The following is a 123,987-nucleotide window of genomic DNA, read 5'->3' as shown; positions in this document are numbered from 1 at the left end:
TTCATTTCTGCAAGAGCAATTCTGTCAGATAATATGAATAAAGTTAATATACAAAAGTCGTAAAAAACGGTTCCGGTCCGCTTTAACTCGTGGAAAGAAAGACAAATCTCTGACATCAACGACAAAAGCATAGGTCACAGTGCTAATAACTGCTTGAAGTGTTGTAAAAGGTGTCCTATTGCCTGGATTGTTTACGCAAAGGGACATAAAGCCACGACCTCAGCTACAAACGGAAAGAGCGCAAAATTAAATTATCGCTCCGACCGAGTGCAACCATTCTGTGAGTCAATATCCTGTGTGATATACCTAGACTCTGCTATATTATTTATCCTGCTGTAACATGTATGTAAGGAATTCTTACCTTGGGAATGACTTGACCCCACCATGTGAACTGAGAGCCGAGATCAGGTCCTACAGTCATGGCAGCTGCTTACATCCAAGCCAAATTAAATACTCGAACACTTAATATTAAACACTAGGCAGAATATGATTATGATAGGTACGGCTTGGATAAATTCAAATGTCAAGTTACGTTTATATGAGTATGTGACCGAAAGTTCAAGTTGACACAATCACCGTCAGTCAGGATTGCATTCACACACAGACACTCTGGGTGGTCCACCGCGTCGGTACGTTGTTGGTATATTGCTAGGAGCAGCGTAAATCTTAATTCACTCACTCACCTAAAGTATAGCTTACGGAAAGTACATCTGCCATTTTTTTACATCTGCAAAATAATTTAAAGAACTCAAATTTTAAAGTTTAATATGTTTGTTCTCCAAAACAATAAACTTTTGGATAAACTTTTACATTTTCCAGTACCCCAGTCTAAAAGAGACCTCCTGGATACGGCAGGCTATTGTAGAAAGTTTTGTCAAAATTTCTCAGATGTTGTGTTGACACTTACCAACCTTTTGGGGGAAAGGGTAAAATTCCAGTGGGATAGCAGCTGTCACACTGCGTTTGAAAAGGTCAAAACCATACTCATGCATTCTCCAGTATTGAAGGCACCATATTTTGAGAAAGCATTTAGGGTATGGTCACGTGGTCCCACGCACAGCGGCAGGTACAAATCAGCTCCACACATAACGTAAAATACAGCATACAGACAGGTACATTTGAAGAAGTTTCACACTGCAGTGATTTATAAGGTGTTCGTGCTTCTTCATATTAATCATGGATGTAGATGTGGACATCTGGAGATGTAGAATTGGAACTTTTCTACCACGGGCGAAGAAACACCCTGTTATAAGGCCGCCAGGTGGACTACGCCATTGTTTACCTTTTGCCATGCTAACTGTCATCCTACTGCTTATTGCTAGGGATGTTGAATCGAACCCGGGGCCACCGAAACAGACACCCACAGAGAAGGTACAGACTATACTCTCATCTGTGAATGTTGCAGGTGAAATTATAGCAGAAAACGTTCCGGGTGATGCATCAACCGTCACACTCGCGGACCTCGCTAAACAGCTTAACAGTATACAAAACCGGATTATCTCCCTTGATTCTACTATGCAGCCGTTTACATCTGAATTCAATAAGAAAGTGAGTGTTTCTGAAATGGAGAATCAAGAGCTGCGGTCGGACGTACAGAATATGACCGTAAAAATTGATTCTTTGGAAGCACAACCGCGGCTCAGTAACCTAACTGTTCACGGACTGGAAGAATCTCGAAGAAAATCATGGGAAGATACAGAGAGACAGGTTAGATGATTCCTCAAAGAGACTAAAATACAAGTCATCTGATACAGCCAGAATTGAACGTGCACAATGATTAAACGCCAGATCTGCATCTCGTCCAGTAATAGTGAAGTTTGCAGTTTGCAAGGACAAAAGTGACATTTTCCAGTTAGCAAAGAAAGTTTTGAAAGGCAGTAAGTCTTTGAGGGTGTCTGGAGATTTCACCAAATATGTGAAATTAAATAGTAAATTTATGGTAAAATTGCTAAACACTCCGAATATTCCGCAAAGCACGGAGACTGTAAACAGTTTTTGGACACTGTGAAACGAGTGATGAACTGTAAACGCTCGTCATGTCTTGGAAATGCGCAAACGTTAACGCTATATAGATCCTTCAAAGATTTGTTAAACCCTGTGCGTGCCGATGTGAACGATTCATTTGATGAACCCGTCTTGGAATATGTAACAAACCATTATCGTGATCACTGTGAACATTCTCGTGGGAGTGATCTGCTGTCTGATGCAATCACTGATGATGTGATCCTGCAAGCTATAAAACACCTTAAATCTGGTAAGTCTCCTGGTGATGATGACATACCCACTGAGTTCTTTAAAGCAGCTCAAACGTCACTTTTAGCACTTCTGAATTCACTTTTCAACAAAATCTTAGATACAGGACTGTTTTCAGATGCGTGGAATGTAGTCCTGATATTGCCGATATTCAAGACTGGATCTACTGTTGCTCCAATAGGTATAGAGGAATTTCGTTGATTAGTGTAGCGGGAAAAATATTCACATCTGTGCTGGAAACCAGATTACGAACATCGACTGATTGAAATTCTCCTTGAAGCTCAAGCTGGCATTCGTCCAGGATATAGAGCAGTTGATAATATCTTCACCCTTCAAGCTTTTTGTTCAAAATGCCTTTGTACAAAAGGGGATCGTTTCTACTGCGCATTTATTGATTGAAAAACCCGTTTGATCGAGTAGATAGGGACAAATTGCTTTACTCGCTTTTAATTCACGAATGCCATGGTAAAATACATGATCTTCTGGCTAATATCTATGCTTCAGTCAAAGCATGTATAAAGGTTGATAACAGGAAAACCGACGCCTTTTTGACAAGTTCTGAAAGTCCTCTTTTGTTCACTATTTTCATCAATGAAGTAGCCACTGAAATCTACCAGACCTGCAAACGCGGAATCTGTGTTTCTCATCGAAGATATTAAAATGTTATTTGCTGATGATGTCAGCATGTTTTATACGGTTATTGGTTATACGGTTATTGGTTATTGCAACAACAACTAGACATATTATACCAGTTTTGCAAGTCTTGGGGACTGTCTGTCAATATGAATAAATCAAGCCTAATCGTTTTTTGTAATAGTGGAATACGCAAGGATGAGGAGTGGTTCTATGCGGCCGAACAACTGGGGCGTACAACATATTACAAATAAATACTGTTCTCATCTAGGCTAAAGTGGTCAGCTGCATGTAACAATTTGGCATCACAGACATCGAAAGCATTAAGGCCAGTGTACCAGCTATTTAAACGTAATCGTGCAATTACGTTATCCACAGCAATGAATATCTTCGACTGCAAAATGTTACCAATCCTCCTGCATGACGCCGAGACATGGGGAACCATCTACAATGAAGGAATGGAAAAGGTCCATACTTCAAACCTCAAACGATTCCTATTCTTTGGAAAATTTGCATCAAACAAAGCAATATTGAGTGAAACAGGTCGCTGCGGTATATTTGTGTATACCAGAATGAGAGTAATCAAATACTGATTGAAACTGTGGCAAATGGACTTCTTTAGATACCCAAAGCAGAGCTATCTTCTTCTCAAATCTCTAGATGATAATGGACGACATAACTGGGTTTCGGAGGTCGGATCTCTGCTCTCTGCAACTGGTTTTGCATGGACTTGGTTATCACAACAAGTTAGTGATGAAAAGCTATTCATCAGCACTTTCAAACAAAGGTTACATGATATCTTAATCCAGGAATGGCATTTATCTATTTCTACCTCAAGTTATCTGTCGTTATACTCGGGATTTAAAACTGACTTTAACACAGAAAGATATATTACCTGTCTTCAAGACAAGTCTTTGAACAATCTGAAGATAAATGCATACAGGAAGGAGAAACGACGTTGCGACTATAACATCTGCTGTGAATATTGTATGGATCTCTACATCGAAGAAGAAGTCCACATACTATTTACCTGACCAAACCCATCTGCACTCCGACCACGGTTAGCCTCTGTTGTGCCAAACATATGTCACTTAATCAAACTTATTTGTTCACAAAATCCGCCAACTGAGTCTGAGTCTGATTGTGAGAAAGCATTTACATTGCAAATTGATGCAAGTAATATAGGTGCAGGTGCTGTGCTGATTCATGAGAATGACTCAGAAATTGAACATCCAGTTTGTTATTTTTCCAAGAAATTTGAGAAGCATCAAAGAAATTATTCAACCATTGAGAAAGAGACTTAGGTCTTTGTTACTTTGCTAGCTTTACAGCATTTTGAAGTGCACCTTGGTACCACTACTTTGCCATTTGAAGTGATCACAATCCCTTGACATTTACTTCATAAAATGAAGAACAAGAATCAAAGACTTATGAGGTCAAGGGTTCAATCTTGTGATCAGACACATTAAAGAACGAATGCACTCAAGTGTTTGGTACTCTTTTCACCAGTGCATATGAAAGACTTCTGCTTAGTCATAAACGGAACACCATAACAAAACAAGCCGTCATTGTTCCTTGGGGTCGGGTGATGGTGTCACTATGCACAGATTTCCACCGGACCCCGTAGTTTGTGCTGCTTTTGGTTGTTTGCGTGTGCGAAGCGAGCGTTGTGGAAGCCTGTGGTTTATACTAAATCGGATGGTTCGCCCCCTACCACGCTTTCAGGATAGAAAACTGAGTTCAAGTTGCATCGAGTTTATAAAGTCAAGACTGCTTACTACACTTTGCTGACCAAAAGGATATTTACATGAATATAACGCTTTCTTCCTCGGAAGCGAGGTTGTGGTCGAAGTGACAATATTATCGTAAGTAATATTATATCGAGCCCCGCCTCGCTTCCAAGAGTGAAATTGTTATTAGCAACGTCATGTAAACTCCTAATTTCCATCAATAAAATACACATTTTACTACCAGTGAAAGTAATTTTGATTTTGTAAGTCGGTGAAAACAAACTTAAACAGCATTTATCCTCAGACAGGGCGCCGCCAGTTTTGAAAATCGTGAAGTCACGGACTAAAGTCCGTTAGAATTATTGAGATTATGGTTTGTTTTCATCAAGTTAGAAAATCAAAACTACTTTTTACCAGTAGCTAAATACGTATTTGAATCATGGTCGAAAGGATTTTGCTTGACACAACTTGTAACAAAACGACGTTTTTAACAAATTAAAGTTACAGGAGCAATGCCAGTCTATTACCTTGTTCGAGGAATGTATCCACCAATATCCACAAAAAGAGGGCTATTTTATTTATCTGCATCTGCAGATTTCCCAAGTGATGTGTCTTTTAACAGTTTAGTATACGAAAACGTGATGTATCGTTTCAGGTTTTTCACATTGCTGTATAATCTCATTGGTCACCCAAGATAGCACACCTGACAACTAATTGCATAATGTGCGTCATTCTTTTAAAATTGTTTTATTTAGTTAGCCAATAATGAGCAATCAATGTATTGGCAGTTAATCCTTTGAAAGAAGGGTGTTGTTTTTTACATAGAAACAGACATGACAGAGTGTATTCAGTATAGATTAGTAAATGTACATACAAATACCCGTTTAAATCCGCATAAAAGTACTTAATCAATCGACATGTTATCGGTTAATCCTTCGATCGATCCAGATAAGAAATGCCAAATGTTGACCTTTGTCGGGTAATTTAAGTGGCGTTACCACTAATTATACCAGTTACAAATTCATCAACTTAGCATCGCGTCAATGATGACAAATAACGTGTAGGTTCATTCCACCTAACACGGATTACAACCAAGCGACACCAAGTGATTTTGACAGAATCGTCTATGAAAACAAGGGTTGTAACTCGGAAACTAGGCAAAGCAGGGGAGGAAACTAAATGATAGTAGATTGTGAGAACATATAGCTTTCATTTTTCACAACAGCTGTCGCGATTACATTGTTGTACAGACCTGTAAACGAAATAGTTCATCTCCGGAAATGTAGATGAATACTGCATAGACCTTCATATCTATGCCTACTATTATGACAAGGAGACGTGATTGGTTGAAATTTCGTTTGTGGTTGAGAATTGTGCACAGTGTCAAAAAGGCCCATTTAAGGTGATTAAAGATCGAATTGAAAAGTTTTAATGATAGGGTTTCAGTTATAACGATGTCAATGAGTAATTTATGCATTTGCACCCCCTAGAGTATATGTGATCTTTAAAGGCAAAGACAGTGTTTGTGCTGATGCACTTTCCAGGTTGTAAATGTATTATGACTTGATGATGCTGTGTGTGTATTTCCATTGTATCATAGTAAAGATGTTTCTCATGTTATTCATATTATTACATGTCATGTTTTGTTAGTTATCTTGCTATGATTGTGGCAAAGCTTCTGTGAAACTTTCTTTTCCCTTACGGGAGAGTGTTACGAGAGTCTATTTTCTGCAGTTTGTATTATTATTGATTAAGTTATAGTTGTTATGGTCACAATAATAGTGTTTTACCGGCACACCTTTAAGGTAGCATGTTAGAGTTGCCTAACCTTGGTATGTAAACACGAGCCGATCGCGAAGGTTCCATACTTCGCTGGAATGCTCAAGAATCAGTGATTGTATGTATAAAGTTGGTTGCTGTGTTGACGACACACACACGGACTCACATACAGAGTTTTCCTGGAGTTGTGTCTTCATTCGGAATACATCGATCTGTCTGCCTCTTTCAACCTACATCCAAGACTGCTTGAAAGATTTAGTAGAACTGTTTCTCACTGAAAACCACGACTGTGGCGAGTTGATATTATATTTGTGACCGATTTCTTTAGGTGTGACTCAGTTGCATTGTATTAGAATTCGCTATTGTGAATCTTTGTATCTTGCTCTTTGGGCAATACATATTACTGAATACTTTTGACTTTTCAGTGTTATATTTTGCTGGTTCTGAGAGGATTTCTCATACCTTTTGTCATGACAAATGTTTAACCGTAACAAAACTTATTTTGGTTTACTTCACTGACATTATCATGCTCGTCTAGGACAAGATGGGGCTGGGTAAGCACGATATTGATGATCCAGTTCAATGGACATTCGATGATTACTTCGTGGTGTTGGCGCACATTGTTTTGTAAGTGCAATACGTACAAGACGTTTTCCGTACCGGGTTGATCGAATTTACCTGTGTCCCCCGGAGAATGCGATGGTGGTACTTTGATTCGGGTTGACACGTCGCCCATCGTAAAACTCATGAGAAGATTATATGTAACTGACTTTCAACAGGTCTTCGTCGACGAACCAACCCTCTCTCAGTATTACACCCCTTCCTTGGGACAGCAACATAGGGAACTATGCGCTTGGGCTAGCCACGACCATGTTCGTCGTGAAACAATGAGACTAAAATATATCTACAGCGAAGATGGTACCCACTCTGTAAAATTGCCAATATTGCATACACATGATGAGAATCCGAAAGAGTTTCGCGAACTATATATGCTTGGATGAGTGAAATGTCATATTATGGTTTATGTAAAGTCCACGGAGTGGACATGGTCCGAAACCAACTAATTTACATGAAGAGAAAAAAACTTTCGCAAACGGACGTAAACGACGCCTGTAAATCTGTACGCTTCATTTCTATGGCTTCATTTCTATTAGACATTTGAGTTTGCATGTGCATATAGGAAAATGATTACCGTTCAAGAACTGATAACAATGGCAAATGAACAGCGTGAAAGGTTACTCCTGCTGGAGGAAACCACAGCTGTTGACATTACTCGACGTCAAAAACCCCCTCCCATGGTGAAACGACTTAAACTCCAGGCCAAGGAGCGGAGGTTGAGAGGTTATTCCCTACTGAGAAAAGACGAGCTGATCGAATTGCTGGAAGACACCGAGCCGGTGTATATTGACGTTGTATATTTCGTTCGATGTCCAATGGTCCGATGATTTGTGCAGAATCAATTTATTTCTGATCGGAAAAGCGATCAGTATCATTACGTGTGGATTAAGAGTTTTAGCCGACTGTTGTACGACCAATCAAATCACGCCAGAAAGAAACATTTAAGCGAACGATGCCTGCAGCGCTTTGGTTGAGAAGACTTGCTGGAAGTACACTGGGAGGATTGCCGACACATGGGAGATCCACATCGACATGCTTCAAGAACATCAAAAGATCTTAACAGTTGTTCATCACAAACATCAAATGCCCATGCCTTACGTCACCGTCATCTACGCTGACTTCAAAGCCCTCACCAAACGCTGGTCAGAAAAAAATATGCTGGCCAACGTGGAAAACTCGTTCTGAACTTGATGCACAAGACCAAGTACGTTGTGCACTATTGTAATCTGCAACTGTACTTACCGCTGGGCATGAGGATGACTGAAATACATCGGTTGCTGGAATTCAACCAAAGTCCCTGGAGGGAACCTTACATTTGGTTGAACACCGAGCTGCGGACAAAAAGCCACCAGCAGTTTCGAGAAAAACAGCTCATGAACAACTCGGTGGAAACCATGGAAAACGTCAGAAGAAGAAACTTTGACATTGCCATACCCAATCGTACCCATCAAGCCGACCTCCTGTGTAAGTACGCCCTGACCGTCGTGGACGTTGCCAGTCGCTACAAGGAAGTGGAGCCGTCAACAACGAAAGAATAGTCGTTCTGCCTCTTTGGTTGTTGTAAGCGGCATTTTAACCGGAAGTCGTCATTTTACCGGACAAGCATCCTCAGCAGCATGCCCGTGAAACACTGCAGTCACGGCCTCTGTCGGTTCAATTCGCGGTATGTGAACTTGACAAGCAGTGGGATCTTTTTCATACCTTTCCCTAAGCCGAAGACGAATTTAGAAAAAAGTAAAAAGTGGATTTCTCTTTGCGCACGTAAGAATTTTACCATCGAAAAAGTCATCAAAGAGCCTTGTATTTGCAGCCTCCACTTCGTCGGAGGGAATGGACCAACTGTAGGTAATGATTCAAATGTACTTTCAAATATCGTATTTACTCTATTTAATTCACTACATGCTCATATTTGAATGACCTTTTGGTTCATTGACAGAATATTCTGATCCTTTGTCAACCTTGACGGAAGATATCCTTCCAGTGAAGGCACGAACTCCTAGGAAGAGATCGAGGCTTCAACCAGTAAATTATTACGATATTTGCTCTTGAAAAACGTTCTAATCAATATTTCTATAGTGAAACTATTATTGATTACATTTTATTCATTGAATATTATCACACTGAGAATCACTAAAGTGCAGTAGCTATTTTAAAATGGAAATAGTTTTCCTATATGCTGCTAGGTTCACCCATTTAAATAATTTTTGTAGAATATTCATCTATTGCCTGAGTATTCTATTTTGACAATGGATGCATGCACACATACAGAAATTAACGTGGATGATATGCTTGGGTACAGTGACGCAGAAATAAAAGTCCCCATAGTTCTGAAAGGGAATGATTTCTTAGGTAACAATGACATCTGCAAATTTTGCACAGGTACTTATTATAATATAAAATTCAATATGTGTTACAGCCTTTTTCAAGTCTATCTTGTTAGTCCAAATGGCGATTATAATTTTAACCGACATTTTTTAACCTTTCACATGGTAACCAAAAATCAACAAGGTCGTTGGTTATTGGTAATTATTGGTAATTAATGGTAATTGTTGGTGTTGGTAATCAATGATCTTATAAGTAGTCATTGTAAAAAAGGTAATACAATTTACACAGGTCTGACTACATCTCTGTTTGCCACCATCCTGAATCTGTTGATGCCAAAAGCTAACAAACTGAACTACTGACGTGGATCGGACACTGCTGCCTCAACAGTAATTACATGAAAATTCCAATAGCTAAAATATCATCAATGTAAGGGTGATGATGTTCATCACAGTGAAGGTTATCGTAAAAAAAAGAAGCTTATTAGCTTGATTGACTTGTAACTGTAGAGTAAAAAATCTGTATATCTAACAGTCTAAAATGAGTCACTTGCAGACCATTATTTCTGGAGAATATTATTGAGTTTTAGACACATACTATGAAAGATGTAACAGGAGTTCCGTGCTCAAACACCTGGGAGGAGAGGACGTCCTCGAATCTTGACCCTTAGAGAGGTGTTACTTCTCACCTTAGCGAGGCTCAGACAGGGATTTGACTCTGAAGTTTTAGCCTATCTATTTCAAATTGACAACTCGTCTGTCAGTAGAATTTTCACCACTTGGATTTCTTTTATGTACCACGAACTTCAATTCCTAGTATCTTGGCCAACACGGTGTCAAGTAAATTCATGCTTACGTAAGTGCTCTAAATGTTATCCTAAGACCATTCGAATTGTCTATTCCTTTGGTACGCTATGAGGAAACAAACGGCCCTCTTGAACTGTGTTCATGTATCTTTATTCCATTAGGTTCTTGGACACATTCGCATGGAAAGAGGTGTCCGTCATCTGTATTATCAGCAGCTGTGTTCTGATGTTCTTTTTCTGGTCAGTTGAATTCTTGGGGATTTTTTTAGATTTTTTTTTTCGTCGCTATTGTTGACTGTTTTTGTATCCCACCACATAGGAGATTCCTGGTGCTCACTCTTATCATTTGGAATCAATATGTTTTGTAGTTCACTCCAACTGTACCCATCGACTCGGACTGTACTGGGTACAACAGTAGACCTTCCTCAGATAATAAGATTCACTGCATCGCCTTTGTCATTGACGGTACCACTGTCGAACTTTTCCCTGAGAAGATTCTCCACAGCATCACATCTCTCCAGCAAAGAATAAAAAGGAAAGGTATCTTGAAGATAATGTTAATGTGAAACAGTGTTATAACAGTGCTATAACAGTGGTGGACTTCACACATTGTATCCACATTGTGTCCAACCGGGCTTAGGGTGTGACAAGCTACTCTGTCGCTCCCATGAGGATAAAGAGAGTGGGGATGGGGATTAAACAAATACAAAGGTGTAGTTCGAATGACTTGTCTACTGTATGTTAAGGGCCGGTACCAAGGCACTGACTGAGAATCAGGTGTAGTAGCGTCTTAGAATAAGGAAACCACGACTCGAAATTACATTATGTGATAAATATGGACCAAACAAATACCACGACACCCGAATTGTTGTCATATATCGGCTGTGGGATCACAACTGCCACCAAAAAACATTTATTTATTTAACATTAATGTTAACGCGTTGTTGATAATAGTTGTGACAGTGAGCGTGGTTTAAATTTTTGGGTGGTTGCTGGTTTGGGTATTCAACTGTCTGCAGAAGACAAATATTCAAGATTCATATTTATACAAATTGCGTCCCCGTGTACGTAAATGCTATGATGAAGCTCATGTCGACCTATATGTAATTATAGCTTGGAGTTATTAATTGCATTTCTGAGGAACGTCACTATGTTTGAAACCAAAGTTTGTGATTCACATTATGTCAGTGGGTTCTGAATTGGCTAGAGTATGTACTACCAAAGGTATTCTATAAGTGGGCATCCTAACCAAGGCTGACAAGGTCTGCATAGAGGTACAGGGGGATGTCAGCAATGCTTGAACATAGTGTTAAGATTATGTCAATGGCCATACGTCTAATTGTCTCATGGCCATGTCTACTGTGTCCATTTCTGTCTCACAGTTTAGCTAAAATTCCAATAGTCCGCTTTATGCGTCTGATATTTCCTATATTCCTGACACTTATGATTCCATGCGTTTCTTTCTTTACCCTGTCATAGAGGTGGTTAATCAAAAGTTGCAATGTATTATATTTGATAGGTTTACATCGATTAACAATATATCTCACGTCATATCCTTAAACTATTCACCAAAAACCCAGGCAACATAGATGTGACATTCCATCGCGTCAAGACACTAGTGACATCATAATGAGATGTTCTGATGAGATCGCATGTAAAGATGGCGATAAATATGTTGACGAGACATCTCACAGCCCGTATTAAAGAACACAATTTCTCTGATGTCATGAAAATTAAACTTTCGTGCCCTTCCAAATTACGCTTCATTAATTGTATTGACTGCCATATGTCCAAAACAAAAATAGCGAACAAAGCCTTTCTGCACTAAACTCAATTACAAGAAAACAGAAAGCTTTCAGAAGCTTTTTCTTTTTAAAAGATACTAAGACAGTATTCCCATGCAACTTTACACTTTTTAAAACATTTTAAATCTATTTTTAATCGCAATAAACGATTTCCGATGCCTTAACACTGTAGTCGGCGTCCTGTTATTACCAACCAATTTACTACACCTTCACCGTACCTTCAAGTGAAGATCCGGGTTAGAACTGATCTTCAGCAACTCATATGCTTGTACACACTGAGTGACTGAATTTGGTTAACACCGGTTTTAAACATGTTTTAGCAATATCACGACAGGGCTACCAGAATGGGTTTCACACATTGTACCCATGTTGGGATCAAACCCGGGTCTTCGGTGTGTCAAGCGAACGCTTTAAACGCTTGGCTACCCCACTGCCCCACTTCTACAAAGCGATGTTCCTGTTGTCAGATTCACTGTCTAAATTTGGTCATTTTATTTTAGGAAGGTTGAACGATCCTTAGCGTCAGTCACCAGTCTGTGTGGTCCAGACCCTTGTGGTGTTCGAGACAGAAACGCACAAATTGGCCTAATCAACAGATATTGCTCGTCACATGAATTCGGAACATTGCCTTGTCTACAGTCTACATGTATACAAATGTAGGATTTGATCAGAAGCCTGCATTGGAGCTTCTCTGCATGTTTTTTACTTTGGCTGAAAAAATGAACATTTCGAAACACAGACTTACCTCATGGCCTTATGTGCTATCATCTCCTCATAACAACCAACAGAACCTAGAAGAATCTCATCGCCCGACTCAACAGATGTGAGAAAGTAATTTCTCTCTGTCGAGCAAAGGATATGCCATTATGATCCTCAGTATCCACTGTTGTTAATATCAACACTCTTTTTTCATGGCTCAATGCTTCTTCGCACTTCCTACATGTTTTTATCACTATGGTATCAGCGCCTATATCGAGGAAATGAACGTACTAAAGGACTGAGGCCTTTAACTACAACTCAAATCATTCAAGTATTAAATTTTTTAAGAGTAAAGCAAGTTTATGTGGTTCAGGCAAATTTAACATTAACACACATTTAAAACTGTAATGAAAGGAAATGTGTCAAACAGCCTAGTCTTGTATAGACACATTTTACATAATCAGGAGCAACACAGAAAATCATGAAATAACATAGTGTTATTATATACATTGAACGGATCATAGAAACATATGCAAATACGTGCAATCAATCCACTTTGTAAGTTGACTTGCCGGATAAGAAGTGCCAAACATAATACATAAACCAATTATGCAGTTTGTTACAGTATTAAATATTAATTGTTCTGGCCCCGATTTCTCGAAACAGACATAAGTTTTTACTCAAATTTCAAACTGAGTTAAATAAGACGGAATATAGACCCGTTGGGGCATGTATGAAACAAGGTATATTCAATGACATTTACGTTCATACATGTCACAGTATAAATAACACGTTTGCAGTTCAAACAAGAATGCAATTATCCCAAGCAAACAGAAAGCAAGATCATATACAGTATGGTTCAAAATCATTGAGAATAGCTAAAGCATTTCATATTATTAAACGAGAACAAATCAGATAAAATTGAATGTATTATGAAAGTGAACTGACCTTTTCATGTTGTGTAGGTAACAATTTAATTTTTTATCAAGTCTCCTTGAGCTTCACGGCACAGTCTAAGACGGGTAGGCATACTTCCTATCAGAGAGGTTAGTGTCTCGTGAGTTATGCTGTCCCAGTATCGGACCACTTCTCTCTTCATGTCTTCAATTTTTGTCAACCCCTTTTGATTCACACATTCCTTCATCATCCCCCAATGTTCTCAATGGGATTTAAGCCAGGACTATATGCAGGAAATGGTAATGCAGTCATATTTTTCTCCTGAAACCACTGCTTGGCATGTTTTGCGGTGTGTTTAGGATCATTATCTTGCTGCAACATCCAGTCATTTCCATAAAACACATGTGCACTTGGAAGGAGAAAATTATCTAATATTTTAGTGTAGCGTTGACTTGTCAGATTTCCCTCAAACACACACAGCGGGGTCGTTCCTAATAAGGATATCCCTCCCCATACATGAAACTTTGGGCTGTATTTAGGTCGTCGATACAACGGTGCTGACGCAGACTTTGTCCATATTTTCACATTATTGGGATATACCCATATTGAGCTTTCATCAGTAAAAATCACATTTTCCCAGTCAAAGTTTTCATGTGTCAAACACCACTCAACACGCCTGTCTTTATGTTCTTGTTTCATGAGAGGAGAAGGAATTCCAGTCTTTTTCTCCCATCCAAGATCAATCAAATTTCTTCTAACTGTAGATTTTGATACAACTGTTGATCCCCTTTCTATCATTTCATAAATGATGTTGGAGATGCTTGCCCTTTGCTTTTTAGACGCTAAAATTTTGATTACACAACTCAAAAATCAACCTTCTTTTATCTTCAACAGACATTGTTGACAGTGCTGAGGAAAATGACGTCTGCTACAAATTCAGGGGAGGTAACTCTACTTGTACTATACTCAGTAGGCCAAGATGAGTTACCTCCCTTATACCATTACTTAGTTTTAAGTATCAGTGAATCAGTTGAGGTGTTAGGATAGCTCAAATTAAGAAAAAAAATTCTCAATAATTATTAACCAGACTATATATGCATACAGGTCACGAAGTACACAATGACAATATTGTATGGTTTAAAAATAACTCCAAAACACGAAACACTTGAAACATACTTCAAAAATAACACGTAAACCTTTAATGTTATACTCGTATGGGGAAATGTACACAGGTTTGAGAAGGTATAAAGAAATATATAGTTACTCTTTTTTCTCTTCTGAAAAAATATGAAGTCAGAACAAATTCACTGAGATGAATAATAGTATCAATATCAAAATCACTGGATGTGTAACTGCGTGTTGTGTAAACGTATGCACAAAATCAGAAGATGACCATGTAGGTACCACGTCTGTTAAGAATAGGAGCACTGGTCTAGCCACTCTCGCATGGAAGATTGGAATAAACGGAAAAGACGTCAAACAAAATCTTGAGAATGGAACTATCTATGTATTTTGTCATGTGTTCTACACAAATACGTTTTACTTTACAAGTACATATTTTGATGCTGCCCGTGACTCTTATAAGAAACATATCGGTGGAATGACTACATCAAGCTGAAATTTACTTCACAACAAGAAAACGAAGCCAGTAGCGAGGCGCCAAATAACAGGCTCATAGCGACAGGAATCACGTCCACGTTGGCACGGATGAGCCTGTGGTGGAAGCCTCGTTTGGGTCAGTAGTCACTGCTCTTGATGTTCAAAAAGTGCGCGGTGTATTTGAAATACTGGTGTAGACATATTTTTCGGTCCAAAAAACAGCATTATAAACAGACACATTAGATAGGTGGTCACTGCTGTCAAACAGATGGAAGTAAAACAATATGGCTTGGTTACATAGTTTGGGGTTTTAGAAATATGGCTGTCGTGAATTAGACACCATAGCAATGGTTAATGTACCGCCCTATTCCCCAACAGGGAAACGAAAACTAGACGTATCTGTTTTGGAACTTCTTACCGAGAATCTCTAGCCGAAATAGTATGGATCGTTACGTGAAACAACAAAACAAAGGCTTTTAAATTAGTATATGGTACACACGACAGGGGTGTGTTAACGAAAAGGTTTATGATGTTTAAAGTGCTAGGTGTTGACTTTCAAGTTTTCAGATCTGTACACAAAAGGAGTGGGTGTTGCATAGTATAACAGATGAAACAGTAGCAGTAATAGCAATGAAGGCATGTACATATCAATATATTTATAATATAATACATAATTATAAATATATGTGATATATGTGTTATACTGCCTTTATATACACACTGCAGATTTTGGTGAGTGAGTTTAGTCTTACACCCCCTTTAGCTATGATTCTATGATCCGGCATTATCACGAGAGGGAACACCAGAAAAAGGCATCACACACTGCCTAAGTGGGGAATAAAACCTGGATATTTGACTTGAGGAGCGAATGCTTAGACTACTAGACTTCCCCTCGCCCCGGCTTTGGAGAGATAATAAAAACAGGCGCCTGCTATCTTAAATGCAACAATATAGGACCTAGAAACGAATTACGCATTACAACAGAATAGGATTATAACTATTTCGTGACGAGCTGTTTGGGTAGAGCGCATGCCTTCACCCAAAACACATCCTTGTTATTTAGGTCATGCTGCTGTTTTCAAATATATTTTTCATAAATATAATACTGCGGTATGATAACACAGCCGCCATCTAATTGACAAATGAAGGTAATAATATATGTAACGACATTTAAATGTGTTGTAATGGAACTGCAACGCGCACATTCTAACAACGGGTGTGTTCCAACACTACACACACCACCTAGTTATCTGCAAAACATGGTCGGTTTGTGGTCAAATATATATACATCTATATATTTCGTCGTCTGTGGAAGTGTCACAGCACGTTGGATGAAATCATGCCAGCCATCAGGGGTAGAATCATTTCATGTTTTGCTGTTTTAATAGTGTATAACTAAATGATGGACGGACCGCACTTTCAGTACACAACAGCAGTGAGAATATTAATCTCATTAAGACATGCACAAATGTATCTGACAATAGCATTTACAAGTGTTTGCAATATTAAAGAACAGTGCCAGACTGCCACCAGGTTCCTAAGACTTTTGAAACTGCAGGTCCTCATTTGCGTATTATGACATGCAAACAGACACATAAATTTATTTCAGATCGAATAGGGCATGAAATTTTTAAAGTCTCAAGATGGAATTTGCTACGGCCAGGCGCTTATGTCGAACGTTTTTACCATAACGTGTAGCTGATAAGTGTTTTCCAAATCAGATCATGGAACGCACTTTGACGAAGAAGGATCAGAAACAACTGAACAAATGGTCAATATTCCAAGAAAGTCTTTGAACTTCTGTACAAGGCCTCCCGTGATGGATGTTCCGACACTGCCTTCCACCAGAAATGTGACAACAAAGGGCCTACAGTCACAGTCCTCTATAACACGTCGGACTACGTGTTTGGTGGCTACACATCGGTCAGTTGGGACTCTGCTAGTTCTGTGTCCTGTACATTCTGGTATGTGCCTTGACACAATTCCTTACTTCACAAATTATCCATACCTCCCGAACATCGTACCTTGTTTTGGTGACTTGAAATATATTACCTCTACCAATATCCCTAGTACCACTTTTACCACATCGCTGGGCTGTTGTCCCACTAATTAATCAGAGCTGTCATAGTAAAATCGACAAAGCTGAAATGGTGAAAGCTGCGTGTTCTCAAAGAAATCTGGAATATCCTATATAAATGTAAATCATGTGATCTTTTAACATTGTTGTTGATATATTGTATTGATGATTCATGGATCTATGAGAAGTGGAATTACTGCGAGATCTATATATTTCAAAGTTATTTCAAAAGCATTTGCTAGATGCATTATTTTGTGTTTATTTTTTTGACATGTGTGAGTGTAACAATTATAAGTTAGATGGTTTTATTCTCAGATCTCGATTGATCAATATTTACGCTATACACATGAACATGGTGTAATGATACAAGAGCAAGAAACTCTGTATATGTATTTCCTCCTAGTATCGGAAGTATAAAGTCCGGTCCTCCGAGACGGGTAAACCACTCAAGTTCCGACTGTGTGACACACGGGGTCTAGAGGAAGCCCAAGGAATGGACGCGACTGACGTGGTAGCCATATTGGATGGACACCTTCCTGGCAAATATATGGTACATCATGGTGATATTTTGATCTCGTATCGTCGATACTAGAACCGAAAATGATTAGTGACGTGTCAGGTCAAACGCTAGCACATGGTATGTGTGTCACGGAATATGTTTTGCATTAATACTGCCTTTGATCATTAAATGTGTACATGTGTGGTTATTTAGCATCATTCGTCACCACTCGTCCCTTTCCGCAACAGGTATTCGGCTTGTCCCGGAATAGCACGAGTGAGTCACGAATGATATCGGATCACATAACATATCGGATCCTAACATATATATGGTACTTCATGGCGTTATTTAGATAACAGATTTTGCATCATCCATACAGATTACAGTGTCAGGTTTTGATTTCCAAGTTAAAAGACTAAGTAATATCTGTACACAAAAGGAGTGGGTGTGGCATAGTATAACATATGAAATAGTAGCAGTAATGGCAATGAAGACATGAAAATATAGGTGATGCATATCAAAATAACATTCTTCATATACACACTGCTGATTTTGGTGAGTGAGTTTAATTTTACACCGCCTTTAGCTACAATTCAGCATTATCAAGACGGTGAACACCAGAAATAGGCATCACGCACTGCCAAAATGTTTAACAGAGTGAGTCTTAAGCGTGAGGAGCGAAAGCTTAAGCCTCTGGCTACCCCACCGCTCCGATTTTGGAGAAATTAAACGCGCCTGCCATGTTGAATAAAACATTGTTGGGCAGTTACTGTATATAAGACCGTTACAACGATTTACACTGTCACATTACAACAGTGTATGGCTACAGCTACCTCATGACGAGCAGTTTGGGTAGTGTGCATGCTTTCACCGACATGATAGCGATATAAGATTATAGATCTTGTATCATCAATACAGAATCGAAAATGGCCCTGGCTTCATATCAGGGCAAATGCCATCTTTGGCGGATGTATTCCATTTTCGACCAAATAAGAGTAACGTAACTCGTTTAAGTTAATTTAACCCACAGTTGTACATGCTGTCCTAAGTCCTTACACGAACTATTTCCAGATAACCTTTGGTATGATCTGAGATCCGACTTGATACGTGAATTGAACGTACAGTAATAAATAATCCATACACCACAGTGTGTTTTCGAAGAAAATACAGCATATCATTTTATGAGCACACGGTATAGAAGGCACAGAATATATTTTACGTAAAATGTTTTGTTGAACAATAATTTTGTTTTCGTTTGTGGTTATATTGGATCATTCGTCACCACTCGCCCCTTTCCGTGACCGGTATTCGGCTTGTCTCGGAATAACACGAGTAGATCACGAATGGACCCGGTGACTGTTATCAGGCTTTGTGACTTGGCTGTTCACACAACATCGTATCCAGGTGCTTCTGACCTTACCGTACTACTTCTGGTGTCACCTTGACCTTCATATGAAGGTCACCGGGGGACTTTGACGTTTTACCCTTGTCAGCAAGATTTCTCAAGAACGGTTCACCAAGCTTCATCTAGGGAATGCGCAGGGCCCGATCGAGTCTGATGACCTTCACATAACCCATGTGTTCCGATTGTCTTGTCCTTGTCACGTCACGTTGTCACGTTGATGGCCACGGCTCGCTTTCCAAAATGGGTACAATGTATGACGCCCATTTCTGGTCGCCCATGATACTGCTTGAATATGACTATACGCGGCGTAAAGCTAACCTCACTCACTCACTCACTCAGTTTTTTGCCTCATGCGAGCGGGTATGTACGGTGGAGATTGCAGACAACCGCTAACAGTGTATAGAGCCATACCTCCAATAAGGACTAATAACTGCGTGTGAGGAGGGGTGATATGCAGTGATCAGATAAAACTGAAGAATTCACACAATCAGTCTAAGTAAACTTATCCTCAGTGCTTTTCGTTACACTCCACCACCGAGTCTAACGAAACCTTATGAGAGGTCGCGTCAGGTAACCTTTGAGATTGACCAATCAGAACACAGCTTACGAAATCGCGAAAGTGGACATTCACACATACCTTATGAACTTTTCATCTCGAAAAGGTTCGTACCCGAACGATTCTGAATGCTATTTAGTGTACGATTCCTTCAGGGTGATGCACATTGTGCACGTTACAACCATGACAATAGTGAGTAAACAGTCCCTGAAAATAGTGTTTTTGGTAACACTCAAGGATGTCATCTTGCGGAAATATTGGCTAATGGTAACCATGTCAACAGAATCCCCAAAGCGTATATACAGCTGGTCACATAACTGTGTTCTATACAGATTTTTGTTTGTGGAGAGATCTGTGTCGGTAACCTGAATATTTTGAAAGTCCCTCCGATCCCTAAATAGTAGCCGTTGTTTGACTGGTTAAATCTATTCAACCGTCTCGCGTTTGATTGGACGGTTATAAGTTTACTCAGACTGTCACACAATGTACCATCAACTAATATACGACAGTTGCGGTCCCGTTACACCTAAATACTAGCAGCTAGATTCTAACAGGAGTGAGTGAGTTTAGTTTTACGCCGCACTCAGCAATATTTCAATTATATGGCGGCCGTCTATAAGTTTCTGAATCTGGACCAGACAATCCAATGATCAACAACATGAGCATCGATCTGCGCAGTTGGGAACCGATGACATGTGTCAATCAGTCAGCGAGTCTCACCACCCGATCCCGTTAGTCGTATCTTACGACAAGCATAGTATCCTTCTATGGCAAGCATGGGTTGCTAAAGGCCTATTCTACCACGGGACCTTCACGGGTCGATTCTAATTAGAATACTGATGCTAACGAGTGATATTAAACAAATCTTAATACCGCTACACATAGCTAAATGTGACTGTGAATACTATCTACACTATATACGCTACATACTAACAATTGTTTGACACTATAAAAACTAATACTGATAACAATAATGATATCAATAGTAACCTTACTGTAAGATATTACTGTGTTTTACTTGGTAGCTTAGACGTTAAAGAGTTCGTCACTTCGATGCTTCATATGGGTACAATGTGTGCAACCCATTCCTTGTGTTCCCCGCCCTGAATTTGCTGGAAATCTGCTAAAAACGGCGTAAAACCACACTCACTCACTCACTCACTCACTCACTCACTCACTCACTCACTCACTCACTCACTCACTCACTCACTCACTCACTCACTCACTCACTCACTCATTCACTCACTCACTCACTCACTCACTCACTCACTCACTGTGTTTTACCTGAGACATTGTCATTGAACCAGGGGTTGCCTCTATGCATTATTGATAAGCATGTATTGTCCATATGCTGTTTCAAAGCATTACCCCTGTTAATAACATTAATAATGGGATCCTGTCCGCTATGACCTGTGGAAACAAAGTCAAACATATCCGTGATATCAACAATTAAGCATACCACCAGCGTTAATAACTGGTTGAAGTGTTGTAAAATGTCATATTTCATAGAGTGTTTACATAAAGGGACGTAACTCCACGACTAGCTTGCAAACCGAAAGCTGGATTCGGCGAAACTGTCGTTCGTTGTACGTGGAAATTGTTGTTCTGGCTGAGTCCAACCGTTGTGTGATTCAAAGGTACACGTTTGATATTTTAGACGATATACATCTTGATTCTTATTATTTCATCTGCGGTAACATGTCATGTCATGTTCAGTGGATAATTCTGACGCTGGGAACGACATCACCCCGTCATGTGAACTGACACTATCAAGACATCAGCTGATGTCTAACCCATGTATATATAAGCGGAAGTCGGTTGATAATGTGGATAATATGTGCTAGGTGTCCAATTCACTTGCCAATCTTACATTGCAAGCTTATGTTTTCCCACCTGAGCTGACGCCCCGAGCGTTATATACAATAGATGTGGCCCTTGAGTGTCACTAGAGTGTGCATGCGTGGATTTGAGATGGTGTGTTGATGTGTTGATAGTCCACTGCAGACTTGGGGTACTTAAACTCCTCTTTAGTTGTATGGCTGTTGGGTAGTAAAGCGTTCGTTCGTCACGTTGAAGACTTGGGTTCGATTCCCGACAGTGTTATGCATGGTGCCCATGCATTTGTGGAGTGCTCCGCCATGGACATGGCTGAAAAAATGCTAAACCCGGCGTAAAACGTATAACTCACTCACATTAAATGTGACTGATAACCGAACATGTACCGTAGGGAAAAGGGGCACAAGGATGACGGAGGTGGGACATATACACAATAAGCTACTTCTTAAATTCAGCTTGATGTAATCACAAGGATATGCAGATATTTATGGGAAACATCTTTTCCGAATAATCTCACGCATTTGAAACATAAATCTGCAATAACTAAAATGAATACAATGCAGCCTTCCGATCAAGTAGAAAATATCACGGTGAAATATTTTATATACCGCACACAAATATGAATACTTGTGAAATGTACATGCATGAACTTCTACTGAATATGAATCTGTTTAATCTATAGGCTTATTGAGGATATACTGTGGTCATGAGTAAACTAACCAAGGCTTACAAGGATCAGCTATGTACCTGGATAGGAGATAGGAAGAACTTCAATCTGCTGTACCAGACAACCAGAGACGGATGTAGCGCCCAGATCTTCCATCAGAAGTGTGACAACAAGGGACCAACCGTTTCCGTCTTCTACAACACGGCTGGGTATGTGTTCGGTGGCTACACAATGGTCAGCTGGTCAAGTGATGGAAACTATAAATCAGACAACCAGGCCTTCCTGTTCAGGCTTCAGGCTGCGAACAGTTTTCAACCGCAAAAATATACCATAATGACGGCAAATGTACTATATGCTGTTCACCATAATGGTAACTATGGACCTACGTTTGGAGGAGGACATGATCTACACCCTTTTAGTTCAACAATTAATAAGCAATTATTTCTTAGGCAATGGATCCACGAATCCGAACCACACGTACAACATGCAGGGGAATAATGCTACCAACTTCACTGGAAACAATTTACAGTTTACTGAAGTGGAAGTATATCAAGTTACAGGTGACAATATATTTAACCTCCCACTGAATAATTGTGTCTTTACTTTCTGTTTGCTAACACTGTATACATACACCAGTGAGAGAGAGAGAGAGAGAGCGAGAGAGAGAGAGAGAGAGAGAGTTTTAAGACGAACACAGTGAGAATTCTCTTTGGCAATACCAGTTTATGTTGCACTACAATTTCCTCTTCATTTAAATTGTTACCAAACGTTCAACATGAGGGTCAGTCACTATATGTTATGTTCTGTGTACAATATCATATAATATCTGAAAGTTGGAAGAATAATTTCAGAACAGACCGGATGCATAGACAAGACACCGTGGCGGAAGCTACCTGAGATGAAGCAAAAGGTTTGAATTTTCAACTGGTTACGAAGAGTGTTCTTTTCTATGAACTAATACATTCCTGGAGACATTTGTGAAACTTGCTTTTAATCTGGAGATGCATTCGGTCTGAAGGTAAAGAGCAATAGTAATTTTATACATCGGTCAAATGATCATTAGCTAATACAGGAAAGAATTCACGAAGAATACAAGAAGGTGTGTCTGTATTGTCACCCTATTAATATTTTAATGTCCAATTGCAAACTGTTGCGTCTAACTATCAGTTTATTTGCAACAGTTGCTAGCCATTGAGCCTTAACGTGTGTCAACAGGTGCTGAAGTCTGAACTGGAGACGTACTCACCCCCTGGGAAGCTGGATCATGTGAACATCTTGTTGCTGGGGGCGGTTGGATCTGGCAAATCGAGCTACTTCAACACTATCAACTCCATATTCCAAGGGCGGATAACCTCCGTCGCCCGCAGCGGAAGTGCAGAACACAGTCTAACTACTACTGTAGGTTGACACCTATCCCTACTGACGTATCCCGTCAGACTTTCTGTCTGGACTAGTATCATTTCTGGATGAACAATGGTTTTGATATCCAGGAGAAAGTACACACGTGTGACAGAGCTCCAGTTAAGCTTTTGGTCATGTGGGTATGATACCCATGCATTCGAAACTAAGTCAGTTTTCAAGTGGGTATCTGTAATTTTAGATACCCACAGTGTTTTTGTGTTTTTCAATCCAGATATTAATTTCAAACACGTGCAACAGGTGCGACATTTTTATTCCATTTTTATTAATACAAAATTCTCCCCCAAATGCTACATTATAGCTACGAGTATAAGCTAGTACAGCTTTATCCACATGTGCTGTAAGTAGATATAAATTTCATTCTACAGCACAGACAATAGAAACTATGTCAAAACAATGGTAAAACAATGCGGTAATTAGCTAAAACAATAGCCCATGACCCACATCCCTCATCCCTCATCCCTCATTTCGTGCTCCAATTAGCAAAGACAATGAAACCAGTGACCGTAAATCCCCCATCCCTCATCCCTCATCCCTCATCCCTCATTTGGCCCACATTTCATCCCAAAAATAGCTACACGTGACAGTCATTATCTAATCATATCAATTTCATTAAGCCTAGTGATACATAATATCACCATGATGAAAAGAAGTTAATGATGTTTAAGGAGAAATTATCAATGGATGTTTCACGCTATAGTTGATGGTTATTTGTTACAAAACGATTGGAATGCTGTCTATTCAAATAAGTTGTTTATACAGAACAGTCACGACAGGGTGGCATGACCGGTTGATACCCAGTGCACGGTGTACTCTATATATAGAATCAACAAACCAGGGGTAGCATGACTGGATGATGAAACTTAAACCTTTGAATAGTGCCATGTCATGATTAGTCATCCCTTTCACATTCTTTTTTTTAAAAAACACACGTTCCACTACGTCTATAAATCTACCAATGAGCGATGGTGATTATTGTGTGTTGTCCAATGACATACAGTAGTTTGAATTCACCAATAGATGTGCGCATGCTCGCATCCATCACTGCTTACAGCAATGTTATTCCAACTGAGTACAAGCAACAGACAAGGTGTGTCTTTGCTGAACAGACATCATGGGAACAAGAGTTACAGATCGGTTCGTATTCTTTTATACAAAATCTTCCCCATTTAGCCAGCACTATCCTGTTAGGATTGAAGTTGATGGTAAAATCTTCAACTGTGCTGAGCAGTATTATATGTACATGAAGGCAATGACGTTTGGCGATGTGGTTACAGCTGAACACATTTTAAGAGCCTCTTCTGCTGTTATGCAGAAGAGATTAAGAAGATGTGTGAAAAACTTTATTCAACATAAATGGGATGTTGTGAGTTACCATGTTGTGAAGAAAGTTACCCTGGCTAAGTTTACTCAGTCTTCCACTCTTCGACATGCATTAATGAACACCTCCACAAAAATATTAGCTGAAGCCAGTCCATATGATAGACGGTGGGGTGTTGGACTCTCTCTTCACGGTCCCAAGCTATTAAATCCATCTAACTGGAAGGGACAAAACTGGTTGGGGAAAGCTTTGATGGAGGTCAGACAAGAGCTTATGGACAAAGTTGTTGAGAGTGAAAAGTGTTAAATTCTTGTTTACAGTTAACTGAATGGTAAAGCAGCTTTCTATTCCTGGAAGCAAGTTCTACAATCATCACACACCTTGCACGAAACAGTTGTCATGCAATCTAACGAATGGTTTCAAGATCGCAGTGAATGTGTCAAGGATGCTAAGAGAAAGTTTCAAGATGATTCTAGGTCAACGAAAAGAATCATCATCAAGAAGACAAGAAAACTGTTCTTGTGTGTCGACGAAGTTGATAGTGGAAATCACATAAAGCATGCGGAAAATCTTCTCACTTTGTGTTACACCTTGGAACTGGCTAAGATTCTTAGACGGTTATCCTGTGATTTGTGTTTTGGATGTATGTTTGAACCTGAGGGAGAACTGGTGCACACGTGTAAGCACATGCTAGAACAGGATCACGTTGATGGTCTTTTCATGACGGCCATGAGTGAAATAAATGATGAACACGTGATTGATAAATGGTTGGAAGTATTTAGTGATGACACATCTCTGAATTACGTGAACATAGTTTCATACCGCTGCAAAGACTTTCGGGACACTCATTTTAAAACATCAGAGTGGCTTCATGATCTGAAGCAACGTGTGGTTAAGATGCTGTTGTTAGAAAATCGCTTTCAATAATTGTGAATGTATACATGAATGAATTCTATTAATTAAAGCATATGTTCCTTCCTATTCGTACCTTCATGTTATATATTGCCTGTTACAACTGGTTTCATTCAGTACGTGTGTGAGTTCACAAAAGATGAACAGGGTATTGTTAGAGAGGCACGAAAAAGCATTAGAAAAGTATTATTATGACCCTCACAATCCAGGAGCCTACTATGGTCCGTCCAAACTCCGACGGGTATTGAAGACAACACCTCAACCTGATGTTAAGCTCAGGAAGGTGAAATGGTTTGTCAGCAACCAAGATCCTTACAGTTTACACAAACCAGTCAAGCATAGATTTAAAAGGATGAAAGTCAGAGTGAATTCCATGGACGAAATGTGGGATGTGGACCTTGCTGATCTTTCACGCTACAGCAAAGAAAATGAGGGTATCCGGTATTTGCTTGTTGTGATTGACATACTGAGTAGGTTTACTTTTGTCCTTCCTTTGGAAAATAAAAGGCCAGAGTCCGTGTTGAAAGCCTTTAAAAAAATACTTCAAGAAAGAAAACCAAGAAAAGTACGCGTAGATGGTGGTAGTGAGTTTAAGGGAGTGTTCAAATCTTTTTTGGAAAAACAAAATATTACCATTACTATTGCACGCAACGAAAACATTAAAAGTAATTATGTGGAACGCTTCAACAGAACACTGAAGTCGTTGATCACACGTTACATGACACGTAAGAACACCAAGCATTATCTCAGTGTTCTACCTGATTTGGTGTACAACTACAATAACACCCCACATTCGTCTTTACCCCTTCTATCACCTGCTCAAGTCAATAAAAGCAATGAATTGAAAGTTTGGCAACACTTGTATGTCAAACCCTTGTTGAAGTCAAAGGAAAAAAAAGGTCAAGTGATAAAGAAATACAGATATAAAGTTGGTGATCTTGTTCGCATCCCATACCTGAGGAAACCGTTCAGCAAAGAACTTGATCTGAAGTGGACGGAAGAACTTTTCAAAGTAACAGAACGTTTCAAGAAACAAGACATACCTCTGTACAGAATTAAAGATTTTCATGGTGAACTTATTAAAGGGAGTTTTTACACTGCCGAACTGCAAAAGGTTAACAAAGGAGACGATATTGAGTGGCAAGTGGAAAAGATCTTAAAGAAGAAACGCATGAGAGGAAAAACGTATGTTTTGGTTCGTTGGTTAGGTTGGCCTAGTTCTTTTGATTCATATGTGGAAGAAAGTCAACTGAAAAACCTATGATGGAGAAATATGTGTTTCTCAAGAGTTCTGACACAAAAAATTCTTATTTCAAGGATAACAGCCCTTATCATTTTCGCATTAAGCTCAATCAAAGACTGCTGTTTGATGGATTTTGGGTCGTGTCTTTATCCGAGGTAAACTTTGGAAAGATAGACCTCACTCATGTGAACGATCCTTATGTAGATATACTGTGTAACCTGTGCGATAGTTCACTGGTGGGTAATACCCAGTTACCACTGTTAAGACGCATTGATCTGAGGAATGGACCCAACTTTTCCTTTGCTAATGAATACAATATCCATGTGATGGTCAAAGAGTCACCTGACATTGAAATCTGTATAAAAGCGAGCAGTGGAACACCACTGTCATTCTTGAAAGAGCAGACTTATGCAACACTTCACTTGAGACGTTATCCCTTTGCTGACTGAACATGGATTCCCTCCCTCTGTATATCCCAGATTATAGCAAATGGCAGAAATACTTCAAGAAACAAATGACAAGTACTTCTCGTGTTGTGAATGGAAAAGCTCCCCCTAAAGTTATTCCATCTCACCGATCTGTTTCTCAACCGGAAGAACCTAAAATCGAACTGCAGATGACTTCAGAACAACAAAGTGTTGTGGAGAGAGCGGATGCTAAAGAAAAGCGTCATAGGTCTTTAAAAAGAGCTGCAGGTGAACAGATTGCCACAACCAAGAAGATACGTCAGACAAGTAACATCGCCTCCAAGACAGCTAAAGTGCTCAAGTGTACTCCTGTGAAAGAAAACGACATCTTCAGTTGAGCATCATGTCTTTATTGAATAGCAAAACTTTTGAAGAGTTGGTACCGGATTCGCTCAACCTATTTACCTTACCTCCATATCAGACCAGTATCCAGCAACACTATTTTGTAGATGTACGCCCACTCAGTCAAATTAATGACTCTTCTCCACTGGAATTTCACATATCCAATTCGGGTAGTGATTACATTGATTTGAAGCGAAAAAAACTGCACGTAAAACTCAAAGTCACCCATGCGGATGGATCGGTATTGGATGCAGACGAACACGTGGCACCTGTCAATTTGCTTTTGCAGGCACTGTTTTCTCAAATTTCAGTGTATATGCAGAACCAGTTGGTGTCTTCGACCAACAATCATTATGCTTACAAGAGCATGATGAAGACCTTGCTAAACTATGGAGCTGATGCGAAAAGCTCTCAAATGACATCGCAGCTGTTTTACAAAGATGAGGGTGAAGATAATGATGCCATTGAAACAACTGATTGTGTCACTGGAACCAATTACGGTTTGATTGCACGTGGTACCTACATCAAGAAGAGCAATGAACTGACCATGTCTGGACCTTTGTATGAAGATGTGTTTAGCATGAAAAGACATTTAATCAATGGAGTAGATTTGACTTTGAAATTGTACAGATCATCACCTACTTTCTGTTTGATGAGCGGTAAAGCCAACCAAGAGTATACCATTGAGCTACTCGATGCTTATCTTCAAGTATGCAAACTCAAAGTCAACCCGGCGCTGATTCTAGCTCACAACACCCTGTTCGAAAATAACTCCAATGCACTCTACCCTTTCACCAAGTCTGAGGTCAAGGTCAACAGCATCCCTGTTTCTCAACTGACGCATACCATTGATAATGTGTCCAACCCCATTGCTAATCGTTACATCATCGCCTTTGTGGAAAGCAAGAGTTTGAATGGGTCATATGACAAGAATCCTTTCAACTTTCAATCCAGCATGCTCAAAACTGTCAGTCTCTATGTGAATGGTGTCAGTGTACCTGGACGTCCAACTCGAGCTGATGATGTGAACAGCTACGTAAACATGTTTGATGGCATGGGGTTTTGGAGAGAAAATCGAGGAAATTTCATATCCAGGGGAGAATTTTTGTTAGGAAATGCACTGTTTGTCTTTGAACCGGAAGAGTTGTGTGGAGAATCCGAGTACCTCAATCTGGTGAAGACTGGAAATGTGCGGTTGGAAATCGAGTTCAAAGCTGCACTAACCAAAACGCTGAGCTGCATCATTCTCAGTGAAAGAAACTCCATCATCGAAATCGATCAAGCGCGAAACGTCTTCATCAAGTAAATACAGAGATGAAAGCTTCACAGTTGATGTGCGCCCTTCAGTGTGATTCAACCTTACAGACTCACGTCTTGGGGGTGTATGCCAGAGATACGCTTCCTATAATCGCACCTTTCATGCAAAGACAAGGTGTAGGATGTATTGTGAATACTGAGTCCAGTCAGAACAGTGGTCGCCACTGGGTTGCTATGTACTTTAAAAACAATACAGCAGAATTCTTCGATAGTTTAGCAGATCCTGTTGATGTTACATTTGATCGCTATTTAAAGACTTATGCTGGTTCTTACTTACGCAGTAATCACCGGTTACAATCTGTGAATTCAAATGTGTGTGGGTTCTATTGTTTGTACTATGTATTATGTAAATTTAAAGCATGCCAGAGTCTAAACCATATACTTCATCAGTTTGATGTACACAACTTCATGTGGAATGACGCCTTTGTATCTGAATATGTTTGTAATTATTTCAAATACTGCTCTGCTTCTTGTCTAGATTGTAACTGATGTTATATCTATGTATGAAAAAAAATATCAATAAAATTAGTGTAGATGAGATTAGGTTTGTGTTGTGTATAAATACCACGGTATCAAGCCTAGTATTGCAGTTCTGTGCTAAAGAGCGATCTGAATACATCATGGGAGAATGTGTGTTACCATTTCAAACTCCTACTACAATATCGGTTGTGGGAGGATCTTCAAGTGGGAAAACCTTTTGGGTTGCACAGCTCTTAAAACAAGCTAGCTGCATGTTCGATCCACCACCCAACCTGATTGTGTATTGCTATGCCGTGTGGCAGGATGCCTACAGCGAACTTGAGAGGACGATTCCCAACATTCGATTTAAAGATGCACTACCTACAGAAGAGGAGTTAAAATCATATTCTTCGGAATCCGATAAACGGTGTGTACTGGTAGTAGATGACTTCATGCAAGACATTTGTAAGAACCCTCTGTTTTTACATCTTTATACCACACTATCTCATCATCTGGGAATTACTGTCATTAACATTCAACAGTCAGCCTTTCCTAAAGGCGAATGTAACAGAACCATGTCTCTAAACACCCATTACTTTGTTCTGTTGTCTAACCCGCGTTCAGCACATGAATACAGAATTTTGGCATCTCAAATATTTCCAGGTCAAATTAAATATTTTATGGAATCCTTCCAAGATGCAGTTGGGAGAAAACAATATGGGTATCTTGTTTTGGATGCTTCACCCCATGCTGATGAACGCTATGGACGTTTACGCACAAACATATTTCCTGATGATGAAGTATGTACAGTCTACTTACAACAGTCCCAGAAGTAGGACTGAAATGATATATTCGTCTCTCTACAAGTGTTTTCATCATTTCACACTCACCGCTGAAGTTGAACAGAACCATGGATGTGTGCGGACGGTTCAATGATGTGCTCGCAGACTGTGTTGAAGCAGAGCGTTACACTGAGGAGTATGGCTATAAGTTTAGTGACAGATTGAAGTCGTTCAACAACTGGCCTGTTCAAATGAAACAGTCGCCAAAAGCCATGGCTGAAGCAGGATTTATTTACACAGGACAGTCTGATAAAGTCTACTGCTTCAAATGTAGGCTTCGTGTACATCAATGGATACCCGATGATGATCCCATGACTGAACACTTCAGACTGTCTCCACACTGTAACTATATACACATGGTGTCTGAACCCATGGATACCAAGAAAGGTTAGACGTGAGCAACTTTGAATAAATATTAATCACCGTAGTTTTTCAAACTGACAACCTTCCATATAACAACCAATTCACGTCACTTCAGCCATAGTACAGTCAGCCCTCGGTCAGAATGTATGCAGTGAAAGAAAGGAATTGTCTGATCAACATTATCGAAACACACAGAAAGGATGATGCAACATTGAAAGAAACAGCTTCTCGAATGTTGTTTACAGTGTCAGTGTGGGGAGACGATTACGCTGCTTTACAAACAGAACATCACTATGACTCATGGACTGAAGTCATTAAAGACTTCTTGTGGAATAACAGACTGTGTCCCAACATATTAGATGAAGACATATGGATAGATGGAAGGGTAGACTACGAATGTTTCTGTAGTGAAAACGAGCGAGTGGTTGCTAATAATATTTTTCGAAAGGCTATGTCTTTACAAGATTACGAAGACTCAAAACACAGTACCACTGTGTCTGTTAAGGGTGAAGATTTGTTGGAAAGTTGGCAAAGAGATCCTCCTCATGATTGTAGTCAGTGCAAAGACGATGACAACAAAGAAGATGCGATTTTGGGTTTCTAGATAAATAACACTAACCAAAGATGTGTGTCTTCATTTGAGAGTGGAACAGCTACCCTACAGCATCAACATGAGTGGTCTGCTCCAAAAACATTCAGCTTTTCTTATGATGTTGGAACAAGCTAGTGTCAGGCAAAGAAAGGCTTTGTTAATACATGCCTCACGTGAACAGCTTATGTCAGTGATTACTCTTATATTTAACATTTTGAGAGGAATCATACCCTTACCACACAGTGATAAAATGCGTCTCTCACGCTACAAGAAGTGCATTCGATCTTTAGCCAGCAAGACAGTTAGTAGTCGCGAGAAACGTGAGCTGATTCTGACACATCATTCGGTTCTACCCATTTGCATAAAATCCTTTCAAGTATACCTCTCATCGATTCACAATGAGCAAGCCTATGGTTCTTCTGACAAGAGAGACCTACCAGAGGTTGATGAACAATCAAGAAGAACAGATTCTTCCTCAGACAGCGAATCAGATACTGAATCAGAATCCTCTGACGAGACAAGATCTGAAGATGATGAATCATAATAAGGGTTCTAGTGATGAAACGGTTGCATCTGTCATGGAACATAACATGGACTTTATGCTTCGTGTCCCCGAGCAGATCATTCGAGGGGTTTCGTCTACAAAGACCATTGGGAAGTTAATGAGCTTGTGGATATTTGTGAAAGAAAATATTCTGAATGGTCAAATAGGACTAACAGGAGATCTAAGACTTGTGTTACCTAATGGTGAGGTATTACATGGTTCAAATATAGTGGACTTGCTCCGCTTTCTCATCATGAAAGCAGGTGCTGAGAGTCACCGACCAGTGGGATATAGAGAGTTTTATAAACTTTTGAGACATTTACACGTTCCTAAACATCTCATGAAAAGCAGGCAAAATAAAGACAAAAAGAAGAAGACTGTAAATACTTTATATATAAAACGCAAAGCGTCTCATGGTGTGCCTGGTGTGACAAACGTAAAGAAAACAATCGAACCATTTTAATGTACATCCATTCTTCTATACATATTATGTACAAGGAAATAAAAAATGGATTACTAAATGACTAGTTGGTCTTGTTGTTTATCGTAAATGCATGTTGAGTTTGGTCAGCATCAGCAGTTTCTCTTTTCCTGTGTTGGAAAGCAAACCAGCGTTCAAACTGTTAATGTTGTCATACCAGTCGGTGTATCTATCATGGAAGTTTAGTCTGAGTTGTGTACGTTGATGACGTACACTTTCTAACATGTTTTGATGAGATATTCCACTCAGAACTTCTTCAAAATAGCGCTCCACCTTTTCATCACTATTCAGCATCACACACTGGTGATTGATTTGAAACGGATGATCAATTTCACATCCATAGCAATCGTCTTCACACAATTTGGTGATTTTTGTCTGGAGTTCATTCAGGTAGAGCGTTTTGAGAATAGACTCGAACATTTGACGATGGTGTCTCAAGTCACATGCACGCTCAAGAGACCGCCTTGTGGTGTTAATTTCACGCACTTCCACAGGATATACAGTGTTAGCAGGGATCACACCCTGTTCCATGAGCCGCTGCAGAACCCTCTGTGCTGCTTGATAAGCAGCCATTCGTGTTCTTCTTAAGGTTTGTCCTTCACGCAGCGTTTCACCATTGGCACCGATCAGTCTGTACACATATCTCTGAACATTCATTTTGACGCTGAAAATAAATTAATGATTAGATAAATAGTTAGATAAAAGGAGCAATATATATATAATTAGATAAATTATATATAATGAATGAGTAAAGGAAGCAATATATGGTGAATGAGTAAAGGACTCCATACATGGCAAATGCGTAAAGGAAGCACATACCTGTTGAGCACTGTTTTCTTGTGGAAAGATGTCTTCACATACATAGTGAATGTATACAATTTTTTTTAGATTGGTGAATATCCATATGGAACGCTGTGAACAGCATCATCTAACAGATACCTCTTGTCGTCAACTGGTGTCAATGCCACTTTGTTTTGTCTCTCAGTGTACAAAGTGTTATTGTATGATCGAATCAAGTGAAAGGAACAACTGAACCTCTTCTGTTCAAATAATGATTGTTTATACATATCATGTCTGAGAAATTTCTTGATGACAGATTTCTTAATGCCTTTAGCTGTCTTTTTTTCGATGACGTTTTTAGATTTTTGCATCAGAAAAGAGTACATTTTGCTTTTTAGTCCCACAAACTCTAATATGATGCTCCCGCCTGCTTCATCCTTCATTTTACCAGTTACCTTGCGATTTTCATCCGAGTATAACCCTTTTGGATCATCAGGTGCATAGTTGGAAGTGTCAAACAAATGTTGATTGTATTTTATGAACACATAAGGATCCAAAAGGGGTTCATGTGAAGGTGCATGTACATGCATAAACAAACTGTCCGTGTCCGTCATCAAAAGGTCAAGTCTTTCTGGCCCATACTGCATTTGCATGACATCATAATAGAAAGTGTAAATTTCATATTTGGCTAAATCCAAGATGGTGAAGCCAACAGCAATGGGTTGATCTAAATGTACAGATAATTTCTCCAACTCTACTGCAGTCACGTCTTCTGAAAAAATTTTGACCTGTTTGAAGTTACTTTTAGCTGCACATTTTCGAAGTTTAGATCTCTGTGTTACCAACTGAACTGTTTTATGCTTTCGTTTATTCATGCAGAACCGTCCAAACACACAGTTGTTCATGAGTTTATAACGATCTTTATCACAGTCATCCTTGGCATTTTTGCGGTTACTCAAATTAAGATCGATGTAAGGTTTCAACCATGCTCCTTGTCTAAATTTTAACACTCTGTGTATTTTTGTACATATCAATCCATGTCTCAGGTACAGCTGTAACGTTTTGAAGTGAACCACGTAGTGGGAACGATCTTTTAGAGTAGTGAACAGTTTTTTACCGGATGATTTCTTTGAACCTTTACGCAACGATTTTTTGAGTGGGTTGAAATGAGTTAACAGTTTCTGGTGAGCAGGTGAAAACTCATCATAGGGAATGTCATCATGTGTAGGAGCCATGGGAAAAGCAGCATGAGCTTTGTGTAAGTGTTTGGGATACAACAAATCGACTTCAAGGATGTAACCTGTATCTCCTTCTGTATCGACAGTTGTCCAGTCAATGCTGTCATACTCTTCAGAACTGATGAAGCGATAGTTTCCAATGGGGAGCGGTTGTAGCATGACTGTTGCATATAGAGAGTTAACATCAAAGTAGAGAAGAAAGGAGGTGTCTTTCAGTGGATCAAAACCCGATAGGTGATAATTGTTAGCAACTGCATATTTCTTACTAATCATAGACACCCCACCACGAATGGAATTTTCAATGAAATTGTAAGTGTCGACATCAGTGAACAGATCAAGTTTGGCATCTGTGATTTTCATAGCAGCATCCAGACAAAAACCTGGCATGGAGTAATAATGACAAATGTCAAGACCATAGTCAGTCAAACACCCTGTTCTGAAGGTCTCTATGATGTCGGTTAATAGCAGCACATCAACACTCACATACAACCGGACAAAGTCGCTCATGGTTTCACAGTCAAACTCCTTCCATAATTCATGAACAAATGTATAGTCTTCCTGACTAATATTTTCATCAGACAAAGAACTGAAAAAGGATGCTTGAGAAGGTAAACAGGTCTCATTCAGTTTTCCCCAGTCATCCATGTATTCATAAGGAAAGGGAACTTTCCTTGTTAACATGTTTCCATGATGGGGGAAGTGTTCTTTCAAATAGACAAATGAATCCACGCCTTTGTTCAGTTGGTTTTGTGTCAGTGCATCTAAGGAACTTTGCAGAAATTTGTAACTATCCAAAAAGACCAAATTGTTATCCACTGTAAACGATAGAAACTGTTCTGAGTTGTGAGGGATGACTGTAATGTCTCTGTCACCAAAGTGTTGTGCTACTTCCAGTATCAAGTGAGAATCATAACGTTCAGAGTTATGAAGCATGACAACCACTTTCTTGCGTAACTGAAAATTCAGGTTACATCGATTATGCAAAACTTGTCGAAAACGTCCTGTCAGGTGATCGTGGTCTAACACTCGATCAGTACCTAACAGTTCACTACACAAACCACAATGAGTAGCATTGGCGATGGTTATCTTATCTTGGACAGTGAGCTGCATGGGTTTGATAGAATCCAACAATGTCTGGATGCTGTCATATTCCCTTAAAATACTTTCAATAAAATGCTCAGCTGCCTGTTCTCCTACATAGGTTTGTACAGGTTTCGAATACCGTTCCTCCGTGCACACCACTTTGTAAGCATAAGCACAAGGTACATGTTTATTCAGTCGTGAACTACCCGGGTTGCTTTCTGGAATGAGCAAGGACTCAAAATCAGCCACGATAACAAACTTGGCTCGTTCTGTTTTGCTTTGAGAACGTAATCTAAACTGATACACCGCATCCTCTGGACTAGGCATAACGACTCTTTGTGCTTTGTCATAACAGTAGTCTTTATGCTTATCCAGACATTGTTGTGATGTATAACACCAAAGACATTTGCGACAGATGAACTGAGTGCGGTTATTACGTTGCTTGTTTCTGACTAACCCACTTAAACTGGTAATGAGACAGTAATGTGTATTTGGTTTAACGTCTACGTCCATGCGTTCATGTTCTTCTAACCCTAGGATGCCTTCAAAATCACCCGACTCACTTTCTTGTGAAAGCAACAACAAATCAATCTTCCTGTTTTCATCTGCATCCAGCCTATTACTGATGTACATGGGATACAAAGTATTATCTTCAAACCCATACACGTTGATACTCAACTCATTGGCTTCTTCAAATCGAGGAATTTGTTTTAAAGTCATGGGAAAGGTGAATCCTTCTAAATTCAAACGGTTTAAATAAGGACGATAATTTCCCTCGCGTTCTTTGTTATGAGAAGCCGGAAACAGTTTTGCTAAAATGCTGTAAGCAAAACAAAGATTATCGCCATTTTTTATGTTGATAATACTTTTGGATTTCTTGACAAGAGTTTGTGGTAGTGGAATATAACTACCACCTTTGAAAGGTTCAAACTTTACCACAGTGAGTTTCAAAAGTACAACGGCGGAGATATTCAAACCAGAATGAACCCCCTCATAATCATCCAGCGTCTGAAGCATCTTGTGTACGGCTTCAAGATACTGTTCATTTAAGTCACTACCCTCTGTAGCTATAGTCATGACACTTCTGAAATAAGCCTCATGGTAACTTGTGCTCTCATCTTCCCGACTAGGTTTGGCCATTCTAATATGGAGACACAACCCCCATTTTACGGCTTTTTTCTCACGAATTTCATCCTCAATTGTATCAATAACCTGACTTTGTTCACTAATCATGAAATTCAGTGAGTCCGTGCTATTCCGTCCGTCAAAGTCATAGTCTCTAACATCTCCCTGTAGGGAGTGGCTTGAACATGGACGTGAGGCGATATTGGTGGCGGGAGGGGCGTTAGGTGGGGGAGGAGGAGGGACAGATAGCGTAGCCGTTTTAGCCCTTTGTCTACGTTTACCTCTGCCACCACCCGACATGTCATGGTCAGTTTTATGTGTGTGCATTCTTAATGCTTTAGAGGTTGGGAAAGATTGATGATACGTTTGACAAATATGTTCATCAGGAGCAGATGTTTTACAGTTACATGAATGTCGTTGATAACCGAATTTGCTGTTAAACCTTTCAAAGCAATGTGGACATTGACGACAATAAACAACATTTTCGGAACAACTTTTGACATGACGTTTTAAATTGTCTTCCCGATTAAACGATCGATGGCAATGGTTGCAGGTAAACAATATGCCCACTCGTTCACAATGTCTCTGATGTCTTAACAAATGACATTTCTGTTTGAAACAATGTCTGCAAATTTCACATTGGAAGACAGGACATGTAGTTTGCTCAGACATTTTGTTATTTGTTGTTATTCACCTACTATAAAATTTGAATACGATTCACTATTGCATGCTTTTTTCTGCGCCAACTTCTTTGTTTATCTGAAATAATTAAAGTTATGATAAAACGTTTCGAACAATGTTTTAAAAAATGATGCACAAAAAAGGCCGAAGACTAAGTATTCTGATTGTTACTCACTTCTCTGTTGCTTGTACGTTCGCTTGAAGAAGTCGAGTCTTGACTGTCTCTAGTCTTTGACGGACTGTTGAAGTGTGTTTCCGGTCGTGCATAACCTTATCCTTTTCATACCGTGTAAGTGCGCTATGATGCTTGCTATTTCTCATGTCTTGTATCGGAAGAGGGATGCGACTGGGGTCGCCACGTTTTGAAAAAGTGTCACGATTACTTCGCTTCTGTTTTTCAACAGTACAACGTGGTTGCTCGGTACATGCAGGGACGTTGATACAACGTGTTTTGGAAATGATAGAGGGGTGTGTCGCTCATATATACTGCTCACCATCACTCATGATGTTGTCTTGACTGATATTCTTGTATATGCGCGGATTCACATGGACACTCACGAGCGCGCGCGCACACACACACACACACACACACACACACACACAGACACACACACACACACACAAGCCATCGAACCACATGCGCGCACACAGAGTGAGAAGTCGACACTGCTAGACTATGGGTGAAAGTCCAACAAAGAATAAGAACAAGACTTTTCAAAGTAATTATTCGTTTTATTAAATTAATAATTCCTTTTCATTCCTGACGACCAAACCTCACCCCGCGTTCAGTGTGGTACATGTCTTATTACAAGGACGTTGTTTGCTGGTGTTGTGGGGAAAGCGTAGGGGACCCGTGCCTGACACTGTGTCACTGCATCAAGAGGATCCCTTGATACCTTCTGACAGCAACAGGAAATGTAGACTAACGCTTAGTTTCTGAATACATATCATTTTGATAGTAACACACAAACACATTCAAATTCAAAAGGAGCATCAGGGAGACCAGAGCTTATAGGGCTTGAGCGCTGCAGCTAGGGCTATGGTGTTTGGGAAATAATATGGTTCGGGGGCTGTGAGACAGACTACAAGGGATCTTATCATCTCGGATGGTACGGATCAAGACAGCCACATCGATTGCGAATACACTCAGCACAATCATACATTCAGCACAATCAGCGACAACGTGGTTGTGCAGACTCGTACCACTTCTGAAATAATAAAATTTGTAAGAAGAACTCATGTGTGTAACGGTTTTTAACAGAATTAATGTTAAGTAACTTTACGGTAGGAGTACTACATCATTACATGAGAAGGGGCGTGATTGGACGAGTGGTAGTGACGTCGCACTGTATGTATATCAGTGTGTTCTAAATCGGATTTGCAAATAATTTGAAGAAAAAAACCCTTCTTGCTATAATTAGACTTTAAACACACAATTATATGAACTGTTTAAGACAAAAAATGTGACTTACTCAAGACAGTAATCTATATAAATTTATTAGACACCGCATTGTGAGAAGCTGGTTTTGGTGAACATATGAGTAAATTCATTCATAACTAACGAAGCCGGAGGAACGTTTCAGATCACTATCACCAGCTCGCCGCTTTAACCGGAATGAACCCGGTTGTCGAGCGAACAATATGATTAAAGTCAGGCCATAGCTACAGGTTTAACCTAACCTATCACCCGTCGTCTACCTTCACCGCTTTTCATTCAAGACGATATGCTTACTAGAATGAACTCGCCTCACGCATATATTCAAGACTAACTAAACAAACTCAGTGAGCGGGTAAGCACGTGTACCCGTTGGTGAGAAACATTGTGCAAGCACCGCCATTCATGTGTCCATTTAGATTGCCTCGCAGAATATCTACCACCCATCATGATACTAACAGCGCAGTGATAATAACGTATTTTAATACTTGTACTTCTCACATCTTAGTAATAATTTATCCAACACTATGATGTAGGTAAGAACACTTTTTGTGAATTTCAGGTTCTCATAAAATTCGTAGTCGCCTACAATAGGATACAAGGTCATTATCAGTACACCTATCAACATGTATCATTTTGTGAATACCGTCTTTAATCAAGGCGATCGCACGAACAGAATTATAAACCACTTATCAATCAGATAAAGTAATCACATGACAGTTAATACGTGATTGTGGTAACATAGATGATGATCAAAGTTACAAAGTACCTGCGCGTTAGGTTCTGCAACTTTTCAACAGAACACTAATCACATGGTTTAACATGTAATGTTTGCATCAAAATCTCTCCCACTTTGCTAGTGAATTCACTCTCACGTTTGTGTAAAGTCGAGGTACGTTCTAACGATTCTATCTAACGATCTATCACTTGTTACAGCATGATTATCATAACGAATTTCATTAAGAGTGGAAACATTGAGGATACACATCACATAACAGACATTTTAGATTCGGTAAAGTGTTACAAAGTAATTGAATCAGAAGCGTTAGTACTCTTTATAATTTTAAGTTCGTACTCTGTTCTTTGAGCATTAAATGAAACGCGAACAGGCATTACGTGAAATATTCCAACTAAAGCTGTTGCGAGCGGTGGTGCGTTTTAAGACGTAAACGAATTAGCAGACTCTTAAATGTGGAAAACGAGCTGTCTGCTGCTAACAATTTTCTTTTCATCACTAATTCTACTGAATTTGAAAACATAGCAGGGAGGGTCTTGCACATCTCAGTTAAATAAACAGTAATTTAAAGCAAACCCATCTTGACCTACAGATCAAACCATCTTGACCTACAAATCAAACCTACTTGTCAGCACTTTTTTACACAATGGGCAATGGCGGAAAAAGTGGTGCATGAGCATGACACAGCGTTTCTCTTGCTGCTGATTAAGTTTCATTACAACGCATGAAATGGGATCGCGATGGGTTAGGGTTTGTATGTGACTTGATTAAAAAACGCTAGATCATAAAGACACTGCCGAGACGTCGCCAAGATAACCAGTCACATGACACCTTTCATGGTTGTTCTATATTACAGAGTACACCGTGCACTGGGTATCAACCGGTCATTCCACCCTGTCGTGACAGTTCTGTATAAACAACTTATTTGAATAGACAGCATTCCAAATCGTTTTGTAACAAATAACCATCAACTATAGCGTGAAACATCCATTGATAATTTCTCCTTAAACGTCATTAACTTCTTTTCACCATGGTGATATTATGTATCACTAGGCTTAATGAAATTGATATGTTTAGATAATGACTGTCACGTGTAGCTATTTTTGGGATGTGGGCCAAATGAGGGATGAGGGATGAGGGATGAGGGATAAATGAGGGATGGGGGATTTACGGTCACTGGTTTCATTGTCTTTGCTAATTGGAGCACGAAATGAGGGATGAGGGATGAGGGATGTGGGTCATGGGCTATTGTTTTAGCTAATTACCGCATTGTTTTAGCATTGTTTTGACATAGTTTCTATTGTCTGTGCTGTAGAATGAAATTTATATCTACTGCTGTAAGAAATAGTATGTGTCATAGTCTACAAGATTTTTTGTTGTAAAACAAGATACCAAGATGGATATTAGATGATGTATCAGCCATGTCTTGAATACTTATTTTGTTTTCAAAAAAAGGTGCTCCAATCGTGTTGTTTCACTCCCACGCTGCGATTTAGCCAATGCTACAAGTTCATTTAAAATATCATTGGCAACATCCTTGATATGTCCAGGGTATATGTTCCCATAGCTTTCCCCTATACCCTGTATGCATCCACGCCTCGAATCGACGATTTTATTACCTCCCTTGGCTGGATGTTTATCCAATCAAGTGTCTACTTTGGGAGCTGATCGTACCAATCACAAATCAATGTCGCTTATTAAAATTATCTAACCGATTAAACTTGAGATTTTTGAGAGGCATTTGTTGACACTGGCAAGCTCTGTTGTAACGGCGACTTAGCTGATTGGCTACTGTGAGAATGGGTAGCCAACAAAGGGAGGTAATAAAATCATCCAGGCTTCAGTGGAGACCTATCGGAACATATACCCTGGAGATATCGAGGATGTGCTGGCAATTGATTCTGATTGTGAAACAAAGTACATGCCTATTAACTCATCTAGTGGTCCTCTAATGAAGTAGTTTTCTGTTGATGAAATAGATATTTTACTTTGATTTTGTGGAAGCTTTCTACCATCATTATCGATTTGTATACAAAAAGAAAGCAGCTGTTTGATTGATCGCTATTTAACGATGGGCCATATGTGAAGGGTTAAAAAAACCACGACTGCTATTCTATATTTGCTGCACATATTTTAGCGTACAGAAGCTTTTCAAATCGCGAATATTTAGAGATGGAAAATTGAACTGATACGATCACGGAACATGATTATGATGTATTGGGTAAATGCGTATTGTTATTTTGACATAGCGTAATATTATTATTTTCAGTACCGTTTGTACAAGATAAAATCGACCGACAGTCGACAACCCTTGAAAGTTCGACTTTGTGACACAAGGGGACTTGAAGACGGTCTCAATCTTGATCTGTCGGACCTGATGGCGATCATCGATGGCCATTTGTCGGACAGGTTCACGGTAATTCTTTTTACGTTATCTGTACATCCATTCGAGGCAGTCGTGAAGATCCGCATTCTGCAGATCCGATTCCACTGAACGTATATTTATTAAACGATTTATAATACACTAATGCTCCATTGATTTCTTATGCATCATTTGTCAGTAACATCACTGAAATGATTTTTGAAGATATCTTCAAATTATTTTTCGCCCCTTTAGTATTCGTTTGTCATTCATTCCTGTGACTTAGGTTACAGATATCAACTATACGTACAAATTATAATATGTTTCATCTACTTTAGATGTCAGTAACGGACAGAACTGAAAATATCTGTTTTTTCTCATCTCCTTTGGATTTAAGGATTATATATTTTCATTTATTTTATCAATGATATCTCTATCATATTTTAGCATAATTATCAAGAAAATGGTTGCATTGTCCTGTCATTAGATTCGGGATTCCCTTTAATATTTCTCACTCAAACAGATGGCTCTATAACGTTTAAGGACGTACTGTTGATATTGACAAAACCAATCAAATATTCCGCCTAGATTTGCTTTTTACCGCCTAGCTGTCAGCTGGCTATGTGGTCAGTACAACAGTGTGATGATGTTGTGGTTTGAAAAAAAAAACAAACCTGTATACATTGCAGAAAAAATATTTCTAAATAGCGCATGGTATGCCATGTTTAGTTCGCAGTAGTTCAGTACTGATAGAGACTCTTGATTGCCTAAAAAAAGATCTCATTCAATCGCAGTTTATACTAGTAGAAGCTCAAATCTGACCCAGTCCAATTTCTGCCCTGATATGTATATTAAGCCCAGAAAAGAATGAATATATTCAGTTTCATGCCATCTAAGGAATCAACGAACTTGTAACATGGCCTGCTTGATCACAAAAAGAAAGTCATGTGCAATCTAATTTTGCTATTCATAAACGTAGTCATTTTTCAAAATTTAAATTGAATATAGAGTCCTGCCAGGGTCCAGATTTCAAATAGTATTCGGCATTTCATTCTGGTCGTGTGAGGCTCGCAGACTTGATTAATGTATGCCAATTGGATGCAACCGTGTCCCTAATGTCAGTTATTGGATTATGTGGTCCAGACTCGACTACTGACAGATCGCCTTTATAATGCTGGAACATTACTGCATGCGGAAATAAAAAACATTCAAACAAACATACAAATAGAACAAACATTACAGAGACCATGCTTTAAACCATTCTATGGTTGCAATACGGCTCAACGTTTGTGCGTCCGATGGTTTCAGTTCAACCCGTCTGTTCCAATTCGTCCTGACGTCCCTGGGTACAAGAAGAACCCGACTCTAAATGACCGAATCCACTGTATTGCCTTCGTGGTCGACAGCACTGCCATAGATGTCTTCCCAGATAAAATACTACAGACGTTCAAAGCCGTTCAACACAGGGTGAATACCCAAGGTGATGGACTGATACCAACTTACATGTACATGTACACATTTTCCAAACCTATAAGATTTGAAACAGTGAGTGACTGAGTTTAGTTGCACGCCGCACTCAGCAATATTCAAGCTACATGGCGGTGGTTTGAAGCAGTGAGAACGAGTACACTGACAAATGCTGTGTACAACTAAGAAACATTATGTAAAGGTTTCAAAGAGAAAATCTCTCTGTGTTCCCTGACACATAAAAACGTCCGTGATATTGATGTTGTGTATTATTTTTGGCATCACTTCCCAGTAATCCGTTGGCTTTGTAACCACTGTCCATTGATTGTTTTCTTCGTTAGGCCTGCCCCAGGTGGTGTTGCTGACCAAGGTGGACAAGGCGTGTGAGGTGGTCAGCAAAGACATGTCACAGTTGTTTATCAGCCCTGCCATCAGAGACGTTGTAGAGAAGGCAGGGGAGTTGCTGGGCCTACCTCGCTCTCATGTGTACCCGGTTAAGAATTATGAGGATGAGTTGGTCCTTGATGACAACGTGACCATCCCCGCCCTGACCAGCTTTGTCCAAATGATGAGGTTTGCTGACGACTTCCTCAACGACTGCCCAGACCTTGATGAAGACTGAGCAATGACGTTCCTGCTCTGAGCTGCCCTGTCCAGATGACTAGATTTGTTGATTTAATGACTATCAAGGCTACTTTTCTGACTCCCGCTCTCGAAAACAGGGCTCACATTATCTTTGATGCTGAGTGTCAAACTCATCATTATATTGTTTGAAGATGAATATCTCTGCGGGAGTATTAACATTTTTCCAATAATTAGTTGAAAGCTCGTTATATCATGTAAAATTAGAAGAACTTCCAGTTTCTTTTTACATATTCGTCCTTGGATCTGCTAGGTACATATCTAACACCTCCTGTAGTTTTATGTATACGGGATGTTTTTAAGGTTCTCGTGTTTCACCCATGTTGAAATCAAGCCATGCTGAATATGAATTTCATCTATATGAAGTTATTCTTTATCCTTATGTAACTTTAACCATTTACATAACATAATTACATCAGCTTAATTTAATTAATAAAATAAGATCAAACTTCACTTTGTTTGAAAATTATCCTATTTTACTCAAAACAACATGAATGTCAACAATGTCCGAAAATATGGTCACCATGACGACGCCACAACCACGACTCTCTTCAAATAGGATTGCAAGAACCACTACTGGCAACCAAAATACATGACAGTCACATGGTCATAATTTCCTCTGTGTGATATGTGTGTTGATTCATACAATAGATTTATATTTGTCTTTTATAACTGATCCGTTTGTATGTGGTAGGCGTTTCATAGTGGATCTGCTAGACATCAATCTTTCCGGGTACTTGTTCAAGTTTTGGCAATTCTGTCAATGGTTATTTGTTGAAGTTCATCAAAAGATGGAGGTCTACAACTTTGTTTATCTGGCTACATATTATGTCAGTGAGTATGATGTCACATGAAAAAAAACCATTTCTATAGTTATCTGTGGCAGTACTACTGACAAAATTTTAAAAGGTGACTTATACAGCCATTAACTACACACCACACGCGTAGGCTCTAAACATATGCATATAGTATTACCGCGGATAACCCCAGCTGCCTGCTAGGGGCATGAAGGTTCAGAGGTCGGCTAGGGGCAAGAAGGTTCAGAGGTCGGCTAGGGGCAAGAAGGTTCACAGGTCGGCTACCATTTTCCTGCTGGTGAACAGAGGTAATTTTGAACGCTTGCTTAAGGTTAGACCACACGTGTCACCTTGCTTCGTTGGGGACAGGGCAGAAATCCTGAAAGATTTGTATCTGCTTTACACATAAGACTACAGCATCTCCACCACCACCCTCCCCACCCCCGCTCCACACACACACACACACACACACACACACACACACACACACACACACACACACACACACACACACACACACACACACACACACACACACACACACACACACACACACACACACACACCACCCCCATAAACTAGAGACTAAACAAAGTTTTTACTATGTCTGCATTTTTCAATTTTGTTTATTATACACTGAACATCCTTCTCGTGTAGTCTAAATAAACTAAGTCTCGGTACTTTCCGTTACACTCCACTACTGGGTCTAACAAAACCTAGTAGTAACCTTTGAGATTGACCAGCTTCCCAAATCGCAGAAAGTTGACATGCGCAAATACCGTTTCAACTTTATCCTCGGAAAGGTTGTACCCGAACGATTTCGAATGCTATTTTCCATCGATCGCTACTAGTTAATCCACATTGAGCACGCTAAAATACTGTCAACAGTGAGTAAACAGTCGCTGAAAATACCGTTTTTGCCAATATTCAATGATGTCAGCTTAAAATATATTAGCTTATGGTAACCATGTCACCACAAAGCCCTAGGCATATATACTGCAGGTCAAATACTTGTGTTTTATGCGGATTTTCGTTCACAGAGGGACCAGTGTCAGCGACCAGCGATTTTTAAAAGTCCCGCCAAACCCTCCCTAAACGAGAGCCGTTGTCTGATTGGCTAAATCCATTTGGCTTTTGCGTTTGAATGGACGGTCATTGGTCGCCCAAAGGTTACCTGACGTGACTTCCTACTAGGATTTGTTAGACTCAGCAGTGGAGTGTAACGAATAATACTGAGACTAAGTTTACTTAGACTGCCTTCTCGTATTGTATTGATTTAGATAATGAACACATGTGTCACTCCTTTTCATGATAATAAGGGCGCACTGCCAGCAAAAACATACAGATTACGAAATACGAAATACCTACGTTATTTTCGTTTTGTTATGGAGGAAATTGTGAAAGTCATGACTGAAGTTCTTTTCTCCAACGTTAGTGATTTATCGTGGCATATGAATCATAGTCGTGCGGTCTGTTGGTGAGTTGTCTGGAGAGTATATATATGTAACGCCAACACGTTCGAATTCAGTCTTTGTATTTTGATCAGAGTATAAGGTGAAAGGCACCATTACATTGGCCATTTGACTGTGTAATGACAGTATATGAATTTAGTACACTAGTATACAGAGAGTGAGTATGGTTTTACGCAGATTTTGGCACTATTCCAACAATGTCATGCAGGAGACACCCGTAATGGGACACACACACGCACGAACGCACGCACGCACGCACGAACACATTTGTGACCCAAATACCTTAGGTTTGTGACTCAATTACATTGTAGTAGAAATCTGTATTGTGATTCATTGTAAGTAGCTCATTGTCTGCTCAGTATGTTATTGAATATTTTAGACTTGTCTGTGTGGCATTTTGCTGGTTCAAAGGGGATTAATATAATACCTTTAGCCATATATTAACCGTAACAATTTAAACTTGATTCCCACTGCAACCGGGCTGATGCATGCGTGGATCGGTCAGATTGGATGCGCTACTGGCATTCATTCTTCTACGTTCACATAAGCCTCACAATTAATACTCTGGTGTCCCCCCGCTGTGATATTGCTGGAATATTGCTAAAAGAGACTTAAACTAACTAACTCACAATACAACCCCTTTCATAAAAAGACTATGTTTCAGTTGATGGAAGCCAAAACAAATGCTACATTTACATTGAAAAGGGGCCCCGTTCAGATTGGAGATTAATTTTGGGCTTTTGCATTACACGAAGCTTGATGGAAGGCAAGCGAGTTGCAAGCCATAAGTTTTTCGTGTAAGCCCGATAGGTCGTAAAGCTTTATCATTAGACGGTATTGAACTCTTGCCAAACTTTCATGGTGGTCTTTAGCAAAAATCATGTTTTCATAATGGTAGCTCGACTCCTGGTGGAAGGAGAACAACATTGTTCAGGGAATCTGAGACAGACAACGACTGATCCGTACTTTACGTCCTCATAGCAAGGTGTTTCAAGTCCTATTATTTCCCGGGACAGTTGGTAAAGGGAAGCAACTCCATGAAGCATTTGAAGAAGAGAAAGTAGGATTCGGCGAAATTCGACCACGGGCTCTGTTTTTCATAGTGAGACGACAACTGTGTGATTCAAAGGTACATATTTGACTGTGCTGACGATATATCTTGACACTCATTGTTTACATATGATCCACATGTTATTTTATGAATGTATGATTATTTACATGTCTGAAGTCGAGATAAGTGATCCGACACAGGTGACAGCCATGACTTGTACTTATGTCGAGAACGAAACAACCATTTCCTCCTTTAGAGAATCTGCCGATGGCAAATCGATAATGATGAAATACAATTTGTACAATGTCAAACGTCTCTGATGTTGTTTCCAGTGAGCTTGTAACCGAAAAGCTTGTATACTTCCTGCACATGTCTCTATAGGTCTACATGCATTCATTACGATGATGATGAATTCGTCGAATTCTGATTAGTCAATAGCCAAACATACGAAACCATGTAGGCAGATTTGCCAGCGTGTTCGAGATGTCCACATCGACATTCCTGGAATTCGATCATTTTATCATCGGCACTAAGGTACCACGAGTTATCTCCCTTGTATGTAGCTATTTGCTTTGATCTAACACACACTGTAACGTTTACTCTACCATTACTTCCGTAAATACTGGATTGTGATTGGTCAATCAAAGTCATTCAGAGATATGTAATTACACTATATACCTCTGATTTTCCAGAAACGCGTTCGGTAACCTCTTTAAATCAATTTTGGAGCTATTATGATTTCGTTATATACCTCAGATTTCCAACACAGTATGTTTGTTTTCTAATTACTGTTTTTGTTATTCTCTATTGAATGCTTGTTTTCAAATCTAACCTAAATAAAGAGATATTACAGTTTATAAATTCACATATATTACAGGCGTGTAAAAGTACCTTGATCCTTTTTAAAACACCGTGTGGCTAATCCCTTACAGGTACTCGTGTGTCCGCGTATATATGTGCGGTATGATCTATTGTGTGGACTATTTCTGTCTTTGCATGTTGTACATGCAAATTGTGCATGCATATTGTACATGCATATTGTAACATGTATGCAAGCGTAAACTTTATAAATGATGGAATAGATTAAATGATGCTAAACGTTCGTGAGTGCATCATATATATAGGATTCCGTAACGCCTATATTCAATCTTCGCAAATCCAAAAACGGATAATAACAAGTCAGGATATATTATGTCGAACAATGACCGACAGCCAATATGCCACATTGATTAGTTTAGATTTAAAAGTGATTCAGAAGTGTTTTTATGAAATCCAAGACTAGATGTTTGATTGCAAAGTCAGCAAACCTACGCGTTCACGTGTTATGTGTTTGCTTCCAAGTTGCAACACAGGAGACTTAAACTTCAGTGGTTAACGTTGTACAATTACAGTGAATGTATGAAATGTAATAGCAGCAGAGAGCAGTACAGTCAGTAGGAGTGTGTATTGACAAACATAATTAACAGTATCCTATTGTAATATATTGCGATTCTGGTACCCGTATTGCGATATATTGGAAACATAAAGTGTTTCACAGTGAGTGACACAGTTTGTGTATGTCAGTCTTAACATCTACATTGTAAGTCCTTAAACATACATGTTAATGTCTGATAATAGCTGTCTCAAAATTTGTTTGCATAGTAGGGGATTCGGGGTTGCTTTTTATGCAGTTCATAGTGTTCCAGGTTTTGGTTTTGTAATTGAATAACAAAGGAAAACATTAGTTCTGAATGAAATTATGTGTAGATTTTAATTTAAATAATAAAGGTAATTACCAGAAGAAAACTGCATCTGTGTTCTTTACCAATATACCGGTTCTCAGAAAAAAATATTGCAATACGTATCCTTTGAAAAGCGCATTGCGATATGCCGGTATACCGGTAATACTGTACAGTCTTAAAAGTCAAAGAAAAGTGCTATTCACCTACAGTTAAAAATATGCCTTGGCGGGATGTACGTTTTGAATGTATAATCTCACGTATCATTTTCACTGTTCTTGGTGTGATGTGCTAGCCCTCTCAAGTAGCCTTTAAAAGCCATTCGGAAATTCCCGTTCTGAGCTGAGATTGAAAATATGATGTGCCGCTCAAATTGAAATGCATCTTCGATGGGGAAAAACAAAGTTTCTAAGCGCTTTGAGCATGCATGTGGGGTGGACTATAGCACTGTATAAATACCCATTTATTAATAACAATGCCTTATAGAGTTACTCCCCTTTACCTCAGAATTCGCTTTCCTGGAAATCACGTGACAGGAAAGTCTCGAGAACACTGCACAGTGAGGTAAGTACGAGATCAGTGTGACAGGTAGTGTAATATTTGAAATGTTTGATGTGTCAGAGTAAATTTACAAAACTGTGAAACTACTCTAACGTTAAAACCATTTCTGTTGTTTGGATATCTACCCAGATTCGGGGCGCCCAACTCAGCTGCGAAGTGTTCAAAGTTCCGCTTTCGACATCAAACCCTGTTATTGACCTCACGCCGGGCAATTCATGAACTGGTATTTATCACTGATATGTGTTGTTGGTTGCATATGCCCCCACTGCGGGTCATAAAATCGATAAACTGAGGCCCGGGTTTAATATTCTGGTAGAAAAATAACATCTAAAGGTGCATCACAGAAATACGACATAATCGAAATCTGGACAATTACGTAATCACTAATTCATATATCGTATTTTAAAGGCCTCACAAGTATCGACAGCTTTTGTCTGTATTTTCAGTGTATGTTGGGGGCATACGCACAGACTTTCCATGGGGAGGCATTTGTTGGTATTTATTAAATCGGCAAAGACCGAGTTGCTGTGCAAGAAGCATACAAAATAGGTTGTCAACGATGAACTGCACTAACTCCGGCGATCTGATTGGCTGACACAATACACTGAAGGAATGGATTTGTATGTGTTTCCACAAATAAAAGAAGATAAAACAATAGACCGTGACATGTTGGATGAAAGACCTTTGGATTTCCCTCTCATTGTTTCGCACGTACATTTGTTGCCAACCAGTTTGATTCCGCTGACGAACTGATTTTGTATACTCTCGGTACAGCAACTCTAACAAATGCGTCGCCACGGAAAGCCTGTGTATATGCCTCTAAAAGATCGGAAATATGGACAAAAGCTTTACTTACGTGTGAGAATACAGCGAGGATCTGTGGTCAGTAGTGATCCGCTTATACTGCGTGTCATGACCTAAGAATTGCTGCCGCATTGCCTATTTTTTTAGGGGGTTTGCTGTCGAAGCACCGGTAAAAATATCGGGCAGGCGCTATAAAGAGGGAGAAGAATGCATTCGACGTCGATTGTTTGAAAACGAATAAGTTTTGTCCTTATGGTTTTGCCATCTGAAAGGGACTGGGTAGTGTCAAAACAAGCTCTTTCAGGCAACACGGATGAGAAAGTCACATTAACAAACGATTGTAGTTTCAAATTGCTTTTTATACACTTTAATATCTAAGGTTGATTCTAGCGGATTTCTACCTCTCTCAAACTCACTAAATGTTTCTTGCATATTTTGCTGCCAGATGTTTGTGATGAACTTATTGCAGATTTTGCGTTGTTGGAGGTACCAAGATAAAAAGTCAAATAAAATGGGGATTGTGAGACCGGAACTTATCAAAACCAATTTGCCTGAGATTGACAGATGATATGTAGCAAATAAAACATGAACACACGTGTTTCATTACGACCCTCGTAATAATGTAAAATTATATGATGGACGGGCTTTACTTTTCAGTACACAGCAGACAGAATAGTTCGATATTTCTTGGGCATTCAATCTCCTTAAAACCAACAACGTGTACCACCGTCTGTTTCATTAACATGTGCAAGGTGTGTTGGCAATATATGAGAACAGGCTGCCATCAGGTGCCATAGACTTTTGCTGCAGGTCCTCATTTGTGACATATAAATAGACATGTAAATTTATTGCAGGCCTCATATTCTCATAACCACATGCCTTTGAAAGCAGAGAGGATATCTGTTTCCCAACGGACCTTCGAACATAGAACGCAATAACGCGTGGCTAATTAGTGTTTTTCAACATCAGATCATGGAACGCACTTTGACGAAGAAGGATCAGAAACAACTGAACAAATGGTTAAACGCGAAGAAAGTCTTTGAACTTCTGTACAAGGCTTCCCGTGATGGATGTTCCAACACTGCCTTCCACCAGAAATGTGACAACAAAGGGCCTACTGTCACAATCCTCTATAACACGTCGGACTGCGTGTTTGGTGGCTACACATCGGTCAGTTGGGACTCTGCTGGTGCCTACAGGGTCGACCCGACAGCATTCCTGTTCCGTTTGTACTTCAAAGGTTCCAGCAACCCTAAAAAGTACCCAGCAAAAAATGGCATCAATGCTATTTACGGACATGCTAACTATGGACCTACCTTCGGGAGTGGTCATGACATTTACAGTTTCAACGCGACTGTGGCCTTGAGCGGGGCATCATTCCCACTCAATGGTTCTTTGACTCCTGGGACAAGCTACGTCATGGCTGGAGACAACGCTGCGTCACTGGCCTGTTCCAGCCTCAACTGCTACGATGTTGAAGTCTACAGTGTTAAAGGTGGGTTGGTCAGACACTTTGATGTGAGGAGTTATCGTCGACCAGTGAACGAAATAATTGTATCGCCGACTTGGTTGATGCAAGTAACTGAATGTCAGTTGCGTAGGTCGTGTACCCCCAGCTTATTCTCTGGCTTATCCAGTCACGATTGTTTTGCCCATAGCTTAAGCATGGCTGAGAGAAGCGTTAAACAACAGACTTATGGTGATTAGACCCTAGCGTTCTTGATCATTACCCACAATTTCTTTAACAGTGGTGAATCAGTGGGTGAGACATGATTAGGTCCATCCCACCAGCATTTACTTCGAATAACGCTGGCGTGAAACAAGCACGTTTATTGTCATTGATACGGTATTGCTTCTATTTAGAATACACTTGTAACATGCATCATACCTTTTTGCAGATGGAAGCATTATCAACGACGACCAATGGAGACAACTGACAGAATCTAAATCAGAGGTAAACGGCAGTTTTCAACGTCGGAACACATTTATATGTCAACTGAATAATTGACATTACATGATTAGGTCCCTTTGAGGAAGCTATTACAGAACAGATTAAATGGGTCTATGGTTATGGTACCAACATGCATATTCTGTTTGATACAGTCCCTAACCTCACAAACTATCCATCTCCCATTCATATACTGAACAGCAACTGAACTGCTGACATTTATGTCTTCTATTTGGGTTGCGTTTCTTTTGCTGTTCAGTATATGGTGACTGAAAATAAACTTTGCAAAAAGACGTGATGAAGGGAATACGACATACAGACGAACATACCTAGTACTGTCATCGTCCACATTAATTCATTTTACTGCACGGGTGGTCACAAGGGGGCTACAAGTCAAAACATTGATTACACAACAGCTGTCGTTTCCTACTGACTGGGTTTCGTCTGATTGCGCAACTTACTGTAATAAACAGTTCAGAATTTTGAGACTAATACATTTAACTGGATACATAAATATTAATCAGTATGATCTGAAACATCAATACACAGGCATATTGCAACACCACTCTCCTTCCAATCTCTGCAAACACGTCGTACAGTGAACTCTGACAAACGGAAACCTGGAAATCGTGGACATATTAAAACGAGCATCTGCCGCTAGAAAAGTTTGGCGTTCTGGTACGGACGTGATACAGAAAGGACTCTGTGTTACAGAACTACAGTGAATAAGGACAGTCTGTGACGCCTTAACCACATGCAACGTAAAACACAACTTTGTAGATTCTTATACCGTGGTAAATTGTATAATGAAATGATGAAGTTGGTTTGGCATTTTATAGTCATATGGCACGTGCAGTACGTGGAAAACATTGTCTGCATGCACATTTCATGTGTCGTTTTCATTTGTATGACCAAAGTTCACAAACCCATTTTTGGATGCGTTTGCTCGCAATACACAACAGCCACAGCATAATTAACTGGATTCAGTTGTCTTAGAGTGCATTTTTACTCCTAAATTAGTATGGACGAAAACAACGTCACCACTGGCACAACAAGCGGAGAAAGTTTGCCTCAACATCCATATAACATATGTTTCCTATCTGGAGGTGTACCAATATTTATCTTACCTCACACATATATGTCACTTTCTGATTGGCTGAGCGCTCTTCGATTATGTCCAATATACCCTGCTTAAACAGTTGCAAATTAACATTTAGGCATTCGGTAAGATAAATACGTTGTTCACTGGTACCTAGGGGACGGTGGGTTGATGTACACTCGATTTTTTGTTTATGTTCCCAGTCGCCCTTTGGGCTGAAGGAACATAAACAAACATCGAGGGTACATGGGCTGAGGGAAAATAAACAAACATCGCGGGTACATCAAATCCTTCAGCTCAGTGAACATAAACAAACATCGAAGGTACATTAATCCATGGCCCCTTCGTGAACAGTGAACAACTTATAATACTGCAATTAAGATGCCTGAATCCATGGTTTTACAAATATTAACATATGGTTTAACAACGAAACAATCGAGAAAATTTGTGAACACTAACCGTCTACCGATATACCGGGAGTACTAATTTCTTGCGAAGTGCCGTGACCTACATTCAGGACTTTATCCTGGGGAACAATGGGGTAGCCAAAGGTCTAACGCATCCGCTCGTCACGCTGAAGACCCGGGTTCGATTTCCCACATGGGTACATTGTGTCATACCCATTTCTGTTGTCCCTGGCCGTGATATTGCTGGAATATTGCAAAAGCGGTGTACTCCGCTCATTGACAAGCATTCGTCCCGGATTCTACCATTGTCTTGTCACACTCTTGTCACACTTTTGCCCCATTTTATCACGCTTGTAATGATGTTGATAGCTTGCAATGATTTGATAGCGGCATGCGTGTTATGTTTAGTAAGCTATTACTCATCTTGCTGCTGTTGACATCAGTGTTTGTGCTGCAGGTTCTGAAATCTGAGATCGAAACATATTCCCCCATCGATGGGGTGAAGGTAGGACGAGTCAACATTCTGCTGGTGGGGGCGGTAGGAGCTGGTAAGTCCAGCTACTTCAACACCATAAACTCAATCTTCAGAGGTCACGTGACCAGTCAAGCCTGCAGTGGAAGTGCCGAACACAGTCTTACGACGCGTGTGAGTCATTTTGTAATATTTGATTATAAAAGTCTCCACCTTGGTCGTGAAAGGAATAGATTTACAGTACTAGAGGAGAAAGAAACAACAAAGGTTTGCCTTGATCTCTTTGCCCAAGTGACGTACGAGAATTCATTTGATGATGTGTTGTATCAGGCTCCCGATCCTGAATTCGTAAGATTTCGAACCGTCGTAAAATTGTTGTGTAACATAAGCCTATACGAATGTTCTAGCTAGCACTATGAACACATACTAGATCTAATACCCTATCCCATGCATCCGCACAAGACAAAGGGGGGTAACTAAGAAAGTGATCAGGTTTCAACGTTTGAGTAACAAGGCGTTAATGATATGGTACTGACAAGTCTTATGCATATTTCCAAACAGCTCTAAACCTTAAAACAAAATTCTTCGTAACTGACAAATACCATAATGGTTAAAAATGTGTTCCTTATTGATCAGAACTCTCATAACAAGAGTGTGTTCAATCGGCAGACCTGAAATAGTGAAACTACATGTACTCGTATACATCTGTTTCCTATGTACATGTAAATCATGTGTACTTTTAACATTGTTCTTTACATATTTTCTTGATGGTTCAGCCCAATTAAAAACGATAGTATTAAACACGTTGCTAGATTTAGATTTATATATTCAAATTTTACTATTAACACATTTGCTAGATATATTTATTTTATAATAATTCTTTCTTCGTGTATAACAATCACTAAGTTTTTAATTGAGATCTATTTTCATATCTCGACGGATCTATGTTTGTGTTATACACGTGAACGTCATGCAATGTTACAAGGGCAAGTAACTCTGACATGTATTTTCTCTTAGTATCGGAAGTATAAGGTGAGATCCCCAGAGGGTAAACCACTCAAGTTCCGACTGTGTGACACACGGGGCCTAGAGGATGCCCAAGGCCTGGACGCGACTGACGTGGTAGCCATATTGGATGGACACCTTCCTGACAAATATATGGTACTTCAAGGCATTATTTAAATAATAGATCTTGCATCATCGGTACAAAACCCAAACAGAAGCAAATGATGATCAGTGGAATGCCTGGTCAAATGCCTCCTTTCGTATTTGTATTCCTTGTTCCTGCAAATATGTGAAAATTATCGTCTTAGGTAAATTAATCCACATTTCATATGCTGCTCTAGGTGCTTCTTCCAAATGCTTAGACATAGCGTTCAGTATCATCTGCCACCCATGTTGATACCTGAAACTGTGGAACATTCTCCGCTTCAGGTATTGCTGTTTCATGCAGATCCATGCATGTCAGTATGTTTTCGAAAAACTGGCCCATGTAACTGGAACATGGTACAGGTAGCACAGGATGTTTTCTTTTTGTATTAATACTGTCTTTAATCAACAAGATTTAGTGTTAACGTTTCTGGTTAAGCTGGGTCATTCATCACCATTCGCCCCTTTCCGTAACAGGTATTCGTAATAGCACGAGTAGGTCACGAATTGTTTCGGATAACAGAAGAATCTATGTGACTATTATTAAGCTTTGTAGCTTGGTTGTTCACAACACAAGGCATCCTAGTACTTCTGAATGAGTTGTTCGATCCATAGTCTGTTTTATATGATATATAATGTCTGTATAATTTTGCGCTAAAACGTCAGCTCCTAAAACTGAAGACCTTGGTTCAATTCCATATATTGTTTCAATGCGTGGACACCGTTTCTAGTGTCAGCCCGCTGTACAATTATTGCTGCTTAAAATCATGCTCACTCATTCACTCTTTAATATAAGACTGTGGTGTTTAACAGTATCCTCGCAGTATGAGCTTGTTTCAAACTTACCTTTTATGTTCGCAGTTTAACCCAGCTGTATCAATTTCTCCTGACACTCCTGGAAGACCCCTAAAACACAAGACATAATACACTGTGTGGCATTCGTCATTGATGGCTGTTCCGTAGACGTGTTCCCAGACAAAATTCTGCAGAATATGAAGGCCATACAACAGAAAGCTAACCAGAGAGGTACATAAACGTAAACATTTTTGACCCATGAAGAGACCAGGAATCGAATTGGTCTTCACGAACTCATGCCTGCCTTGAGAGGCAGCTAACGGTATCGGGTGCTCAGGCTGGCTGACAAGGTAGACACATGTCATAGTATCCAAACTGCGCAGATCGATGTTCACGCTACTGATCAGTGGATTCTATTAAAAATAAACGCCTCCATAAAGCTGGAATGTCACTGAGTGTGACGTCAAGCAACAAATTAGAAAAGCAGTATTGTTCCTTAGAGTAATTCCAATTTAATAACTTCAGCAGCTGGAAATCGGAATTTGATCTGAAGCTGTCTAGAGAAACCTACTTCCACTCTTGCCAGGAGTAGATGCCATGCTGTCTCACTGTGAGTGGTGCTGTTGTCAAGTGAGAGCAGCTAGGTAGTGTAACATGTGAATTGTAAGACCTGTTTGAAGGATATACACTTGAGTTGTAAACACAGTTTTAAAGTTATCATGTAAATGTATCGTGTAAACTTTTAATAGCTGAAAGTTACAGTGACCTGCTTTCATGGAAATCGTTTCTTAAGGCGACTGGCGCCGGCGTTTCACTATGAGGTGTTCGGTCGCATTTTATTTTATTCGTGTTTATTTTCCTATTCATTTCGTTTAGACCCTGCTTTATCAAAACAAATCCGGTATTAATTTCCTTTGTGTGTTGATTTCAGTATGGCTCTACAAAGAGTGAGACATGAGTTTTTCTGAATTTTATACTATACAGGTATACCACAAGTGGTCATCTTGACCAAGGTGGATAAGTCCTGTCCATATGTTGAAGAGGATCCGGGGACCCTGTTCTACAGCTCTGCAGTCAGCGAACTGGTGGAACAAGTGTCTCAACTCATTGGTCTGCCCCGTGCCCACGTTCTGCCCGTGAAGAACTACGAGAAGGAAATGGAGCTGGTGGATGACCTGGATGTTCCTGCTCTAGTCAGCCTTCGTCAGATGCTGAGATTCGCTGATGACTATCTCTACAACTTCCTGGACGAGGAGGATGAAGATGAATAAATGTTGGTTATGTTATTCATTACTCCATTTGGTCATAATCAACGTGAACAATGTAGTACTACTGCTTCTTATCGCAAAAAAAATGAACATTTCGTTCTTCATTTTTATCTCAAAGATATGACACGGTTGTTGGCAACACAGCTAGGACATAGCATTTAAATCGTTGATCATGATGGAAACACGCTCACTGTAGTGTACATAATCAAAGTTTGCTTGTTTCCTTTCTGGAATCCACCAATATAAAATGCTACTGCTTTACATGTTTGGTTCAATACATTTGTTTTTTTATAGGACATAAATATGACTATGTAAGCTACGAAAAGCCACGCTACGCCTTCTCACCATTGGGTGAAAGATCACATGTGAGATTCAGAGAAACGAATCTTGGAGCAATGTAAATGTTTTCTTAAGAAACATTTGGTTTCCGCTCAGTTATGACAAAATTCTTAATGCTGTTATCACAAATATGATTCTGTTTACATGGCCTTAATGTCCTATCATACGTGGAGCTTGCTCTCTGAAAATACACAGACTCATATCACACTGATTAAAGTGTTTTTGTTTTGAATTTTGTGATTGCTATTTTTTATTTATGACCGTTTAAGTCAAATTCACAGAAACTTTGTAATGGCAAACGCTTGATGATGTTGGTATGAAGACTGAAGGTTTTAGTGATTGTAATACTGGAAAAATGATTAGTCAAGCGGTTGTACAGCCCGATCCGCCTGTGTGCAGTGAACACGTCACCTAGTGGTTAAAGCGTTTCCTTGTCACGCCTTGTCCGATTCCCCAGATGGACGCAATGTGTGAATCAATTTCTGCGATGATATTTCTAAAAGCCGCGTAAAACACATTCACACAATCGTTACAGGCGAAGTTAAAAAGACAAAACATAACACAATTTAACATTTTTAAAGATGTTTCGAAATGTGTGGAATAACCTTCGAATGCGAATGAGTTGCTTCGAAAGTGCATTGTGACCGTTAAATTAGAAATGGGCTTCGCATTGCACCCATGTGGGGAATCGCTGAAAACACTGAGATACCCGAAAAGCGTAATCAGAAACAATTATATCCAACTCAGGTTACAACCGTTTGGGATTAAACAGGAATTAGTCATTGTTTTGATAGCTATGTGAATACGTATTTGTGTATTTTGTGAGTTATTACGAGAGGATCAGTCTGAGATAAGTGGACGTGTCGGAATGAGTGAGCAAGGTTGTGTAACTACGGAAACGGTACAAGCGTTTCTGTTATTTTGTTATCTTGCCCAGATTTGGACTTGAAAGCCATCAACCACGTCTCCAGCAGTTTACCTTCGAACCTATTATTGTCTTTTACATGATCCGTCAGTAACGATCCGCATATAAATTGTTCATGCGATGATCTAAAGTACGAATTTCTGGCGCACTGTCTGGGGTTTTTTTTGTTTGTTTTCATTGGTTCGTCCGTCCGTCCGTTCGTTTGTTCATGTTTACATATCGGGGTGGATATGAACATCGTGTAAAGACAGATCTTTGGGTCAGTAAAACATCCCGTGTAGGAGCCATGACGTGGGAGCGGAAGGCATTCGAAAAGGACCTTTTTTTGTAAATATTACGAATCATGCAACCGCATAACAGATGGCGGAATTTACGATAGAAGCATCATGAGTATTTCTGCAAAACAGATTGAAGTCCTAATTCTGCATTACGTTAGTTCACATGGTGCTCAAAGTTGATAAAGCGGTTTATGATGATTATAGCGTTAGGTATTGATTTCCAAGTTAATAAGTACTTCACACTTCGGGACTTCACACTCACGTATTCGGTATAGATGTGAGCATACAGATATATACAGTTTTTAACAACGATGGACGGGAAATGATTCAACAATGGACAGACAGAGAAACAATAGCACTTCCTTCTACAGTTGATATGATGACAGACACAGCCAAGGGGGATAACCAATAAAGGCCATAAATGTCATATACAGTAATTAATGAAAGTGACAAAGAGGAACAGAGTAGCTGACAAGACTATGTACACTGTGGTAGTGACATGGATTAACAATGCAGATTGAATAATAACAAATAAGCCCCATATGGCTTGGTTACATAGTTTGGGGTTTTAGAAATATTTGGACGATAGCTGTCCTGAATTAGACACTATAGAAATGGTTAACGTACCGCCCTATTTCCCAACAAGGAAACGAAAACTAGACATATCTGTTTTGGAACTATTTACCGAGAAACTCTAGCTGGAAAAGGATAGATAGTTACATCGAGTGAAACAACAAAACAAAGGCTTTAGTATATGGTACACACACGACAGGGGTGTGTTTAAAACAAAGAGGTTCATGATGTTTAAAGTGTTAGGTGTTGACTTCCAAGTTTTTAAATCTGTACATGTACATAAAAGGAATGGGTGTGGCATAGTATAACATGTGAAATAGTAGCAGTACTAGCAATGAAGCCATGTAAATATCAATATATTTATAATATAATACATATAAATATCTGTGATATATGTGATATACTGTCTTTATATACACACTGCTGATTTTGGTGAGTTTAGTTTTACATTTCCTTTAGCTATCATTCTATAATCCAGCATTATCACGACAGGGAACACCACAAATAGGCATCATACACTGCCTAAGTGGAGAATAAAACCTGGATATTTGGCGTCAGGCACGAACGCTTAAACCACTAGGCTACCCCATCATTTGGAGAGATAATAAAGACTCGCACCTGCTATGTTAAATGCAACTATATAGGTCATCGAAACTGCATAACACTCAGTCTGTTACAACGAATTACACATAGCATAGGATTACACAGCATAAGATTATAACTATCTCGTGACGAGATGTTTGGGTAGCGTGCATGCCTTCGTCCAAAGGAAATAAAATATTTCCGTAAAACCGGTCAACACCTTGTTATTTAGGTCATGCTGATGTTTTCAAATATTTTTTTCATAAATAGAATAATGCCGTATGTTAACACAGCCGTCATCCAATTGACAATGAAGGTAATATACTTACGACATTTCAACTTGTATTGTGAAGGAACTGCAACGCAACGCGTTTGAAGATGCAGGTCCGCATTTGCTTATTGTGACATGCAAATAGGCGCGTAAATCTATTGCAAATCGAAAAGGGCATTACATTTTGAAAGTCCCAAGGCAACATTTGCTACGGCGAGGCGCTTATTTCGAACATTTGACTGTGGCCTTGAGGGGGGCATCCTTCCCACGCAATGGTTCTTTGGTTCCTGGGACAAGCTGCGTCATGGCTGGAGACAATGCCGCGTCACTGGCCTGTTCCAGTCTCCACTGCTACGATAGTCGGACACCATGGTTGTCAGGAGGTATCCTTGACCAGTGAAACTCCAGTACAGAATGTCTGCAGCAACACATGATTGTCGTAAGAGGACTCCTATCAGATTCGCAGATTTGGTTGCTGCATAGGCCGATGCTCATGATGTCCATCAGTGGACTGTCTGGTTCAGAATCGATTATTTGCAGACTGCCGTCTTATAGCGTTAGCATTGCTGAGAGCAGTGTTAAACACCCCGCAAAAAACAAACTATAGAGTTATGGTCATAATTCAACTTTATGCGAGTGACCACATGGTCAGACTTGTGAATAGACTGATTTTGTGTCTTTAGACACAGGCATACGTGATCATTACCTACAATATCAGAAACTGTATTTCATGTTTCGAACTGTATTAGTATACCTACGTACCTGGACAATTGGTGAAACAAGAAACACCTTTATTTCAATATATTGGTATTTTTTTGTTATTTATAAGAGGCAGCATTCTTAACGACGACCCATGCAGACAACTCAGAGAAACCAAATCAAAGGTATATGGTAGTTTCCCTCGTCTGAACATATTGACATTACATAATACACTCCCTTTGAGGAAACTACAATAGAATGGTTTTGCATTGCACAAATAATGTCACACAAAATTGTATTCACTTTAAAAGCGGACATCACAGAACATTGACAACGTTACCATAGTCAAGAAATGAGAGGCTTTTAATGAAATATAGTTCTGTGTCTTGTACATTCGGGTATGTGCCTTGACACAATTATCCACACCTCCCAAACATCGTACCTTGTGACTTGAACTATATTACCTCTACCAATACCCCCAGTACCACTTTTACCACATCGCTGGACTGTTGTCCCACTAATTAATCAGAGCCGTCATAATAAAATCGACAACGCTGAAATAGTGAAAGATGCGTGTACTCAAAGAAATCCGGAAGATCTTATATAAATGTAAACCATGTGATCTTTTAACATTGTTGCTGATACATTTTATTGATGATTCATGGATCTATGGCAAGTGGAATTATTGCGAGATCTACATATTTCAATTTTATTTCAAAAGCATTTGCTAGATTCATTATTTTTTGTTTATTCTTTTGACATGTGTAATTATAATAATTATAGTACGTTAGATGGTTTTATTATCAAATCTCGACTGATCAATATTTATGTTATACACATGAACATGGTGTGATGATACAAGGGCAAGAAACTCTGTATATGTATTTTCTCCTAGTATCGGAAGTATGAAGTACGGTCCTCCGGGACGGGTAAACCACTCAGGTTCCGACTGTGTGACACACTAGGCCCAGGAGAAGCCCAAGGCTTGGAAGCAACTGACGTGGTAGCCATATTAGGTGGACAGGTTCCTGACAAATATATGGTACTTCATGGTGTTATTTAGATAACAGATTTTGCATCATCCATACAGATTATAGTGTCAGGTTGTGATTTCCAAGTCAAAACACTAAGTAATATCTGTACACAAAAGGAATGTGTGTGGCATAGTATAACGTATGAAATAGTAGCAGTAATGGCAATGAAGACATGAAAATATATGTGATATATATCAAAATAACATTCTTCATATACACGTTGCTGATTTTGGTGAGTGAGTTTAATTTTACACCGCCTTTAGCTACAATGCAGCATTATCACGACGGGGAACACCAGAAATAGGCATCACGCACTGCCTGAGTGTGTAACAGAGCCCGGGTCTTAGGCGTAATGAGGGAACTCTCAAGCCTCAAGGCTTAAGCCACTGTATGTTTTCGAAGAAAATACAACATATCCTGTTATGAGCACACGGTATAGAAGGCACAGAATGTATTTTACCTTAAAATGTTTTGTTGAACAATAATTTTGTTTTCGTTTGTGGTTATTTTGGATCATTCGTCACCACTCCCCCCTTTCCGTTACACGTATTCGGCTTGTCCCGGAATAACACGAGTAGATCACGAATGGACCCGGTGACTGTTATCAGGCTTTGTGACTTGGCTGTTCACACAACATCATAACCAGGTGCTTCTGGCCTTGCTGTACCACTTCTGGTGTCACCTTGAGCTTCATTTCAAGGTCACAAGGGGACTTTGATGTTTTACCATTGTCAGCAAGATATCTCAAGAACCGTACACCAAGCTTCATCTAAGGAATGCTCAGGGCCCGATCGAGTTTGATGACCTTCACAATACCTTCAAGGTCACAGCGACACCTAGAAGATTTCAGCATGTTAAACAGTATGTTAAGATTGTCAACGTGATATCTCAAGAACTGTTCACTGGATTTTCTTCATACTTTCAAGACTTTCCTTGAATGTTTTTCAATAAGAATTCTTTATTACTGTTTTTGCACGTTTCATACACAAAGACATTCATGTCAAGGTCAAAGTGAGTCTTGAAAGTATTTGTGCTTTTGAACAACTACAGACTAGGGTACGATATCAAGAGGGATTGACAGGTCATGTTTTTGTTGACATTGACACCAAACCTGCCCTGATGTGTTTTACCTGAGACATTGTCATTGACCATTGGCTGCCAGTATGTATTATTGATAAGTGTGTATTGTCCATATGCTGTTTCAAAGCATTCCCCATCTTAATAACATTAATAATGGGATTCTGTCCCTTATAACCTGTGGAAACAAAGTCAAATAGATCCGAGATATCAACAACTTAAGCATACCACCAGCGTTAATAACTGGTTGAAGTGTTGTAAAATGTCATATTTCATGGAGTGTTTACACAAAGGGACGTAACTCCATGACCTAGCTTACAAACCGAAAGCTGGACTCGGCGAAACTGTCGTTCGTTCTACACGGAAATTGTTGCTCCGCGGAAATTGTTGAGTCCAACCGTTGTGTGATTCAAAGGTACACGTTTGATTTTTCAGACGATATACATCTTGACTCTCATTACTTCATCTGCTATAACATGTCATGCCATGTTCACTTTATAATTCTGACCTCGGGAACGACATCAGCCCACACTATCAATACATCAGCTGAAGGGCTAACCCATGTATATAAGCTGAAGTCGAGTTGATAATGTTGATAATATATGCTAGATGTCCAATTCACTTGCCTATCTTTCATTGCAATCTTATGTTTTCCCACTTGAGCTGACGCCTCGAGCGTTATGTACAATGGATGTGACCGCTGAGTGTCGCCAGAGTGTGCGTGCGTGGATTTGAGATGATGTGTTGATAGTCCACTGCAGACGTGTGGTAATTAAACTGCTCTTTAGTTGTATGACGGTTGGGTAGTCTGGTAGGTGGTAGACTTGGGTTAGATTCCCGGCAGCGTTATGCATGGTGCCCATGCCTTTGTGGAGTGCCCCGCCATGGACATGGCTAAAAAATTGCAAACATAAATCTGCAATAAATGACATGACTACAATGCAGTCTTCCGATCAAGTAGAAAATATCACGGTGTAATATTTTATATACCGCACACAAAACTCAATACTTGTGAAATGTACAAGCATGAACTTCTGCTGATTATGAATCTGATTAATCTATAGGGTTCTTGAGGAGATACTGTGGTCATGAGTAAACTAACCAAGGCTTACAGGGATCAGTTATGTACCTGGATAGGAGAGAGGAAGAACTTCAATCTGCTGTACCAGGCAACCAGAGACGGATGTAGCGCCCAGATCTTCCATCAGAAGTGTGACAACAAGGGACCAACTGTTTCTGTCTTCTACAACACGGTTGGGTATGTGTTCGGTGGCTACACAATGGTCAGCTGGTCAAGTGATGGAAACTATAAATCAGACGACCAGGCCTTCCTGTTCAGGCTTCAGGCTGCGAACAGTTTTCAGCCGCAAAAATATACCATAATCACGAGAGAGAGAGAGAGAGAGAGAGAGAGAGAGAGAGACAGAGAGAGAGAGAGAGAGAGAGAGAGAGAGAGAGAGAGAGTTTTAAGACAGTGAGAATTCTCTTTGGCAATACCAGTTTATGTTGCACTAAGATTTCCTCTTCATTTAAATTGTTAAATTGTTACCAAACGTTCAACATGAGGGTCAGTCACTATATGTTATGTTCTGTGTACAATATCATATAATAAGCAAAATGAGGAAATTTGGAAGAATAATTTCAGAACAGACCGGATGCCTAGACAAGACACCGTGGCGGGAGCTACCTGAGATGAAGCAAAAGGTTTGAATTTTCAACTTGTTACGAAGAGTGTTCTTTCCTGTGAACTGATACCTTCCCGGAGACATTTGTGAAACTTGCTTTTAATCTGGAGATGCATTCGGTCTGAAGGTAAAGAGCAATAGTAATTTTATACATCGGTCAAATGATCATTAGGTAATACAGGAAAGAATACACGAAGAATACAAGTAGGTGTGTCTGTATTGTCACCCTATTAATATTTTAATGTCCAATTACAAACTGTTGCGTCTAACTATCAGTTTATTTGCAACAGTTGCTACCCATTGAGCCTTAACGTGTGTCAACAGGTGCTGAAGTCTGAACTGGAGACGTACTCACCCCCTGGGAAGCTGGATCATGTGAACATCTTGTTGCTGGGGGCGGTTGGATCTGGCAAATCGAGCTACTTCAACACCATCAACTCCATATTCCAAGGGCGGATAACCTCCGTCGCCCGCAGCGGAAGTGCAGAACACAGTCTAACTACTACTGTAGGTTGACACCTATCCCATCTGACGTATCCCGTCAGACTTTCTGTCTGGACTAGTATCATTTCTGGATGAACAATGGTTTTGATATCCAGGAGGAAGTACACACGTGTGACAGAGCTCCAGTTAACCTTTTGGTCATGTGGGTATGATACCCATGCATTCGAAACTAAGTCAATTTTCAAGTGGGTATCTGTAATTTTAGATACCCACAGTGTTTTTGTGTTTTTCAATCCAGATATTAATTTCAAACACGTGCAACAGGTGCGACATTTTTATTCCATTTTTATTAATACAAAATGCTCCCCCAAATGCTATATTATAGCTACGAGTATAAGCTAGTACAGCTTTATCCACATCTGCTGTAAGAAATAGTATGCGTCATAGTCTACAAGATTTTTTGTTGTAAAACAAGATACCAAGATGGATATTAGATGATGTATCAGCCATGTCTTTAATACTTATTTTGTTTTCAAAAAAAGGTGCTCCAATCGTGTTGTTTCACTCCCACGCCGCGATTTAGCCAATGCTACAAGTTCATTTAAAATATCATTGGCAACATCCTTGATATGTCCAGGGTATATGTTCCCATAGCTTTCCCCTATACCCTGGATGCATCCACGCCTCGAACCGATGATTTTATTACCTCCCTTGGCTGGATGTTTATCCAATCAAGTGTCTACGTTGGGAGCTGATCGTACCAATCACAAATCAATGTCGCTTTTTAAAATTATCTAACCGATTAAACTTGAGATTTTTTAGAGGCATTTGTTGACACTGGCAAGCTCTGTTGTAACGGCGACTTAGCTGATTGGCTACTGTGAGAATGGGGAGCCAACAAAGGGAGGTAATAAAATCATCGGGCCGAGTCGTAGATGCATCCAGGCTTCAGTGGAGACCTATCAGAACACATACCCTGGAGATATCGAGGATGTGCTGGCAATTGATTCTGATTGTGAAACAAAGTACATGCCTATTAACTCATCTAGTGGTCCTCTAATGAAGTAGTTTTCTGTTGATAAAATAGATATTTTACTTTGATTTTGTGGAAGCTTTCTACCATCATTATCGATTTGTATACAAAAAGAAAGCAGCTGTTTGATTGGTCGCTATTTAACGATGGGCCATATGTGAAGGGTTAAAAAGAAACACGACTGCTATTCTATATTTGCTGCACATATTTTTGCGCACAGAAGCTTTTCAAATCGCGAATATTTAGAGATGGAAAATTGAACTGATACGATCACGGAACATGATTATGATGTATTGGGTAAATGCGTATTGTTATTTTGACATAGCGTAATATTATTATTTTCAGTACCGTTTGTACAAGATAAAATCGACCGACAGTCGGCAACCCTTGAAAGTTCGACTTTGTGACACAAGGGGACTTGAAGACGGTCTCAATCTTGATCTGTCGGACCTGATGGCGATCATCGATGGCCATTTGCCGGACAGGTTCACGGTAATTCTTTTCACGTTATCTGTACATCCATTCGAGGCAGTCGTGAAGATCCGCATTCTGCAGATCCGATTCCACTGAACGTATATTTATTAAACGATTTATAATACACTAATGCTCCATTGATTTCTTATGCATCATTTGTCAGTAACATCACTGAAATGATTTTTGAAGATATCTTCAAATTATTTTTCGCCCCTTTAGTATTCGTTTGTCATTCATTCCTGTGACTTAGGTTACAGATATCAACTATACGTACAAATTATAATATGGTTCATCTACTTTAGATGTCAGTAACGGACAGAACTGAAAATATCTGTATTTCATTTACTATATCTCATCTCCTTTGGATTTAAGGATTATATTAAAGATATTTTCATTTATTTACCGATATCTTGAAATATCAATGATATCTCTATCATATTTTAGCATAATTATCAAGAAAATGGTTGCATTGTCCTGTCATTAGATTCGGGATTCCCTTTAATATTTCTCACTCAAACAGCTGGCTCTATAACGTTTAAGGACATACAGTTGATATTGACAAAACCAATCAATTATTCCGCCTAGATTTGTTTTTTACCGCCTAGCCGTCAGCTGGCTATGTGATCAGTACAACAGTGTGATGATGTTGTGGTTTGAAAAAAAACCCAAACCTGTATGCATTGCAGAAAAATTATTTCTGAATAGCGCTATGCCATGTTTAGTTCTCAGTAGTTCAGTACTGATAGAGACTCTTGATTACCTAAAAAAAGATCTCATTCAATCGCAGTTTACACTAGTAGAAGCTCAAATCTGACCCAGTCCAACCTCTGCCCTGATATGTATATTAAGCCCAGAAAAGAATGAATATATTCAGTTTCATACCATCAGTGGAATCAACGAACTTGTTACATGGCCTGCTTGATCACACAAAGAAAGTCATGTGCAATCTAATTTTGCTATTCATAAACGTAGTCATTTTTCAAAATTTAAATTGAATATAGAGTCCTGCCAGGGTCCAGATTTCAAATAGTATTCGGCAGTTCATTCTGGTCGTGTGAGGCTCACAGACTTGATTAATGTATGCCAATTGGATGCAACCGTGTCCCTAATGTCAGTTATTGGATTATGTGGTCCAGACTCGACTACTGACAGATCGCCTTTATAATGCTGGAACATTACTGCATGCGGAAATAAACAACATTCAAACAAACATACAAATAGAACAAACATTACAGAGACCATGCTTTAAACCATTCTATGGTTGCAATACGGCTCAACGTTTTTGCGTCCGATGGTTTCAGTTCAACCCGTCTGTTCCAATTCGTCCTGACCTCCCTGGGTACAAGAAGAACCCGACTCTAAATGACCGAATCCACTGTATTGCCTTCGTGGTCGACAGCACTGCCATAGATGTCTTCCCAGATAAAATACTACAGACGTTCAAAGCCGTTCAACACAGGGTGAATACCCAAGGTGATGGACTGATACCAACTTACATGTACATGTACACATTTTCCAAACCTATAAGATTTGAAGCAGTGAGTGACTGAGTTTAGTTTCACGCCGCACTCAGCAATATTCAAGCTACATGGCGGCGGTTTGAAGCAGTGAGAACGAGTACACTGATAAATGCTGTGTACAACTAAGAAACATTATGTAGAGGTTTCAAAGAGAAAATCTCTCTGTGTTCCCTGACACATAAAAATGTCCGTGATATTGATGTTGTGTATTATTTTTGGCATCACTTCCCAGTAATCCGTTGGCTTTGTAACCACTGTCCATTGATTGTTTTCTTCGTTAGGCCTGCCCCAGGTGGTGTTGCTGACCAAGGTGGACAAGGCGTGTGAGGTGGTCAACAAAGACATGTCACAGTTGTTTATCAGCCCTGCCATCAGAGACGTTGTAGAGAAGGCAGGGGAGTTGCTGGGCCTACCTCGCTCTCATGTGTACCCGGTTAAGAATTATGAGGATGAGTTGGTCCTTGATGACAACGTGACCATCCCCGCCCTGACCAGCTTTGTCCAAATGATGAGGTTTGCTGACGACTTCCTCAACGACTGCCCAGACCTTGATGAAGACTGAGCAATGACGTTCCTGCTCTGAGCTGCCCTGTCCAGATGACTAGATTTGTTGATTTAATGACTATCAAGGCTACTTTTCTGACTCCCGCTCTCGAAAACAGGGCTCACATTATCTTTGATGCTGAGTGTCAAACTCATCATTATATTGTTTGAAGATGAATATCTCTGCGGGAGTATTAACATTTTTCCAATAATTAGTTGAAAGCTCGTTATATCATGTAAAATTAGAACTTCCAGTTTCTTTTTACATATTCGTCCTTGGATCTGCTAGGTACACATCTAACTCCTCCTGTAGTTTTATGTATACGCGATATTTTTAAGGTTCTCGTGTTTCACCCATGTTGAAATCAAGCCATGCTGAATATGATTTTCATCTATATGAAGTTATTCTTTATCCTTATGTAACTTTAACCATTTACATAACATAGTTACATCAGCTTAATTTAATTAAAAAAATATGATCAAACTTCACTTTGTTTGAAAATTATCCTATTTTACTCAAAACAACATGAATGTCAACAATGTCCGAAAATATGGTCACCATGACGACGCCACAACCACGACTCTCTTCAAATAGGATTGCAAGAACCACTACTGGCAACCAAAATACATGACAGTCACATGATCATAATTTCCTCTGTGTGATATGTGTGTTGATTCATACAATAGATTTATATTTGTCTTTTATAACTGATCCGTTTGTATGTGGTAGGCGTTTCATAGTGGATCTGCTAGACATCAATCTTTCCGGGTACTTGTTCAAGTTTTGGCAATTCTGTCAATGGTTATTTGTTGAAGTTCATCAAAAGATGGAGGTCTACAACTTTGTTTATCTGGCTACATATTATGTCAGTGAGTATGATGTCACATAAACAAAACACTTCTATAGTTATCTGTGGCAGTACCACTGACAAAATGTTAAAAGGTGACTTATACAGCCTTTGACTACACACCACACGTGTAGACTCTAAACACATGCATATAGTATTACCGCGGATAACCCCAGCTGCCTGCTAGGGGCAAGAAGGTTCACAGGTCGGCTACCATTTTCTTGCTGGTGAACAGAGGTAATTTTGAACGCTTGCCTAAGGTTAGACCACACGTGTCACCTTGCTTCGTTGGGGACAGGGCAGAAATCCTGAAAGATTTGTATCTGCTTTACACATAAGACTACAGCATCTCCACCACCCCCCTCCCCACCCCCGCTCCACACACACACACACACACACACACACACACACCACCACCACCACCACCCCCATAAACTAGAGACTAAACAAAGTTTTTACTATGTCTGCATTTTTCAATTTTGTTTATTATACACTGAACATCCTTCTCGTGTAGTCTAAATATATTTAAACTAAGTCTCGGTACTTTCCGTTACACTCCACTACTGGGTCTAACAAAACCTAGTAGTAACCTTTGAGATTGACCAGCTTCCCAAATCGCAGAAAGTTGACATTTGCAAATACCGTTTCAACTTTATCCTCGGAAAGGTTGTACCCGAACGATTTCGAATGCTATTTTCCATCGATCGCTACTGGTTAATCCACATGGAGCACGCTACAATACTGTCAACAGTGAGTAAACAGTCGCTGAAAATACCGTTTTTGCCAATATTCAATGATGTCAGCTTAAAATATATTACCTTATGGTAACCATGTCACCACAAAGCCCTAGGCATATATACTGCAGGTCAAATACTTGTGTTTTATGCGGATTTTTAAAAAGTCCCGCCAAACCCTCCCTAAACGAGAGCCGTTGTCTGATTGGCTAAATCCATTTGGCTTTTGCGTTTGAATGGACGGTCATAGGTCGCCCAAAGGTTACCTGACGTGACCTCCTACTAGGATTTGTTAGACTCAGCAGTGGAGTGTAACGAATAATACTGAGACTAAGTTTACTTAGACTGCCTTCTCGTATTGTATTCATTTAGATAATGAACACATGTGTCACTCCTTTTCATGATAATAAGGGCGCATTGCCAGCAAAAACATACAGATTACGAAATACGAAATACCTACGTTTTTTTCGTTTTGTTATGGAGGAAATTGTGAAAGTCATGACTGAAGTTCTTTTCTCCAACGTTAGTGATGTATCATGGCATATGAATCATAGTCGTACGGTCTGTTGGTGAGTTGTCTGGAGAGTATATATATGTAACGCCAACACGTTCGAATTCAGTCTTTGTATTTTGATCAGAGTATAAGGCGAAAGGCACCATTACATTGGCCATTTGACTGTGTAATGACAGTATATGAATTTAGTACACTAGTATACAGAGAGTGAGTATGGTTTTACGCACGCACGCACGCACACACATTTGTGACCCAAATACCTTAGGTTTGTGACTCAATAACATTGTAGTAGAAATCTGTATTGTGATTCATTGTAAGTAGCTCATTGTCTGCTCAATATGTTATTGAATATTTTAGACTTGTCTGTGTGGCATTTTGCTGGTTCAAAGGGGATTAATATAATACCTTTAGCCATATATTAACCGTAACAATTTAAACTTGATTCCCACTGCAACTGGGCATGCGTGGATCGGTCAGATTGGATGCGCTACTGGCATTCATTCTTCTACGTTCACATAAGCCTCACAATTAATACTCTGGTGTCCCCCGCTGTGATATTGCTGGAATATTGCTAAAAGAGACTTAAACTAACTAACTCACAATACAACCCCTTTCATAAAAAGACTATGTTTCAGTTGATGGAAGCCAAAACAAATGCTACATTTACATTGAAAAGGGGCCCCGTTCAGGTTGGAGATTAATTTTGGGCTTTTGCATTACACGAAGCTTGATGGAAGGCAAGCGAGTTGCAAGCCATAAGTTTTTCGTGTAAGCCCGATAGGTCGTAAAGCTTTATGATTAGACGGTATTGAACTCTTGCCAAACTTTCATGGTGGTCTTTAGCAAAAATCATGTTTTCATAATGGTAGCTCCACTCCTGGTGGAAGGAGAACAACATTGTTCAGGGAATCTGAGACAGACAACGACTGATCCGTACTTTACGTCCTCATAGCAAGGTGTTTCAAGTCCCATTATTTCCCGGGACTGTTGGTAAAGGGAAGCAACTCCATGAAGCATTTGAAGAAGAGAAAGTAGGATTCGGCGAAATTCGACCATGGGCTCTGTTTTTGATGGCGAGACGACAACTGTGTGATTCAAAGGTACATATTTGACTGTGCTGACGATATATCTTGACACTCATTGTTTACATATGATCCACATGTTATTTTATGAATATATGATTATTTACGTGTCTGAAGTCGAGATATGTGATACGACACAGGTGACAGCCATGACTTGTACTTATGTCGAGAACGAAACAACCATTTCCTCCTTTAGAGAATCTGCCGATGGCAAATCGATAATGATGAAATACAATTTGTACAATGTCAAACGTCTCTGATGTTGTTTCCAGTGAGCTTGTAACCGAAAAGCTTGTATACTTCCTGCACATGTCTCTATAGGTCTACATGCATTCATTACGATGATGATGAATTCGTCGAATTCTGATTAGTCAATAGCCAAACATACGAAACCATGTAGGCAGATGTGCCGGCGTGTTCGAGTCGTTCACATCGTCATTCCTGGAATTCGATCATTTTATCATCGGCACTAAGGTACCACGAGTTATCTCCCTTGTATGTGGCTGTTTGCTTTGATCTAACACACAATGTAACGTTTACTCTACCATTACTTCCGTAAATACTGGATTGTGATTGGTCAATCAAAGTCATTCAGAGATATGTAATTACACTATATACCCCTGATTTTCCAGAAACGCGTTCGGTAACCTCTAATCAATTTTGGAGCTATTATGATTTCGTTATATACCTCAGATTTCCAACACAGTATGATTGTTTTCTAATTACTGTTTTTGTTATTCTCTATTGAATGCTTGTTTTCAAATCTAACCTAAATAAAGAGATATTACAGTTTATAAATTCACATATATTACAGGCGTGTAAAAGTACCTTGATCCTTTTTAAAACACCGTGTGGCTAATCCCTTACAGGTACTCGTGTGTCCGCGTATATATGTGCGGTATAATCTGTTGTGTGGACTATTTCTGTCTTTGCATGTTGTACATGCAAATTGTGCATGCATATTGTACATGCATATTGTAACATGTATGCAAGCGTAAACTTTATAAATAATGGAATAGATTAAATGATGCTAAACGTTCGTGAGTGCATCATATATATAGGATTCCGTAACGCCTATATTCAAACTTCGCAAATCCAAGAACGGATAATAACAAGTCAGGATATATTATGTCGAACAATGACCGACAGCCAATATGCCACATTGATTAGTTTAGATTTAAAAGTGATTCAGAAGTGTTTTTATGAAATCCAAGACTAGATGTTTGATTGCAAAGTCAGCAAACCTACGCGTTCACGTGTTATGTGTTTGCTTCCAAGTTGCAACACAGGCGACTTAAACTTCAGTGGTTAACGTTGTACAATTACAATGAATGTATGAAATGTAATAGCAGCAGAGAGCAGTACAGTCAGTAGGAGTGTGTATTGACAAACATAATTAACAGTATCCTATTGTAATATATTGCGATTCTGGTACCCGTATTGCGATATATTGGAAACATAAAGTGTTTCACAGTGAGTGACACAGTTTGTGTATGTCAGTCTTAACATCTACATTGCAAGTCCTTAAAAATACATGTTAATGTCTGATAATAGCTGTCTCAAAATTTGTTTGCATAGTAGGGGATTCGGGGTTGCTTTTTATGCAGTTCATAGTGTTCCAGGTTTTGGTTTTGTAATTGAATAACAAAGGAAAACATTAGTTCTGAGGAAATTATGTGTAGATTTTAATTTAAATAATAAAGGTAATTACCTGAAGAAAACTGCATCTGTGTTCTTTACCAATATACCGGTTCTCAGAAACAAATATTGCAATACGTATCCTTTGAAAAGCGCATTGCGATATGCCGGTATACCGGTAATACTGTACAGTCTTAAAAGTCAAAGAAAAATGCTATTCACCTACAGTTAAAAATATGCCTTGGCGGGATGTACGTTTTGAATGTATAATCTCACGTATCATTTTCACTGTTCTTGGTGTGATGTGCTAGCCCTCTCAAGTAGCCTTTAAAAGCCATTCGGAAATTCCCGTTAATCGCTGGATTAATCTAGGCTGCTGGAGATCATTCCAGGCTACCCTCCACCCCATTAGCGTTTAGATATTGGACATCAGTGGCCTTATCTGATTCTTAACAGGAACATCAACGCAGTTACAACGTTAGTTGTAATCCCCGTCATATCGAAATGCGATGGTTGTAAAATACCGTACAAATTCCCTGAGAGGAATAGAAGGAGTTTACCGGCTTTCAGATCACAAAACCTCAGTGCCCATTTGTTAGTCTCCCACTGAAGCTGCATGTTAATTTCGTGTGACTCCAGTTAACCTCTCTTTCAACCAAACACACGCTGACCCTTAGCAGCGTTGGGGCTATGGGTAGGCAAGTTGTCAAGGCGTTCAATCGTCAATCGGATGCCCGGGTTCGATTCCCCACAGGGTATTGTGTGTGAAGTCCATTTCTGGTGTCACCCCGACGCGATGTAAGTGGAATATCGCGAAAAGCGACGTAAAACCAAAATCACTTAGTGGCTAGCCGTGACCTCTGCTGAATATGAATCGTTTGGTTTATTATTAGTCATAACTTATTTATCACTGAAATAATAGCTGTGCATTCGTCCAAATGTCTTGAAGTCCTTACACGTATTTATTTCACAGGCAATTGACGATGGCCAAGATACAGTCCCGCTACAAATCAGTCCTCAGTAAATGGTTGGGGGGGAGGAAAGAATACACTCTGTTGTATCAGGCTACTAGAGATGGATGTAGTGCAGAAGCCTTTCATCGGATGTGCAGTGGCAAAGGCCCAACTGTTACCCTACTGTATAACACAGCGGGCTACGTGTTTGGTGGCTACACAGCCGTGCCATGGATGGACACGCCCTTCATTTGTGCTAGTGGTCATAACCAAGGGCAAGGAGTTTCTGAAACTGCGTCATGGTACTGCCGATATTGCCGTACAGCTTGCAACATAAACAACGTCTCCACAACGAGTCAGTATAGCAATGACGCCACTGCCTTCATCTTCAGACTTACAGCGAAGAAATCGTTCAAGCCAAAACTCTACCGTGTGAAGCAGCCTGGAAATGCAGTTATGCAGAACTCCCATGTTTCGGTTCTGACTTACAACCATTTACAAGAACAGTTCACATTACGAAGACAGTTACCAAGACTGACAACTATTTCCAGGGAAATGGCACAATGACAGTAGGAACCCACTACGACATGAAGGGCGATGACAGTGATGCGTTTTGTGGAGGCAGCCTTCAGTACACCGATATTGAGGTCTACCACATCACGGGTAACTACTTGAAATGACCGAATTTAATTGTACAATTCGATCTTTTAAACTCAGAATATTGCATTCAAAAAAGCTAATACCCTTCCCAACAAGTGCTTTATTCAGTTGTTCATGTATGTTTGTGTGTGTGCGCTTGCGTGTGTTTGGGAGTGAGTGAGTTTTGTTTTACGCTGCGCTCAGCAGTATTCCGGGTATATGCATATGCTCATATCTGTATAGACTCATATATTTATACGTACTCTTTTGCGATATCTTTATTGCACACGTCACAATAACTAACCATGTTGTGTATACCTTCCTGTAGAGTCCACAGGCATGCCCCCTGCTTCTATTGATGGTGCCTGGAGGAAATTTGGACAAGTAAATCGCGAGGTTTGTAAATAGTGATGTAGCAACTGATGTTGGGGATTATTATATTGAATTAGTGAGTGGAGACTCTCCTCACTGAGTTTGTTGACTTATTCTTTGGAAACAGTGGTTAAATTCAGGTCACACGACTTACAGTCTCCTGAAGGAGTGTAGCTAAATAAAATCATAACCGCCTGAGAATGGAAGACGGTACATCAAAAGTAGGTCTTGTAGCGATCTCAGAAACTGATTGTTATATCTCCGAATCATATGTATGTTTGATTCTAATATCTGAGTACATGCACTTCTAATGACGGTAGTCTCTACTGGGTAGGCTAGGTGTCCTCGAATAAGATCCAGTTTGTCTTTATCTTCTACTGAATGTTTTCTTGAAAGGAACCAAGCCCTAACGTAAGATTTCTAAACAAGTGATACGAGTAATTGTTATGGAACATGCTGTTTGGTGTCACAGGTTTATCACGCCTCTGTACCTAACAAACATTGCACATTTTTCGTAAATGAACGCGGATGTAGGCAAGGGGACCCTCTGTCACCATATCTCTTTATTTTATGTCGCTGAAATACTTGGTTGTATGATTAGAAATAAATATTAATGAGAACATAAAAGGTATTGTTATTGACAATAATGAGTTAAACCAATATGCTGACGACACGGAACTATTTCTAGACGGAAATGAGCTTAAAGGCTGCTATTGATGAAATTAATATATTTTATAACATGTCAGGACTTTAAATATATATTTATTAATAATAAGACAAAAGCAATATGGACTGGATCAAAGAGAAATAGCATGGACACATGGACATATTATGTAAAGACATTAAGACAGAATGACAAAATGGTGTGTTTGAAATCTTGGGAATTAAATTCAACACAAACCTTAACAGTCTGGGATTAAAAAGATTAGACGAGATAAATAGACTGTTGTCATAATGGAGGAAAAGACACTTGACACTGATTGGTAAAATAACTGTCATAAAAACTTTGGCTTTGTCAAAATCTGTCTATATCTTCAGCACTTTGCCTAATCCTCCAATAGACTTCATTATTTCATTGGATAACATCATTTTAAAATGCATAATATTATGGAATGACAAACCTGATAAAATCAAAAGGACCAATTTGAAAAGAGTGCACATAAAATGGTGGTTTAAGGTTGGTTGACACTGTAACCTTTTGTGAAGTTTTGAAAGTAGCTAACCTGAGATCTTACTGTGGAAAACAAAAGTTGCAAATCCCTGTGATATTCCTTTCGATGTGTAAAATCTGGTGCAAGTGCTGACACACATCGATATTTGTTTTGAAAGATTGGAACAAGTTTTGTAAAAAGAGTCATGTGAGGTAATATTCACAAAATCCTAGCCCAACCGTTGTGGTTTAACCATAATTTGAAAAATTCATCACATTACAATAAATACTGGGCAAATAACGGCATTCTTTCAATTAAGGATCTATGTGGCAATACCGGGTTTTTGTCATTTGACAGGCTGAAGGAAATGTATAACATTAAAGGCACGTTCCTGGACTATTTGCATGTTTTGAATATACTTCCTGATTCTGGAAATATACTATTAAACACTCTAGGAATAGCCCAGTTTTTTATTTACTCATAACTGAGTGTCACTGGAATTTAATGAAACCATGCAAAGCAGCTAGAATCTTTTATGACACCTTGATTTCCGATCTAGATTTACCTAAAATCTGTCTTAAATGGCAAAAATCTTTTGGTAGTGTTGCTTTTGATTGGAATCAGATTTTTATTACTTATAGAAATGGTTTGATAGATGTTAAACTACTTGATTTTCAACACAGGTTTTTACACGGTATTTTCTATACTAAAAATGAACTATTTAAAATGAAACTTGTTGACAATACTGTTTACTGTTTTTGTAATGAGTTGAATGAGAATAATTGTCATGTATATTGGGAATGTAGGGTAACGTAAGCATTCTGGAATGAACTTGAGGCCTGGATGAATGATCACACTGAGAATACACTTAAAATAACAAAATATATATCTCGTTTGGTTCTGAACATTATACACAGATTATTAAATCATTATTCTTCCTGCCAAAAGGTATATTCATTCGTGTTGGATTAATCAATACACACCAAAACTTCAAAAGTTCACGGTTATTTTGAGAGAAAGTTGCAATGTGGAAAAGTTCATTGCGATAAAACATAATAGTCTCCAAAGTCATGACAGAAAGTGGAGATCTATATTCCCAGTTTAACAACGAAATTTGTCTCTATATTCGGTTAATTTCGTATTTGAAAAAGTTAATTTTTGCGTACTTTACAACCCTACCTACCAAACTGTATAATGTGAACTGGGGCCTCATTGTTGCACCCTGGGGAACAGTAAAAATAAATAACAACAACAACCGAAACCCACACACAACAATGGCACATGGCACCACATGCCAGAGTAGCCCACTGTATTGATGCTACGTATAGTAAAACTGTCACACCTAATATTTCAAGGTGGTGAATGAATGGAATTAGGCAATTTAATATAATATCTTCTGCAGGATTTAATATTCAAATAATCTACAGCGCATTGGACTTGAACTGTCCTCTTCAGCTATTCTGTCTCGAAATTTTAATGGCAATTTTTTCAGTGGTTGACATTGTGAGTAGTCATGATATGGACAAAACTAGATCGAAAGTACTGCTTTGTGAGGTGCATATTCAATTTCTGGGATGTCTTCTGGTGTCAACATACCTGCAGCATTGCTTTCAGATGTTGCTGTCTTACATTGAACGATTTACACCACCGGAAGACAGCAAGGTCAAGGCTGTTAATGTGCTATTATTAGGTTCGGTTGGAGCTGGGAAATCCAGCTTCTTTAACTCCATCAACTCTGTCTTCCAAGGGGAGATAACCGGTCTAGCAAGGAGCGGAAGTACTGAAAGGAGCTTAACAACTACGGTAAGGGACGTCATGAAGAAATGAAGAAATTCCATGTAACGTAATAGGCTGACATTTTGTGAAACTGATATAAAATGGAACCAAGGATGCATTCTAAAATCACTAGTATCGCATTATGTGACTTGATGACACCTAGTACTGTACGGTGAAACGGTGATGCACCAGTTCAGCACGGTTTGTTCTGTACATTTGCCGTTTTGTTATTATTTTTAAGTACCGACGTTACAGAGTGAGTTCAAACGTGACCGGAGGAACCCTGAAGATGCGTTTTTGTGACACCAGGGGAATGGAGTGCGAGGGTGGCCTTGACGTTGTTGACTTCATTGCCGTCATCGAAGGTCACGTTCCAGATAGGTTTCGGGTAAGCTGGTTAGCCTTTCAAGACACGATGCAATACAACCAACATGTGTGATGTTCATATAAGGTATTAGGTATAGGGACAGTGGCATTTTACGACACCATGTTTGTGAAAACGGTGTCGGAATGAATTAGTCTCACACCTGTGTGAACTGTCATTGCACCTTAGGTGTCACGACATAAGATCGATGATTAGGAGAGCTGTTCAGGCTTTAATTACGAGCTTTACCACTTAAGCGGAACTGTAGCGCACGTACATGCCGGTGATGAACTTGGCAGTTTAGAAAATCCTGGGAGTTGAATAATTGTTCACAGGCCTCATGATGCATTAGACGCAGTTCTTTGTGGCATACCCCTGCATACCAATATTTTATGGATATGGAAAACCACTTAGATGTCAATGTCAACCCAATTGCACATTTATTATATTTTATTTTAATTACACGGTGATTTTATTATAAGTATAGTCCGTCTAGTATTGGAAAGTCAAATGTAAGATTAGTGGGACACGTTTGGGTAATTGTCAGAACAAACTTGGAGCGGAAGTGTCCTGGTAAACAGGCCACGCACCACGCTCCAAACCGATACAAAAATGGATTGCCTGACATTATAAAGTGTTTTCGAAAGTTTCGCTATTAGCCTTGTATCAACATTCGCATAAGAGATACAGAGATAAACTCCAATTGAGAAAAACACATTCAAAACACAATCGTTGTTTCTTTGTCTTGGATAATTTTTGTCTTTCGTATACGTGGGGAGTTCCATGAGAGATTGTGAAAAGTGAACTTGTCAACTGTAATAGTCAATAAAAGATAAGTTCCCGGTATACAGGAAGCATTCAAGCAACATAGTTGTTTTTATACTGATATATACAGAGAGATTAAACTGTGAAAATGAGATATAGTCGCACTATTGTTACAGAAATGTTCTTCATCGTGTCGCTTCTGTGACTGTGTCATTTGTAACCAAACGGGTGTATAATACTGGGGTATACCTATGGCCGTTACAGTCTTGGGGTTTTAGACTTTAATTTTGTTACGAATTTTATTCAAACTGGGAAACATGCCGTGTAATTTAAGAAAACTGGTACGTGATCAGGTCAAGAATTCCCGTATCCGAATTTGATATATACTGACCGACCAAAGCTTTAAGGACGATCAGGATTCACTCGAGGTCACCATCGATGGAGTTGACTAAGATGTTTTTGCACAGAGTTGTGTTTTTGAAAGTGAACTTATTTCTGCAAGACTGGTCTTTGAATTGCCTATTCCTTTGGGAGGCAATGAGAAAACAAACTGCCCTCTTGAACTGTGTTCATGTATCTTTATTCCATTAGGTTCATGGACACATTCGCATGGAAAGAGGTGTTCGTCATCTGTGTTATCAGCAGCTGCGTTCTGATTTTGTTTCTTATTAGTTGAAATGCTTGGGGATTATTTTAGATAAGGACTATTCGTCGCTATTGTTGACTGGTTATGTATCCCACTACATAGGAGACTCTTGGTGCTCACTCTTATCATTTGGAATCAAAATGTTTTCTAGTTCAACCCAACTGCACCCATCGACTCGGAATGTACTGGGTACAACAGTAGCCCTTCCTCAGATGATAAGATTCACTGCATCGCCTTTGTCATTGACGGTACCGCTGTCGACGTTTTCCCTGAGAAGATTCTTCACAGCATCAAATCTCTCCAGCAAAGAATAAACACCAAAGGTATCAGGAAGATGGTGTTAATATGGAAAAAGTTTCATCACTGCAATTACTGGTTGTGTAGCGCATTGGCATAAAGTAAGTAAGTGAGTATGTTTTAGTTTTTGTGCCGCTGTAAGCAATATTCCAGTAATATCACCGCGGTGGACGTCACACAGTGTATCCAGACTGTATCCAACCGGGCCTATGGTGTGACAGACTACTCCATCGCTCCTTTGAGGATTAAGAGAGCAGTGTAGTCCGAATGACTTATCTATTTTATGTGACGGGCTGGCACCAAGGCACTGATTGAGAATCAGGTGTAGTAGTGTAGAATAGGGAAGACAGGACTCGAAGTTACATCATGTGATCAATACTGTTTAAACAAATACCACGACACACGAATTGCTGTCATATTCAGCTGTGAGATCACAACTGCCACCCAAAACATTGAACGTGTTGTTGATAATAGTTGTGACAGTGGGCGTGGTTTACGTTTTTGGGGACAGAGAGGTGTGGTTGCTGGTTTGGATATTCAACTGACTGTAGAAGATAAATAGTCAAGATTCATATTTACACAAGCTGCGTTACCGTTGACGTAAATGTTGTGATAAAGCTCATACCGACCAATATATAGTAAAGGCTTGGATATTTTAATTACATTTCTGAGGAACCTGTCACTATGTTTGAAACCAAAGTTTGTGATTCACAATGTTGATTCTTAACTGACTCTGTTATTTACTACCAAAGGTATACCACAAGTGGTCATCCTAACCAAGGCTGACAAGGTCTGTATAGAGGTACAGGAGGATGTCAATAAGATGTTTCACAGCGCCGCCATCGGGGATCTTGTGGAACAAGCTGGGCAACTCTTTGGGCTTCCTCGATCGTGTGTCTTCCCAGTGAAGAACTACGAAGATGAGGTTCAAGTAGATAGGAATGTTGATATGCCCCTGTTGCTGTGCCGCAAGCAGATCCTCAGGTTTGCAGATGACTACCTTCACGACTGTATGTCTTCAGACTAAAGGAGAACGCCTACTACCTTTTCAGGAGAAGTTAGAACAGATGCAGTCTGAAGATACCTACGGGTTCTTGTAAGAGACTGTGTTATTGCTTTAAGCTAATCTGGGCTGTGGGTTTCCAAACAGTTAATTTAATCAGGTGTGATGCTTTAGGTGTCATGGTCCAGTTTGTAGTATATATTACTTGTAGGGTCCTCCATTAAGGGTGACACGCATTTGTGCATTATTAAACACTCTGTACCTTTTGTCCGTCGTTGGGATTCGTTGGTTATGTCCACTCTGCAGCAGGCATGTCCAACCCTCACATTGCCGAATCTCAGTTGCTGGAACTTACATGCTTGAATTTAGTGTTAAGATTATGTCAATGGCCATACGTCTAATTGTCTGATGGCCATGTCCGCTGTGTCCATTTCTGTCTCACAGTTTAGCTTAAATTCCAATAGTCCGCTTTATGTCTGTGCACAGAAATATTTATTGTATCAAATATTTTCATTCCAAATTTTGCGGTATTTACAAATACACCTCACTCGCAAGCTGCACTAGCGTTTGACCAAACGTAAAGTCACAGGTGATATTTCCTATATTCCTGACACTTATGATTCCATGAGTTTCTTTCTTTACCCTGTCATAGAGGCGGTTAATCAAAAGTTGCTGTGTATTGTATTTGATGGGTTTGCATCGATTAACAGTATATCTCACGTCATATCGTGAAACTATTCACCCAAACCCCAGGCAACATAGATGTGACATTCCATCGCGTCAAGACACTAGTAACATCCTAATCACCAATGGTACGGGTCCGACCAAGTGTAGTCCAGATGTAGGAGATGTACTGATGAGATCACATGTAAAGATGGCGATAAATATGTTGACGAGACATCTCACAGCCAGTATGAAAAAGCACCATATCTCTAATGTCATGAAAATTACCCTTTCGGACCCTTCCAAATTACTCTTCATTAATTGTTTTGTCCGCCATATGTCCAAATAACAAACAAATGTCAAAGCTTTTCTACACTAAACTCAATTACAAGAACATAGAAAACTTTCAGTAGCTTTTGTTTTTAAAACTACTAAGACAGTATTCCCATGCAGTTTTACTCTGTTTAAAACCTTTTAAATCTATTATTAATCGTAATAAAATATATCAGCTGCCTTAATACTGCACTCAGCGTCCTGTTATTACCAACCAGTTTACAACACCGTCACCGTACCTTTTAAAAGTGAACATCCGGGTTAGAACTGATCTTCGGCAACTCATGCATCTACAAAGTGAGTGACTGAGTTTGGTTAACACCACTTTTAGAAATATTTCAGCAATATCACAGCAGCGCCACCAGAATGGGTTTCACAAATTGTGCACATGTGGGGATGCGAACCCGGGTCTTCGGCGTGTCAAGCGAACGCTTTAAACGCGAGTCTAACCCACTGTCCTGCTTCTACAAGGAGATGTTCGAGACGTCAGATTTCACTGTCTTGTTAATGCGGTCATCTTATATCAGAAAGGTTGAATGATCCTTAGTGTCAGTCACCAGTTTGTCTGGTCCAGATCATTGTGGTGTTCGAGACAGACACGCACAAATTGGCCTATTCAACAGATATTGCTCGTCACATGAATTTGGAACATTGCCTTGTCTACAGTCTACATGTATACAAATGTAGGATTTGATCAGAAGCCTGCCTCGGAGATTCTGTGCATGTTTGTTACATTGCAGAAATGTGAACATTTCGAAACACAGACGTGCTTGATGGCCCTGTGTGCCATCATCTCCTCATAACAACCAACAGAACCTAGAAGAATCTCATCGCCCGACTCCTCAACAGATGTGAGCGAGTAATTTCTTTCTGTCGAGCAAAGGATATGCGATGATGATCCTCAATATCCACTATTGTTAATGTCAACACTCTTTCTACATGGCTCAATGCTTCTTCGCACTTCCTACAGGTATATATCACTATGGTATCAGCGCCTATATACAGTAAACAGTTAACGTACTAAAGGACTGAGGGTACAATACAAATCATTCAACTATTAGATCTTGTAAGTGTAAAAAACGTTTATTCAGTTCCGGCAAATTAAACATTAACACACGATTAACACTGTAATAAAAAGACATTTGTCAAACAGCCTAGTCATACAGACACACATTTTACATAACCAGGAGCAACACAGAAAATCATGACGTAAAATATTGTTATTATATACATTCACCGGGTCATAGAAATATATGCAAGTATATACAATCAGTTTATACATCCACTGTGTAAGTTGACTTGCCGGATAAGAAGTGCCAAATAAAATACATAAATCAATTATGCAGTTTGTTACAGTATTAAATATTATGGTCCTGGTTCATTAAATAAACGGAATATAGATCCGTTGGCGCATTTATGAAACAGCGTATATTCAATGATACTTACGTTCATACATCACAGTATAAACTAACACGTTTGCAATAAGAATGCCACTATCCCAAGCAAACAGAAAGGCAAATCATGTATAAACATACAGGTCACGAAGTAGACTCGCAATATCGCAATATTATTGACATGATCACACTATTTCGAAAGAAATCCAAAATATAAAACACTTGAACACATCCTTGAAAGACAACACGTAAACGTGCAATGTTATACTCGTATGAGGAAATGTTCACAGGTGTGAGAACGTTTAACGAAATATATACTCTTTGTTCTCTTATGAAAAATATCAAGTCAGAACCACTCCACTCAGATGAATAATATCAATATCAAAATCACTGGATGTGACATGGTATGTGTAACTGCGTGTTGCGACAATGTTAACGTATGTACAAAATCACTGGATGTGACATGGTATGTGTAACTGCGTGTTGTGACAATGTTAACGTATGTATAAAATCACCAGAAGATGACCATGTAGGTACCACGTGAGTTAAGAATAGGAGTACTGGTCTAGCCACTCTCGCATTGAAGATTGGAATAAACGGAAAAGACGTCAAACAAAATCTTGAGAATAACAGTATCTATACAACAGTTATGTGTTGTATACAAATACATTTTACTTTACAAGTACATGTTTTCATGCTGCTTGTGACAGTTATAACAATATGTCAGTGGAATGACTACATCAAACTGAAGTTTACTTGACAACAAGAAAACGAAGCCAGAAGCGAGGCGCCAAGTAACAGGCTCACAGCGACAGGAGTCACCGCACACGCTGGTACGGATGAGCCTGTGGTGGAAGCCTTGTTTGGGTCAGTAGTCACTGCTGTTGGTGTTGATAGAGATGATGTTTCTTGACCAGTGACATGTGTGGGTAAAGCAGAGCTAGGACCATTTGTTTCATTAGCAACAGCGGTCGGTGGCATGGTAGAAGCAAATTCTGATGTTACATCATTAGTCACGGTTGTAGATGTTGTGCTCTCTGTAGATATCAGTGCAGATACCGTTATGGTTATGTTTGTTCTTGCTGAATGTGAAGGAATACCATTGTCCAGTGCCAGCAGTGTGATGTTGTAGGTGTCCCCGTCAACTAGAGGCAGTATATTTCTTATAATACCGGACTGTCCATCAACAGAAAATACACTTCCATTTTCAAGTCCATATGAGACATCATTCATGTCCAGATCCGTTGCTGTTACAGTCAGGATGACACTGGAAGGCCTCCTTGGAGATATTTCTAAAGTGCGTGGTGTATTTTGAAATACTGGTGTATACATATTTTTCTGTCCAAAAACAGCAGTATAAACAGACACATTAGATAGGTGGACACTGCTGTCAAACAGATGGAAGTAAAACTTGTTCTCATAATGAGACGTCAGCCATGAATTCTGAGGAATAAGTATATTCTTTCCATCGTGTTTTGTCACTTTAAGGAGGGATTCTGATGGAACATCTCGCGTTATATTATTGATGGCCCGAGCATATACCCAAGATTCATTTAATTGCGGAACCTGGATCTCAACATATACGTACTTCTTTCTTCCCCGGATTTCTTCCTTTGTTTTCAAAAATATTATTTCTGATACAGAACCTACTGGATATGAATAAAATCCATTGGAGCTGTCATAGAGTCTGTCAGGGAGATTGTCCTTATCAACAAGGTCATTAACAAGAAAGTCATCCATTTCATCTTCACCTATGGTATCAATTCTAACCTGGTGGATCATGTCATGGTAGGATATGGATTCAAACACAGACAGTTGCGGATCACCCAGTGGGTTTATATTTTCAAATGTGGCCGAATAGTTGTAAAACCTTCCCTTAAGTGATGACGTCATCCACCATCGAGCTGTTTTGGTCTCGCGGCTGATGATATCACCAAAGTTAACAGTTAATGATGGTTGGATGGGTTCCATCCCCAGCTGAGCACTGGAGATTTTAAAAGACACAAGCAACCCTTTTTCATTTTCTATAATCTCCGGTTGACCAGAAGATATCTTCACCTGACGAGCGATCCCATTACCCTTATTAGTTACCATTACTGCCAGGGGAAACGGAACAACTGGTTCCACTTGGGGTGTCATGGGATCATCACCTTGAACATATTTTTCATGGAAGTAGGCAAGCGTTAGACTTGGATTTGGCTTCACAGTTATTGTGTCTGGTAACAGAGGGACGTTGAATTCCTTTTCACCCACAATATATGACAGAGTTCCTCCAACATCATAGTTGACATCCTCATCCACTGCCGCACCTTTGTAAGCTACAATTAACCAGTCAGCTGAACCCTTGACTCCAGGGGATAAAGTTCCAGTTCCAGACACATCACTGATACCCTCTAACTCTGGTTTACCTGTTGGCATGAAAAGAAATCAAGCAATCGTAATGTTACGCAGAACACTGTAAAGAAGTTGCAGTTATTCCTAAAGGTTCTGCCTGTTCTTGACAACAAGTTGACGAGTATTCATTTCACCTTTCGTCTTTAAGACATTATGCAGGAAAATTACTTAAACCATGTAGAAAAAAACTGATATTTTCAAGAGTGATCTTTCACAAGTTATTACCAATAGAGAAGAGGCCATTTTCCAGAGATCCATTTCCGCCTGTTCTGGTTATGATGATATCCACATCAATGTTTTCAAGCGATCCCTCTTCACCATTTTCTATTTCCAGTCTTGCTTGGAAAGCATCCCTGGTCAACACAAGGTCCTGCATAATCCGAATTCTTACTTTGGCACAGATTCCTTCTTCTGGTTTTGCCTTAAAAACGAAACATACGAGTGAAAAATAAGAATATAAACTTCTTTTAAACAAATGTGATGTTTTTGCTCTCGAACGCTCAATAGAAATTTCTGAGATTCAATGACTACTGGACCTGTCCTGTGAAATCAAAAGTTGTGAACTGGATGGATTGCTGAATGTATGGACTATCCAGTCATAATGAAGGACAGTGCTTGGTTATAAGAGCTAACGATGTGTTGCCCGTCTTCGACCTTTACCAGTATATAAGGCCCGGCCAATTTTGTTTCGTGTTTCACGAATCTGCCTGTCGTATTTATCAAAAATAAGGAAAAAAGTAAATGTTTTTATTGACTAAGAATGTAAACGCACAGGAAAATACTTTTTAGGTTGTTATTCTACCCACATTCACTTCATAAATTGCCAAAAGTAAAATACTTTGAGTATTTAGAAGGAATATTACATTCATCGGAAATTTTATTTTTATTTTGTTTTCAGGCCTGCCTTTAGGTTTTCAGAGGACAAAAAGCCTGAAAACAAGAGACAGAATTGATCTGGCCTGAAGCCGAAATTGACACGAGGCGTTTTCATTGATTTCGAACAGCACAATGTAGGAAGTCTTGTCGAAAACAATAACAATATTCACACCTGCTGGGAACACATGCGTTTGTCGTAGCTAGTAAGTATAAACATGTACGCCGCATTTACTTTTCATTTAGCAATCGGGTTTTCAGTTAGCTTAAAAAGACAACCTCCCGACAACCCTCCCCTCTTGTAACAACCAGTGACACACAAGAAGGTCCGCGTCCCTGTGGTGTATGATGTGTTATACGCATACCTATTGGATACACTCGTGTTTGAATCAAGTTCGGACGCAATATGCACGTTATAGTTACGTGAGTAAATGCATTAGCATGATTACACTAAATTGCACTTTTCTAATGGTTGTATAACGTGGGTTGTTCAGTGTAAAGATCATGCATTTTATACAGAAAATACATGGCGGCATTGTCTTACAGTTCTCGTTGCAGACTTGGTAAACTCTGAGCCTTACTAATGATTCCTGCAAAACGGGTAAAACCAATTACAACTGTACAACCAGACAACTAAGAGAAGGAGAAAAATCTGTCGGTTATGGTATGATCCTGGGATTATGAATCTTCTGGATACGAAGGGCATTGAAACTTCTTGTATTGTTGTGACTCACTCTAACTTTAGATGTCTTTAACTAGCATCTTTGTAAATGTGGTTTAATCTTATTCTATTATTTCCCATGACGAAAAGGGTTCGATCTTTACTAATTCACGTACAAATTACTTACCTCTTGGACACTTTTCTTATAGTCCTCCATTACGTAAGCAAAATATTGGAAAACACTTGAAAATCCCCTCTGAAACAATACCAGAAAAGGTACAAACATGCTGTCGAGATATACTCACAGTAAGTAGTAGATAGTTACTCTTTGTTCTGTAATGATTTAGCTCTACCAGGTCGGTAAAACATTAAAGATGTACCCACCTGGGAAATTCACCAATGCAATGCAACCTAACATCTCTGTTGTTACTTCGAACGTACAAATGCTAAGACATTCATAACGTATTCTGTTACTCCCAAGTGAGGTCTCATAGTTTTGAGATCATCAAATCAGACATGACGGTTTTTAATTTGTCCCAACGAGTCGGAGTAGTTTTTAACGAGCACAGACGATTTCTGTGTACGGTCCCAATCCCATAAATATACGTCGCGCCACTGTATTTTGGACGTTTTATATACCCGGAGTATTATGACATCGACATCCACATCTTGGGAGTACAGTCGAACGAAAAGCATCTGATTTCTGTGAGATTGACAAACGGTGTTCCTCGGCCCAACGCGTTATCAGGTTTCCCAGAAGAAGAATTGAGACATGTAAGTTTGCCAATATGACTACCCTATGCATATACTTTTCCTCGTATTGTCAATAAAAAAACAAAATTGCTTTGTGAAATGTCAAGGAGAGTTTAATGATTGTTCACTATAAGCAACGAATAGCTATTTCAACGTTTATACATACCTCTTTAACAGTCTTTGTGTTTTCCATAAAAGTGTCTCCAAGGGTCCTCACATTTTGCAGTGACATGACATTTGATTCTGAGATATCTGAATTTCCGTCTTTCCACGCTGAAAATGTGTTGTTCCAACGTTGTAGAAATGTATTTATAACAGGTTGGTCTTCTACGACCACCAGTTGAAGTATGGTGTCTGCTTCACTGTTATCCAGGAGGTATTGGGACGGGCTGTTTTCTGACACTCCTTTAAAGAAGGCTTGTTTCCACTCGCCTTTAATGTCAACACTGAAACAGACCATTATCTTTACGCAATAAACAACGTTATACCACAGGAACCAATATAAAAAAGCACTGTGAGTTCATAAAGAATTCATTTTTGTTTTGTTTGTGGCTTACAATAGCACTCAGCAATATTCCAGCTCTATGGTGGCGGTGTGTAAGTAATCGTGGTCTGGGCGAGACAATCCAGTGATTCAAACCATGAGCATCTAGCTACCGAATTTGATTTTCTGGCATCTGTCAACCAAGCAAGGAATTCGGCGAGACTGACCATCGGATCCCGTTAATCACCTCTTACGGGCAGCATGGACTGCTGAAGACCACATATCATCCTGATCTTCACGCTTACCATGAAAATATCCAAAACTATTCTAGTAGGGAGCAAATGTACTCCAAGTCCCCATGGCTCATTGTGTGGTACTCTACCTGCAGTTGATGGCAATCTATAGCATGTATTTTTTAAACATTGTATGGACATCTAGAGGTAAAGTGTATTGGATTTAATACTTAGTTGGAAGTTTATATCTCTGATGTCTGATGAGGTTTTACTATCCTTTGTTGACAGGTTTCTAAAAAATCATATTTTATTACTGTAAATCGATATGGTTGAAACAATGGCGATGTGACATAAAATCTTAACTCACTCACTTAATAACTTGCATATTGATACTACTCGTTCTAACAGGGAAGTCAATATTCTTGAGATAACTTACACACTGAGATTACCAAATATCTCAACAGAAACATCAACGAAGTTCTTGAGAGAGTTTCTGGACTCCTCCATTGCAAGCACAAGTTCGGAGTTGACCTCCCGCCGCTTTCGTCCACTACCTTTACAAGTTCGGGAGAGTCCGTCAAGACAGCTGGAATAAAACCATTAGTAAAATAGTTCACTCTGGTGAGTGAATGAAGGGAATGTCGTTTTACGGCACAGCAAACAATATTCCAGCTACTTGACGGCTGTCTGGAATGGGTAAAGTAATGACTGATGTTTTGATTTCGCTTCTTCGTTCATGGTGGTGGTCTGTAAGCGAATTTGGACAAAACAATGTGATAAACAGCATACGCATTAATCTGCGCAAATGGGATACGATGACATGTGTCAACCAAGTCTGCGAACCTGACCATCCAATTCCGTTAGTCGCCTCTTACCCCAATCATGGGCTACTAAAGACCAACTCTTACCCGGATCAACACGGGTTATCTGATGTTTCGAGTAATGAATGAAGGTCATGCCTATCGATATATCAATATACATGAAGTCAAACTATTTCTCTGTGAGTTGTCATACGTCAGTTCTACGACAGCAGCAGCAGCAGAGCAAGGTCCCGTAGTTAAGAGACTACTCCAGGAATCATATCAGGTGTACGTATACTCACTTGAGATATTTGAAGAGAAAGGGGCAGACTGGACAGGACAACCCAAATCCACAATCCAGGGCATAACTTGCTGCTGTTGTTGCAACAGACACTGCCGATGATGACTTATCGATTTGAGAGATGTCGTATATATCCAGTATACATCCAACTCCTGGTATCAGCTCAAAAGGCAGTCGAAGTAGTGGTTTGTAACAGTTGTCGATGAGTCCCTTCAAACAGTCACAAGGTACATTGGTGCCGACATACGCACGGGCTGTGAAACCACCTCCTGCAAGGAATCCCAAAACAAATACGATTATAAAATAGGCTTTTCGTGTTGCACGAAGACGTCAGGGAAAGCCCGTACTCATAGCAAGTAATATGATAACTATAGCTATTGTATACCCGTAGAACACGTACCAGGAAAATAAACCCGTGAAGACATGGATGGGAATTGGTCTTCAGCAGCCCATGCCTGACGTGAGATGCGTCTAAAGGGATTGCTGGTCAGACCAACTGAATAGATCGATTCTAATGTTGTTGATGTCTGGATTGTCTGGTTCAGACTAGAGTATTTACAGACGGCCACAGTATAGCTTTTTATATTGTTGAGTGTGGCGTTAAACAAACAAACAGAAGCATAAGAAACCTATTTAGTTTCGGTTTATGTCTGAAGTGTTGTCGGCATCAGCCCCTTGATCGGGGCTTTAAGGAAAGCAGCCCACCACGTCCTGTATTGACTGAGACACTATTAAAACAGGCGTCCATTCAAAGTAACAGATTTTAGCATTACCTCCAGATGCTGATATTCCTCGGAGCCTGCCACTTCCCCCACCACACGGTATAGGAGGTTGACCAGGATACTGCCGTGTTAGTCTCACAGAGGCGCTGTTTGTTACAACTGAACCACACGTGTAGTCATACAGCACGATAAAACCGCACACGGTTGGTGAGGAACGTTTATTTATCTTCTTTGGCAGCACATCGATAGGGACAACTATGCTCGTGTTTGCATCCAAATTTCCGATTGGGTCGACCATCTGAAAACATGAAAAGTCTGTCAGCATTCATTCCATGTTATGCAAAACGTGTGAAAAAGATGTGAACGAACACATTTTCTAAATGACCAGAACATAAAATGAAAATATACATTTTAATGGAACTTTCAGGCGGTGGAGACGTTTCTTGAGAGAAATAGTCGGTCTTCACACTTCCGTTGTCAATTATTATTTCCCAAGCCTGCTTACCATAATCTGTTGTTACAATAATGGAAATATTGTTCTACAATGGGTGATAAAACATAAAAAATTACTTATTGGAGGATTATGAAATGATAGATGAATATCATGTCCTCAAAACTATGGGTCGCGGGTGGTGAGTGAAAAAAATGCAATGCAGAGTTAAGGCCCTTTAAACTGCGAGGACAATAAGATCGCTGAATTAAATATAGTATTAGCCATGAGCATGATTCTCTGCCAGCATTCAAGTCGACTCACCATGTCTCAAGAGTTGAAACCACATGTATGTCACAGCTATTTAGATCAATTCTTCAGTATTTACCTGCACGAACTGTAAAGTTGGATGGTTCGGTAATGAAAACCTGACATTGTTTGCACGGATGAAGCCATGGTTGGTCAGAGTAAACACCATTCTTGTTACCCGCCCTTCCTCGTAAGGAATAAAGTTGACTTTAGCTGGCTCAACAGTGACAACAGGCATAGGTACCTGAAACAGTCATCACCTGAACTTGTACATGGTAAGGCTCAACAATGACAACAGGCATAGGTACCTGAAACAGTCATCACCTGATCTTGTACATTGTAAGCCTATAAAGACACATAAAATGGATGAGTAAGTTTTACGCCACACTGTGCAGTATTCTAGCTATATGGCGGCGGTCTGTAAATAATCGTGTCTGGGCCTGACAATCCAATGATCAACACCACGAGCATCGATCTATGCCAGGGGTATACGATCAGCCAAGTCAGCGAACCTGGCTCGATCCCGTTCGTCACCTCTTTCGACAAACACGGGTTACTCAAGGTGAGTTCTGTCCCGAATCTTCACGTGACATCTGTAGAATCTTTCGATCAAATAAAGCAAAATGATGGTTCCAGTCAAGAAGTGCTGCTGGTTGAAGATTGACATGCATGTACCCTTGTTTCAAAAGTTGATTCGAGTGTGATGGTGTACTTGTCCTCGAATGTTGTCTTCGTGACAGACCACGTGTAAGTTACTGCGGTGCGCTGGAGAAAGACCCTGTACGTAGATTTGCTGCCATCCACAACGATGATGACAGACTTGGACGTGTGGTTGGCTGCCTCAACCTGCAGGGTATACCGGTCCGCATAGATCCTGTCAAAGTTGACAATGCCTGTGGATAAAGAGTTCAATTTCAAGCAACTGTCACTTTCAGATGTATCCAAATGCAAATTGCTGTTTTTGCGTACATGCATCAGTCATCGTCACACATGGGGTAGCGAGAGTGGGACCTGAAACATGATCTCACACGGAAGCTTCAGGAGAACTTAGGTCGACTGCTTTAACTGAAGGTGAATTGTGTGATATGGTCAGCAATGAAGACTTAAAATAACATCATTCTCTGTTCCTTATTGATATTTATATTTGCTCAACTAGGGGCAATACATAGTGTTATGACCAGGTTTCAATCTTTCACAGCTATTAAATTGTTGGATTTATTAGTTTTGCTCTAACTGACCTGCTCATATTTTCAAACCATTAAGAATCAGAATTTACGAATATGTGCAGTGAGATGCAAACTGATATTTTTCCGAACAAAATACCTGATTCATTAGTGATGGCCGTCTTGCTGAACATTCTCCGCGGTTGTCTCAGTGTCACCTCTGCCTCAGCTAGTAGTGGTTTGTCAGCTGCAAAGTATGTGTATTCATCCTCCACAAGGATCTGAATGTCGTGACGGTCATCAGAAGTTATATAGAATGTAAAAGCAAGGGAAGACGATGCATCGCGAGAGGCGATCACCAAGTTCCCAGATGTTTCACCAAGTTGTCTGCCTGCAGGCACAGTATAGACGAACACAACCGTTGCTGTTTCTCCTGGCTCCAGGTCCAACGTTCCAGGTGAAGAAGAATTGAGCTTAGATATGGCTGCCACTTTCACAGGCAATCCATTAGGAATTTGGACTTTAATGTCACCAGCTGTTGCCTCACCAGTGTTTGTAATATTAACATTGAAAATTGTCTGTTTTCCTCTGGCTGCAGCTGTCTTGATGTTGGATGGTGACAACTTGAGAAGAGGTCGTCTTATCTTCAGATTCAGTCGCACTCGTAATGCTGTTCTCGTTCCCAACGCACTCCGTACCACTACATACAACTCTGTTTGTAAAGGTAACTTTTGTTCAATGATGAGGTCAAAAGAAACAGTTGCCAGTGGAGGAAGTCTTGTGACGTTTGTGCGAAGTTCGCCGAATTGAACCCATACAGAATCAACAGTGTAGGAATAACTCTGAACCTGAAATAATGATTGGTTTATTTCAAGAGTACGGTCTCTTAACAGCTGGGATATTGTTAAGAAGACAATCAACAGATATTAATCGAAACAATAAAAAAAGAGTTAGTGAGTTTAGTTTGACGCCGTATTTTGCAGTTTTCCAGCAATATCACGGCGGGAGACACCACAAATGGGTTTCACCTTCAAAGATTCTGCTCATCCGATTCTTCGGCGTGACTGGCGAACGCCTTAACCACTAGGCTACCCCACCGAAGAGTAAATATGACGTGTGTAAAATACACCGGGATGCTGTGTTCCTGTTCTCGGGAATTCATGTGTTCCGTTAAAAAGATCTATTATTTGCTAATCACGCACATTTGTACCAATGGATACACCCACCCACTACATATTGTTAATGCAACAATCTTCATCCCTGGAATCAATGGCATGGCCTTTACATTCATTACCATTGACGCCAATAATCTGTAAATGTCAACCTACCACCGCAGAAATATTCTCCAATGAGTCCAGACCATTATTTGTAAGATTCGCCACGCCAGGAAATGTGACTGTTGTCGTGTCGAGGTAGGCGGTGAGCGACACAAACTTAGGCTCACAGATCATGCTCTGGACGCGCCAGGTCTTTTGCTCCAGAAACTCAGTATCAGCCGGATGACTTGCACTCTTTTAACATACATTTCACATAATTACAATGCATTGTATTCGTGTACATGGATATTATCTCAAGATATTTAGACACATACACAGTACCATAAACAATGCAAAAGCAACCCAACACTGAAACATCTTCAAAATAATTTTCAGATCCATTATGTGAAGCATATGACTTTATGGATAACAATGTCTTATTTATGGCATACCGCGGCGTTTTACAATAGATTCTTACACGGAGGTTAAGCTAAAAGTACTTGCAAGATAGAAGACCGTTTAATGCAATAAACAAGATGTTGGTATCCGTTAAGTGGCATGATTCATTATTGACACAGCAGCGTCTAAAATGCGGATCAAACAACCAGTATTGTTTTGATATGTTTAAATAAGAAACATTTTTTTACGTAGTGAATGATCTAACGTATTTACATACCACACTAAATTCGCCACTGTCGTCTGGTTGGGGATAATAGATGGTGGTAAACAGAAACGGTCTCATGTCCTCAGCATGGGCCTCCAAGTCACGTACCCTGTCTTTGTTTCTTATCCTAGATTTGAATAGTGAAACCTTTTCACAGTGACAGGATACTGCTTGGAAAGCGTGGATAACAGTCTCAAAGGAAGGTCTGATTTTCTGTGCTTGAAACCGATGCTTCACATAACACGACAAACATTTGATCGTATTTCAAGTAGATATTATATATTACTAAATTACTGGATAATACGCATGTAACAACTGGAATCTTCTGAACATCAATTTAAATTTGCATATGTACCCTTTGAACAGACACAAATCAGATGCATCTGATCCTTGTCAGTACATAGAAATCACGTGAAGCCTCTGTAAAGTCTACGTCATTGCCGACGTCACAGCTTGTGACGTGAGGAACCATCCTTGTTATGTATTATAGCATGTAGTATTTCCACTAAACGTGTAAGTGGGCTGGGTGTTGGCCTACTATCGTTGCATCACATGCTTGCAATATACATGAACAGGGAAGGCAATCTTAATCAAAATGATGGAAACTTTTGTTTTCGTTGTTTCTTGTGGCTTCACAATTATGGACCATTATGGACATAAATACTCACTGGACTTTAACAACAGCTGACGTGAGGTTCCAGGTACTTCCAGACACATCAAGATGTCCAGATATTCGGATCTGTGTTGGATATGCCAATTTTCCCGAGGGTGTCAGGCTGTCCACTACAGCACGGTAGGACAGAGGGACTGACAACAGCCACTGGACATCATGTTGACCAACAATATTTTGTGCACGAACATTGATGACATAGGGAGTGGATCTACCAGTGGCAAAGTTCCAAGTGATGTTTCCAGAGTCCTGATCAATAGTCATTCCCACGGGGAATGAAATCAGTTTCCAGCGAATTGGATGGGTGCCCTGGTAACATGTTTGAATACACTGCATGATTTATTGTCGTTATATTGTAAATTTTAAAGTATGCACGAAATCTATACTTCCTTTCAAATGTTTAGACGCGCAAAAAACACGAAAAAGCGCGAAATATATATACACCTTACTTCATATACGATTGGCTAAACGCTCTTCTATTATTTTCAATGTACCCGACTTACAAGTGGTACTTCATTCGGTACTTTATGGTAGCACTTCTTTATCTCGAATAACATTGAATCAAGCATGAGGCACGAAAATTACCAATGTTTTGAAAAATAATGCAAATCGATGGACGGGAGATAACTCTAGGTCTTTTGTCGTCTACAAAATCTAGCGTTAGCTGCGAAAAGTTTTGACTCGCATTCCAACAAATAAACTTTGACAAAACGTTTAAATGTAGTCCCTGTGAACATTATGAAGGGGAATTACACCACGATGTCTTTACTAAAACAATGACTGCGGGGAAAACTGCAAGATGCATGGCACGAAACGTTTGATTCGCACAGATTTGACTGAAGTGTTCGATCCGATACACATTCTTCAAACAGTTCAAAATTAACACTGAGGTGTTCGATTAGATAAATACATTGTTTACTGGTCCCTCGGGACCCATGGGTTGATGTACCGCCGGTGTACCCTTTAAACAGTATGGCATAATTTGCAAAATTTAGTTTAGAACAGTTGTATGCAGTAAGTGACTATATTTACAGTAATGAGTCCATACCTTTGAACAGAAGGATATTTGATACCAATCGCTTTAACAATTAACAACAAATGTCATTAAGGGACTAAGTTCAGATGACGATTTCGTCTAGAGTTATTTCATGTCAGAGAATCGGGGAACATACCTGCACAAGCCACATCCTGTGTTCGTAGCTCTGTCCCTCTGTCAACTGTGAATCATTTATGACCCTCACTACTGGTGGCAGTGCTTGTACGGAACATGAAGCACCAATCCAGGGAAGCGTACACATGCACTGCCCAAACAGACATTGACCATGAGGTGGACTGTATGTATCCCCACACGCCGTTGTTGGGCATTGTACGACGAATGTGTAAGACACCTATTTTTGGATAGAAAATAAAGTAAACTCAGAGTCATTATAACTTAATTGCTAATAATGCATGAAGCATGATTAAAATGTCGACATTAAAATATTAATGAAGACTAAATACTAAGAGCATCATCCAGTAATCTACCAAAATGCTCGTTCACAGATACAACAGACATTTGAGTCATGAAGGTCCGGGCTAGAATAGCCTTCAGTGACCCATGCTTGCCATAAAAGGCGACTATGCTTGTCGTAAGAGGCGACTAACGGGATCAGGTGGTTAGTCTTGGCTGACACATGTCATCGGTTCCTATTTGTGCAGATCGATCATCATATTGTTGATCACCAGATTTTATCATCCAGACTTGATCATTTACAGACCGGAATATTGCTGGAATATTGCTGAATTCGGCGTAAAACTAAGCTCACTCACACACAATAGATATTGCTACTTAATATATGAAAAGAATGTTAACTGGAACATATGTCACAGTGCTTTAACACAACTTTCAATCAACAAGTCCACTTACCTTATTACTTGTGAAGTGCACTCCGTCTGAACTTATTTCAACATGTACTGTTCTTTGGCTAAGTTTAGGTGAGATACACGTGAAATGCTGCCCGTTCACCCTCCGAGCTGCAACGATGACTGATCCAAACTTGCATTTGTAATTGCTAGTGTTTGAGAACTTGAAGTTATGTCCTCGTACATGAACAGGAGTCCCCCCAACATCGGGGCCTGCATCCGGGGACACGCTGAGGACAGTTGGTAGAGGGAGGCAATCTGGTCCGTAGAATGTCTCATTGCATTGGTCACAAAGGTTCCCGCTCCAGTTGGGACTCTCACAAATACAGGCTCCTTCAAAAACGAAAATCAGTATTGTGAATTCTTGCAAAGACATTGCTGGAAATCTGTTGATACATGTTATGGTGTTGTGGATATAGTCTGAATAGAAGGGGCAATATTCAGTGTTGTTTCTGTTTACATGCGTGGTGACCACATGGGTAGTCAAGGCCATCTATGATCGACAAGTAGATGTGATTACTGATGAGGAAATGAAAAACAATGCCTGCTTACTGTAGAGGAAATGATATGTAGATGGTGCAATAAGTTTCTAGACCCGTAGAATGTTGCTTCCGATCGAATCTAGCCCTACATATGTGCTCTCAACGTGGTTGGAATTTAGCTTTTGATCTGTAGGACTCAGTGGGGCCTTAAGGTATTTTACGTGGTGAAATCTAACTTTTGATTGAGGAGGAGCGGTTTCGTCGTTACATCCTTTTACATGGTACGAGGGCAGGGCGTACACACTTATATGTCTTTCTAACACTGTTTCTAAGCGATACAAGCCCCGTGGTGACAAGGTACGATCCCTGGATTGTAACTGATAGTATTTTATCTTTCCAAGACGAAATATTCGTAAAGGTGAATGTAAAGCAATCTTCAAAAGGTGTACGTATGTATGTGTGTGCGTGTATGTACGTGCATGCGCGCGTGCATGAGTGTATGCGTGTGTATTTCTGTATGCGTATGTGTATGTGTGGATGTATATATTTGTGGATGGATCAATGGATGAATTAATGGGTGGATAGATGAATGGTTCATGCACGCATGCTTACACGTAATTGAGTAGGTAAAAGTAGGTAGATAGGTTAATTGTCAGGTAGGCAGTCAGACAGGCAGGTGATCGTGTACGTTCACCCTTCACGTTCAAAGCCTTGAATAATCAACACACAGAAAACATATACTAGTATGCTACTTCAACATACCTGTCTGCGCGTCGCATGAACCATGTACACACTTGGGACAGGGTGCACAGTTACGCCCCCATGTATTTAGAGCACAGGCCTCGCAAGATGTTCCTCTGTACTGTGAAAGACAAGTACATCTATCCGGCTCTCCACAAAATCCTCTCCCTGAGCAGTTATTGGTTTTGTAACAGGTAGCAACAGCACACGACTCGCCCGTCCAGCCATCGATGCACTCGCAGAGATTGGGTCCAATACATCTTCCGCCATTACATTCACTGAGGTCGGAGCAGTCGTACTCATCACAGCCATCCCCCTTCCATCCGCTGATACAGCTGCATCCGTTGGGTCTGACGCACTCTCCTTTGCCACTGCAGTTGTTCACTTGCGAACAGTCAAATGCCTGGTTTACCGATATTGGCAGATGAATTACATTCAGGAGTCTTGGGTCATCAGATCTTTCCACAATTTTGTCTCTGACCACATTTTCGTCTGTTGTTCCCCACCAGTTGTGCGAGGCGTTGATATAGCCACTGCCAAGTTTAGTTACCTTCAACTCAAAGTCAGAACTGGGATTGTCCAAAATGTTCTCAGATAACGTGTAATTTTCCAAATTTAAAGTTAGTGTCCCTTCTGTAAAATGTGATTGTGTAATCTGGTTATACAAGAATGATCCGCTTGGCGCTTTAAACGCTGATAAAGAAAATGCACAACGTCCGAAAACTTGTGCTATGACATTGGAGCTGACCGATAATGTTACAGTTTGACTGTCCCATGATCCCTTCTTCAAGTCTATCTCAAATAAACATTTTGAATGTGACGTGATATTATCTGCCTTGTTATCAGTAACCAACACCTCACTCCTGCCAGTGGTGACTATGGCAACGGTTGCCTGACCTCGTAATGTGTTTGATCTCATAACAATCTTTCTTCTGTCATCCTCTCCAGCGTTCCCAACTGCTGAAATGTGCGTAGATCCATCATTGTTCTCAAAGATGCAATCACTCACTGTTATGTTTGAAATGCCATCATAGTATCTTGATGATATCAGACGAACGGCAGGCATGTTCTTATGATCATGAACAAAGCAGTTACTTATCTTAATTGTGTGATTTTTGTTGAAAGAATCCAGTTTCACATATATACCAAATTCCTCATTGTTGAAGATTTCCATTTCTTCCAGAGAAATACTTCCTGATTTACCGTTACGGTAAACCCCGCTCAGGCCATTGCTGTGTACAAACCCATTATGCAACAGCACTGAATTTGATTGGATCACAACACCGTATCTTTTACTCTCAAAGATAGTAGTTCGTCCCAGATTTACCATTCCTACTCCATCCCCTATCGTCATCCCAGATCTCTCGGTGTTTGCAATGCTGCAGCCAGACAGGGTCATGTTGTTTGTGTAGGTTATCAAACCATAATACGATCCAGTTATATTGACATTTCGTAAAATGATCCCTGAAATAGAAAACATAATCCTGCACAGAACACGTTGACATAAATTATATTGTCAAGTGTTGTTAAATATAAGATCATTTAAACACGAGTACTTGGGTTTTGTCCAGTGAACAATTAAATTCTTTGTCAAAGGCGTTCACTTCTGCTTTTGTTTTCACTGCATTCAAATGCACACGGCACATACATGATGCTGGTTTGCATACAGATACTGTGAAGCAAAGTTGATTGGTAACGTCCTTACCTGATATGTGATTGAAAACAATTCCATGCCAGGGCTTAACGGTATGACTCTTGAGCACAACTCGCTTGGTGCTGGATGAGACAGTCTCCAGAGATCCTGGCGACACATCCATATAGTAAATGCAGGTCTAAACAACCATTTAAAGCTATATGACATAGCTGGACAGCAGCAAGTAGTTATTTCATGACACTTCCGAAAAGTAAGACACTTTGTTTAAACCGTGGCTGATCAATATTTGACATTTTATATAATTCCTATGACTGAACTCACGATGAAGTTATGGAGAATCAAACAGGAGACAAGGTTCCGGTGATCTATGAATCAGTAGTTCAGTACGAATAGAGATGGACACTCACCATACGAATAAATACCCCTTTTTTCCATGAAGAAAAGCTGAACTCCAGCGTGAATGGCAAGTCTTCCTTTATTTCTGTAAGAATGATGATGGATATAATAAATTATAACAAGTCTTCCTTTACACCTGTAGAAGGGATGAAGGATATTGGTATATAGGAAAATTGTTCGGGGAGCAGATTAAACCCTTTTTGAACAGTAGGTCAAAAACTGGTAGGCCACCCCATCGCACCTGGGGGGATTTGGATACCCGAAAAACATCCCCATGAAGCTGATTAAGATATCATTGGAGGATTTACAATTTCTACTAAACTAAAAAGATATAATACATCGGGTCAGAATTGATCTTCAGTAACAGCTGCTTGTCCTAGGAGACGACTAACGAGACTGAATAGTCAGGTTAGATGACTTGACTTGCGTGGATCGACGCTCATGCTGTTTATCCCTGGATTGTGAAGTCTGGACTCATTCACAGACCTCTGCCATCAAGCTGGAATACTGCTGCGTGCGGCCAAAACAACAATGGAAGCATGTTGCAGTCAAACGATCCATTACATCTTAATTAAACACCAAAACAAGACCCACGATGCCATTCACTCAACCAATACACACGATCCCCAGTCTTACCTGATCAATATTGACCTCTGAATGACGTATGGTTCGGACCGTCCAGTCAGGGTTATCTCCTCCTCTACCACTCCTCCAACTGCCCCCAGCTCAAAGAAATCAGTCGGTCTCACACTTGCCTCAGACATAGTTGTATTGGACAGTAGAAAGGGAATGTACGACACAAATCCAAGTTCCATATTGACGTCAAATCCACAAATTCTGTCCTTGATTTGAGACAGTTCAGTGAATCCCCAATAGTTCCATCTTGCATCATTCTCAAGATCGCTCTTGAATGCCGCCACTTTCAACTCACATAATGCATTTGGATTGAAGAAAGAATTGTTGTTTATTTCAATTTGGTATATTTCAATGAGAATGGCATTCGTAACTTGGTTCAGAACCAGGGAATTGTTGTTGATCTTAATGTTTGAAAATGTACTCTCTTCTTTCGGCATATGAATAACACTTGAGGCAATATTGTTCCTGAACATGTTTCCTAAAATTTGTATCACTGAGCGAGCTGGCATATCAGATATCGCTATCATAGGTGCAGTGCTTGAAAGGGCATTGTTATTAATGAATGCATTTGATGTTATGTTTACTGTCTGTTTATTTTGACCTTGCAGGCTGATACTGAGAATTTGGCCTCGGTTATTTATAAAAGTATTGTTAGTAAAGATCAATGCGGTATTTCCATTTTGGGTGAAATAGTCAATCACAAAAATACTCCCTACATTTCCTTCAAATACATTTTCTTCGAGTTGTATTTCGCCAGATTTTATCTGATATCCCTCCATATAAATAACTCCTCTGTAGCTAAAATATAAGGAAAATGAGTATTTCTTGTACCGTGTATCATGTGTTATCATACTGCTCCTACGGACACTGAGTCGCACCTCGTGGCTGCTGCTTGACCCAGGGTACACGTAAATGGCATATCTTGTGTTAGCTCTTACGACACTGTTTGTTACGGCAATGTCTAAATACACTGACGATTCGGAACCAATCCCAATGCGATTATCTGCAACCGTGCAGTTATTGACAGCTACAAGACCATATCCTGATAAATATATCCCATACTTTGTATTTCCTGATAACACACAACCAGCCACAGTGGATCTTGAATGTTTGTCTATGCCGTGAATCCTTATACCATGTAAATCATTGGACGATGACTCTAGGCCATCCATAACGGGCAAGGATGTCCCATACTTGGAGATAGTAAAGCCACTAGCTTTTGAGAAGGAGGACTTTACATTTGATATTTTAGTAATATTGCCATTTAGAACTATTCCTTGAAGTGTGTCATTAACCTCTAGATATTCAAGTTGAGTATCAGGGGTTGGCGCTGAAAAAATAAAAACAAATAATAAGAATATCTGAGGATTTAACATACAGAATTACGCAATAGAAAAATCTTATAAATTCTTCAGTTACCTGCGAGATAATCCCCATGGCATCTCACCCCGATGTCTTCGCCATGATAGCAATACGATTCTTCGTTGATACACTGGTTTACGTGTGATTCATTGCCCACACAGTGCAACTTTGTATATTCGATAGTCCCTGAGCCAGGTCCAAACTTTGACTGAGTGTAATACGTCACTCCACCTTCAGGGCTAGAACATGCACAAACAAAATTTGTAGGTTTTCAGAGATGTATATGGACAGATTAGTACTAACTGCATATACAGATAACACTTTGAATGTCAACAAGATGAACTGTACAAAGCATCAATGCGGGTTTTTGAAATAACCATGAAGAGCACCAGAATAAATTTAACAGTAAACTACACACGCAAAGCCTGCCATTCTGCAAACTACTTCTGCATCACGAAGATCAAAGCCATCATCGCAGATGGTGCTGTATTCTGTTCCAACCAGAACCTCTACTCTGCCTTCGCGTTCATCACTACCGCCAGCAAACCGAACGATTCCTGCAAAGGCATGGGTCATATGAACGTAGACAACCGTCTTGTTGAGTGGCGCACATGTGATGAAAATACGGGGTTACAGTAGAACGGGTCAATTACGGCAATATCATATTCTGGTAAATGTTGTTATCCAGGAAAATTATTGCGATATATGTAAATTTTGAAATTATGTATAATGATCTATTTATTCATTGACACACTGATAAAATATCAATCATAAAAATATCCCTAACATATTTTGTCCAGTATATTTACAACGATTGGTGTATTCTTACGAGGCCGTTCAGTCACTTTCAGTCCCTCCCATGGTTTGCCAACAGTGGCCGGATTGAATCGGACTGGCATGTCTCTCGATCCCCTAACATAGAGGCTTCCTAAACAATGAACATAAACATATATATTACATGTGATGGTTACAACTTATTTCATGGCATGAGAGCGCTAGCGTTGTAAGAAAGAAAAACACTGTTCTAACATAAACTGTATGATCAAATGTGCCCGATGGAATAAGTCATGTAACCACTAACCTTCTAGCACCTAACGGGCAGCTTGGGTTAATCGGAGTAATAATAATCAGATTGTTTGGGCGCATGCATTGTGCATGGAGTAATGCGCACGATAAGTGGACTATGATTATTATTATTATGTTTTACAGATTACGATAGATATGCAGCAGAGAGGGTTTGGTTGATCCTGGCACAGTCAGACTGGTAACGCTCATCATCAGCTCAGGGCCCTCGCCCCCTCTACACGCAGCCCAGACAGCGAATGGGACTTCCCCCGGGAACCACTGCCCAGTCGAACCCACCAAGAACTTTCCGGAGAATATGGAGGCAATATGGTTTTACTACATTGACATACTAACTCGCAGGGCGGCGGTAGGGTAGCTTAATGGCTACGGCGACCGCCCGTCACGCTGAAGACCGGGTTTAGATGTCCCACATAGGTACAATGTGTGAAACTCATTTCTGGTGTTCGACACCGTGACATAACCTGTTTGCTTGCTAAATGCTACTTAAAACCGTACTCACTCACTCACCTTCAACTCGCATTCCAACGCTTTCCTTGAACAGAAGCTCCACGCCAGCATCTATCGTCAGAGTGTCATCTTTGCCAACAATAATGTTACTCAGGACAGTGTAGGGACTTTGTGCCCTGGTCAGAGTAAAGCTTCCTCTAACGGTACCACCTAATGATCCGTTTGAGTCGAGGAAAGGTGTTGTCTCCACAAGATCTATCATGTCCCTATCTTTGAAAAATGGCATGATTGATATCTCAGGCAGGACCGCGTCGTTGGATTTGTCATATATCTTTGCTTTTATAGCCGAAAATGTGTCTTTTCCCCAATAGTTGTAACTAGCGTTGATAACTGTATCCCTGAAATCATCACTGGCGAATTTCATGAAGTAGTCGAAACTGGTTTCAAACACATTGTGTGTTATGACAACATCCGGTGTTTTCAGAGTAAGCAGGCAGGAACTGAACGTATTCATTGTTGCATTTATTTTCTCTTTGAGAGATTGCTGGGATTTAAATACCATATTTCCAATATTGAAATTGTTTTCTCTAATTGTAACCCTGTTTTCAGCATCGCCGCTAAGATCAATATCAGCAGTTCCCGATGGAGCCCAAAATGAATTACTTGCGATTTCAACATCTAAATATTGACCTTTTATCCTACAAACGCGACCTTCATGCATACTGAGAGTATTGTTCAGAAACATTACAGTGGTCAATGAGTGGCCCGAGTCACATATAACACCGCCTGTATTGAAAACGGACCCGCTTGCTGTGAACGCATGTGGGGCAGAATTTCCTTTGGTAGTAATTTTTACTGCCTTGGAGGTGAAATTAGAGTTCTCTAAAATGATATTTCCTGTATCATTGCTTGCCGATGTTCCTGAACATGTAGACAGGGTAATATCATTATTCGGGATAACCAACTGAGATTCTGATATTGTTACATTGAAGCGGGAAGATCTCACGTTAAGAGATTCTGTGTCAACAGAGCTATGGAGTAGAGCCAACACCAGCTTGGAGGAACATTCTGTACTGCGGATGTCTTCAATTGTCCTTGCTGCTTTCAAAGAACCATAGGTAACTTCCAGATCTACAATGAAGGAATGGGGTTGGCTTTAATTATCAGTCACAGTACTGTTCTGAAACTAACCCAACACAGTTAGGAAACTTTTTTAGCGTTGGATTTACTTATGTCTGGTATGATAAAACATAGCACTGAAAGATTGACTGTTGATCGTATCAATGTACATTTACTTACTGCTATTTGTAAGAATCAAGCCTCCCCATTTGTTGTTGGTGCCATTTTGTAAAATTGCAGGTAAAGTTGAAGATCCATTAATTTTCAGTGTACCTGAAAAAAAAGGTTCCTGAAGTAAAATGCCTTTTCCTTATTGTCCGCATCCACTTCTCCATGAATAATATATGCATGCATGTCATGTTCTGAACGTTAGGACCCTTGAAGATCCGGATTAGGATTGATCTTCAGTAGTGAGTGAGTTTAGTTTTACGCCGCACTCAGCAATATTCCAGCGATATGGCGGCGATCTGTAAATAATCGAGTCTGTACCAGACAATCCAGTGATCAAAAACATGAGCATCGATCTGCGCCATTGGGGACCGATGACATGTGTCAACCAATTCAGCGAATCTGACCACCCGATCACGTTGGTAGCCTCTTACGACAAGCATAGTCGCCTTTTATGGTAAGCATGGGTTGCTGAAGGCCTATTCTACCCGGACCTTCACAGGAGGATCTTCAGTAACCCATGCTTTTTACCTTTAACAACGATCCCCTGGTCTCCATGGAAGGTAAGAGTGACATTTGGCAGGATGGTAAGTGTTTTTCCTTCAGGCACCACAATAGTTCTCTTCACCACCAGTCTCTGATCAGGGCGGATAAGGACATCTTCCTGCAACACTCCTCCAATATCGTACGGTTCATCATCAGTGAACATAGTGGTCCCATTTGAAGTCACATCCATAGACTTGGACGTGAAGTATGGGTCAATCAGTATCTCAGCTCTGCTGATGTTATGATAGAAGTCATATATCCGTGAACGGATTCCTCGTTGGTCTGTGGTACCCCAATAATTTCCACTCGCATCAAGAAACGTTTGATCATTATAAAGTTCGTGCGTAATCAAGTCGTATGTTGAGTTTGGATTTTCAAATACATTTCGGTATATTCTGCTGTTTGACCCCGTTAATTTCAAGGAACCTACACGTGAACTGTTTCTGAAGACGTTGTTGGCAACATCAGCTCCATCGGCATATAGATACAGTGCATACCTGGTATAGGAATCTTCAAAATGATTTTCAGAGATGTTGATAGGCATTTGTGCATAGTTTGAATAGCTGTTACCTTGATATACTTTGATGTCGGTGGAGTCTGCAAAATCCGTGTGGTTGTTACCTCTTATAAGTAGAGAGGCGAATCTGCTTGAGTCAAAATCCTCAAGGGAAATGTAAATCGCATAGGCTTTTGTATAGGACGGACCGCCTTGAAATGTGTTGTAAGTCAGAGAGATGTTAAAGGTATGCCTATACATATCAGATTTTACACTTACACCTGCGTATGTATTCTTTGTAAATTCGCATCAATTACGTCTTCACCTGCAGTCCGCAGTATTCTACCTAAGTCCAAAAGCCAAAATATGCTTCAAGCCAAAGCCAAATATACTTCATATGGAGAAAAATGCTTCCAGACAAACACTGCTCATATCTGCTTGTACAAAGTAGTTGCAATCAATGTCAACGACATCTTCCTGTGTACTTCTTGTGTTCTCTGAGGGAAGTTCGAGAAGGTTATTTTATGTAGATATCCACATTTATCCCTATATTGAAAGCTGTGACCATATGAAAGTGTTCCCACCGATGAGACGTCCAACAGCGGAAGTATTTGCCACGAAGGTTTAATAAATTGTTGGCTGCTTGTCTTGGAAACGTAGGCTGTACCAATAGTGACACGCATGTGCTTATATATAATCTGCAAGTTTGAACTTTTTCTACTGCTGAGTGCTTTGTGCCAGACAAAAGTGGTTGTTTCCTGTATGATTTCTTTGTGTTACAAATGCAAATGCATAGCCGTAATAGAACAGAGAGAGAGAGAGAGAGAGAGAGAAAGAGAGAGAGAGAGAGAGGGAGGATGGTCATTCACTTGTACATGCTTCTCTATACAAAACAGCATCGCACTCCATCAATTATGAACTGTTCCTTAGACAAAAGCCTTGAAAACAAGATAGTGTGTGTTTGTTATATTTATGTTTTGTTTGAGAGAGGGGCGAGCTGATGACAAATACTTAAACGTTTTACTGTAGGATGGTTTCAGTCCTTTATCTTAAACATAATAATAACTGTTACATTTTGATACGAGGGTTGGCTGAAAAGTTCTCAGCCTGAGTGGTTTTTCCGCACCAGGTAGAGACGACAGGTGTTTGCCACCAATGAGGACAATCATTTAGTGAATCATACATACAAGAACTACAAACGTACTAATAGTTTTATCTCAACTACAGCTCTTTTGGCAAACCTACCCTCTGAAATCATCAGAAATGGACAAAACTGAATACAGGGCAGTCATCAAGTACTTGCAAAAGAAAGGGATGTCCCCAACACAGATACATGCTGACATGGTCTCCACTCTAGGGGATGATGCTCCTTCATTTTCCACAGTAAAGAAGTGGGCTGCAGAATTTAAGCGTGGCAGACAAAGCCTTGATGATGACCCACGCTCAGGAAGGCCTTCAACAGCAACCACTCCAGAAAACATCACGCGAGTGCTCGATATGTTGATGGATGATCGACGATTGACTACTCGACATATTGCTAGTGTAGTGAGCACGTCTTATGAGAGGGTTGAGCATATTATCACCAACGAATTAGGAATGACTAAAGTTTCTGCAAGATGGGTGCCAAAGCTCTTGACAGCAGAACAGAAACGTGTCAGGTTCCAGACGTTCCTTGACAATTTGCGTCGTTTTGAAGCAGATCCCGATGATTTTGTGGCACGATTTGTAACCATGGATGAGACCTGGATACATCACTTCCAACCAGAAACAAAACTACAGTCAAAACAGTGGAAGCATCCTGATTCACCAGTTCCGAAGAAAGCCAAGTCTGTTCCTTCAGCTGGAAAGTGATGGCATCAGTCTTTTGGGATTCCAGGGGTATTCTGTTCATTGATTAACTTGAAAAAGGTCAAACTATCAACGGCAGATACTATGCTGATCTACTGAACCAGTTGCGAGAATCAATCAAAGCCAAACGACGAGGGATGATCGCTAAAGGTGTCCTCTTCCAACAAGACAATGCGCCTGTTCACAAATCGGTGGTGGCCATGTCAACAATCCGCGATTGTGGCTTTGAACTCATTGACCATCCTCCTTATTGAACTGATTTGGCTCCTTCTGACTTCCACCTGTTCCCCAAAATGACAAAAGGAACTCGCCGGTCGCCATTTTGCAAGTAATGATGACGTCATTTCCGCTGTGACTGATTTTTTTAGGGTAGCTGAAGAAGATTTTTTCCTGACCGGGATTCGGGCCTTGCAGCATCGCTGGCAAAAGTGTGTGAACTTGGAAGGGGACTATGTAGAAAAATAAATTACAAACGTTGGTAACTTTTTTTCACAGTGAGGCTTCGAACTTTTCAGCCAACCCTCGTACGTGCAAACGCCTAGTTGCGGGTACAGTCAGTAAACATGGACAAAGTACTGTGATTATGTGTTGTATTCCAACCAGCTGTGAATGGGCACATAGAAAGGATAGGAAAGTCACATTATCTAGGTGCGTCTCCTCACTGCAAGACTTGTATGATCCCCATGGAGCTGAGATTGATAATACGATGTGCCGCTCAAATTGGCATCCAATGATCGAGGGAAAAACAAAGTTTCTAAGCGCTTTGAGCATGCATGTGGGGTGGACTATAGCGCTATATAAATACCCATGGAGCTGAGATTGAAAATATGATGTGCCGCTCAAATTGAAATGCATCTTCGATGGGGAAAAACAAAGTTTCTAAGCGCTTTGAGCATGCATGTGGGGTGGACTATAGCACTGTATAAATACCCATTTATTAATAACAATGCCTTATAGAGTTACTCCCCTTTACCCCAGAATTCGCTTTCCTGGAAATCACGTGACAGGAAAGTCTCGAGAACACTGCACAGTGAGGTAAGTACGAGATCAGTGTGACAGGTAGTGTAATATTTGAAATGTTTGATGTGTCAGAGTAAATTTACAAAACTGTGAAACTACTCTAACGTTAAAACCATTTCTGTTGTTTGGATATCTACCCAGATTCGGGGCGCCCAACTCAGCTGCGAAGTGTTCAAAGTTCCGCTTTCGACATCAAACCCTGTTATTGACCTCACGCCGGGCAATTCATGAACTGGTATTTATCACTGATATGTGTTGTTAGTTGCATATGCCCCCACTGCGGGTCATAAAATCGATAAACTGAGGCCCGGTTTAATATTCTGGTAGAAAAATAACATCTAAAGGTGCATCACAGAAATACGACATAATCGAAATCTGGACAATTACGTAATCACTAATTCATATATCGTATTTTAAAGGCCTCACAAGTATCGACAGTTTTTGTCTGTATTTTCAGTGTATGTTGGGGGCATACGCACAGACTTTCCATGGGGAGGCATTTGTTGGTATTTATTAAATCGGCAAAGACCGAGTTGCTGTGCAAGAAGCATACAAAATAGGTTGTCAACGATGAACTGCACTAACTCCGGCGATCTGATTGGCTGACACAATACACTGAAGGAATGGATTTGTATGTGTTTCCACAAATAAAAGAAGATAAAACAACAGACCGTGACATGTTGGATGAAAGACCTTTGGATTTCCCTCTCATTGTTTCGCACGTACATTTGTTGCCAACCAGTTTGATTCCGCTGACGAACTGATTTTGTATACTCTCGGTACAGCAACTCTAACAAATGCGTCGCCACGGAAAGCCTGTGTATATGCCTCTAAAAGATCGGAAATATGGACAAAAGCTTTACTTACGTGTGAGAATACAGCGAGGGTCTGTGGTCAGTAGTGATCCGCTTATACTGCGTGTCATGACCTAAGAATTGCTGCCGCATTGCCTATTTTTTTAGGGGGTTTGCTGTCGAAGCACCGGTAAAAATATCGGGCAGGCGCTATAAAGAGGGAGAAGAATGCATTCGACGTCGATTGTTTGAAAACGAATAAGTTTTGTCCTTATGGTTTTGCCATCTGAAAGGGACTGGGTAGTGTCAAAACAAGCTCTTTCAGGCAACACGGATGAGAAAGTCACATTAACAAACGATTGTAGTTTCAAATTGCTTTTTATACACTTTAATATCTAAGGTTGATTCTAGCGGATTTCTACCTCTCTCAAACTCACTAAATGTTTCTTGCATATTTTGCTGCCAGATGTTTGTGATGAACTTATTGCAGATTTTGCGTTGTTGGAGGTACCAAGATAAAAAGTCAAATAAAATGGGGATTGTGAGACCGGAACTGATCAAAACCAATTTGCCTGAGATTGACAGATGATATGTAGCAAATAAAACATGAACACACGTGTTTCATTACGACCCTCGTAATAATGTAAAATTATATGATGGACGGGCTTTACTTTTCAGTACACAGCAGACAGAATAGTTCGATATTTCTTGGGCATTCAATCTCCTTAAAACCAACAACGTGTACCACCGTCTGTTTCATTAACATGTGCAAGGTGTGTTGGCAATATATGAGAACAGGCTGCCATCAGGTGCCATAGACTTTTGCTGCAGGTCCTCATTTGTGACATATAAATAGACATGTAAATTTATTGCAGGCCTTATATTCTCATAACCACATGCATTTGAAAGCAGAGAGGATATCTGTTTCCCAACGGACCTTCCGACGAACATAGAACGCAATAACGCGTGGCTAATTAGTGTTTTTCAACATCAGATCATGGAACGCACTTTGACGAAGAAGGATCAGAAACAACTGAACAAATGGTTAAACGCGAAGAAAGTCTTTGAACTTCTGTACAAGGCTTCCCGTGATGGATGTTCCAACACTGCCTTCCACCAGAAATGTGACAACAAAGGGCCTACTGTCACAATCCTCTATAACACGTCGGACTGCGTGTTTGGTGGCTACACATCGGTCAGTTGGGACTCTGCTGGTGCCTACAGGGTCGACCCGACAGCATTCCTGTTCCGTTTGTACTTCAAAGGTTCCAGCAACCCTAAAAAGTACCCAGCAATAAATGGCACCAATGCTATTTACGGACATGCTAACTATGGACCTACCTTCGGGAGTGGTCATGACATTTACAGTTTCAACGCGACTGTGGCCTTGAGCGGGGCATCATTCCCACTCAATGGTTCTTTGACTCCTGGGACAAGCTACGTCATGGCTGGAGACAACGCTGCGTCACTGGCCTGTTCCAGCCTCAACTGCTACGATGTTGAAGTCTACAGTGTGAAAGGTGGGTTGGTCAGACACTTTGATGTGAGGAGTTATCGTCGACCAGTGAACACCATGATTGTTTCGCCGACTTGGTTGATGCATGTAATTGAATGTCAGTTGCGTAGGTTGTGTCCACCAGCTTATTCTCTGGCTTATTCAGTTTCGATTATTTTGCCCATAGCTTAAACATGGCTGAGAGAAGCGTTAAACAACAGACCTATGGTCATTAGACCCTAGCGTTCTTGATCATTACCCACAATTTCTTTAACAGTGGTAAATTTGTGGATGAGACATGATTAGGGCCATCCCGCCAGCATTTACTTGGAATAACGCAGGCATGAAACATCAAGCACGTTTATTGTCATTGATACGGTATTGCTTCTATTTAGAATATGCTTGAAACATGCATCATACCTTTTTGCAGATGGAAGCATTATCAACGACGACCAATGGAGACAACTGACAGAATCTAAATCAGAGGTACACGGCAGTCTTTGACGTCGGAACACATGTATATGTCAACTGAATAATTGACATTACATGATTAGGTCCCTTTGAGGAAGCTATTACAGAACAGATTATATGGGTCTATGGTTAGGCCATATGCACAAACATGCATATTCTGTTTTGTGCCTTGATACAGTTCCCAACCTCACAAACTATCCATCTCCCATTCTTATTCTGAACAGCAACTGAACTGCTGACATTTATGTCTCCTGTTTGAGTTGCGTTTCTTTTGCTGTTCAGTATATATTAGTTGACGCATCTCCCGAACTTCATACCTATGTTGGTGACTGAAGATAAACTTTGCAAAAAGAAGTGATGACGGGAATACGACATACAGACGAACATACGTAGTCCTCTCATCGTCAGCATTAATTCATTTTACGTACTGCACTGGTGGTCACAAGCGGGCTTCAAGTCAAAACATTGATTACACAACAGTTGTCTTTCCCTGTTGACCGGGTTTCGTCTGATTGCGCAACTTAGTGTAATAACCAGTCCAGAATGTTTAGACTAATACATTTAACTGGATACATAACTATTAATCAGTATGATCTGAAACATCCATGCACATGCATATTGCAACACCACGCTCCTTCCAATCTCTGCAACCACGGCGTACAGTGAGCTCTGACAAACGGAAGCCTGGAAATCGTGGACATATTAAAACGAGCATGTGCCGCTAGAAGAGTGTGGCGTTCTGGTACGGACTTGACACAGAAAGGACACTGCGTTACAGAACTACAGTGAATAAGGACAGTCTGTGACGCCTTAACCACATAGATTCTTATATCGTGGTAAATTGTATAATGAAATGATGAAGTTGGTTTGGCATTTTATAGTCAGATGGCACTTGCAGTACGTGGAAAACACTGTCTGCATGCACATTTCATGTGTCGTTTTCATTTGTATGACCAAAGTTCACAAACCCATTTTTGGATGCGTTTGCTCGCAATACACAACAGCCACGGCATAATTAAATGGATTCAATTGTTTTAGAGTGCATTTTTACTCCTAAATTAGTATGGACAAAAACAACGTCACCACTGGCACAACAAGCGGAGAAAGTTTGCCTCAACATCCATATAATATACGTTACCTATCTGGAGATGTACCAATATTTATCTTACTTCACACATATATGTCACTTTCTGACTGGCTGAGCACTCTTCGATTATGTTCAATATACCCTGCTTTAACAGTTGCAAATTAACAGTGTGGCATTCGGTAAGATAAATACGTTGTTCACTGGTAACTAGGGGACGATTGGTTGATGTACACTCGATTTGGGCTTAGGGAACATAAACAAACATCGAGGGTACATAGGATGAGGGAACATAAACATCGCGGGTACATCAAACCCTTCGGCTCAGTGAACATAAACAAACATCGAAGGTACATCAATCCATGGCCCCTTCGTGCAATTCCTGCAATTAAGATGCCTGAATCCATGGTTTTACCAATATTAACATATGGTTTAGGGTTTCCAATACAACGAAACAATCGAGAAGGTACAGACTAAATATTGTAAACGGGCCCTTAACCTGCCAAATAATGCAAACAACGACGTTCTTCTTGGGGAAACTTCAAGACTATGACTTCATGTTTATCAGATCACTAAATGCATTACGTATTGGACAAAATCTTTGTGAACACTAACCGTCTATCTGTATACCGGGAGTACTAATTTTACGGCGATGTGCCGTGACCTACATTCGGGACTTGATTCTGGGGGACAATGGTTTATCCAAGGGGTTAACGCATCCGCTCGTCAGGCTGAAGACCCGGGTTTGATTTCCCACATGGGTACATTGTGTCATACCCATTTCTGTTGTCCCTCGCCATGATGTTGCTGGAATACTGCAAAAGCGGTGTACTCTGCTCAAGCATTCATCCCGGATTATACCATTGTCTTGTCACACTCTTGTCACACTTTTGCCCCATTTTATCACGCTTGTAATGATGTTGATAGCTTGTAATGATTTGATAGCGACATGCGTGTTATGTTTATTAAGCTATTACTCATCTTGCTGCTGTTGACATAAGTGTTTGTGCTGCAGGTTCTGAAATCTGAGATCGAAACATATTCCCCCATCGATGGGGTGAAGGTAGGACGAGTCAACATTCTGCTGGTGGGGGCGGTAGGAGCTGGTAAGTCCAGCTACTTCAACACCATAAACTCAATCTTCAGAGGTCACGTGACTAGTCAAGCCTGCAGTGGAAGTGCCGAACACAGTCTTACGACACATGTGAGTCATATTGTAATATTTGATTATAAAAGTCTCCATATTGGTCGTGAAAGGAATAGATTTACAGTACTAGAGGAGAAAGAAACAACAAAGGTTTGCCTTGATCTCTTTGCCCAAGTGACGTACGAGAATTCAGTTGATGGTGTGTTGTATCAGGGTCCCCATCTTGACTTTGTAACATTTCGAACCGTCGTAAAACTGCTGTGTGACATAAGCCTATACGAATGTCCTAGCTAGCACTATGAACACATACTAGATCTAATACCCTATCCCATGCATCCGCACAAGACAAAGGGGGTAACTAAGAAAGTGATCATGTTTCATCGTTTGAGTAACAAGGCGTTAATGATATGGTAAGTTTTGCTGGACTGACCAGTCTTATGCATATTTCCAAACAGTGCTAACCCCTAAAACAAAATTCTCTGTAACTGACAAATACCGTAATGGTTGAAAATGTGTTCCTTTTTTAACAGAACTCTCATAACAAAGGTGTGTTCAATCGACAGACCTGAAATAGTGAAAGTACAAGTACTCGTATACATCTGTATCCTATATACATGTAAATCATGTGTACGTTTAACATTGTTCTTTACATATTTTCTTGATGGTTCAACCCAATTAAAAACAAGAGTATTACACACGTTGCTAGATTTAGATTTATATATTCAAATTTTACTTTAAATACATTTGCTAGATTTTTTTTTATTTTACAATAATTCTTTCTTCATGTATGATCATAACAATCACTAAGTTTTTAATTAAGATCTATTTTCACATCTCGACGGATCTATGTTTGTGCTATACACGTGAACATGATGCAATGAAACAAGGGCAAGTAACTCTGACATGTATTTTCTCGTAGTACCGGAAGTATAAGGTAAGATCCCCAGAGGGTAAACCGCTCAAGTTCCGACTGTGTGACACACGAGGCCTAGAGGAAGCCCAAGGTCTGGACGCGACTGACGTGGTAGCCATATTGGATGGACACCTTCCTGACAAATATATGGTACTTCAAGGCGTTATTTAAATAATGGATCTTGCATCATCGGTACAAAACCCAAACAGAAGCAAATGATGATCAGTGGAATGCCTGGTCAAATGCCTCCTTTGGTAATTGTATTCCTTGTTCGTGCAAATATGTGAAAATTATCGTCTTAGGTAAATTAATCCACATTTCATATGCTGCTCTAGGTGCTTCTTCCAAATGTTTACACATAACGTTCAGTATCATCTGCCACCCATGTTGATACCTGAAAGTGTGGAACATTCACCGCTTCAGGTATTGCTGTTTCATGCAGATCCATGCATGTCAGTATGTTTTCGAAAAACTGGCCCCTGTCACTGGAACATGGCACAGGGTGTTTTCTTTTTGTATTAATACTGTCTTTAATCAACAAGATTTAGTGTTAACGTTTCTGGTTAAGTTGGATTATTCGTCACCATTCGCCCCTTTCCGTAACAGGTATTCGTAATAGCACGAGTAGGTCACGAATTATTTCGGATAACAGAAGAATCTATGTGACTATTGTTAAGCTCGGTAGCTTGGTTGTTCACAACACAAGGCATCCTAGTACTTTTGAATGAGTTGTTCGATCCATAGTCTGTTTTAACGATATATAATGTCTGTATGATTTTGGGGTAAAACGTCCGCTCCTAAAACTGAAAACCTTGGTTCAGTTCCCTATATTGTTTCAATGCGTGGACACCGTTTCTAGTGTCACCCCGCTGTACAATTATTGCTGCTTAAAATCAGACTCACTCATTCACTCTTTAATATAAGACTGTGGTGTTTAACAGTATCCTCGCAGTATGAGCTTGTTTCAAACTTACCTTTTATGTTCCCAGTTTAACCCAGCTGTATCAATTTCTCCTGACACTCCTGGATACAAGAAGACCCCTAAAACACAAGACATAATACACTGTGTGGCATTCGTCATTGATGGCTGTTCCGTAGACGTGTTCCCAGACAAAATCCTGCAGAATATGAAGGCCATACAACAGAAAGCTAACCGGAGAGGTTAGCATTTTTTACCCATGAAGAGTCTCACTGTGAGTGGTGCTGTTGTAAAGTGAGAGCAGCTAGGTAGTGTTATATGTGAATTGTAAGACCTGTTTGAAGGATATACACTTCAGTTGTAAACCCAGTTTTTAAAGTTATCATGTAAATGTATCATGTAAACTTTTATTAGCTGAAAGTTACAGTGACCTCAGTGACATCTTACTCTAACTAGTATCGTGATATATTATGCCTGGTGTTCTAAATCAATCACCTGCTTTCATGGAACTCGTTTCTTAACGCGACTGGCGCGGTGTTTCACTATGAGGTGTTCGGTCGCATTTTATTTTATTCGTTTTGATTTCCCTATTCATTTCGTTTGGACCCTGCTTTATCAAATCAAATCCGGTATTAATTTCCTTTGTGTATTGATTTCAGTATGGCTCTACAAAGAGCGAGACATGAGTTTTTCTGAATTTCATACTATACAGGTATACCACAAGTGGTCATCTTGACCAAGGTGGATAAGTCCTGTCCATATGTTGAAGAGGATCCGGGGACCCTGTTCTACAGCTCTGCAGTCAGCGAACTGGTGGAACAAGTGTCTCAACTCATTGGTCTGCCCCGTGCCCACGTTCTGCCCGTGAAGAACTACGAGAAGGAAATGGAGCTGGTGGATGACGTGGATGTTCCTGCTCTAGTCAGCCTTCGTCAGATGCTGAGATTCGCTGATGACTATCTCTACAACTTCCTAGACGAGGAGGATGAAGATTAATAAATGTTGGTTATGTTATTCATTACTCCATTTGGTCATAATCAACGTGAACAATGTAGTACTACTGTTTCTTATCGCAAAAAAAATGAAAATTTCGTTCTTAATTTTATCTCAAAGAAATGACACGGTTGTTGGCAACACAGCTAGGACATGGACCGTTGATCATGATGGAAACACGCTCAATGTAGTGTACATAATCAAAGCTTTCTTGTTTCCTTTCTGGAACACACCAATATAAAATGCTACTGCTTTACATGTTTGGTTCAAATACATTTGTTTTATTTATAGGATATAAATATGACTATGTAAGCTACAAGAAGTCACGCTACGCCTTCTCACTATTGATTATATGTCTGGGTGAAAGGTCACATGTGAGATTCAGAGAAACGAATCTTGGAGCAATGTAAATGTTTTCTTAAGAAACATTTGGTTTCCGCTCAGTTATGACAAAATTCTTAATGCTGTTTTCACAAATGGTGATTCTGTTAACATGGCCTTAATGTCCTATCATACGTGGAGCTTACTCTCTGAAAATACACAGACTCATATCACGCCTATTAAAGTGTTTTTGTTTTGAATTTTGTGATTGCTATTTTTTCTTGATGACTGTTTAATTCAAATTCACAGAAACTTTGTAATGGCAAAAAACTTGATCATGTTGGTATGAAGACTGAAGGTTTTAGTGATTGTAATACTGGAAAAATAATTAGTCAAGCGGTTGTCCAGCCCGATCCGCCTGTGTACCGTGAACACGTAGCCTAGTGGTTACAGCGTTTCCTTGTCACGCCTTGTCCAATTCCCCAGATGGGTGCAATGTGTGAATCAATTTCCGTCAGTAGCGATCCGCATATAAATAGTTCATGCGTTGATCTAAAGTACGAATTTCTGGCGCACTGTCTGTTTTTTTTTTTGTTTTTTTTCATTGGTTCGTTCGTCCGTCCATTCGTTTGTTCATATTTTCATATCGGGGTGGATATGAATATCGCGTAAAGACGAATCTTTGGGTCAGTCAAACATCCCAAAGGCATTTAGAAGTTGGTGAGGTAATACAAGACACTATTATGGATGACAACTTCTTTAAGTCTTTTAACACGACGTTTCAAGGCTAAGAATTTTCAAGAATTAGCCTTGAAACGTCGTGTTAAAAGACTTAAAGAAGTTGTCATCCATAATAGTGTCTTGTATTAGTAAACATCCCGTGTAGGAGCCATGACGTAGGAGCGAAAGGCATCCGAAAAGGACCTTTTTTGTCAATATTACGAATCATGCAACCGCATAACAGATGGCGGAATTTACGAAAGAAGCATCATGAGTATTTCTGCAAAACAGATTGAAGTCCTAATTTTGCATTACGTTAGTTCACATGGTGCTCAAAGTTGATAAAGCGGTTTATGATGATTATAGCGTTAGGTATTGATTTCCAAGTTAATAAGTACTTCACACTTCGGGACTTCACACTCACATAATCAGTATAGATGTGAGCATACATATATATACAGTTTTTAACGACGATGGACAGGAAATGATTCAACAATGGACAGACAGAGAAACAATAGCACTTCCTTCTACAGTTGATATGATGACAGACACAGCCAAGGGGGATAACCAATAAAGGCCATAAATGTCATATACAGTAATTAATAAAAGTGACAAAGAGGAACAGAGTAGCTGACAAGACAATTTACGCTTCGGTAGTGACATGGATTAAGAATGCAGATTGAATAATAGCAAATAAGCCCCATATGGCTTGGTTACATAGTTTGGGGTTTTAGAAATATTTAGACGATAGCTGTCCTGAATTAGACACTATAGAAATGGTTAACGTACCGCCCTATTTCCCAACAGGGAAACGAAAACTAGACTTGGAACTTTTTACCGAGAAACTCTACCTGGAAAAGGATGGATAGTTACATCGAGTGAAACAACAAAACAAAGGCTTTAGTATATGGTACACACACGACAGGGGTGTGTTTAAAACAAAGAGGTTCATGATGTTTAAAGTGTTAGGTGTTTACTTCCAAGTTCTTAAATCTGTACATAAAAGGAATGGGTGTGGCATAGTATAACATGTGAAATAGTAGCAGTACTAGCAATGAAGGCATGTAAATATCAATATATTTATAATGTAATACATATAAATATCTGTGATATATGTGATATACTGTGTTTATTTACACACTGCTGATTTTGGTGAGTTTAGTTTTACATTTCCTTTAGCTATGATTCTATAATCCAGCATTAGCACGACAGGGAACACCACAAATAGGCATCACACACTGCCTAATTGGAGAATAAAACCTGGATATTTGGCGTCAGGCACGAACGCTTAAACCACTAGGCTACCCCATCATTTGGAGAGATAATAAAGACTCGCACCTGCTATGTTAAATGCAACTATATAGGGCATCGAAACTGCATAACACTGTTACAACGAATTACACATAGCATAGGATTACACAGCATAAGATTATAACTATCTCGTGACGAGATGTTTGGGTAGCGTGCATGCCTTCGTCCAAAGGAAATAAAATATTTCCGTAAAACTGGTCAACACCTTGTTATTTAGGTCATGCTGATGTTTTCAAATATTTTTTTTCATAAATAGAATAATGCCGTATGTTAACACTGCCGTCATCCAATTGACAATGAAGGTAATAATATACTTACGACATTTCAACTTGTATTGTGAAGGAACTGCAACGCAACGCGTTTGAAGCTGCAGGTCCTCATTTGCTTAATGTGACATGCAAATAGGCGCGTAAATCTATTGCAAATCGAAAAGGGAATTACATTTTGAAAGTCCCAAGGCAACATTTGCTATTCGAACATTTGACTGTGGCCTTGAGGGGGGCATCCTTCCCACGCAATGGTTCTTTGGTTCCTGGGACAAGCTACGTCATGGCTGGAGACAATGCCGCGTCACTGGCCTGTTCCAGTCTCAACTGCTACGATAGTCGGACACCATGGTTGTCAGGAGGTATCCTTGACCAGTGAAACTCCAGTACAGAATGTCTGCAGCAACCCATGATTGTCGTAAGAGGACTCCTATCAGATTCGCAGATTTGGTTACTGCTTGTCATTGTATCTCAGTAGCATAGGCCGATGCTCATGATGTCCATCAGTGGACTGTCTGGTTCAGAATCGATTATTTGCAGACTGCCGTCTTATAGCGTTACCATTGCTGAGAGCAGTGTTAAACACCCCGCAAAAAAAGTATTGAGTTATGGTCATAATTCACCTTTATGCGAGTGACCACATGATCAGACTTGTGAACAGACTGATTTGTGTCTTTAGACACAGGCATACGTGGTCATTTCCTACAATATCAGCAACTGTATTTCGTGCTTCGAACTTTATTAGTTTACCCTCGTATACCTGCACCATTGCGGGGTAAGACAAACACCTTTATTGTAATATATTGGTATTTTTTGTTATTTTATGAGATGGGAGCATTCTCAACGACGACCTATTGAGACAACTCACAGAAACTAAATCAAAGGTAGATGACAGTTTCCCTCGTGTGAACATACTGATACGAGTATTACATGATAAGCTCCCTTTTAGGAAACTACTATAGAATGGCTTTGCATTGCACAAATAATGTCACACAAAATGTACGGATATACTCACTTTCAACACGGACATTACAGAAGACCGATAGTATTACGATAGTCGGTGTATGTCAACAAATGAGACGCTTTTAATGAAATATAGTTCTGTGACCTGTACATTCTGGTAAGTGCCTTGACACAATCCCTTACTTCACCAATTATCCAGCTCACATTCATACCTTGGTTAGCATACCTACCGATCATCGTACCTTGTTTTTGTGACTTGAAATATATTACCTGTACCAATACCCCCAGTACCAGTCCAACTCCGTTGCGTTCAGGACACGAACCCATTTCCTGTGACAGTGAATTACGTGAACCACCTGTCATGTGATTGTTTACTCTTAGTACCTTGCTGTTACTGACATCAGTGGTTGTGCTTCAGGTTCTGAAATCTTAGATAGAAACATATTCCCCCATTGACGGGGTGAAGGTAGGGCGAGTCAACATTCTACTGGTGGGGGCGGTAGGAGCTGGAAAGTCCAGCTACTTCAACACCATGAACTCCATCTTCAGAGGTCACTTGACACGTCGAGCCTGCAGCGGAAGTGCCGAACACAGTCTTACGAATCATGTGAGTCGTTTTGTAATATTTGTGGGTGAAATGACCCCCCTTGGTCCTGAAAAGAGTGCTGAAGGAGAATGAAAACGCAAAAAGGAAAGGTTTCCGTTGACTTCTTTCCTCTAGTTACCTATTGCAGCTTGAACAGTTGATGATATGTCGCAATTGTGTCCCGACCCACAAAGCGTTTACAGTATATATCAAATTATTCTTCATATACACGCCTTTAGCTACAATTCAGCGTTATCAAGACGTGGAACACCAGAGATAGGCATCACGCACTGCCAGAGTGTGTAACAGAGCCCGGGTCTTAGACATGATGAGTGAACGCTTAAGCTAGGCTGACCCACCGCCCCGATTTTGGAGAGCTTAAAAGTGCTTACCATGTAACGAGCAGTTTGGGTAGAGTGCATGCTTTCACCGACGTGACAGCGATATGAGAATAGAGATTTTGTCAGTCTAAGTAAACTTATCCTCAGTACTTTTCGTTATACTCCACTACTGAGTCTAACAAAACCTTGTGGGAGGTCGCGTCAAGTAACAAAGTGCACAGTCTCACATACCTTTTGAACTTTTTGTCTCGAAAAGGTTCGTACCCGAGCGATTCTGAAGGCTATTTAGCATACGCTCGCTTCCGGGTGATGCACACTGCGTACGTACAACCATGACAACGGTGAGTAAACAGTCGCTGAAAATAGTGTCTTGGGCAATGTTCATGGATGTTATCTTGCGGAAATATTAGCTAATGGTAACCATGTCAACAGAAACCCCAAAGCGTATATGCTGCAGGTCATATAACTGTGTTATATGCGGATTTTTGTTTGTGGAGAAATCTGTGTCAGTGACTTGAATATTTTGAAAGTCCCTCCGATCCCTAAATAGTAGCCATTGTCTGATTAATTAAATCTATTTAACCGTCTTGTGTTTGATTGGACGACCATTGGTCGCTCAGAGGTTACCCGACGCGACCTTCTATGGTTTGCTAGACTCATTGGTGGAGTGTAACGAAATACACTGAGTTTAAGCTTACTCAATACAGAATCCATAATGGTCCTAGCTACATGTCAGGACAAATGCCATCTGGCGCATGTATTCCATCTTCGACCACGTAAGTGTAACACAACTCGTTTAAGTTATTTTAAGCCACATTTGTATATGCTGTCCTAAGTCCTTACTTAACATATTTCCAGATAACCTTTAGTATGATCTGAGATCTGAGATGGTTATTTGGATCATTCGTCACCACTCGCCCCTTTCCGTTATCGGTATTCTGCTTGTCTCGGCATAACACGAGTAGATCACGAATGGAACCGGTAACTGTTATCAGGCTCTGTGACTTGGTTGACAGGCAAACTGTAGAGCAAATGTGGTTGCACAGTGTAGAGAAAATGACCAGTCGTCATATATGCGAGCGAAGCGAGCAAAGGTTGGCAACACACTTCCCTCGCTTCGGTTCAAAAAGTATTTTTCGTGTCAAAATAAAATATCGCCACCATCAAAGGTACACTCCTATTTCCTCACTAGGTTGTGCTCTCCAATTTCCAACCCCATATTTAATAATTACTCACATGAAATATGTTTTCTTCAACATTTTAAGCGCCACTCGTGGTATTCAGTTCTTCGCCTCCATTATCCCCGCCATTATGTAAGGAATAAACTCCGAAGATTCGCCAATATTCGCGCGGCTGGTTGAGTCCGAGGCCGTTAGGCCGAGGACCAACCCAGGCGCGCGAATATTGGCGAGTCTGAGGAGTTTATTGCGCTTAAACCTGAAATCATGCATACTGGCGCCCTAGTTTCGTAACCCTTGCACCCGAACACAGCAATAGCAATATTGGCGTCCTATATCTGGGTAGCACGGTATGCACGATACACACGTTAAGAACACGCTCTACTGTGCACGAGGCAGCGTATTGGAGGGATACAAACACAAACCACGTCAGGCGAATAGGGTTGCTTGTGTTTGTCACTCAAAATACATTTTCCGAAGCTTTTGAATGGAAGCATTTCGAGTGACAGTTTTTATGTCAGTCTGCAAAGGGGCAAAACTGTGTAGATGAGGATTTTCTGTGCGAGTCGCAAAACTTAGAACGGGAATTTGACCACATGAATAGTTGAGCAGATTTTGATGAACCGATGCTTACTTCTTAACAGGTAG

At 39.9% G+C, this 123,987-nt stretch overlaps 2 protein-coding genes and 3 pseudogenes across 3 annotated transcripts; 4 read left to right on the top strand and 1 right to left on the bottom strand.

The window, feature by feature from the left end:
• Positions 1 to 21,239: 21,239 nt before the first annotated feature.
• LOC137293995 (interferon-induced protein 44-like) lies at positions 21,240 to 44,556 on the top strand (annotated as a pseudogene).
• A 5,020-nt stretch (positions 44,557 to 49,576) lies between these two features.
• On the top strand, positions 49,577 to 69,538 carry LOC137295274 (interferon-induced protein 44-like; annotated as a pseudogene).
• A 2,619-nt stretch (positions 69,539 to 72,157) lies between these two features.
• On the top strand, positions 72,158 to 83,019 carry LOC137293991 (interferon-induced protein 44-like; annotated as a pseudogene).
• An 870-nt stretch (positions 83,020 to 83,889) lies between these two features.
• Positions 83,890 to 107,272, bottom strand: LOC137293989 (uncharacterized; the record flags this gene model as incomplete). Its single annotated transcript, XM_067824897.1, has 25 exons — positions 83,890 to 86,629; positions 86,841 to 87,036; positions 88,337 to 88,405; positions 89,069 to 89,348; positions 90,056 to 90,205; positions 90,722 to 90,989; positions 91,494 to 91,740; positions 92,261 to 92,425; positions 92,857 to 93,074; positions 93,505 to 94,192; positions 94,673 to 94,855; positions 95,277 to 95,391; positions 95,933 to 96,243; positions 97,107 to 97,322; positions 97,841 to 98,169; positions 99,081 to 100,523; positions 100,765 to 100,860; positions 101,121 to 101,194; positions 101,746 to 103,075; positions 103,165 to 103,346; positions 103,526 to 103,664; positions 103,937 to 104,035; positions 104,701 to 105,771; positions 105,940 to 106,032; positions 106,459 to 107,272. Coding segments are annotated over 25 exons (10,449 nt in total), but the record flags the coding sequence as incomplete, so codon positions are not given.
• Positions 107,273 to 109,823: 2,551 nt separating this feature from the next.
• LOC137293993 (interferon-induced protein 44-like) lies at positions 109,824 to 118,228 on the top strand. 2 transcript variants are annotated; one of them, XM_067824901.1, is made up of 8 exons: positions 109,824 to 109,852; positions 109,979 to 110,072; positions 111,626 to 112,151; positions 112,557 to 112,612; positions 114,697 to 114,885; positions 115,748 to 115,891; positions 116,731 to 116,902; positions 117,373 to 118,228. In XM_067824901.1, the coding sequence occupies exons 3-8, from the start codon at positions 111,629 to 111,631 to the stop codon at positions 117,654 to 117,656; spliced, it is 1,368 nt and encodes a 455-aa protein (XP_067681002.1). In that variant the 5' UTR covers positions 109,824 to 109,852; positions 109,979 to 110,072; positions 111,626 to 111,628; the 3' UTR covers positions 117,657 to 118,228. The 2 variants fall into 2 exon arrangements, with proteins under 2 accessions (XP_067681002.1, XP_067681003.1); XM_067824902.1 differs by lacking the exon at positions 115,748 to 115,891.
• The last annotated feature ends 5,759 nt before the right edge of the window (positions 118,229 to 123,987 follow it).

This window comes from Haliotis asinina, chromosome 8 (assembly GCF_037392515.1).
Source record: "Haliotis asinina isolate JCU_RB_2024 chromosome 8, JCU_Hal_asi_v2, whole genome shotgun sequence".
NCBI lineage: Eukaryota > Metazoa > Mollusca > Gastropoda > Lepetellida > Haliotidae > Haliotis > Haliotis asinina.
The sequence above is the reverse complement of the archived record's forward strand: the minus strand, read 5'-3'. Positions and strand labels throughout refer to the sequence as shown.

Coding starts and splice junctions, on each gene's coding strand:
- LOC137293993 (XM_067824901.1), top strand. CDS start 111,629: ATGGAACGCACTTTGACGAAGAAGGATCAGAAACAACTGAACAAATGG. Junction 114,886..115,747: donor AACACAGTCTTACGACACAT/GTGAGTCATATT, acceptor ATTTTCTCGTAG/TACCGGAAGTATAAGGTAAG. Junction 116,903..117,372: donor ACAGAAAGCTAACCGGAGAG/GTTAGCATTTTT, acceptor CATACTATACAG/GTATACCACAAGTGGTCATC.